This window comes from Symsagittifera roscoffensis, chromosome 6 (assembly GCF_963678635.1).
Source record: "Symsagittifera roscoffensis chromosome 6, txSymRosc1.1, whole genome shotgun sequence".
Taxonomy (NCBI): domain Eukaryota; kingdom Metazoa; phylum Xenacoelomorpha; order Acoela; family Convolutidae; genus Symsagittifera; species Symsagittifera roscoffensis.
Window position 1 is genome coordinate 35,153,717 of NC_087067.1, and position 144,179 is coordinate 35,297,895.

General features: G+C 36.8%; 4 protein-coding genes across 5 annotated transcripts in view; 3 read left to right on the plus strand and 1 right to left on the minus strand.

Annotated features, from left to right (window-relative positions):
* Positions 1 to 3,413: 3,413 nt before the first annotated feature.
* LOC134848111 (uncharacterized) lies at positions 3,414 to 7,402 on the plus strand. The gene is made up of 4 exons (XM_063865457.1): positions 3,414 to 5,032; positions 5,421 to 5,600; positions 5,850 to 6,122; positions 6,311 to 7,402. The coding sequence occupies exons 1-4, from the start codon at positions 4,447 to 4,449 to the stop codon at positions 6,523 to 6,525; spliced, it is 1,254 nt and encodes a 417-aa protein (XP_063721527.1). The 5' UTR covers positions 3,414 to 4,446; the 3' UTR covers positions 6,526 to 7,402.
* A 2,510-nt stretch (positions 7,403 to 9,912) lies between these two features.
* LOC134847977 (uncharacterized) lies at positions 9,913 to 86,018 on the minus strand. The gene is made up of 4 exons (XM_063865291.1): positions 86,002 to 86,018; positions 14,155 to 14,223; positions 12,777 to 13,008; positions 9,913 to 10,362 (listed from the first exon to the last, which is right to left on the minus strand). The coding sequence occupies exons 2-4, from the start codon at positions 14,163 to 14,165 to the stop codon at positions 10,141 to 10,143; spliced, it is 465 nt and encodes a 154-aa protein (XP_063721361.1). The 5' UTR covers positions 14,166 to 14,223; positions 86,002 to 86,018; the 3' UTR covers positions 9,913 to 10,140.
* Positions 86,019 to 90,475: 4,457 nt separating this feature from the next.
* On the plus strand, positions 90,476 to 118,443 carry LOC134848564 (intraflagellar transport protein 140 homolog). Of its 2 annotated transcripts, XM_063866078.1 has the most exons (26): positions 90,476 to 90,641; positions 91,414 to 91,656; positions 91,739 to 91,872; positions 93,701 to 94,028; positions 94,941 to 95,235; positions 95,400 to 95,701; positions 95,848 to 95,961; positions 96,178 to 96,204; positions 96,676 to 96,855; positions 97,136 to 97,396; positions 98,961 to 99,320; positions 101,198 to 101,404; positions 101,590 to 101,774; positions 102,787 to 102,967; positions 103,164 to 103,257; positions 103,687 to 103,849; positions 107,240 to 107,335; positions 110,528 to 110,660; positions 113,692 to 113,886; positions 114,274 to 114,675; positions 114,937 to 115,147; positions 115,692 to 115,924; positions 116,137 to 116,294; positions 116,603 to 116,744; positions 116,980 to 117,163; positions 117,863 to 118,443. In XM_063866078.1, exons 1-26 carry the CDS (start codon positions 90,483 to 90,485, stop codon positions 117,973 to 117,975), a joined length of 5,100 nt encoding a protein of 1,699 aa, XP_063722148.1. In that variant the 5' UTR covers positions 90,476 to 90,482; the 3' UTR covers positions 117,976 to 118,443. The 2 variants fall into 2 exon arrangements, with proteins under 2 accessions (XP_063722148.1, XP_063722149.1); XM_063866079.1 differs by lacking the exon at positions 96,178 to 96,204.
* Positions 118,444 to 139,656: 21,213 nt separating this feature from the next.
* LOC134848418 (FYVE, RhoGEF and PH domain-containing protein 6-like) overlaps positions 139,657 to 144,179 on the plus strand; it is a 21,627-nt gene continuing 17,104 nt past the window's right edge. Inside the window, exon 1 of the mRNA XM_063865857.1 lies at positions 139,657 to 140,046. Within this exon, the coding sequence (XP_063721927.1) occupies positions 139,875 to 140,046 (172 nt within the window). The 5' untranslated portion in view covers positions 139,657 to 139,874. The remainder of the gene's footprint in view (positions 140,047 to 144,179) is intronic.

The window sequence follows — 144,179 nt, forward strand, 5'->3', positions numbered from 1 at the left end:
TGCTAACAAATTGCCAATCCTATGCAGCAAAAAGGGGCATCAAATAAAATAGACAAAATTTTGCCAGAAAAATTTTGGAATTTAGCAAATTGAATACATCGACACTAAATTTGCATATAAAAAATGGAAAGCATAAAAGCACATTGTGTATATATTATACATTTCAAAAAAAGTGCGAGATTGACATTTTCTGAAACCGAGTTTTTATGACAGTTATGTTGTTTGAAACAAATAAATTTTCTTGGTTCATTTGATGAATTTAAAAAGAATCATTCGTGTTAACTTATTGCTATTCGAATGTCCAAGTACATGCTATCAAAAAGCCGCCAAGGTCACCCAAAAGTGGCATCAATGTTTGCTACTTAAATTAGAAAAAAAAGAATAGTCGTAGTATAAGACTAACCCTCACAAAAGTTCGCTAGTGTGAATACAATCATACAGTAATTTAAAATTTATTAAACCAAATTCGAATTTTGCTTGTAGTATTTTGGAATGCAGTAGACCAAAATTTGAATTTTAAGTTTTTGTGCATTTAGAAGCTCCTGAATTTTGTCGCTTTCTCGCAGGTGGCCGCCTGTGTAAAAACCAGCAAGCAAAAAAACCGCAAGCCAACTTAAAATTCTAAATTACAATTTTCACGAATATAATATTTTTGCTAAAATTGTTTTCTTGTACATCATATTTTTGCTGACATTTTTTTTTCATTCGAAATTATACGAAAGGGTGGCCGATTTTATGGCCGCCCTTTTGTATAGTTTCGAATGAAAAAAAAATTTAGCAAAAATATTATGTACGAGAAAACAACTCCATAGTGAAAATTGTAACTTAGAATTTTAAGTTGGCTTACGGTTTTTTGCTTGCTGGTTTTTACACAGGCGCCACCTGCGAGAAAGCGACAAAAGTCAGGAGCTTCTGAATGCACAAAAATTCAAAATTCAAATAATGCTGGCATTAAAAAAATTGTTCGCAGGAGCAAGTTGATAGTTGTTTTCCAAAAACATCAAGTAACTTAGATGAATTAATAACCAAATAAGGTAATGTTCAATCAAAATTATTTGTATATAGTTTGTATGCAAATTAACTAATCATACTTACCCTAATTGTCTTGGAAGATCATCAAAAGATCTGTTTTGCTGCAAAAAGCATCAAAAAAACTATTTCTTGCCGTTGTGGGCGTCGTTGGGCAAGTTCGAAAAAATTTCACCATTTAAATCATACGTCGCATTTTATATCAAGCTGGCTACCGATGGGACCAGGTTTCCATAAAAGGAAAATGTTAATACACAAATTGTAAAAAGTTGATCAAACCACAATAGTATCTGCAAACCATACTCAGCACTGTATATGATATTATAGAAACAATATTTGTACACTATGCATGGCAAAAAAATTACTTATATTACTTATAATATCAATACTTCCAATTATCTGAAAAATAGCTTTCTGATTTCAGTTAAAGGTGTCTTCTTTAATGGTCAATTTATTGAATGTGGGACGCAAATTTGTCTTCGGGTGTTCCTAATTTTTTGAATAACTTTTCCCCCACACAAAATCAGTTACAACAAAAAAATCAGAATGCGTCAGTTGACCTATCAATAAAAAAATTTCAATTTTCATTCCATCGGCGTTAAAAAAGCTTATGTTTTCCCCGTTACTTAAAGCGTGGTAGTAATGCGACCCAATAGTCGTTATAAGAAGAAAACTTTTGTCAACCATGAAAAACTTAATATATTCCAGATAACGAGTTTATGAAATAAAATTTACTTAGCGCTTCTTTGACCATAAAGTATTAAACTTAGCTTCAAAAAAAGTTCAAGTTAAAAAGTTTTTATTTTTTTTTTGGTTTTAATAATCAATTATAAACTCTAGTTATATTTGCCTAATGTGATATGGTTTGACGATTAAATATAGTTTCTCTCGTTGCAGATCATACAAAAGATGACTTAATTTGCTAACAACAAAAACGATTTAGAAAGATTCTGGTTGTTTTTTCTTCTGATTCAGACACAGGCAATATTGGTAAAAGCGTTTATTGTAAGTGTAATCCTCGAGCAACACAGCCCACAAAAAACTGCCCACGTTTGAAAAAAGGTAAAAACACACTTTTCCTAAACAACTGTTGTCGCAGCTTTGCTCGTCCAGCAACCGGTTACTCTTTATAGGAAATATTTTTTCCACTCCCTCTCCCACATTTGAATTTCAAATTCAAAAAAAAACTTTTGTGGTCTCATAATTGAATGAAGCTTTGTCTATTGAACACTCAAACAATTGTTATAAGGCTTGTCTGTCATACTTCATATTGTTTTTATCACGCATTTAGTCATAAGAACACGAAAATCATTTGCAAAAATGTTCAATTTGAAATGTTTGGGAAAGTAGAAGAGACAAAATGAGCAATCGTTTGTCAGATCATTCTTAGAAAATTCGTTCTTTCAACGGTTTCGTACATCAGCGTATTTCTATGGATTCTATTCTATGGAATCGTATATGGCGCGACTTAGGTTTCATATTTTAGTCAACCAGGGCCCTTTACAATGATTTCTCAAGGTTATTTTTGAAAAAGGCAGGTCTCAATTTCTTGTAACTATTTTCTGGTTTGTCGGTCGGTAGACTTTCAGTTTGATCTCGTAGGCTGTGTGCAAATCCATCAATTCTGGATTAAATAGGGTTGAATCTGCGCTAATATGGGGAGGGGGAGTTGAATGAATGTGAAGTTTGCACTGGGATTATTGTGGGATAAGTGCTCAGGAAGGGATAAAAATGACAACGGGAATAGGGTAAGGGTGGGGTGGGGTAGGGCTGGGCTGGCATTTCAATTGGTGCACGAGGCTTGGCATTTAAGTACGGCTTAGTGGGGAGACAACTGATACACATTCATTGAAAGATAGCAGAAAATTAGTTGCCTCTTTTTTCTACAAAAATATCTGTTCAGTTGCGAAAATCATTAAACTTTTCAGTTTTTTGTCAGCTTGACAATCTAGGAGAATTCGAAGCTTATTCACTAGGAAACATTTACATTTACCTGAGAAAGATTTATGGCTTAGAAAAAGATAGCGATCTCCTTTCCTGGTGTTGTGTGATTCTTGTTTCTCGTCTCAATTTTACCGCAGACTAGATTAGAACATTTTTAGTCAAGTTCACAATTATCTGGATACTTTTCAGCCTGCCTTATATAGGGGTTTCATTCTGTCATAAGCTAGCTCGCGTTGGATTGGCTGTTGGTTCGTCAATTCAGACGGCGGTAAAAGGAATGCCATTAGATTAGTGGACGAATCTGAGTAGGCAGGTATGCTATGGTGTGTAGGTACTAATACCTGGTGGTAAGGTGGTGGGGAAACCTGCTGTCAAGTGTCAATCAGAGGCGGACCTGTCACACAGTCAGAGTGTTTGGGAACGTCGTCTTTCAAACTCGGTCTGTCCAGCTGTGCAGTCAGCTGGTAGCCTGTAGGAGCGTCCTGTCATTAAGCAAACATTTGTGCCATCTCGTTCCGATTCGCCCCAAGAAGCCAGCTCAATCAGCCGGCACTCTGCCATGCTTAAGCACCACCGTCAGTAGACTACTTCTTCTCGCCTCTTAGCATTAGCAAAACTAAATTAAAACAACATTGAAAAGACAATAAACGACACTCACATCTAAATTATCTCTTTCTCTCGTCGCCCGCCCCGAGAACATCTGGTGTATATTCTTAAACTAAACAGAACCTACCAACCACCCCACGAAACTGAGTTAGACAGTAGTGCGGCAATCGACCATCAGGTATTGTGAACACATTTATCCCGCGGCGAGCACAGGGGCTGAACATTGCCGCCCACCGACTACTTTGCTTCAGTCTCAGCTTCGTCCCAATAGATTGTATAGGCCCAGCAGCAGATCCGGAATCGCGAAGAGGAGCAGCGGGCCAGCAGACAATTATCTCCCCTGACTGGCGCACATTTTTAAACAATTACCACCAAACACCCTCTGTCTTTAAACTACCACTTCCCTTTCAATCTCTTTTGCTTGTTCGCATTTTACTTGTCTTCCAATTAGAGCCATAGCACCATTCACAATCAACAAATATGAGCTACCTGCCGGCTGCATTGATTTGATTTAGTTTCAACTGAGTTGAGTTAAAATCTTCTTTTCGAGTTTACTCTTCAGCGAGGAAGAAGAGTCCCAAAAGTAGATGCGAATTGTGCCTCAAATCTAATTCAACCATTTGAAAAACAACAAAACAAACTAACCAACCTTTTCTCTTTTTACCCATATCTCCTTCTGCTATTATTGTACCCCTCAAGCTGACAAGGAAGAGACATTTATTGACTATTGTATTCCCAATCAAATTACTCTGCCCTATTGATTTTGTCTGAGGCGCAGAGTTCAATTCCTATTCACCATCTTCCCTTCTTTTCAAATCAACCACAAAAGAGACAGATAAAAGTCAGATTAGAAAAAACTCAGTAAGAATGTCGTCATCAGCTGCAGTCAATTCACAACACAGAATGATTTACCCCTCCCGATCCCTACTTGTAATGGGGACGATGCTGCTGGTGCTGCTGGTACAAATGGAAGGAGTGGAGGCTGTTGCGGGCAAAGCAAAGGATCTACACTATTGGTACCTTCCCACCGAGAGCACAATCCGAACTGCCTCCGAGCGAGAAGTGTTCACCAAACCACAGTGCATCAAGATAAACGACAACTTGCGACCGTGCACTAATCTACGATACAGCTCCATGCGCATGCCCAACCTGTTGGCACAGTCGTCGCTGTTCGAAGTAAAGAACTTCCTGATGGGTTTCGACGACGAGAGATTTCTGGAGTGTGACCCGTTCGCACGTGACTTCATCTGCTCCTTGGCAACGCCTCTCTGCTTTGACGGCCGAGCCCAGTTCGAGATTCCACCTTGCCGAACTTTGTGTGAGCGTGTGAGGGATAACTGTTTCAGTCTATTGCTGGAGTATGGACTGGGCATCTCGAACAGGTTCAACTGCTCCAAGTTCGAGAACAACGAACTCTGCATGGACCCATCGGCTACAGCTGAAACTACGCCAAGTAAGACTCTTTCTTTTTATACAGACATTTTAAATTGCAACCTTTTATATTCAATGAACCCTAACTGTCAAAATGCAATGAAATAATAATGATTTTTTTGAAACTTCAGCTAACTAAAATGTATTAAAGGAAAATAAGAATCTAAAAGGTTGTCTTAATCATGATAATACGATGAATTTGTTTAGTCGGCGTCGTTCGGCTTGGAAGTGAAAATATGCCTTAAAACGATATTAAGACTAAAGCGTCCACGCGTCTCATACATATTACCTAAGTTGAAAAAAGGAGAAGCCCCATGTCTGAGCACGTTTCCAAAAACATTTAGTAAAAAATCTTAAGAAAAGCAGTTAGTACTAATTAATAGCAAATATATGGTGATTTGCAATTGCAGGTGGCCAAACAACCAACCGTGTTTTGCATGGTCATGACTCGTACCATGACTCCACTTCTAGTTCGGAGGTGCCAGCGACACTGACTGCAGAGACGACAGCTGTAAATGAGGCAGTCACTGACCCCACAGACGTGACAGAGGCACTCTGCCGCGCACCAAACGGGGTCCCATCTGCACTGAGTAAGATAAGAATGACATATCACACTATTTTCATGCTACCAAAAATTAATTTGTACAAGGTTATCTAACAAAAGGAATTTTAAAAAAATAGTTTGAGAAACCTGAGAAAACATTCATTCCAGGAGCGATCTGGCGGGGGATTGATTGATTTCAAAGATTTTTTTTAGCAACCAGATCATTTTTAGTAACCAGAACACTAACAATCGTGTTTTGCAAGTTTGTTGAACCTTGGTGTGTGTTGTGCACTAGTTGTGCGTGCGCGTCTGAAGTCTGTCCGAAAGAAGCGAAAGGGGGTGTTCATGAAAGTGAAGAGGAAGAACCTGAAAGTGTTCTACGATAGGGACTCCCTGCTGGGGGAGGTGGGGGGAGTGCCCTCCTACAACTCACAGCCCCTCGACACCCTCTTCTTCCGCACCCTCGAGAAGATAGAACCGGAGGGGGCGGAGTTGCCCAAAAAGAACGCAGTCGTGTACTTGTTCATCTCCGGAGCAGAGACCTCGTCCGGATCATCCAGCAGTACACGTGAGTTACAAAAATGAACTTTGAAAAAGTTTTAGTTCCAATAGGGTCATTTTTCCTCAATTGTTTTTTTTATGTTGAACTTACTTTTGTCAGCTACATTGAGAAAAACGATTAAGTAAATTGTCCGTATATGCTTTGAAGAAACGAATGAAATTGACCAATATTGTAATGTTAAAATTGATGTTCAGGTTCGACCAAGAGCAGCACTTCTTCACAATCAGGAGCAGTGACATCCTACGACACAAATGCAGATGACACAGAGAACAGCACAGAAGACTCATCGGAAGAGGAAGATATGCCATTTTTGAGGGTACTGTGCATAGTGCCAGACAACGGAAGCGCCAAAATGAGACAGCTCATGAACTGGCCCGGCAAAAATGCACCCATCAAATGCGACCCCTAACCGATTCTCAGTCTAAGACCAATATCAACAAAATCTACAAGTACATCACAACAATTGGGGAAAACAGAAGACGAACTTTTCCGACAACAAATTTCATATTTGACATTTTCCAGATAGTAACTCAAAGACACGCTGTTTTAAAACCAACATGATATGAAACCTTGCGCATTTAAAAAAAATTATTAGGTAATTCGATAAAAATCTACTATATGCGTACGTAAGGGAGGATTTGGGGGCCACATTTTTCAGGGATTAGACCCCGTCGCCACCTTTTAGTAGTATTTCAAGATAACATTTTTTAGCTAGCTAGCATCCAGTTTTGGCTTTTCAAAAAATGACTAAAACGGCCAAAAACAAATTTAATTGCCTACGGCGCAAAATAAGGAATTTATAATCTTTTGAAAGAACTCGAAAAAACAATTAGGTAGACCTAAAGAGTGAACTTTTAGAAAATCTTCTTCCCCGAGAAAATCGAATTCTCCCCTGCGTGTTGTAAAATAGTTTCTATAAGGCTTGATAAACTGCTCGACTATAAGGGCCATTATTTTGACTACGCTGACAATTCGGGTGCAAAAAAATTTTGCACCAATTTGGACCAATTAGAGCTCGAACAACTGCTGATTTGAACCTTTTTCTGGATTCGAACGTGACATTGTTTCTGACATCATTCTTTCCATATTTTCGAAATATTTCTAGCAATCGAGTTGAATGCATTTCCTGGTTTCATTCATTTATCTGTACAAAAATTCGCTCTCCATATGTAGCTGTTGCTGACAATAAATTTTGACTATTTGACTGATCTTTGGTAGAATTGTTTGATTGATATAGATGTCTAAAAATACATAAAAATACAATAATAATACAGCTTAGAATAAAATTTGACGAATTTTTATTGTTAATGTGAGCGACCAACAAGTCCAAAAGCCCAGTTCAGGCCAGTAGTTATTCGCGCTTTCCTCTTCCAAATATTTAATTTTACAAATGATAAAGAAGCATTAGCCATTTCTTTACCGTTGGAATAGGGGGCAGGTACTTGCAGAAAGGGGGGTTATATTCAAAAAGGCTCTGTGAGCTGACTCAAAAATGGAAGGTATTTTTGCTTGAGCTTTTTTCCTTGCAAAATGAGGTAGTATAATTAATGGTTGAGTTATATATCATAACAAAACCTTTTCAGTCATGATTCAAACGACATTGAAACTTTTACAACGCTCTATCAATGTCAAAAAAACTTGCTTGAAATTTTTGATTCTAAATCTAATTAGAGTAAAGCGAGCAAGTAGGCCTCATAATAGGAGTATTAAGTTTTTATTTATGAAATGAACTTTAATTTGAATCCAACAACATTAGTTTTTGGCATTTCGTACTGCGAAAAAAAAGAATTTTGAAGTACCCAAGATTTTTGCTAAGTAGAGTTGGTAAAGTTTCCTGGATAGAATTGACTTGCGTTTCGGTCGTAGCAATAATCTTGGGTACTTCAGTCTAATTTGAACATCATAAAAAACAGAAAAATGGGATTTGGTCAGAAAAAGTAAATGCGGAGGTTTTGTCAAATCAAAGGCGAAAAAGCATCAGTTTGGTAATTCAAATCTGCAGTCATTTGTTCATACGACTCTAAACCTTTTAATCTAAAAAAGTAAAACACAAAATTAAGCTTTTCTGTTTCTAGCTACGACAACATGATACCGCTTTGACTCAACCACGAAGTGAACTTAATACGAAAAAAGTTCGTGTATTAATATGAACCATCTTTTTTCCGGCCTAAGTCGAAAATATTAGTGCGGATTTCATGGTCCGGCAACCCAATAATGGTGGCGCACCTTTACAGCTTTCTGATATCATGTGCTTTGACATTCAAATCGTAATAAATTAAGTGAAGGGCAGTAGATGCTTTTTTTATTTCATAAAATAAATCGAAAAAAGCTATTTGTTTCAAACAACATCACAATCATAAAAACTCGATTTCAGAAGTTTTCTAACTCAATATCTCGCAGTTTTTCGAAATGCACAAATTTATACATAATGTGGCTTTATGCTTTGGGATTGATTAACTGCAACCTTAGTGTGGATGCCTTCAGTTTGTTATATTCCAAATTATCAGTTGCAAAATTGAGTTTATTGTTGCGACTTTCGATACGAAAGTAACGGAATATTTGTGCTCGGGGGTGGGTTTTTTTTCTTCAGACAAATTTCGACTTTTTAACTAGCCATTTTTGACGGAATTTTTTTATATCATTCAAAACGTATTGTTGTCTTGAGCTTAAACTTGAAAAGATATTTCACCTGTGATCATTTTTCGTAAAGTTATGAGGGTTTAAATATTGCCATTTTGACCATTCTGACCAACTTGGGACAATTAACACGCGATATAATTCTCGCTATTAACGCGTAAGTGATTTAATCCGCCTTATAAATCGTTCCAATTGGTTGAAAGAAGCTTATTTGCCATAATTTATTTATTACAAGGAACGAAATCCATCTTTTTGTACTTGATATGGCGTGTGGGGGGGATGATTTTTATTTAAAAACTCAAATTTTAGAAAAAACATTTTCATTTTGTTTTATTTCATTTAAAATTTTCATGTTATTACTGCTGCTCCATAAACCTTAAAAGGCAGTCGGAATATTCAGGGCTTCGCCTTGATACGAGCAGTCTTGTTTGTATTTGGTGCTGAATCGTATTGGCGATGTCTTATCATGTAGCTGCTTTATTCGTGACTAGTGTTTGTCCGTTGTTAAGCTTGAGTGGCTGAGGAGTAGTGCTTGAGACTCAATCTCTTGATTGCAGTAGGTCGCAGATTCGAATCCTACACGTAGCCGAGTTTTTGCTAATTCGAGGCTTATTTCTACTTTTTCTTATTTAACTTGATAGAGCTTCTTTTTGGTCGTGTTTTCGCAATTCTCAAAAAAGTTGCCAAACTTTTGTTTGCCTGCTTTTTTAGATCGACCAAATTGGTTTTCTGAGCTCTCACATTTCATTATAAAGACCCTATTTTGACCAAACTTTCGGATTCACAGGCAATTTTTTGAAAAAAGGGGCCAAAAAAAGCGTTTTAAGGGACTCATCAGAAACTTTTGACAGAAACTAGCATGTTTTGGGCACGAGTTTCCACCTCTAATGTAGTCTGTATGGACTTCAACGCGCCTTCAGAAAAAATTAAGTGTCAGTCCGTAAAATTTGGAGGATTTAAAATAGTACCAAAGGGAGATGGAAGAAGGTCGACTCGCAGTGAAAGGGGTGGGAGCATTGCGCTCTTCCCCTAAATCCATCCTGAAATAGACAATTGAGGGCTCTCAGATCATACTACTTCGTCTCAGGCGCAAAAAAATGTTGGTTGTCAGGCTTAGATCTCGCTTTGGTTATTTGCAGCTCTGATTTCTATCAAACAACAAGGTAGCCACAATTCAATTTTCCATTTGATTTAGATTTTTTTTTCGATATTCTTGAAGCCGAAATTGCATCAGAATTACGTAACAATGACAATCTGCTGTTATGATGCGAAACAATTTTAATTTTGGGCTTGTTGGCCTACAACCAAAATATGAGCCATAAATCGGAATCCAAAAAATTGAGATCTTAGACTTGAAAAGTTAAATGGTCACACAAAAAAAATCAGTTTAGTTTGAGTCTGTCGCATACAGTTTATTTCTGTCTTCGATTGCCTTTTTCATTTGAACCCGTTTTAGGTATGGGTGTTGAAACTTTGATCCCAGCATGTCATACACTGAGTTGGGCTGCCGAGTGAATGTGCCCTTCTTCCAACCGAGAGGTGCCGGCCACTTCTTTTTCCAATTGAGTGGGTTTTTCTCACTACAACTAACGCCTTGTTCTTCTAGCGCCTGAAACAACTTCAATTTCATTTCTTTCGAATAACTACATTCTGTAGCTGAAAATTTCGAACATGTATTCAGCTCAGGTACAAAAAGATTCCGCATCTACGGTGTTCTGTTGTAAACACATCTAAAAACGGCAAAAAAATAGCTCGGAAGAGTTAGAAATGCACCAACAAAATCATAGAAAAAAATTTCTGCTTTTTTTACATGATATATTGATACGTTTAATAACTATCGGTGACTGCTTTTACCATTTTGTATCCGTGACTGCTTTATTTTCCATAATTTTATTGATACGTTTCTAACTGTCCGTGGCTATGTTTTTACCATTTTGTAGCTTCGTTTACAATAGAAGATCATAGATACTCAAGGATGACTCTTAATCTGTTTGTACCAGAGCTGAATACATGTTTCAAATTTTCAGCTATTTTCAAATTATAATTTTAAAAAAACTAGCGTGTACCGGACCTCCGGTGCTTCGAATTTTCAAGAACTCAAAAAACTATTCTTTGAGTGTACTCTGACATCACCCAATTACAGTGTTCGTAATTAAAAAGTTTTTATTCAATTTTTTTATATAAATTTTGAAGAACCATAAAATTTTGTGAAGTTTTGTATAAGTTCTTCGAAAAACTTAAAATGAACTAAAAAAACGTCACATCTGGGAAACTGGAAGCAATTGAGCAGTCGCATTTGGACGCAAGATTTGCAACTCCTGAGAGTAACTTCAAATTTTGTAAAATTTTTCATTCGATTTTTTAATTCAAATTTAAAAAAAACCATAAAAATTTGTGACATTTTTTTTATATCTAAGTTTATAATGAATTAGGAAACGTCACATCTGGGCAACTGAAAGCAATTGAGCAGTCGCATTTGGACGCAATATTTGCAATCTTTGAAAGTACTTAACTACAGGGTTGGGAATTTCACTTTAACGAATTACTTTGTAATTTGTGTTTTCTGAAAAATTCCAAAAAACAAAAATCGTCGTATCTCTTAAACAAAAACTATTTGGGCACTCTTAATTAAAGGCCAAATTTTCAACCCCTGAGCTTACTCTGACAGCCCCCCAATTACAGGTTAGGAATTTCAAACTTAAAAAAAAATTAATTTAATTTTCATGAAAATTTTTTTGAAAAAATCACAAAAAACGTCATATCTGGAAAACTGCAAAATTTTGAGCAGTCCTATTTGGATGCAAAATTCGCAGTCCTATTTGGAGGCCGAAAATTGCAACTCCGGAGAGTACCCTGACAGAGCCTCACTACAGCGATGATAATTTCAAGTTTTGTGAAATTTTGTTTACCTAAGTTTTCTGAAAAATTTTGAAAAAATCCTAGAAAAAACGTCATATCTCGAAAACAACAAGAATTTGAGCAGCCATATTCAGACGCAAGATTTGCAACCCCTGATAGTACCCTCACAAAAAGCAACAACAGGATTGAGATCTTCAACGTTGTGGAATTTTTTAAAATCTAAGTTTTCCGAAAAATTTTGAAAAAAATCCTAGAAAAAACGTCATATCTCGCAAAAACAACAAGAATTTGAGCAGCCATATTCAGACGCAAGATTTGAAAACCCCTGAGATTACCCTCACAGATTCCAATAACAGGATTGAGATCTTCAATATTTTGGAATTATTTAACATTTAAGTTTTTTGAAAATTTCGGAAAATCATAAAAAATGTCAGATCTCGAAAACTACAAGGATTTGAGCAGTCATATTTGGCGGCGAAATTTGCATTTCCTGAGAGTACCCTGAACGAGCCTGACTACAGAGATGGCAGTTTCAAATTTTGTGAAATTATATAATAGTTAATAGATAGATAATCGATTAAAGTTAAAAAATTAGGCGACGGTAGACAGACATAATCAAATTAATTAAAAAAACAGGTTTACAGACAGACAGACTTAATTTGGCCTCGAAAAAAAAATACTGAAAAATTAATGACCTTGCGGAAAACTAATTGAAAAATTTTCTTAAGCATTGCAATATATGAGATAGCTTAAACATGAAAAAATTCTTTCGTCAAAAAAGCAAATTTATTATGCTTAAATATGGGAGATAGCTGTCACTCGCATTTAAATATAGTATAGATATAGATAGATAGATAGATATAGATTACAAGGGCCTTTTTTGATAAAACTAACGCAAAAAGAGAACACTGAATCGCCATATAATTTTCCTATTTAGCTGGAAACTTTATTCCCTGCACACAAAAAGAAGACTTAAACAATTAAAATTCATAGTTCATTAAAACCAAATTAATTTAAAAATGTTTGTCACAGTAAGACAATTCGCGTTGCCAGCTAACGAAACAAGAAAATTTATTATATCACTTAAATTGGCTCAATCTCATGAACAAACGGGTTTATTTTTTAAGTATTGTATTGAGTAATTGAGTAGTATATTTAACCTACTTCAATGAGCGATTTCATCTTGGGTGTGTTGAGCTCAGAATTTGAAAACGGTTGCATTGCTACTTGTGTGATTCCAAACTTGACCAGTCTATCGCCCAGAATAGATGCCAGAATGCGGTAGGAGGATAGAGATAAGGGGTTGTGGATGCGATTCCTAATGTGCTCCTGGTCTGTTTCTATCTCCGTCACAACATGACCACTGTTGTGTACTACTGATAACTTCAAGCTGCCTCTAAAGAAGACAAAACATCAGGTAACACAAATAACTTGAAGAGCTCGAAAAGAACACTACAATAACTACTTCAAATAACTGAGGTTTCGAACACTATGATATGATAACTAAAATTGGCAAAAACTAAGGACTGTTTATTTAAATTCTGAACTCTTTTGCCCGGTTTATTGAGCTTTAATATGCTTCGAAGCGGATCAAATTACGTCTCCGCCTCTCAACCGAAAGGTCGGATGTTCGAGGCCCACCATGATCCGTGCTCATTGCTTGATGGTGAGGCAATATTAGCCAGTCCAGAACAATAACCAAAAAACTGCAGGTAGTTCTTAAGCAGGGGCACAACATTGGTTCAACGTAAAGGATGTATAGCTCGTATATTTGTCTTTTCTCTCGAGGATAAATGGTCTTAAAGAACAAGTAGCACAGAATGTTCCGACCTGGAGACGGGCAGAACCATACTCGTGCCAACACGAGTGCAAGATCCATCAAACTCCTCGATGTCTCCAACATGACACAACGCGTTTTTACACAAGGAGCAACACAAACGAGCCTCACAGCTCCTACAGAAATTCATGGCTGGAATCATGGTCGCCCTGCTATTGCTAGTAGCAGGAATAGAAACAAACCCCGGGCCTGCAGCTTCTACTGTCTGCACTCAAGAATTCATAAGTATTCAGTACAGTGCGTAGTGCCACTAAGGTGGCTGGGTACACCTCAAATGTACCAAACTCAAAACCATCGAAAAAGGCGATATCAACGTTGTGTGCTGAGCATGCACATGGTGCCGATCACCTGATATACCCATTGCACAACCAGCCCCCACCAAAGAAACCACAAGTTTCAATACCCTCCAGTTCAATGTCAACGGATTAAGAAATTAAAATTGACAGAATCATACATAACAAGAAAGCAACTACATAAAAAAGCAGCGATACAGGAAACAACCACAATGCGGCGTTAAAAGGCCCTCCTGGGTATCAAATAGTGGTCATTAACCACCCTAAGGAGTGCTGCAAAGGCGGAGGTCCTGCATTCATTATTGATAAAAGCCTTAAATACTGCAAATATTCCCTACTCTCACAAATCACATCAGATAATCACACTGAACGACAAGGAAATCAAATTATATCAACTATCTCATTTCCTAACCTGATAAACATCCATCTTCCACCAAGCTGCTCCGAAGGCTTTTCAGCCTCCGTAAGACATTTACTAGACCTGAAATCGTTCTTCATTGTTGCTGACATCAACGCACAGCTCTAGTACTCTCCTACAAACCCAGAACACAGAGGGGACAAACTTGCAAACGAATTGGTGATTCAGACTTCATAGTCTTAAATGAGAATGGTTGAAATTCCGCGAGGAAACAGAAGAATTGTTTCTAAAAGCGCAATTCTCACGCAGTATTCTTAAGGATGAAAAAAGTTAGAGATATCATCAAGAAAGCCGCATTTTTGAAATATCTTACAGGGATATCTTGAAATAAAAAATCTTACCTGAATTAAGCCCTCACCTCGCTGGAGAGGCAGTAACAGTAATGCATAACACACAACTTCCAAAAAATAACACCCAAGTCGCCTCACCATCACAGCCCTCAATCACACAATAAATAAAATTATACAAGGCAATTACCGCTCAAAACAGATTAAATTACTAAAAAAAGAACCCCAGAGTACAATCAAGTATGTTATGGTACAAATTTTGATCTTTTTCCGGACAAAATCCACCGAAGACATCAAACATACCAATTATTTTTTAATGATGTTCCACGAATTTATGATAATAAAAGTGCTCCATACTTTTCAACAAAGAGTACACCCCTTATCCAGATAAACCTGACCAAGAAAAGAAAAATTACGCTTAAAATAAAAAAAACTGCCTTTTAAAGCCACCAAGTTCACGACTGAAGAACTATAAACTGCAATTTTAAAAAAGAAAAAAATAGTTAAGCCCTTGGTCCTGATAAGATTGCACGATTCACCTTCATTCCATTGGAATGGTCGGCATAACATACATCACCAACGTTGATAACAGATCACTAAGCATTGCAAAACACCACATAACAGGTCGAAATATCCCGCTCTATTTATCTACCTAAAAAACTGTAAATATCCTAAATATCCAAGTGATATAGGTTCTTTGCACTTGTCTCCTGTGACTTAACTAGTAAAAAGACTTTTTTATAAAGGTAAGAAAAATAGTAAAGCCCGTGGTCCTGTAAGATTGCACGATTCACCTTCATTCCATTGGAATGGTCGGCATAACATACATCACCAACGTTGATAACTCATCACTAAGTATTGCAAAAACACCACCTAACAGGTCGAAATATCCCGGTCTATTTATCTACCTAAAAACGGTAAATATCCTAAATATCCATGGAATCTAGGCCCATTGCACTTGTCTCCCGTGGCTAAACTAGTAAAAAGACTACTCTGTCAGAGAAAAATACTTGCTGCTTCGACTTAACCGCCCTAGATACGGTTAAACACCGAGTTCATCCAATTGACATATTTAGTACCTCGCTCACTAACAACATGGCTCCTCTCATAATTAGAAGGCTGCTTTTCGTACGTCGAGTGTGAAAATCAGGCGTCGGACAGGCGTAAAGTGAAACAAGGAGTTCCACAAGGTGGTTTTCTCTCACCGGCTTTCTTTAACCTGTGCTCCTAGTAACATTAAAAAGAACCTTTGCTGAAGATTTTACACTTCTCATATCTGGGCTCAATGCATCAGCGCTATACGTCTCCATGAACGCATACATGGAAAAACTAAATATGGTTCATAGATAAACATCTCATCGATCTCTTGATGATAAATCTATGGCCACGTTATATACCACATGGTCTGCAGAAGTGAATTTTGAAACTAAGGTTGATATCGGCGGTTATCGCCAAAAAACATAATAAAATGGGTGTGACATTTGAGTAAAGGCTTAATTTCAGAGCACACACAAAACATCTGTTCACGAGTACAATCAAGGAACAATGTACTGAGAAACCTAGCCGGTACTAACTGCAAGTGCAAAAGAGACCTTATCTATATCATACAAGGCCATCAGTCGAAAGTCGTGGTGTTATGAAATAGGCTGCAGCAAAAAAGTCACCCAGCCGCAGAGCAACTAACTCAAAAAACTACAATTGAAACAAAATGACGAGCTAAGAAGTGTCACCGGTTCTGTAAGAACCACAAATATAGACCACCTGCACATTGAAACAAATGTCCTCCCAGTGCGTGAGCACAACAAAATGCTCTCAAAACAGTTTTTACTTAGCAGCCACTTCCCAAGTCGAGCGGATTATGAAACCAGAGCAAGTACTGCACGCTCAAGCCAACTCTACAAATATTGCTTCATCAGAACATCGCTCCCCTGCCCCAAACACAGCGCAAACAAACCATACACATTAAAATAAGGGCCTTTAACATGTCCATAAAAACAGTTGAATATTACATCGGAAACCACCCTAAAAATGTTCAGCGCAATTCCACCTGAAATAGACTTGAGTTAAAACAGACTCGATCGCGACGACATGGGCAAATTTGCTCAGCTCCGATCAGGATACCCTCCCCTGCTGGATAATAACCGGAGTAGGTTCGACCCTAAAATCCCTAATGTCTGGAACCTGTAGTCAAGGCCCTCATGATGTCAATCACCTATTTAATGGTCGAGGTAGACCGACAGATTTAGATGTCCTTAGTCTTTGGGCTGACCACCTCAGTGTAGCTGAATTTCTTCAACTCACATAGCACAGTTGAGCAGCAGAGCAATTTTCCGGAGATGAAGGATTGTCAAAAGAAACAAAAATAGCTGCCTATGAAAGAGACGCAGCCAGAACAACAATATTGATTGAAAAGAAACTACAAAACAAGTTCTTTTTTCTTTCAAACTACATCGTTTTTGGTGTATCAGTGAATCTAAATGAAAGCCTAGAATTTCGATAAAAAATAAATTGAGTTCAAGTCGCAGTTTTTCTAATAAAATACACCATATGTTTACCAACTAACAAGCCTCAATTTATAGAGCAGTAATAACATGAAAAAAAAATTGAATTTAATAAAAATAAAATGATTTTTTTTAATTTGAAATTTTTTGTGAAAATCATTCCCCCCACACGCCATATTAAAAACAAAGTGATTAAAATTTGGAACGATTTCTAACACGGATTAAATCTCGGCTTAAACGTCAATAGCGCGAAATATATCGCGCTTTAATTGCTCGAAATTGGCTATTTTTAAACCCCCATCGCTTTACGAAAAACAATCACAGGTGAAATATCTTTCCAAATTTAAGCTCAGGACAACGATAGTTTTTGAATGATATCAAAAAAAATCCCGTCAAAAGTGGCTAGTTAAAAATTGGAAATTTGTCGGAAGAAAAAAAAAACACCCCGAGCACAAATATTCCGTTAATTTCCGAGCACAAATAATAAAAAACAATAATAGTCTGTGTTAACATCCTAAGCATTGGCTGTACTTAATAGCTGATCAGAATGAACACATTTTATCGCAACAAAATTTGGGTGGCAACAATATTTGTGACTTAGGTTGGAAAAAAAAGATAGTTCATATTATAACACAAGCATTGCTTGTGTAAAAAAAACAGAACTTTTTTATTTGAGTATTCTTAAAATTTTCATTCATAAAAGGGCGCAAGAAGAGTTTTGATAACTAATTTTACTTGAATAACACTAAGACATAGTTAGTTTTTCAAAGTAAATTATAGGCCTATGAAAAGTTTGCTCGCTCGCTTTATTCGCTCGAAATTGGACGAAAAATAAAAAAAAAGGTTTTTTCTCGAAACTGGAAATTTTTTTTTTCGAATGTCGTTCGAATCACGACTAAAAGGGGCTTTTATATGATACATCACTCGACCCATTCCGATGAGTATTTGTGATACCTAATTTTTCGAGGAAAACAAAAAAACTAAAAAACCCAAATACAAAGTTCCTCCCCATTTTCAATGGTAGGAACAATAAAAGCATCTGTTAATTTTGCAAAACAAAAAATGAAGAAAACGGCAACAAGATTAATGACATTTCTTGTGGACGAAAATGAATCAAATAAAACATAACAAACCTTGAGGAGTCAACAAACAAACAATTGTAGTAATGTTTGTTCGGATACGTGCAGCCTAATCCTCTTGGTTTTATTTCGAACCCAAGCAATTCGAGGTTGCGGCGGTTCCGATTCGAGTATACATGATTATGTTTCGGAGTTTGCAGCCCACTATTTTCTGTCCAGCTAGAGAAAGGGCTGCTGAAACTGAGATTAACTTTTCGCAATAACTTCTTTAGTCTCATCAATTCGGCAGAAAAATCTGAAAACATGAATCCCTCAAATAAATTATTAGCACAACAAAACAAACTGTCAAGACTCGGTCTTCATCGCTTTGTCTCATTTTTGGGTAGTGTAGATTTCTAACAAAATTGGAGCAAAATTGAAAACAGGATTAGCGGAGACGCTTTCCATCATACAAAATATCTGTATGCCAAGAACGTGCTCAAACGTCAAATTGAAAATCAATCCCATAAATCCTAAATCTTTTCAATTGGTCAAAAACTACTTCAGCCGAACCTCGTACCGAGTTCTACCCTCTGCTTGAACCCCCAAACCTAAAATTGGAAAAAAAAACTTCTCCCAAATTGTCAACACCAACAAAACAAAATCAACCCCAAAATCAACCATAACATCTCAAATCAACTGTGAGAGATATACCTAAGAGAATTTCACTTATTAACAATGAAAACTATTCAAATTTTTTCAGCAGGGGTTGAATTTGAGAAGCGAAAAATTTAATAAGAAAAAATGATTTGAGATTTTAAAAATTTAATAAGAAAAAATGATTTGAGATTTTTTTTTCAAACTTCACATCACTTGATTGAGCCACGAACGGTTTTCCAGCTAAAAAGTTGTATAAAAGTTTTCCAACTTATATCAGTCACAAATTGTGTTCAGATCAAGTGGTTTAATAACCAGATTGATGTTGTCAGTGAAGTTTCATCTCCTTGATCAACGTATTCGAAACTCAGTGTTCTTTAGAAAAAGAAAACTGGTAAGACCCAATTTTTTTTAAATCGAACAATTTACATTCAGGCTATATTTTAGGCAATATGGAGAGTATAAATACACAATTTCATCAATTTGTTTCTAATGGTTGTTGAGAAAAACTACCTTGATGCAAAAAAGCCATCACACCAAAAAAAATTCCTCCGGCTCATTTTTGAATTTATCAACTTGTAACAATCACATTATAGCAAAAAAGCGTCGTTAAAAAGCGTTTTCTAATTACAAAACGGTGATTATCAGAACAAGATAGAAACAAGTATTTTTCCAGCATACCAAAAGCAAATTTCTAGCCAAAATTTGATTTGAAGAAAAACTTTTTGTTAAAAAACTTTATCTATCTTGACTTAGTCACAAACGGTTCTCCGGCCAAAAGACTATGAAAATTTTACTAAAAGATATCAGCCACATAAAATCTTCATTTATTGTGGTTTCATAAAAAGAAAAATGCTGTCAGTGAAGTTTCATCTCATTGACCGATGTGTTCGAGAGTTTTAGTATTCACTCCAAAATTGAAGATCGTGAAATGAGCCCAAAAAAATTTTACACAACTTTACTCGTCTATATTGTTTTATACAGTCTACGAGGAGTTCACATACACAATCTTAGCTTCATAAGTCCAATAGACATGACATTGAAAAAAAAATCGGCTCAACTTCAATTACTCAATTTTTAAAAGTTGCATTATGATGAACAAGGACTCTTTGGTGAGCTAATTTTATTGGTTAGACGTGGAAAATAAAAAAAAACATACAGTTAAAACGTTTTAAAGCTAATCAAATGCTATATCTTCGCAAAATTTCAATTTCTTGAAAAGTTTCAACTTTTTTGTCAAACTTCATCATACTTGCTTTAGCCACCTATAATTTGAAGCTGAAAGTTTATCTGAGACCTTTCTGAAGTGTATTAGATACCTATGAAGATCGTTTTTTTATAAGTTTGATGATGAGATTAAATCCGTCAGTGAAGTTTAATCTCATTGAACGACATGTTAGAAAGTATCCAATGTTCACTCCAAAATTGAAGATCAAGAAATGACTCAAATTTTTTTCTGAACTTGTTTTAATTTTTGAGGTTGTTTTATAAAACCTATGAAGAGTTCGCTTACACAAATTTAGTTTTATAAACCTGACAGATGACAAGAAAATCAAAACTTGAATTCGCTCAAGTTTTAAAAATTGCCTTATGATGAACAAAGAGTCATTGAAAAGCCATCACTAGTGCCTAAAAGTGGGAGACAATTAAAATTCTTATTGGTAATGTATTATAGCTGACCAAAGGCTAATTCTCCGCCAAAACTCGACTTCAAAAAAAAATTATTTTTCAAATTTTCATCTAAGCACGCAAAATATATTTTCAAGCAAAAATTTTATCTGATACCCTTCTAAAGAACCAAAAATGAACCAAAAAAAATTTTTTTTTTCATTTTTTTTATTAAGGTATACTATACAACTTATGGAGAGTTCACATGAATAGTTTCATCTTTATATGACGAATGGGTGATGAGAAAATCAAAAGTGAGCCGAAGGAGCCGAAATGACCCCAGACCCAAAATTTTCACCTTGCTCAAATTTGAATTTCTCAAGTTCTAGAAACCGCATTATAGCAAATAAGTGCTCGCTAGAAAGCTCTTTCCAATGAGTGGACGTAAGGCGTGTAATATTTAAAAAAAAACAGCGTTGAAAAGAATCTTAGGCTAAATAAAAAACCTAAGTTTCATTTTCCCTGCCAAAAAGTGACACCTCTAGGGCTAAAAACTAAAATTGTGGAAAATAGCCCCCAAAAATTTTTTAATCAAAAAAACAACATCAACATCGTCTTGTTCGTTCAAAACAGGGCCTAGAGCTCATTTTATCAAAGTCGGGTTGTCAGAGTAACTACACTTTATTGCAGATTTTTCATTTAGGGTTAGAAAGTACGCCCTAAAAATTTTTTACAGTCCAGTTGGTTAAATTAGCTCAAGAAACTACCAAAACCGTTGAGTTTTCAAAAAAAGGATCATTTTTCGATGAGAAACAGACTTGAAAAATTTCGAGCCTCGCCCTAAGATTACGATCGACTTAAATAGCCCGAAAATTTTGAATACTTATCTTAACTCAACAATTGATACATACTCAGAAGCTAAATGAGCAGGGCTGGCCAAAAATATAAAAATAATGCCCAAAACCTTTGACCCTTTTCCCGCAAACTATAAATCGACCAAAAACTGACATTTACCTGTCACCAAATGTTTTTAGTTTTTTTCCAGTTTCTTTTCCAATAGGATATCTTAAAATTGCGTCTTATTGCGAAAAATTGAAGTCCGAAGTGTGTCAGACACCGGGAACCCTTTTGAGCCGATGCAAAAAAAAACGAGGGTGGGCACTAACCAAAAAGTGACAGGGCTAGGCTTAAATCTCCTACAAAATATCTTGAATGCTAGGCTGGATTGGATGCAAATATGGATGCATGGCTGAAAAGATGACTGGATACATGACTTATGCGTGACTGAATGACTAACTGGATGGTTGCTTAGATTAATGGCTGGATGGTTGCTTGGATGATTGACTGAATGGGATGCAAATATGGATGCATGGCTGAAAAGATGACTGGATACATGACTTAATGCGTGACTAAATGACTAACTGGATGGTTGCTTCACTGCTGTACTCTGCTATTCCCTCCACCATCTTGTCTTCCCCTGCCTTGCTTTACCCTTCCTTGTCATACCCTCTCATGCCTTAACCACGCCCAACCCTGCCTTGCACTCACTCCCCTGCCTTCTTTTGCGCTCCAATGCCTGTCTTGTCCTCCACTGCTTTGTTGTGTGCCACTGCCTTGTCTTAAACTCTTCTGCTTTACATTGTCTTCCCCTAGTTTGTCTTCCCCTTCTCCGCCTCCCTGCCCCGACTTACTTGTGGTCCACTGAGTCTAAAGTGTGACCTTTTTTAAATTGAGGGTGGGCAACCATAGAAATAAACAATGGCCCACAAAATTCTCAAGAAAACAGTACTAGAAACAGATGAGAATGTGTCGCTCAAAAAACCATTTAGTTAGCACCTAAATAATTGTGCGAACAAGTGAACCCTCGAGAATAAGCAGGCAGAGCAATGATAAATATATTGAAAATTACGTAAGATAAACGGCTTTTTTCCAGTTCTTTGGATGTGCGAAAATTGTCTCCCTGTATCGAAAGAAGTTGTTTCGCTAACTAAAGAAATTGGCGAAGTCAAGAATGAGTGCAAGAATTTGAACGAGAAATTGGACAATTTCATTACCGAGATAACATCTCAGACTAAGCGGTCCGTTGAAGCGGTGCAGAAACAGTCCATATCTCCAAAAAGTGGTCTTGGTATCCGCATTCATGGATTGGAAGAACCAAAAACCGAGAACACTGAACAACAAATAGATGCTGAGAAGCTTCAGATTTCCGAAGTTTTCAAGAAACTTGATGTTCATGGTTTACAATCTGTGAGAGACTTTTACAGAATTGGAAAGTTATATCCCAACAGACCCAGAACGCTGATAGTAAGGCTTTCAAATCCTTGGGAAATGAGAAAAGCACTTGCACAAACATATTTTCTCCAAAACGCTACACCAGGTGTGTTTATATCACGTGAACTGAGTGTAGAAGACGCTTTGCTTGAAAAACGTCTCTTGAAAAAAAAAGGTTTGATCTAATCACTGAAGGTACACCGAGAGAACATATTAAAATCAATGGTTTGGAGCTGCTTGTTAATGGACAAGTTCAGAATCTATGACTATCTACTTTCGCTATAGCTGTGTTGAATGCGCGATCTGTCAAGAAACCAAATGCATGTGGAAATTGGAAGCTCACTTTGCACACTTCAAAATAGATATTAATGGACAAGTTCAGAATCTATGACTATCTACTTTCGCTATAGCTGTGTTGAATGCGCGATCTGTCAAGGTCGTCGCGGGTTGCATCCCATGCCTTGAAAAGATCATCAGCGAGGGCAAAAACAAAAAGAACCTGGCTGAGAAAAAGAAGCCCTGTGATTATAGCAGTATTTCACCACCCATCTTGATGGTCCAATATAGGGGGAATCACAGTCAGACATTAGCAAAAAAAGTGCGCGATATCACCAATGCGCTGATAATATTCACGACGAGGAAATTGAAAACTTGTATGCCCTCTCTAAAATCCTGCTTTTCCAGTGAACTGAAATCAAAAGTGGTGTACAGACTTGAATGTTGTGGGTGCAAATCCATCTATGTTGGCCAGACGGTCCGACATCTCACCACAAGGATTGAGGAACACCGAAAAGAGGATACCCCAGTTGGACAGCATATAAGGCAGTGTGGTAGTGAGCGTGGTAAGTCTGAGTTTAATTGGAAAATAATCGACCAGGCGTCCAGCAGCATCAAGTTACTTACATTAGAGGCGCTGCACATTAGGAAAGAGAGACCGGCAATTAACACGCGCGACGAGTTTAGAAGTAGGGAGCTGACACTAAGGCTATAGTTCCAGAATTGAAAAATTCTGGCTAAAACAACAAAATTTTGAAACAACTTACATGGTAGCATAAAAATTAGCCACAAAACGAAAATGTGAAAATAAAAATGAAAACTCTCAAAAATTTGTGACAAAATGTTTTAAAATGTTACATAATAGTTGTTACATAATTTCAGTGATATTTGTAAAGTTTTGATTGGTTGAATTTTTAAAATTTTGAAGTAATGATGTGTGTGACACTTTTTATGATCTTTGATCATTTTGTACAGATAGTTTAGAATTTTTAAAACCTGAAGATGCACAAAATGTGCGAAAACGTTTGTTTGAATTTACAATTTTAACTCATTCTCAAAATAGATATTTGTTGTATCAGTGAAACGTGGATGAACGAAGATATTCTAGATTCGACAATGACAGTACGGTGCCAAATTGTCCTTTCTAAATTAACACAGTTATGTACCACTATCCTTTGCTATCTCGTACTAGCTACAAGTCACCTTACTGCGTGAGTCCACGTTTAAATTCACACCTAGAAACAGAGAACACTTTAGCGAATAAGTTCATACCAGCGCTTATAAAAAAAACATCATTAAAGAAAAAACTTCGCACGTTGTTCTCTCTGCACTCTGAATCAAATAATAATAATAATAATAAACAAGAAATTAGGAAAAATAAATCCAAGGGAGTTAGCTCCCTTTCAGTTTTTGTCAAATCAAAAGTTTTAAAAGTTTAGTTTTCTGATCTTTTTACAGATCATGCATCGGCAGTCAATTCTCCACGAGCATGGATCGTTTTCGTTTAATTTCTCTTCAAAATATCTCCAGAAAACATTCGTTATTCAAAATCAACCCGTTTTCAAAATTTTTAGCTTTTATTTTGCAAAAACAAATTTTTTGATTGGCGCATGTTGGTGAAAAGCATTAGAAATTAAAGTTATCACCAATGAAAACAAGTTTTGTTCATCTGCGCATTAGTGTAACTAAAACCAAGGAAGAGCGGAAAGAGTTCACAGAACTTACTGCCAAAGAAAAGAACCACGCGCAAGACTTATTTCAAAGACCAGCGCAACAAAAACCAAGAAAAAGTTTCATGTGTTCTATCAACAGCAGATTTCAGCGACGCAATAAACACCGAAGAAATGAATTTAGCAGTTAACAGCTTAATGGATTTTTTTAATTTTTTTTCTAGGTAATCAGAAGGTCAAAAGTATCATAGTAACCGAGGTTACAGTCATGAGTCCCTTCATCATGTATTCCAGTCAAAATCCTTGGAATTTTTTAGATATGGAAGTGATAATGATAAAAGAAGATGACAAGTGTTTAAGTCCTTTTCAATTAAAATCGATACGGGTTACGTTTCTTCAATAAGAACACGCAACTCGACACGAGATAATATAGTATACAAGTGTTACAAGTAAAAAATTTCGTCGAAAGTTTTTTTGTCATTTATTGTTCCGAGTACGCAAGCGGCGTTCGCAATCTGTACTGCCAGGGAGATTCTCTGTTTTAAAAAGCTGCCTGCTCTGGGTTCCTCAGTGCATATGCTTAGGTTCTTACAAAGCTTGCTCAAAAAAACTTCTGTGCTGGGGCCGGCCGCGCCCTGAATTTCAAAAGCTAGCGGTTGAAAAAGATATCCATCATTTACAAGATCTTTATACTTGTCAATTTTTCGCTCTTCCGCTTCATTGGCAGCCGTACCAGGGTTACAAACAGACCCGGCATTAATCCTACAAGGAGCTAAGGAGTCTACTACCGTTACATCCCACAAGAGCTGCTTACCATCAGCCCATGGAACGAGCGTCAAACCGTCTGGTCGCTTCTGATCGGTCCTGTAGAGGTGTCGTGGTTCTAAAACAGACGGAATGTGAGTAGATGATAGACTCTGCTTTATAAGGGCATTCAGGTTTGAATGCCTAGAGAATCTCCCTGCACTTTTGAGGCAAGAAAGACCATGCCAACATCCTCGGTAACGTCTTTTCCGCACACGCATTTATGCCGTTCGCATATTTTTGATCCTAATCGAAGTCCTATTGCAATTCTGAGTTGTTGGTTCGACAGTTTTAACCTTAAATTTTTGCACGGGATGACGTTCAACCATTAGGAGCCAAATCTATCTTGGAACGCGTTGAACCTTTTTACGTCCGTTGGTTCGAGTCGTAAAATCAAGTCTGCAATTTCGCTGTCAAATATTGGCTCCGTCCAATTTTTTTGGATTTCATTTTCCGGAGCCATTTCAATTTTTCCAAGGTCAAACCACCGTTTAAGCGCATCATCATAGGTTCCATCCACATGCTCCAAACCAAAGATTTCGCTCAAGGCATCTTTCGCTCCTACTGCTGAGGCTAAGAAAGCGGGTAAAGCGAGTATACGAGCGGAAGAAACGCCCAAGCCACCTTTGGCTGCCGGGAGAACTGCTTGTAAAAACTGGTTATCATCCATTTTCACGTTAGTGACCTTGCATAACGAATTTCTTAGTAATTAATCGTAACGTTCCAAAAAATCATTTTGCAAAAAAACAAGGGCTCGTACGCAAAAAATATAGGAGTTTTGGCATGCTAAAGCAATTTTTCAGCAGGTAAAAACCATAATGGGCGTCTAGTTTGTCAATGACATCCGAGATTTTTTAGAGCTCCTTAATTTTTTCGTCGAGCAATTCTTTTCGGCAAAGTTCGCCGATTGGAGATCCTAAAATGAGGAGTTCTTTTTTTGTTTTTATTTTTATTTTGAGGCATATTTTTCGAAATTGTGTTAATATTGAATTATACTGTGTACTAGTAGTCGGTCCCAAAAAACAAAGTTCACACTTCTCAGTGTTTAAGCTCAGGCCGTAAATTTGTTTCGATTTCAGAATGTTTTTAAGGTCCCGGAGTACTACCTTATAGTCGTCGGCTAACTTCCCATCATCTAAACACCAGATGGTAATTTTCGACACCAACTGTTTGACTAGTATATGAATTATTTCCGCAAAAAGGGGTGGGGCTTCAGGATCACCTTGCTGAGTTCCGTCTTCTGACATTATGACAGAGCTTCCGTAAAAAAGGTAACTAGGTTTACCATACGCGCAATGGGTGTAATTATACAATTCGGGGCGATTTGAATAAACATGATTTAGCATTGTTTCTCTGTTTAAAGAGTTAAAGGCATTCTTAAAATCTAGTTTCAAAAGAACAGTGCATTTTCGATTGTCGTCGCGTTCAATTAGGTTTCGAAACGAGTGCGCAGCTATTTTGCTCCTCATTTGGTACCGCATCCTACCTGTACGTTTCCGAAAAAATTTTGTCGCTCGGAGAGGGCATTGCTTCCAGCGCTTAATGGATTGTTTGGGTAACATATATAGTCTATGTTGTCCTCTCAAGTGTGTTACAATGTCTGACAAAGACCCTCCTTTCATCACTCCGTTAGTTAAGTTACTACAAAAACAGAAACACGCTCATCTCAGGCGTAAACTATTGAAAAAATTATCAAGTAAAATCCGGCAACATATTGTAAGCAATGCTAGAAGTGATGCCACAAAAAGTAAAAAGTCTTGGTGAGGACGAGTGAACTTTTTCGCTCGAAAAAACACCACCAGCAATTTGAGCCAATGTAACATTCGCCCGAAAGTACATATCGACGGAAAATAAAGCTAGGATCTAAGACGAATGGCCAGCGTCTAAACAGAGCTCTACATGCTTTTCACCGTCTCTACCAAAGCCAGTTCTTTAGGTGGTCTTTTCAACATCGGGTCGACAAAAACGTTACTGTTCTCCGGCTTCGATCAGAACGCTCAAATTAACTTAATTACATGCAAAATTAGTGAGCTCATGTCTGGGTCTCAGTATCCCCAGACCACGAGGTCACTCCTAAAAACAGGGCTACTTTTACGTATTATATTACTATTGCTTTCGTTCAGTAGATAAAAATCATCATCTCCATCGAAGCTGGATCAACCCCTTCTCCCGAACTCCTAGCTTCTCATCGTCGCAAAATGAATTCAGATGTTATATAAATTCAATTCAAGACATCGCCGGGAAGCTAAAAGTTTATGGAAAATAGTTTCAGTTCCAATCAAAAGACCCCTTTGGATTCTTGAATCCGAGTAAATAACAACCTTGTCTTCTTTCCGGAAGGCTGCTTTTCCACCCTTCACCGTTGTTGTGAACGGCCTTGCAACGATTGTAGCGGCACAATCGTTGCAACTCGAAACGGTCTCTGCTAACTCTGCAATTCGTTGTTGTTTTTCTATCGAAATTCTCGTAGTTATCATTATCGCAACTATTGTTGTTCTGATTTTTTCTGGTTTTCTTCCAAAAATGGCCGATTCTGACGTTTCTCAGAAATACGGCATCATACTTCGAAATTTTAAAAATTTGAAATACCAGAATATTCCAGCCTTCACAGTTTGACTAATTGTTCCAATAACACTGTTAATCCTTCAAAACTGTTAATTCGGAAGGTTAGTTGCTAATAAATCGAAATTGCCGAATCTGCATTTTCGTCCATTCTGGTCGAATGTCACATACTCCCCGGACAGCCCGATCAATGTCCCCATTGAATCTCGCAATGTTCGTAAAATTGGTACAGTGTCATCGAACAGAATTTACAAAATGCACAAAATTAATTTTATCCGCGTCATATCGACTCACTGCAGCATATAAATGGCACCATACTACACTACTATAGCCTTCTAAATTCATTCACTAATCTGCACTTTGAGCATATGACTTAAGATAAAACATTTTTCTGACTTCCAATGTCAATGCCTTGATTTAAAACTTCTTCTCCTAGGTTTTAAAAAGTGTTAGTTTGCAGGACAGTCCTGCCAACCAACAAGCTAAAATTATCCTACTATGCTTCTTCCCTTCGGAAATTTTAGTTGTTATTGTCCTGAATATTAAAATTAAGGAACTCTGTGGTTAGAAGGAACAATGAAACAATCTCCCTCTTCAAGAGATTACCCAAGCCTTTCATGCCACCACAAAGTGATCAGTTTTCCTAGTTGATTAAAAACAATCATGCAGGCTGGAATATTTAAATATACTCTTTACTCAAGCCTTTCTAAATAAATAGTAAGTGTCTCTAAAGCCACTAACTAAAATCAAAATGCAAATTTATAAATGCAACAAATTCTTTAATGCTCAAAACTCAACTAAATGTTTCAGTTTTCAATTACAACTTGGTTGCTTAGTTTCTCACTTGAGTTTTCGTCACACACATAAAACAATTCTGAGTTTTAACTTCTTCTCTTTTGTCATTTCTTTGTTTCTTCTTTTTTCGTCGTTTAGAAGTTCTAAAACTTCTAAATTCTTCTAATATCGTTTCTTTTTGCGTTTTGTCTTCCGGCCATTTGTCAATGCTCCAACTCCTCCTCCTCCTGCGACATTGACTCTTCACTTTCAGTTTCTGTGTCTTGCAACACATCGTAGCTATTCTGACGCTGTTGAAAGCAGTCCTTCAACACTTCTGCTCTTCTACCCTTTGTTTACAACAAGGTAGGGGATCTACATTAGATTCTCTGTTTCTGCAGAAGCTATTGTGAAGGTATAACGTCACATTTCTCTCCAAATCTTCCTTCAACATCTCTTCTTTCTCCCTTCCATCACGTTCACTTTTCCTGGAAATTCTCTTCACGCGGTGGTCACTGCATTCCGATGAGTCACGAAAGCTCGCTTGAAAGCTCCTGCCCCAATGTCCAGCTGATACACACTGTACACTCTGCCGTGCTTCGACATATGCTTCTTGGCATACTCATACAACCATGCAGTCATGTTGGCTCTAAACCATGGCATCAATCGTCTCCTTGCCCATATCTCTTTCACTTCCATCGGAATGATCAGAATCTTGCACCTTGTCTCAAAAAGATCTGAAAGATCGTTGGTGCCTCCTGTCTATTGTTCTCCTTCACATGAGCTTCCAGCCATCGTATCGCCATCATAACTCCCACAATCACTACTGTTATGGGCCGTGATGAGTCTGGTAAAACCATGGTGAGCAGCTCTCCAGAGTCCCATATAGATCTTGCGTGGTTTGGCTCGTTTGAACCCCCTGTTCTGCTCTCGCCCTCTTTGGTGGCACAGTTAATCTCAGTGGTGAACTAGACAAAGCAGACTCACTGTTCATCTCTTGATGCATTCTCTTCAGCCCAGGCTTGGGCTTGGAGGGCAGAGGCATCTCACCTGGTTGTTAAGTCCTAGAACTTCCCAATCCAGGCTCGTTCGCCAAGTCACTCCCTGAGAGAGCCCCGTTTCTCCACCTCATCACTCTCATGTTCGGGCGGTCTAGTACTCCCCTCTCTCCGTATGCTGCTATCAATAGGACTTATGTGGGGCGGTACCCACGGTTGTCATGCCCCAAGATGTTTATCAGGGCGATCAGCAACATGACTACCTCTGGGTACTCCAGAGCGAAGTCTCGATCCATTAGCCGACGATAGATCGCATCTACCATCGGTCCTACATATGCCTCTGCCAGGTCCATCAATTCATCCAAGTTGAAGTTATCCATTCTCTTTTCAGATTCGGTTCGATTTGATTCAATGATTTGACTCAAGTGAGTAATTAAATGATCAATCTGGACCTAGAAAAGAGGTCACGAATATCACACCTGTCCGTTTCACCTTAGCTTCTCGTTAAAATTTATTTAAAACAGTCAGATAAAAAGATTTTGATTCTAAAATTTATTAAATTCAATCGGTCTCTAAAAGTTTGGAATTCGACCTATTGGATCTATTCCTAAGATTCCTAAGAAACTTTGGATCTATTCCTAAGATCGTTATTCAGTTGTTCGTGGTCACTAACTCCTTCTTACCCAGGACCTTAATAACATAACACATAACATAACATAACACACATTACCTACTTTAGTCTGACACCCTCTTGCATGTCACCTTAACTCAGCCTATACTTAAGTAATATTTCTTATGTAAGTATACTTGTATATTAGTATCAGAGAAGATTACATGTATGAGCGCGTACAGTTCTCGAGGATGCAGTCGTTCTCTGTTCGGGTCGTACACTGGAAGCGAAAGATCCTTCACATCCTTTTCCTCGAGGAAGTCTCTCAATCTCGTCAAGGACAAGACTAGGTTTTCCGGGTCCACGTGCCGCTTCTCCGTCGCCCGTGTCACTAAGAAACATAGGTATTTTCCCGGTATCTGTGACGCCGCCGGAGTCAAGGCTGCTACGCCCCCTATTCCTGGATTTGCTTCCAAAGGAATTCTATGTTTTTATGTTTTCTCTTAAAATCTGCTGCTAACGCTGTCTTAAAACTCATGTCTGCTGTGATTGCTATCGCAAATGTTCTATCTGTGAGTATGAAATCGTTGTCTGTTAGTTTTATGCTACTTGAAAATTCATTTCGTAAGTTATAATACGACTCAACTACCTCCCTATGTCAGGTTTCTTTGGTTCTTCGCCTGTTTCTGCTTCTAAATCCCCTGTCTCTTTTGCTATTCTTAATTTTTTTATTAATAAACTTTCAGTGTGGGTAAGTCCTACCCCCACTCCCCGGACAAAAATATCCATCGACGTCCCCGTTGATTGCATACCGGGTATCAAGTCAAGGTTGGAAGCCAGAATGAGTAGTCGCCCCTCCTGGGTAGCCCAGGAAGGATCTTCTCGTTCGGTTTTCATGTATTTCATGCTTTCACAATCTCCATCTTGAATCGTGACACTGGTCTCCTTTGGGTCCGACGTCACTTCGTTCAGCCATTCCAAGACACGCAGATTCGTCAAGTCCTGTTCATATGACTGCTGTTGCTCGTCGTCGAATTCAACCTCGGGTTTCGACCTGTCATCGACCCACTCATCGTCGTGATTATCGACTATCTCAATGTCCTGTGACACAGTTATTTCTTCTAAACCCACTACTTCTTCCCCTATCTTCTTTAGGTCTATCCTGTCCACTACAAAATCGTCGCCGTAAGGGTTATATTTCTTCTTGGATATTGTCCTGTCATTTTGACGAGTTTGTATTGTGAACGGAAGATCCGGTTCCAAGTTCTTGGGAACCTCCCTTTGTTCAGGGTCTTGCCAGTCCTTTTCTGCGTAGGGTAAAGTTTCATCGTCTGCTTCAATCAACTCATGGGTGCAGGTCCAGTGGTGTACTTCTTCCTTCCTCTATGACTTCATTCCCAGCGTTCTTTTCCCTGGTGCCCTTCTCATTGACCTCACAAGCAGGGTCCATCATTAGATAACCCCCTTCTTCCATGTCTGCAGGTATACACCAGTCTTTTGTCGATGGATTGTGTGGCTTAATGTTTTCGTAATGAGCGGCTCGGCCAGTACTCAGTCTTTAAAAGCGTCCCTCCTGGTGCACCTCCGTAATCATGAAGGGTCCCCTCCACTTTTTTAGAAGCTTTTTCGTTCCTTTCGGTGGTATGACGTTCTGAAACACCCATACGTAGTCTCCTACCGAATAAGCTTTTGCACCAGCTGCTTTCTTGTCAAATCTTTTCCTCTGTCTTGCCTGTGCCTGCTGATTATTACGTCTACTTAAGTCGTTTAACTCCTGCTGACGTCTTATTACATCCCTTACATAGACCTGTGGTGACGTCTTCTTACCCTCATACTCTGGGTAGAAGAAAGTCAAGGGCAAAGACTTCTCGTGCCCGGTCAGCATCAAATGTGGACTAACCCCGGTGGTGGAATGCTGTGTGCTATTGTAAGCTCTCATCCTCATCACCTGTGGAAGATATCTGTCCCAATCTTTCCACTAAGCCATTTGTCTGGGGATGGTATGTCGTGGAGTGAGCTTCTCGTGGAGGATGCAACCTGTGAGCGTCTCATTAGCTCTTTCGTGAGCTCTCCTACGAAAGCTGTTCCGTTATCCGATCGCGATTGAAACGTCATCGGACAACCGTGTCTCGCTATCCACGTATTGATCAGGTGGTCGCGCGTCTCTTCCGCTGAGGCAGTTATGCAGGGCACGGCCTCTGCATACTTCGTGAAGTGATCTATCATGACCAAGACTTGATTATAACCACTGTCTGTCATGCATATCTTTTGGTGATCTATCTGCACCACCTCGTTGAATTCAGACAAGTCAATCGATTGTAAGGGGAATCGCAATTTCATTGGATCCTTGACCTGTTGGCATGACAGACATGCTGTTACCCACTTCCCGCATGCCTTTTTCATTCCAGGCCACTCAAAGCGCTCCAGGATCCTCTGATACACTTTGTCGATCCCCTGATGGCCCATCTGATCATGCGACCTGATAAGAGTTCTGTCTGATAGAGTTGTGGCAACACTATCGCGTTATACTTGTATAGGACTTTGTCTTCATCTCTTCTCTTTCAAGCCACAATCCCGTCCTTGTTCAAGTATAACCTTCACTCTTTCTGCATAAAATACTGTCTCAGAATGCGGTAAATTTCTTCCTTCAGGTCTCTTTTGTCTGGAGAACCATTTTCGATCCACCTTTTCAGGTTGCTTGTCATGAGGTCTTTTCTCTGCGCTCTTAGAAGATCCGAGAGTCTGTATCTCGCCTTCAAGTACGTCTTCATGACCCTCATCTGACTATTCAGCTCATTGGGCCGATGCGTATTTTCTTCCATCTTAACGCTCCAAATTTTTGCCAATGGCTGTGTTTCCTGTTCGAATGGCTGAAGATCAGTCCCGACTACCTCTTTTTGTGGCAACAGACTCATCGAACGTTTCGATACCGCTATTGTCTCCAGATCATCCGCTGCGTTATCAAAGACTCTTTCACGTGGTATGAGGTAGCAATCACTGTCAGGGTCCTGGTATACCTCTCTATCCAGATCCCTTGCTCGAGTTTCCACTAGTAGTGTGTGGATCGCTAGTTCTGACAGTTCCGGTCCTGAGCTCGAGTTCCTGTCTGAGTAGGTTTCAATTCCTGAGTTTCGGGAGTTGTCATCTGTTGAAGAGTCTGCTACGGAGTCTGCACCATCTCTTGGGTCAGTTCTGTGCTTTCTCCGCATCCATCTGAACTCCCCGCACAAAATTTTGTTCTCGTGGTCCCGCTTCCCATCAGGAACGTCCTCCTCTACATCAGACTCCCCGGACAAACTTTTCCTTGTCCCGAGTGTTGATCTTGAACTCGCTGGCTCTTCTCACCGTTCGTCTCCCCGGAAAAACAATCTTGCACCAGGTTTCGTTCAACCTTTTCATCTTCTTTATTCTGATCCACAAAGGTATTCCTTCGCGTATTGCTCCCCTGTTCTTTCCGTCCGTAAGAAGTACTGAGTAAAACCTCGTGTGATTTGAGTATACTAGTTGCTGAACTATTGTCCTACAGTCCCTCTCGTTCTCTTTGTGTTGTCGTCTGGACGGCATGATCTTCACCTTCTCACTGACTGTCAGTGATGCCACTGCTGCTGCCCACCCGGGGTCATCTCTGGTCAATTCTCTCTGTAACAATCCACCCAGCATCCGCATCACTTGCAGTGTGACCTGCACCGTTTTATCCAATAATGAGAGGCTGTTAATGTTCATGCGAGAGAGTTCCTGCTGGACAAATGTTTGAGCGCAGCAACAGATCCAAGGGCACCGGGTCCTTCTTGGATAGGATCTTTATCTCGGCTGCTTTCTCTACAGGTAACTCAGGATGTCCTGGAATTGGATGTCCAGACTTGTCCAACCATCTCGTCAAGGGAAGCGCTTCATAAACTTCTTTGTCCAGAAACGAGAATCCTTCCTTTATTTCTGCCTGATTGGCCTGCTTCTGTTCCAGTCTTTCATAGAACTCGGTTTTCTTGCTGAGTCTGTCAGCATTCTGGTGTTTGTCACTCATCCTGTGCTCGATTATCATGTGGTAGCCATCTAATCTTACTATCCACCTACCAATATCACTCTGATCCGTCGAATATGTCTTCAACCAGGATAACGCCCCGTTGTCCACGCGTAACTTAAAGGGAGCGCTCCCCAAGTACGTGACTACTGCAAACATTTCTGCTTTTGGTGCACCATATTTCATCTCAGTGTCACTTAACACCTTACTGCCATATGCTATGGGACGGAGAACGGTTCTTCCATTCCATTCTTGCTCCTGATACAGTATTCCCGAGATGGCTACTACTGATGCGTCTGTGTCAAGAACATACATGCCCTTTTCAGTGGGCATGCCTAGCACTGGCGCTTCGCACGGTTCCCGCTTTATGTCCTCAAAGGCCGTTTGAGCTTCATCGCTCCATTCGAACTTTTTCTCTTTGTTGCGCATCAGCTTCTGCATCGGATACATCTTGTATGTATATCCTTTTATGAACTCAAGGTAGTAGTTGGCAAACCCTAGGAAGCTCATGAGCTGTGTGTCCGTTCTGGGAGCCTTCCATGTCAACACAGCTTCTACTGCTTCCGGTTCCGGGCTCACACCATGCCTGTCCACCATTGTTCCCAGGTACTTGATTGAATCCCTAAGGATTTCACATTTCGATGGTTCGAATTTCAAGCCTGCTCTTTTCATGCATCCAAAGACCTCATCGAGCCGATCAATGTGGTCTTACAGTGTCGGTGTTGCTATGACTACGTCATCTACGTAACACATCACAAGATTCCCGTACTTCTTTGTCACTCTGGTCAAAGCCTGAGCCATCAGTCTTTGAAACGTGGCTGTTGCGTTGCACAAGCCAAAGGGCATCCTCTTCCACTGGTACAACCCCAACTCACACGCGAATCCGGTCTTTTCTCTGCCCTTCTTCCGCAGAGGGACCTGCCAGAAGGCAGAACCCAAGTCTAATGTGGTGAAGAACTTGGCATCAACAAGTTTAGAGAGGCTCTCGTCTATTCGCGCTATCGGGTACGCATCTTCTATCGTTACCGCGTTCAAGTAGCGAAAGTCGCAACAAAACCTAAGCTGCCCCCTTTCTTTTTCGCCATTACTACCCCGCAAGCCCTCGGCAATTTCGAGGGCTCTATCATGTCGTATTCGAGCATCGTTTCTTTTTCCGCTCGGCACGCTTCCGATTTATGTGGCGTCATTCGTCTTGCGCCTTCCCTATGGGGAACGGCGCCTTCCTCAAGATCGATTTCGTGTTCGACGAAATTACAGCAACCGATATCCGCCTTATGTCTTGAAAATACATCCGCGTTCCGATTTTAAACCTCCCGTAGTAGCTCGAAATCTGCCTCGCCTATTTTCCCTTTTAAGTTTTCTATCTCTGGCAAAACCGGTTTGTCAGACTCTAGTTCATATGACGAGGGGCGTTCCGGAAAATTCGAGCAGCTCGATAAGCCGTCGTCTGTGTCGGACTTCATTGAAAACAATTTATGAATAGATTTTAATTCATTAATCCTTTTTAAAATTTTATCTTTATTGGCATGATAAAGACAGTCTTTCACACTATTTTTCTTCACGTTTTGTGTCTCTTCATAGTCGGTCCTCATCGGCAAAGCGTAACCAAGCTTCTTTCCATGCTGGATTGAAACCGTGGTGTCCAGTGTCTTCAATAACACACTGACACAGTCCGTTTCGCGTTAACGAGAAGCTCCGGCCTAAAATCACTGAGCTTTGACTATTTGGATTCGGTACCAAACAATTCTGTTTACTATCACTTAAAGAATTTAAATTTCTCATTCTAAAAAGTGCTACTATTTCCTGTCCTGGCCGTAGTTTTATTTCTCTTGAGTGCCCCGCCTGAGTATCATCGCCCCTTGTTAAGGGCTCTGTATTCGGTGCATCCCTGCAATCCGAATCGCCGTGACTGTTTCCCCCTTGGCCCACATGACTCCTCCCTGGGCTCGCATGTCTCCTGTTACCCGAACCACCTCTCCCAGTCGCATGTGTGCCTTGCGTCGGTCGTTCGTTTGAGGTCTGTCTGTTCCCTGTTGAACTTGCTCTACTGTTTGGGCCCCATGTTCTATTATCCCTTGTGGCATAGCTGATGAACAGCCCCTACCTCTAGTGGATCCATATGTCCTCCTCCTTTGATGGTCATTGAAGTTCACCTTCGGCTCCGTGCTGGGACCTCCCGAGTTTGGTTCCCCTTCTTTTGGTCCACCCTTGCTGCCTAGTAGCCCGTCCAACCTATCCATGATAGCCTGAGTTCGCCTCTCCATCATCGCATCTATCTTTGTGTCAAGAGTCCCAAGAGACTGCTCTTGCTGAATTCTTAACTTCTCCATGTCGTCTCTTAAGCGTAACTCTCTCCGTTCCGCTTCTCTTGTCATTCGCGACAAGTTTTTAGCTATGTGCTCATCCGTTCTTTCCTTCAAGCGTTTTTCGCTTCTACCAACTTCTTGTCTATTGCGGTTTATTTCTTCCCGCAGACTTTCTCTTTCAACGTGGACTGCTCTTTCTAGTTCACTCATTCTCATGGACATCTGTTCATTTTGTTCTCCTATACCGCCCACTATGTTGTTCAAGGCTTCTTCTAATGATGCTCCGTTTTCTACTATTGGCGTCACTAGTGGCGGTGTCACCCTGTCGATCCCAGGTAGCTTTGTGCTGGTCGAGATTCGGGCTTTGATTTTCTGCTTCGACGTCTCTTCATTATCCACCTCTGGAACCGCTGATGCGTTGCCTAGCCCTATGTTTCTATTCTCCCCAGTTTGCGTCTCCGAATTTGTCATACTCTTTTGACTGGCCTGATGTGTTTGTGTCTTTGCTTATCGTTCTCACCACACCAAATTTGTCCATGGTTCCAGTCTCTCTGTCGGTGTGTTCCTCATTCTCCTGGGTCGAATTATTGAGGGTGACTCGAGATCCAAAGTCAACTTGCTCATCATCGTCCTTTTCTTCCTCCTGGGATTCGCCTTTATTTCCTGTACCCATTGCCATGGTGAATGGAAAGATGTTTCCGAAAGTGTACTTCATTCTTTCTGAAAACGATCAGGACGTTGTCTGTTTCTCCGTCACGCCTGCCATCATGGTGTTGTCTATGGGAGATCTTCTGGTTGCCACAATTTCAGTAGAGATGTCGGACACTTCCGACATCTCCTCTCGGTTCACTGTCCCGGTGGAAGTGGCAAAATCTTGGCCTTATTCTACCGGAGTAGATTCACTCACCAGCCTTCTGTCTCTCTCCTTCGGTCCATGTATTTCCTGTTTCTCATTCATGGCCTGGTCCGGTTGGACCTCCACTTCTAGCATAGCTTTTCGCTCTTCTGAGGACTTTTGACTCCTGGTTTCAACCATTCTGCCTGAAACCGTCTCCCCTTTGTCGGTCCGGGTTGGGTATTGCTTCGATGATCCGTTCCACAAAAGGGTCGGTCATTGCTTTTCTTTGCTTTTCAGGTATGAATTTCCTGGAGCTATCACCTAGAATAGGTATCCTTGACTTGTCTAGATTCATTTTCAATTTATCACTTCTTACTACCTATACACTCAATTCAATTGCTAGTGTCCTTTTGATCTGACTACTGATAATAATAACACAACACAATAAATTCCAAAAGTTTTTTTAAAATAGTGAGCACGAATCCTTGTATGTTATCACGGAATCGTAAGATTTGAGAACTAGCACAGTATGATGATATCAGTCAATTTAAGAGATAGTGTATTCACTACCCAATCAAACACAAACTTTTGATTTAAAACCAGATATAACAAAATAAGAATATTTCTATGAAAAACGTATGTGTATTGTAATTTTAGTCGGTCGCAGTACAATAGTCGAACTTGTTTTTATAAAGAAAGAGCTTTCCCTGCTTGGTGCTGCACCAAACAGATAAAACTTGAAGGCAGTAGTTTTCTCAAGTGGGCGTCTATTGCACCCACCGAGTCCTGTGCTACCTATCTGCCTTCGAACTGCCCGAGGTAGACCTACTAAAATCCTCAGGGCAGTGACTTTTCTCAAAAAAGTTTTGAATTTCAATCCACACCAATGAGTTACAAACTCTTTTTTTTTTAATTTAGACTTAGTGTCGCGAATATCCGAGTTTGGATCTGTTTTGTTTTGGTCTGGTCTTTTTTGAAAGGCAAATTACCAGTGCAGTCACTGGTTCCTAGCCTGTCTCTTAATAACCTAACACCCCTCACTATTATCTTTTCTTCTGTTTACCTAACTCCTTTAACAAAATAATACCCCTCCGGGTTGACAAAAACAGTACCCCTCCGGATTGGCAAAAATAGGACCCCTCCGGATTGGCAAAATTGAGACCCCTCCGGATTGGGACCCCTCTGGGTTAGCAAAAGTAAGACCCCTAGGAAAAAGTTGGACCCCTACTGATTGGGACCCCTCCGGTTTAGGAAAAATTTGGACCCTTCCTGATTGGAACCCCTCCGGTTTTGTAAAACTAGCTTTTCTGAGACTTCTTCGATTTTTAAACTGTACCCCTCCGGATACGTTCTCTGATGATGTTATGCTGTCTGTATTAACTAGGAAGGATATGTGGTCTTTCCCTTGACCCTTCCGGATTGAAGTTAAGCCTCTTATTTGACAATTCACGCTAACGGTGAAGGATCGCTAGCATAATTTCGGCTCGATCAGCGTTTTCTTGTGCCTTTAGCCTTCCCATTTTGTCTAGAACAGCGTAAAATTGCCTTATTCAACCGTTTCTACCCTTTGGTAGGGGTATGTAAGGGCTTTCCAAAATTTTTTTTTATAAAACGTGAGGGGTCTACCCTCCCAAATTGGTGAATTTGCTAAAATTAATCTCAAAAAAATTTCACGCTTATTTTTTCGAACAATTTTCTAAATCGTCTTTTATCTAAATTCAAAATCTTTCTCGCTTATAGTTTCGGCCTAACATTTTCCGCAATTCTGTTCTTTTGACCTAAAAATTATTGATCCGAGCTCAGAAGGCCTATACTCTTCTAGTTCAATGCAAAAAACCCAATCTAAAACGCTTTAGTTGAAAAAATTTGCGAAAAACTATGCTATTTGGACCCCTCCGGACTGATGAATCCACTGAATCAAACACGTTAAGTTCGATTTCTCTGTAATCCGGAAGGTTTTCGGTAAACGGGTCTTAAAACCTATAGATTCATCAGTGGACGTTGTCCGAACAACTATTTTTACTGTCCTAACTCGAAAATTTCAAACAATGTTTTGATTTTATAGTGTTCCGTTTTCTCAAAATCGCGAAAGTTCGGTTTTTGGTACCAAAATGGTTCCAACCACTTCTGAGATAAACTCAAGCGGTTCTATCTATTATACTAGCACAGTTACGATGTAATTCACTAAATCAGCGCTTTTTTCCGATTCAAAAAATATCGATATTTCGAAAATTGCGATTTGTGGGGGGATCAAAATATCGCTATTTTGACCCTAAAAACCGGTCCGCTTACTGTGTTTTTCACTGAAAAACGATATAGGAGTAATAATATAGGCTATATCAGTAATAATTTTAGTAATACTATACACCTCCGGGTTTGTTCAATATCCGAATTAAGGTGCTTAACTCGGATTCTCGCAGTTCGGTGAAGGGTCACTACAGTGCAGCACTGTCGAGCCACCCGCAGATTACTATCTTATTTTTTGTACCAAAAGGGATACAAAACTTGTTATCGATACCCAACAGTCGACTGTTGTTGTCGTTGAGCACCTTCGTGTTGCTCCGTTTACTGCTTGCCGGATCAGTCTTCTCCCAAGACTCCTCCGGATTGAGCGCAAATCAGTAGACCCCTCCGGATTGAGCGCAAATTAGCATTAACGTGCTTAAATACTCAAACAACCCTACAGTACAAGCCTCACAAACGGGCTACAAAAATGATCGTAACAATCTTGATTGATATAAATGTCTGTAACAACAATATATCTATCAACAACAAACGGAAGGGTCGGATCACATCTTGTCTGGGGGGGGGGATGATTTCTACTGATTTTTAACTTTTTTTTACTGTTTTTGGTTTTTTCGGTTATTTTTTTATGTTTTTTGTTTTTCTTGGGTACTATACTACTTTTTGTTTGGTTTTATATATATATATCTTTAAGTGTTTTTGGTCACGGACCCCTCAGGAGATGACGGGACCGCGAATCCCCCCACCCTTCCTCCTTCGTGAATTTTCGGTCTTAACTAGGTTAAAAAGCTAATCACGGGAATCCGGAAGGCTTCCGCGTTCCAAACCACCCCTCCGCCCCGGCGGTTGGGGCCTTTTAAGGGCATTATTATGAGCATCGGCACGGCGCGGAGTGCTCGTTAACGGTTCTGCCGGTCATGATGTTAAAAAAGAAAAACACCCAGGAGCGCCATAAAAACATCTATGTAACATTCGCTCGGAAATACATATCGAGGGAAAATAAAACTAGGTTCTAAGACGACTGGTCAGCGTCTAAACAGAGCTCTACATGCTTTTCATTGTCTCTACCAAAGCCAGTTCTTTAGGTGGTCTTTTCAACATCGGGTCGACAAAAACGTTACTGTTCTCCGGCTTCGATCAGAACGCTCAAATTAACTTAATTACATGCAAAATTGGTGAGCTAATGGCTGGGTCTCAGTGTCCCTAGACCACGAGGTCACTCCTAAAACAGGGCTACAACTACTTATTATTTTACTATTGTTTTTGTTCAGTAGATAAAAATCATCATCTCCATCGAAGATGGATCAACCCCTTCCCCTAACTCCTAGCTTCTCATCGTCGCAAAATGAATTCAGATGTTAAATAAATTCAATTCAAGACATCCCCGGGAAGCTAAAAGTTTATGTAGAATAGTTTCAGTTCCAATCCCGAGACCCCTCCGGATTCTTGAATCCGGGTAAATAACAAGCTTGTCTTCTTTCCGGAAGGCTGCTTTTCCATCCTTCTTCGTTGTTGTGAACGGCCTTGCAACGATTGTAGCGGCACAATCGTTGCAACTCGGAACGGTCTCTGCTAACTCTGCAATTCGTTGTTGTTTTTCTATCGAAATTCTCGTAGTTATCACTATCACAACTATTGTTGTTCTGATTTTTTCTGGTTTTCTTCCAAAAATGGCCGATTCTGATGTTTCTCAGAAATATGATGTCATACTTCGAAATTTTAAAAATTTGAAATACCAGAATACTCCAGCCTTCACAGTTTGACTAATCGTTCCAATAACACTGTTAATTCTTCAAAACTGCTAAATCGGAAGGTTAGCTGCTAATAATTCGAAATTGCCGAATCTGCATTTTCGTCCATTCTGGTCGAATGTCACACAAGACTGTGATTTTACTGCTGAAGATCTAAGCAATTACTAAAATAGCATATGTACTAGTACAGTTGTTGTGGAGATTCCGAAAACTCCGGCTCAGCAAACAATTGTGCCAACAGTCATCGTGTTTCAAAATTACAGTACAAGCCTCACAAACGGGCTACAAAAATGATCGTAACAATCTTGATTGATATAAATGTCTGTAACAACAATATATCTATCAAAAACAAACGGAAGGGTCGGATCACATCTTGTCTGGGGGGGATGATTTCTACTGATTTTAAACTCTTTTTTTTAGCTTTTCTGAGACTTCTTCGATTTTTAGCTTTTCTGAGACTACTTCGATTTTTAAACTGTACCCCTCCGGATACGTTCTCTGATGCTGTTATGCTGTCTGTATTAACTAGGAAGGGTATGTGGTCTTTCCCTTGACCCTTCCGGATTGAAGTTAAGCCTCTTATTTGACAATTCACGCTAACGGTGAAGGATCGCTAGCATAATTTCGGCTCGATCAGCGTTTTCTTGTGCCTTTAGCCTTCCCATTTTGTCTAGAACAGCGTAAAATTGCCTTATTCAACCGTTTCTACCCTTTGGTAGGGGTGTGTAAGGGATTTCACAAAAATTTTTATTATAAAACGTGAGGGGTCTACCCTCCCCAATTGGTGAATTTGCTAAAAACAATCTCAAAAAACTTTCACGCTTACTTTTTCGAACAATTTTTGTTCCTATTAGTAAGCTCAGCTAATTTCTGATCTAATGGTACCAAGATCAACTGGATCTGTCCAGTCGTTCCAAAGTTATTAGCCAAAACGTCTTTTATCTAAATTCAAAAACTTTCTCGCTTATAGGTTCCGCCTAACATTTTCCGCAATTCTGTTCTTTTCGACCTAAAAATTATTGATCCGAGCTCAGAAGGCCTATACTCTTCTAGTTCAATGCAAAAAACCCAATCTAAAACGCTTTAGTTGAAAAAATTTGCGAAAAACTATGCTATTTGGACCCCTCCGGATTGATGAATCCACTGAATCAAACACGTTAAGTTCGATTTCTCTGTAATCCGGAAGGCTTTCGGTAAACGGGTCTTAAAACCTGTAGATTCATAGTAGACGTTGTCCGAACAACTATTTTTACTGTCCTAACTCGAAAATTTCAAAAAATGTTTTGATTTTATAGTGTTCCGTTTTCTCAAAATCGCGAAAGTTCGGTTTTTGGTACCAAAATGGTTCCAACCACTTCTGAGATAAACTCAAGCGGTTCTATCTATTATACTAGCACAGTTACGATGTAATTCACTAAATCAGCGCTTTTTTCCGTTTCTAAAAATATCGATATTTCGAAAATTGCGATTTGTGGGGAGATCAAAATATCGCTATTTTGACCCTAAAAACCGGTCCGCTTACTGTGTTTTTCACTGAAAAACGATATAGGAGTAATAGTATAGGCTATATCAGTAATAATATTAGTAATACTATACACCTCCGGGTTTGTTCAATATCCGAATTAAGGTGCTTAACTCGGATTCTCGCAGTTCGGTGAAGGGTCACTACAGTGCAGCACTGTCGAGCCCGCCACAGATTACTATCTTATTTTTTGTACCAAAAGGGACACAAAACTTGTTATCGATACCCAACAGTCGACTGTTGTTGTCGTTGAGCACCTTCTTGTTGCTACGTTTACTGCTTGCCGGATCAGTCTTCTCCCAAGACTCCTCCGGATTGAGCGCAAATCAGTAGACCCCTCCGGATTGAGCGCAAATTAGCATTAACGTGCTTAAATACTCAAACAACCCTACAGTACAAGCCTCACAAACGGGCTACAAAAATTATCGTAACAATCTTGATTGATATAAATGTCTGTAACAACAATATATCTATCAACAACAAACGGAAGGGTCGGATCACATCTTGTCTGGGGGGGGGGGATGATTTCTACTGATTTTTAAATTTTTTTTTACTGTTTTTGGTTTTTTCGGTTATTTTTTATGTTTTTTGTTTTTCTTGGGTACTATACTACTTTTTGTTTGGTTTTATATATATCTTTAAGTGTTTTTGGTCACGGACCTCTCAGGAGATGACGGGACCGCGAATCCCCCCACCCTTCCTCCTTCGTGAATTTTCGGTCCTAACTAGATTAAAAAGCTAATCACGGGAATCCGGAAGGCTTCCGCGTTCCAAACCAACCCTCCGCCCCGGCGGTTGGGGCCTTTTAAGGGCATTATTATGAGCATCAGCACGGCGCGGAGTGCTCGTTAACGGTTCTGCCGGTCATGATGTTAAAAAGAAAAACACCCAGGAGCGCCATAAAAACATCTATGTAACATTCGCTCGGAAATACATATCGAGGGAAAATAAAACTAGGTTCTAAGACGACTGGTCAGCGTCTAAACAGAGCTCTACATGCTTTTCATTGTCTCTACCAAAGCCAGTTCTTTAGGTGGTCTTTTCAACATCGGGTCGACAAAAACGTTACTGTTCTCCGGCTTCGATCAGAACGCTCAAATTAACTTAATTACATGCAAAATTGGTGAGCTAATGGCTGGGTCTCAGTGTCCCCAGACCACGAGGTCACTCCTAAAACAGGGCTACAACTACTTATTATTTTACTATTGTTTTTGTTCAGTAGATAAAAATCATCATCTCCAACGAAGATGGATCAACCCCTTCCCCTAACTCCTAGCTTCTCATCGTCGCAAAATGAAATCAGATGTTAAATAAATTCAATTCAAGACATCACCGGGAAGCTAAAAATTTATGTAGAATAGTTTCAGTTCCAATCCCGAGACCCCTCCGGATTCTTGAATCCGGGTAAATAACAAGCTTGTCTTCTTTCCGGAAGGCTGCTTTTCCATCCTTCTTCGTTGTTGTGAACGGCCTTGCAACGATTTTAGCGGCACAATCGTTGCAACTCGGAACGGTCTCTGCTAACTCTGCAATTCGTTGTTGTTTTTCTATCGAAATTCTCGTAGTTATCACTATCACAACTATTGTTGTTCTGATTTTTTCTGGTTTTCTTCCAAAAATGGCCGATTCTGATGTTTCTCAGAAATATGATGTCATACTTCGAAATTTTAAAAATTTGAAAAACCAGAATACTCCAGCCTTCACAGTTTGACTAATCGTTCCAATAACACTGTTAATTCTTCAAAACTGCTAAATCGGAAGGTTAGCTGCTAATAATTCGAAATTGCCGAATCTGCATTTTCGTCCATTCTGGTCGAATGTCACACAAGACTGTGATTTTACTGCTGAAGATCTAAGCAATTACTAAAATAGCATATGTACTAGTACAGTTGTTGTGGAGCTTCCGAAAACTCCGGGTCAGCAAACAATTGTGCCAACAGTCATCGTGTTTCAAAAATATCATGCGCTAAAATCCATCAAGAAGTCAGCAAAGGGACCAGACAAAATTCCATTCTGGTTCTTCAAAAACAATGCAATGTTCTTAGAAATCTTTACCCATGTTTTTAATCGGTCTTTGCGCACCGGTTTGTTTCCCGACAGATGGAAGATTTCGAAGTTCATTCCATTAGCAAAAGTGTCGAGACCAAAAGAACAGAAAGAACTTAGACCAGTTTCAATAAGAGATATCGTTGCTCGGTGTTTTGAACGTATCGTTATCAACATGTTTGTCAAGCCGTCAACAGTTCGGGCTCCGACCTCAAGGATCTACTTCTAGGGCTTGCATAAACATTTTTTTTGAATGACATCAGTTTTTATCGTCAAACCCCTGATTATGTGCGCCTCTTTACACTCGATATGAGTAAAGCATTTGATACAATTTCGCATGAGAGTATCTGGCGTGGTCCAACAAAGCTAAAACCAACCTTGAATGCATCTATTGTCAACAGGTGTAATTATACTTGCTTTTCTGAGTGTACTTCACAAGTGATGCAAACTAACCAAGGAGCTCCACCGGGAACAATTGGCGCGCCCACTTACTACGGTTTTTCAGTACACTATATCAGTGTCAATGATTTGGATGGTAAACTCACTGTTTTTACAGACGACAATACACCGATAATACCAGGCTAACTGACAGATGTGATCAGTCGTTTGCAGTTTTGTCAGAATTACAGACTGCGTTTTCAGACAGAAATCTGCACCTGAATAGATCTAAATCCAAACAAATGATTATTTATTTCAGGAAATCTACCATAGCCGTTCCTCCAGTTTTCCCCATAGAGGTGTCAGAAGTCAGAAGTCTTGGTATAACATTGGATTCACAGCTGAGGTTCATGTCACATGTAGAGAAAACTGCACGTTCTGCCACGTCAATTTGTTTTTACTGCTTAGACTGAAACTTCTCAGATACACCCAATAAGAGCGGTCACTTTTTTATTCGTCCCTAACGCGCTCAGCAAACTTATTTACAGTCTCTCAGTATGGTGCGGAACCAGATGCGACTTTTTGCAGATCGATGCTGTTCAAAAAAGGCCAAAAAATAGGTATCATCAAAGAATACACGCCAGTTAGACGGATTAGTCAAAAAAGCCGAGTAAAAAATGCTTCGTTCTGTTACTACCGAGCCACAGAATCTACTGTTTCAATACAATCCAAGAAAAACCGAGTACTCGAAGAATTTAAGGCCCAGACTCACTGCGACGTCTAACAAAAACACTGAGAAAAATTTGACTATATTTTCGAACCGTGCATTCAGAAACTACGACCACTAACTGCTTGATGATAAATTTGTAAATTTGGTCGTTAAAAACATAGTTGAAATACAAGTTCTTCTTCTTCTCCATACCCGTCGGAAATTTATTTTTAAAAAAATTACAAAAAATGCTCAAACGGCATTTATTATGTACGATATGATGTGAAATACTGTTCACATAGTGACGCTTACTTGTTTTAATGCAGGTAAATAATTTAAAAATTATTTTTAAAAGACGTTCTTTTTAGGAGTTTCAAAAAAAAACTATGGAAACCGGAAAAAAGCCAGTTACACTTCATTTATGTTCAAAAGAAAAGTCTAGCATTTGGCTCGTTTAATTGTGTCATTCTTGCATATTTGTTCTTATGGTGAGCTGTTTGTTCAAAACTGCTTTGATGAGCATTCGAAACGCTTCCTGAGGTCATAAAAAAACATCATAAAAGAAAAAAACTTCGCACGTTGTTCTCTCTGCCTTTTCTCTGCACTCTGAATCAAATCAACCCGTTTTCAAAAATTTTACCTTTTAATTAGCAAATAATTTTTTTTGATAGGCGCATTTTAGTGAAAAGCATTAGAAATTAAAGTTATCACCAATAAAAACAAGTTTTGTTCGTCTGCGCATTATTGTAACTGAAACCAAGGAAGAGCGGAAAGAGTTCACAGAATTTACTGCTAAGAAAGGAACCACGCGCAAGACTAATTTCAGAGACCAGCGCCACAAAAACCAAGAAAAATTTCATGTGTTCTATCAACAGCAGATTTCAGCGATGTAATATACACCGCAGATATGAACTTAGCAGTTAACAGCTTAATGGATTGTTTGGGTAACATGTATAGTCTATGTTTTCTTCTCAATTGTGTTACAATGTCTAACAAAGACCCTCATTTCATCACTCCGTTAGTTAAAATACTACAAAAACATATACAAGCTCACCTCAGGCGTAAACGATTACAAGCCGCGGGGAAAAAATCAAGAGAAATCTGGCAACGTATTGTAAGCAATGCTAGAAGTGATGCCACAAAAAGTAGCAAGTTTTGGTGAGGATGAGTGAACTATTTCACTCGCAAAAACACGACCTGCAATTTGAGCCAAGACTATGATTTTACAGCTGAAGATCTAAACAATTACTAAAATAGCATATGTACTAGTACAGTTGTTTTGGAGCTTCCGAAAATGCCGGCTCAGCAAACAATTGTGCCATGAGTCATCGTGTTTCAAACTTATCATGCGCTAAAATCCATCAAGAAGTCAGCAGCGGGACTGGAAAGAATTCCATTCTGGTTCTTCAAAAGGAAGTCTTTACCCGTGTTTTTAATCTGTCTTTGCGCACCGGTTTGTTTCCCGACAGATGGAAGATTTCAAAGCTCATTAGCAAAAGTGTCGAGACCAAACGAACAGAAGGACTACAGACCAGTTTCATTAACAGATATCATTGCTCGGTAATTTGAACGTATCGTTATCAAGATGTTTGCCAAGCCGTCCTACGTGTCGTCTGTTAGTAATTAACAGTTCGGATTCCGACCACAAGGATCTACTTCTAGGGCTTGCATAAAAATTTTGAATGACATCAGTTTTTATCGTCAAACCCATGATTATGTGCGCCTCTTTACTCTCGATATGAGTAAATCATTTGATACAATTTCGCATGAGAGTATCTGGCGTGGTCCAACCAAGCTAAAACTAACCTTGAATGCATCTATTGTCAATTGGATATGAGATTTTCCTATGAACAGGTGTCATAATACTTGCTTTTCTGAGTGTAGTTCACAAGTGATGCAAACTAACCAGGGAGATCCACAGGGAACAGTTGGCGCGCCCACTTACTACGGTTTTTCAGCACACGATATCAGTGTCAATGATTTGGATGGTAAACTCACTGTTTTTGCAGACGACAATACGCCGATAATACCAGGCTAATTGACAGATGTGATCAGTCGTTTGCAGTTTTGTCAGAATTACAGACTGCGTTTTCAGACAGAAATCTCCACCTGAATAGCTCTAAATCCAAACAAATGATTATTTATTTCAGGAAATCTACCATAGCCGTTCCTCCAGTTTTCCCCATAGAGGTGTCAGAAGTGAGACGTCTTGGTATAACATTGGATTCACAGCTGAGGTTCATGTCACATATAGAGAAAACTGCACGTTCTGCCACGTCAAATTTGTTTTTACTGCAAGACTGAAACAGCTCAGATACACCCAAGAAGAATTGTCACTTCTTTAATCGTCCCTAGTGCTTAGCAAACTTATCTATGGTCTCTCAGTATGGTTCGAAAACAGATGCGACATTTTGCAGATCGATGGTGTTCAAAAAAGTTCAAAAAATAGGTATCATCAAAGAATACACGCCAGTAAGACAGATTAGTAAGAAAAAACCGACGAAAAACTACTTTGTTCCATTACCACCCAGCCACAGAATTTCTTGTTTCAATTCAATCCAAAAAAAACCGAGTACTCGAAGAATTTAAGGCCCAGCCTCCCTGCGACATCTAAGAGTAAAACTGAGAAAAATTTGACTATATTACCAAACCGTGCACACAGAAACTACAACCACTAACTGCTTCATGAATAATTTGTAAATTTTGTTGTTAAAAACATGGTTTAAATACAAGTTCTTCTTCTCCATACCCATCGGAAAATTATTTTAAAAAATTTACAAAAATTGCTCAAACGGCATTTATTATGTACAATATGATGTGAAATACTGTTCACATAGTGACGCTTACTTGTTTCAATGCAGGTAAATAATTAAATATTTATTTTTAATAGACGTTCATTTTAAGAGTTTCAAAAAAACTAAGGTGGAAACTGGAAAAAAGCCAGTTACACTTCATTCATGTTCATAAGAAAAGTCTAGCATTTGGCTCGTTTATTTGTGTCATTCTTGCATATTTGTTCTTATGATTAATAGTTTGTTCGAAGAAATTGCTCTGATAGGAATTCGAATTTTTTCCTGAGGTCATAATCTGCCAGTCTGTCATAATCTGCAGTTTGATTTTAATAGACGTTCATTTTCAGAGTTTCCGAAAAAATCAAAGGCGGGAACTGGAAAAGAGCCAGATATTTTTCTGTTTTAAGTTCAAAAGAAAAGTCTAGCATTTGGCTCGTTTAATTGTGTCATTCTAACATATTTGTTCTTATGCTGAACTGTTTGTTCAAAATTGCTTCTATGGCATTCGTAACTTTTGCTGAGGTCATAATGTGCCAGTGTCATATTCTGAAATTTAGCTTGATTTTGGGGGAAGCAGAATTTGTTGAAAAATTCGAATCACCATGTCATGCTCAAGTTTATGGCGGCAACTGAAAAAAGAATTAAATAAAATCACGAAACTCGAATCATAATTGCGGGAAAATTGACCGAAAATTGTTTTAGACTAAAAATGCTACTCGAAATTTACGAAAATAATCAATTCGAATAGAGCAGTCTTTTTCCCGACAGAGAACATTGCAAATTCCTACAAGAGTGCCATCGTTGGGGAAGATACAACCTTGATTGGGCAGGTAGACGAGTGAAGCTTCCCAATGGTCCAAAAAAGAAATATTCTTGAGTTACAGCTATTAATTCCCTAAAACTTCCTGAGTTGCTTTATTTACATAATTGTTTTCATTCTAGAGTCGCGTCGCTCAAAATTGCTTTGAAGGTCATTCGAAAAATTTCCTGAGGTCACAAGATTGTCAAACTGTTTGAATTGATCCTGCTTTACGGCTTGTTTGGGCGTAGGTAACCTTTCTTGATGGAACCTCGCTTCTTCAAAAAGTGAAAGAAAAATGCTTGGAACAACAAGAAACTTTATTTCTGATTGCAGAACAACAGGGAGCTGTGCATCTGAAAAAGAGATGATCAGTTCAGTCAAGATTGTACGGTGCCAAATTAACCTTTCTAGAATAACACAGTTATGTATTACTATCCTTTGCTATCTCTTACTAGCCACAAGTCGCCTTACTGCGTCAGTCCGCGTTCAAAATCACACCTAAAAACAGATAATACTTTAGCGATTTTCATATCAGCGCTAATAAAAAAACATCATGAAAAAAAAAATTCGCAAGTTGTTCTCTCTGCCTTTTCTCTGCACTCTGAATTAAATCAACCCGTTTTCAAAAATTTTAAATTTTAATTAGTAAATAAATTTTTTTGATTGGCGCATGTTAGTGAAAAGCATTAGAAATTAAAGATATCGCCAATGAAAACAAGTTTTGGTTACAGTTACACTCGTCTGCGCATTAGTGTAACTGTAACCAAGGAAGAGCGGAAAGAATTTTACAAAACTCTGATTTACGGTTTTTTTGTTTGTTGAAAGTATAAATATGTTTCGGCATGATCTCTCCTCATTTAATAATTTTCCCAAATATTGAAGCAAATTGATCAGTTTTATAAGATCTATTAAACCAAAATTCGTTTCCGTTTGTTTCATAGTCAATTATGAGGTAATCGATATAAGTCTTTGACCTACGCCTCATCATTGGGACAGAAAACTTTTAATCCATAAGGAGTATTGATGATTTCCATATTGTCTACTTCTGATTTTTCAAATAATTTATGTTATAACCATCAATAATCATTATCTTGTTAGAAACAGGAAATGCGTTGTCAAAGTTGAGTGTTAATCAATGTTGAGTTTTAGTCAAGGTTAACCAATGTTAATCAGTCTTCAGTGTTAATTCTAAAAAATAATTGGAACTTGTTTTATCTTACATAAATTAACCCAAAATTTTATTTACTCACTTAGTTTTTAAAAATATAAGGTTTTAAAAAATTAATTTGCCTTCAACATACACTGACTCATTTTTTTCTTTACCAAACAAATCAAAATCTTTTCTTAGTTTTGGAGCCGACTTTACTACTTTACCTGTTTTCAGTTTTATTGAAGATTCTCTTTCAAATCTAAACATCACGTGAGTTTTTGGTTCTAAATCCCATAATATCAAATCGTTTTTTTTTGTTGGTCATGTTTCCGAAACTCCTAAAACCGTAATTTCTTCCGTTTCTGAACTATGTTTTATATCTCAATTTTCTAATAACACTTCTTTTGCATTCGGGGAACAAACTTTAAAGACAGCTTTTATTGTTTCATATGGGTCTGGATTAGTTTCAACATCCCCACTTTGTGTGAGTAACAAAGTAATTATGGAAAAGTCAGTCAGTTGGGCTGATCTCTGCTCATATTATTTCAGTTTTGCTATGAAAAGATTTTTCGGGAGCTTAATCAACACAGAAACAATTGAGTTTATTCCTAAATTTCTATTTGAGTTAAACTGGTTAAACGCAAAAATCCTGACGATGCACATAGTTTCGAAAACGTTTGAAATTTACTTTTTAGCAAAAATCTCTTGCATTGCTTTAGTGTTATGTGCTGAAAATGAAAGTGTGGAATTTCAGACTCAACGGATTATAAGGTTGAGACTCAACAGAGCCAAAAAATTCGCCTAAGTTTGAAAACATTTTCTTGAAAAGAGAAGCAATTGCGCCACTCCCCCGGATTGGCACAGTCTAAACCGCCGATGCACTAGAAAAGGGACGCTAAAAACCTTAGCATCGGCTTATCAATGAAAAGGAGGGTCGGAATATTCTAAAATTTTTTAATTTTAAATTTTCGAATGGAACCACATCATTTCTGAGAAATGCTGGAACGGCCTTTTTGAACGAAAAAAGAGAATAAAAACAGAACAAACGAAAACGCCGAATCAACAAGACAAAGAACAGTTGTGAAAAATAGAAAAGAAGAAAAGGAACCTCTTATCGTGATGACCAGACCCGATAAGCTCCAATGGATTTAGTATATAATTGTCACTAAATACATTAAAAAAAAAAGCTTTCGGGCCGCATTTTAATAGTAATCACGTAATCTGGTGATCTGAGACTCAACTATGTGGTTATCTTCGCATGTAACAGAAGCTGATCGAAAGTAGTTTGACTGATGGTCTAAAAACGGTAAAATTTTAGTTAGCCCGAAACAGACCAGAAAACTAACTGGCTAGGTCTAGACGGCGAAAAATGAGTAGAATTAAGGTGACTGATGCCTGCCAGTCGTCAATAGGTGCTTTTTCTACGCTCCGTCACTGTGTGATGTTTGGGCGAATGTTGCAAAAATTTATGTTGAATGAGTTACCTATCTCCGTAATTTTGCTGCTGCTTGAACAGGAACCCCGAACCTATTTGATCAATTTTCTTTTCTGCTCAATTGTTTTCAGAAAAGAGTACACACTTAAGAATTGTTTTTCTTTTTTATCTTCAATTAAGCTGGCCAGTTAGTCACGGCAAGGACTATAAGTTTTGTCAACTACCTTCGGTATTTTGATTTCGATAAGCTGAGAGTGCTTCTTTTTCAACGTTTCTTAGCACTCTGAATCAAACCATTCCGTTTTCAAAATTTATAACTTTAAATTTGAGAATAAATTTGTTTTTGAATTGCGCATGTTGGTAAAGAGCACTAGAAGAAATGTGTTTCTTGTTTATCTTCAATTAGGCTGGCCAGTTAGTCACGGCAAGGACTATAAGTTTTGTCAACTATCTTCTGTATTTTGATTTCGATAAGTTGAGAGTGCTTACCTTTCAACGTTTCTGAGCACTCTGAAACAAACCATTCCGTTTTCAATATTTTTAGCTTTAAAATTGAGAAAAAATTTATTTTTGAATGGCGCATGTTGGTGAAGAGCATTAGAAGTTGAAGTTAACACCAAAAAAAATGTTTTGTGCGTCTGCGCATTGGTATGACTGAACGCAAGGAAGATTGGAAAGAGTTTTACAAAAATCTGATTTGCGTTAATTATGTTTGTTTAAAGTATAAATAAATTGCGGCAAGATCTCACCACATTTATTAATTGTAACAAGAAGTGAAGCAAACTGATCAATTTCATAAGTTGTATCGTAACAAAATTCGTTTCCATTTGTTTTATAGTCAATAATGAGGTAATCGATATGAGTCTTTGACCTGCGTCGCATCATTGAGACAGAAAATTTTTAATCTATAAGGGGTGGTCAATGAGATAGCGTTTCATTTTCCTAATGATGAGACAAATCTCAAAGGATAATTTTTTTGTAATTGAAGTTTTTGATGTAGAGAAGATTGTTTTTCAAGGTTTTTGTTCTTAAAAATGATAATTGCTGATATAACAGGGAATACAGAAGAACTAATTTTGGCATACTTCATCTAATGAAGTAGAAATGAGCGATGCTCCCCGTTTTTAAGACTAATTTCTCTAGCAAAATTAACCACTCAATCTTGAATAGTCTTATTTATTAACACTGTCAAAAACCTGAAAAACACGCATTGTTTTTAACATAGTCAAAGTACTTGAGCAATTTTCGTTATCAAAGTTTTGATCGAAAGAGAAAAATTACAAAGATATTTAATGAAATAACATGTACTCGCTGAAAAACAATTTTGTTGCCCAGAGTTATGTTAAAAAAATCATCGTTTTCATCATAGTTTCTGATGCTGATAAATTTTAGTTGTTTGAGTTCAATATTTTTAGTTAATGTGATCAAAGATGATTTAACAAGAACTTGATGAGTAACCGCATGTAATGAGACAAAATCCCATCAATTCCAATTTATCCAAGCATTGTAATGGATGCAAAATAATTTTTATGAACAACGCTATGGCCCAAAATCAGTAAGTACTTTTTGAGACTTTGAAATAGCAGATGATATAACACAACTTTGGTGAGTTATACTAATAATCATGAGGGAAAACGCAAACAAAGCTGAGTGCAGACTTTTCCAGCACAATTTTTGATGCTGAACAATTTTCATACTCATGTCTATGGTCAAAGCATTAAAAGTGTTTGAAATAGCAGACGATATAAATGACCCAGATAAGTGGTAAAACAGTTAATGAGCAGAAAAATGCATATTTTTCAAACATAGTTTTTTTATGATGTGCATCTTTTTTTGTCATCAATGTGGTCTAAAAATTCATAGTTTTTCAGATTATTTATGATGATGCTTGACCTTGATATGACATAGTACTCAACCTTGAATAGTCTTATTTATTAACACTGTCAAAAACCTGAAAGACACGCATTGTTTTTAACATAGTCAAAGTAATTGAGCAATTTGATGAGTCGAAAAAGTCTTTTTTCTTCAAAGTTTTGATGCTGAGGAACTTTCATGTGCATGCTTATGGTCAAAGTATCAATAGTTAATGATGTAATAGAAGATGAAACATGGCCTTGACGAGACATTTTACTAATGCAGCAGGCAAACTTGCGCGAAATATGATTTTTGAAACACAGTTCTGGACGCTGAGCAACTTCTAGTTTCATGCATTTGGCCGAAAATCAATAGTTAGTGAGATTTCAAATGCTGTAACATGACTTTGATGGGTCATAACACAAATGATGAGGCAAAACTATAAATAAAGCTTCAAAGATGCTTTGTTTTTGATATGACCAAAAAATCGATAATTAAAGAACTAGAGGATGATGTAACCTCACATTGATGCAAAATTTGAACAATGAATTTTTTTCTAAGCATCGTTTTTGATGCTGACCATTTTTCAGATCCAAACTTATGGTGGAAAAATCAAAAGATATCAAGATAACAAAGTGGCTTAAATTGACCTTTATGAGTCATACTACAAATGATCAGGTTGAATTTGAACAAAGCAAAATTTCTTAAATATAACTTTCGATGTAATTTTTTGTTAATGCATGTGGTCAAAAAGTCAGTAGTATTTGAGATAGCGCATGATGTAACATGTTTTTGATGAGCCATACTAGATATGATGTGCAAAGTTTGAACCTTTTAATGTGTTTTCCTTTTAGTTTTTGATGTTGAGCAACTTTCATGGTAATATCTATAACAAAAAAGCATTAGAAACTGAGTTAATATTTTTGCTTCCGTTCTTTTCCGTGCCCTGCTCGCACCCACCCTCAGCAAATGAGCTAACCAAACAACTACTACTTGCATCAAAGTTTTGAAGAAAAAAGACTTTTTCGACTCATCAAATTGCTCAAGTACTTTGACTACATCTGTTCTTTAAGTTTAATCGTATTTGAGCTTTTTTCAGTGAAAGTTAGTGTCAAATCAGTGGTCAATATAATGGAAAACACCCTTTTTGCTGGTACTCAGTTGCCAGTTTTTAAGTTTCTATCAAACTTATGGTGAATAAAAGATTTTTGTAAAACTGAAAATCAAATTGATGCACGCGTTTTTCCTTATTGTTCCGACTTTCGATACGAAAGTGACGGAATATTTGTGCTCGGGGTGGGTTTTTTTTTCAGACAAATTTCGACTTTTTAACTAGCCATTTTTGACGGAATTTGTTTATATCATTCGAAAGGTATTGTTGTCCTGAGCTTAAATTTGAAAAGATATTTCACCTGTGATCATTTTTCGTAAAGTTAGGGGGGTTTAAAGATTGTCATTTTAGCCATTTGGGACAATTAACGCGCGATATATTTCGCGCTATTAACGCGTTAGCGGAGAGTTAGTCCGTCTTAGAAATCGTTCCAAATTGGTTGAAAAAAGCTTATTTGCCATAATTGATTTGTTTCAAGGAGCGAAATTTATCCTTTTGTACTTTATATGGCGTGTGGGGGGATGATTTTTATTTAAAAAATTTCAAACTTTAGAAAAAATTTTTTTTCATTTTGTTTTATTTCATTTAATTTTTAACTGTTATTACTGCTCCATAAACCTCAAAATGCAGTCGGAATATTCAGGGCTTCGCCCTGATACGAGCAGTCTTGCTTACATTATATATACTTTTGCCAACTTTTATTCTCCGAAAAGTTTTTTGCAAGTTAAGTGAGCCTAATTTTTTGGAACTCGTGTAAGATGAAAATATACTTAGATTTCAAAGATACTTAGAAGAAATTAAAGATCATACATCCTAACATAGTGACGAAGAAACTAAAAATCTTAACAAGACTGCTCGTATCAGGGCAAAGGCCTGAATGTTCCGACTGCCTTTTAAGGTTTTTGGAGCAGCAATAACATTAAAAAATTCAATGAAATAAAACAAAATGAAAAAAAGTTTGAAATTTTTTTATGAAAATCATCCCCCCACACGCCATTTAAAGTACAAAAGGATAGATTTTGCTCCTTGTAACAAACCAATTATGGCAAATAAGCTTCTTTTAACCAATTTGGAACGATTTCTAAAACGGATTAACTCTCCACTTACGCGTTAATATATCCCAAATATATCGCCCGTTAAATGTCCCAAATTGGCCAAAATGGCAAACTTTTAACCCCCGTAACTTTACGAAAAATAATCGCAGGTGAAATATCTTTTTAAAATTGAGCTCAGGACAACAATACCTTTTGAATGATATAAAAAAAATTCCGTCAAAAATGGCTAGTTAAAAAGTCGAAATTTGTCTGAAGAAAAAAAAACCCACCCCGAGCACAAATATTCCGTCACTTGCGTATCGAAAGTCGGAACAATAACCCGAAAAATACTTTAAATTCATTTCATTCAGTTAATCAAACTTTTTTTCATTGATCAACTGGAATGCTCAACGGTCAAACAGCTTAGATAAACACTAGCCTATGCGATACCATTTACTATCTCAGCGATAATTAATTAACAATTTTCTTGACAAAAAGCAAACAGCTGGATTAGCACAAAACTTTACCCTTTTTGCTATATTTACAATAAACCGACAAGTGGCAAATTCAATTAGTAGGTCTGCTCGCATATCAAGCCAAAGCCTTGAGTGATCCGACTGCCCAGCAAATGTTCTCAAATAAGGTGTAACTGTTATTGTTTCGTCCCACAACAGCCAATATAAAACGAGTTCAATTTTGAGCCGGTATGACAGAGAGACTAAATGCGGGAGTTTTTCAGCGAATCAAAACCTAGTATTCAAAAGTCAAAAAAAGGCAAAAAACTCAAAAAAGGCGAATAAACTCAGGCTCGTAAAAATTATTTTTGACCGATTGAATAAAAACATACAAGAGACATCCCGCACTGACAAAAATGGATAAAGATCGATTTTAGTATGAAAAAAGTGGGAAGATTGAATTGAAAAATAAAGATTGATTTGGATTGATTTAAAATTATCTGAAACCCCAGTTTAAAAAAATTTAAATTATTTTAAATCCATTTTTTCCAGTCTTAATTTTCTAAGGGGTTGAAAAAGGATTTAAATCGATTTTTTTATTTGAGTTACATCAGCTTTGAAATTTTATTGTATTTATTCATTGCCTATCAGTTTTCATTTTACATCAATAGCGCATTGTAGCATAAAACAGACCAAATGAAAAGACGAAAATATCGATAAAATTCTATGATTTCCTTCCATATTTTGAGTTCAAATCGGATCTATTTTGACCCTTTTCTTGATTCGTTGAATATATTTTTGTTCAAAATCGGATTTACATTCAATATGTTCTATGATTTAATTGCTATTTATTGAGATCAAAACTTAATTTATTTTGATCTTTTTCCTGTTTGCTGCATAGGATTTTGCCCATTATCTAATTTGCAGTGATTTTCTATGATTTAATTGCATATTTGCATCTAAAATTTTTATTTATGTGGATCAATTTATCGAATTCTATAAAATCTGGCACGTGTGTTTTTAATTAAAAAGTCGAGAATGGAATATTTCAATTATTTTATCTAAAAAGAATTTTTTTTGTGCCGTGAGGGCAAAAAAAATGTTTTTTGTGAGTCTGAAAATCCATCCAAACCGAACTAAATTGATTTTTGAGACGTTTAAATTAATCCAAAATTTTGAAGAAAAATTGATTTAAGCAGATTTAAAATGGATTTAACTGATAATCGGATGGAATTAAGTGAGTTTCGGATGGATTTTACTCAGTCAAAAACCCATCCAAATCGGTTTAAATCGATTTTTCAGACACTTAAATCGATCCAAAAGATCTGAAAAAAGGTCGATTTGAAACCCATCCAAGTTCGTAAAATTTACATTGTTAATTAAGTTGTATCGATTTAAAATTGATTTAAAATCAATTCAAATCGACCCGAAACCGTTTTCGTCAGTGCGGGATTAAAAAAATATCACGCTTTGTACATTTTGATTCTGCGGTTCTGGGTAAAAAGGTAATTTGCAAGGCATTATCGTTTTGCGTTCAATTTTAGGAAATTTTCATTGAATGATCAGTTTTCAGTTTTTGTCTCGTCGATTTTTTTTCTAGAGACTATTCTCAAAAAAAATTGTTGTTGTTTCTATAAGGTATTTAAATATACTTTTGAGGTGCAGCCATTATGATAAACTGGTTGTACATAGCTTTTGTACACTTTTTTGACTTGTTCAACCGACAACATGTTACTAGTTTGGCAGAAAAATGAAATATGAAATGAATTTTGGGCACCTGTTTTTTCACATTTTTGGTATGTACAGTGAAGCTCAAACTGCTATCAATTTGAATTCCTAAAAATCTAACATGATTTTTTGTTTTCAACATTTTCTCTCGAAACTTGAATCATGCTTTTAACTTATTGCGTCGGAACAAAAAATATCTGAGACGCTCGAAAGTTTGACTCAATTGTCACGCGTGCTTTCACATGTTTTAAAATTTTTGCTGCTAGGCATTTTTGTTTTCCTTTACCCTTGTGGGGTGTGGGCAGAATCGTCTGACAAAACCGTCTGATGGACAAAACCGAGTTGTTTGAACCGTCTCATTTTGAAAGTAGCCTAGTTTTCTAGCAAAAATCTTCAAGTCTGACAATTTCGAGCTGATTTTTGACAGATCTATTGTTCAAGTCGTACAAAAACACCTGGAGATAGTTTTATGGAAGGGAGATTAACTATTATACATTATGGGTTGTTTTAAATCCCTTGATTTTTTTTCTGACAGAAGTAAGTTTCAATCAATTTTTAATCACCACCAGCTGGTACAGTACAGATGCATGACAAAATATTGATACATAATTATAGTTTCAGTTTCTTTCAGTTGAGTCGAGTCTTTCTTTATTTTATCCAGTCAGAATGCATCATCACTCATCACAGAGCCTTTTTGACATGCGAGGAGTTAGCACGAGCACTTGCACTTAGTCACTCCCCACGACACTTCGGACGCGCATCCGGGGTGCTTGGCGACCAACTCGGGGAAAAAGTATCGGCAGATGTCCTCGCACGAAGTTTGCTTCTTACACGCCGAAGGGTAATCGCCCACGAACTTGGGGTTGTGTCGGCGTCTCAAGATGGCGTCTCGCTCTCGGGCCATGTCCCATCGCTTCTCCATCTTCTCTTTCTCGTAGTCACGGAAGTCGAAGTCCGAGGGTGCCGGTGCCTTTTGTCCGAAGTCCTCCTCCATATCGTTCTGTTCGTTGAGCTTATTGTATAGATCATACTCGGAACCAAACCAGCGACTCAGAGTGTCGTCTTGCCCTGGTCTCAAGTTAGTGTCCAGCTTCTGCCCGAACGAAAGTGACCCGCAGAATGCGAGCCCAATTGCGACCATCAACAGCCCACTGTTCATATTTTTCAGTTTTATTACGAATTCGTTTTGGAATTAAAAGTTGATGGAATTTGGTTTTGAATATCCAAAATTGAAAAATGAAATATGAACGAGTAACTTTTCGAAACCGGCGTTTAAACAAAAACTGGTTGATTTGAAAACAAAATATGGTTTTATATTGTCAACATAAAACATGTGATTTTGACGAGTGGAATATTTATACCAATATCGTGAAGTTTGTTTTGCCAAGGTTGAAACTGTTTGCGATGATGAAAGAGACGATAGTTCTAGTTCATGGCTTTTAGATGACATTTAGCCAAGAATTTGCCATTGACCCCGGAACAATTGATGTAAACTGAAAACTTGATACATTTCGAACTTGCCAGAAAAAGTTGACAAACTGAAAGTTTACGTACAACAATGACAAACTTCTCGAAAATCGCTTTTAGAAAATTTGAAAACTAGGTTTTTGAAAACTCAATTTGAGCAAAGGAAAAATAAGATTAATTATAACTCTTGAACTAAAAAGAAAAAAAAACAATATATCAAAAGTATCTTAGTCTTTTTTTTCGTTACAAATTGAAATGATTGTTGTTATTAATCTGCAGTGATCTGATCGAATGCTTGCAATTGAAACACGCAGCAAATAAAAATGTTCAAATAACAAGACTGCATGAGTATGACGCCAAAGCCCTGAATTTCCCTGACTGCGTAGACAGATTTTTTTTGGAAAAGACAACTCTGTAAAGCTATAAGTTTTGAGCGGTTCCCTTTTTGTACTGTGGCTACTAAAACCAAAGTTAAAAAGGTATAAGGTTAAAACCAACAAATAACTGGCAGCCCCTAAAGATCCAGCATAAAATAGACTGTGTTAAAACTTGAGTCGTACAGGCAATTAACTTGTTGACCGACTTTCGTAACGAAAGTTACGGAAAATTTGTGCTCGAGGCGATTTTTTCTCCAGGCGAATTTCGACCCTTTAACTACCCACACTCAGTAAAAAAAAAGAAAATAACCCGCATCCAGTTTCAAGCGTTAATGATAGATTATTTTATGGTTTTAGTACCACTCTTACTAAAATTGAGAAACAATCGATTTTAATCAATTAATAATCGATTATAATCTTTCTTTTTGAAATCAAATTTAAATCATTTATTATACATTTTATTGTATTATAATCAATTTTTTATCCGTCTTTTTTCGATACAGTTATAATCAATTGTAATTGATTATAATCCATTATTTTTATTCCAATTTCTAATTTATGAGTTTTGCAAAAAAAATCCATTATAATTGATTTTAATCCTGTTCGTTTGCCCATTTTTTTTTCGAAGTTGCATCTAATTTGCTTATGCGTTATGCTTTTTTGTAGACTTTGGTTCCTGTGAAAATTGAGAAATCTTTTTTTTTGAAAAATTTCATATCAATTCAAACTTGTGAGGTTTTTTTTCTTTTCTTCCCCATTAGAGTTATTTTATGTGCTGCACATTTTATATTTTGTAACCTCCAAAACATCAGCATTAGTTTCATGACTGATTCAAAAGATTTATTTTTCACCGGCCGCGGGAACCTTTAATTTAAACTGAAAGGCTCCCTATAAAACTTTCGTGGTAAGACTTTGTGTTCAGATGAACCAAAGTGTGACAATAGATCTCTCTTTTAGAGATTTTGTTATTGACACAAAATTAATAACCCATTAAAAAATTCGGATATTGTTTTGGTTTGACAAAATTCTGGCAAAATAAGAGACTAATCGATTATAACCGCTTATATTTGATTTCAAAATTTTTTTGTATGAAATTTATTTAATTACAATCGATTATAAAAGAGATTTTAATCTCTTGGAAAATATCACGATTTCATATCAATTCAAACTTTTTTATCAAAACTTTACCTCATAAAAAAAAATCAAATATAATGGATTATAAGTTAGCTAGTCTGCATAAAAAAACGGTGAATACCAAATTTTATTTAAGTTTACTCAATTATAATCGATCCTTCCTGAAATTTATGAAGACTGACAATAAAAATCCATTATAATCTAATAATTTCTCTTTTTGCTGAGTGCGGGTAGCCATTTTGACGGATTTTTTTACCATTCAAAACGTTTTGTTGTCTTGAGTGAGCCTAAATAAAATAGTTCAACTTTGATTGTTTTCGTTAAGTTATGGGATTTTAAAGGTTGCTATAATGGTCAATTTGGGATAATTAACGCGCGCGATAATTTTCGCGCTGTTAACTCGTAAACGAGTATATAATCCGGCTTATAAATTGTTCCGAGTTGGTTGAAGGAAGCTTATCCGCCATAACTGATTTTTTACTAGGAGTAAACTCTATCACTTTGTTATTTATATGGCGTGTGGGGGGATGATTTTCACAAAAAATCATAAATTTCGAAAAAACGTTTTGTTTGTTTCATTACATAAAATTTTTTCATGCTATTACCGCTCCATAGACTTTAAAAAACAGTCAAAACAATCAAGGTTTTGCCCTGATATGAGCAGTTTACTTTTAATTTTGGCATTAAGGAATATCATAATGAATCGTGAACAACATAACGTTAAAATAACTTTTATTTCTCTGGCGTATTTTTTCAACGTAAAAATATACATGTTTTTTAAGACAATTTGCTGCTGATGCTGAGCTGTGAAACCAAGGCTCGCAAAATAACTATGATTATCAGCAAGGGCGGATCTAGGACTTTCTCAAGGGGGCGGGTTTTCGAAAAAATTTTTGAAAATTTTGACGATCTTTTTTTTTAGGTCGACCAAATTGATTTTCTTCTTAAATAATTTTTTTTCTCTGGCGCATATTTTTCAACGTAAAAATGTAAATGGGAATAAACAGGCCAAAAGAGGCGTTCAAAATCATTTTTTGGAAGATTTTGACAAAAAAAAATTGCTCCCCTCAAAACTAGTATATTTCGGCGCCGAAGGCCCCTTTAGAACAAGTTTTTGGGTCCGTCAGCCAAAAATGGATATCTCAAAATAGTACAAATGGAGGCCCTTTGGGTCGGCAGGGGATCGAATCCGTGAAGGAAGGAACATATGCCACCCAAAACCCCCCCCCCCCCTCCCCCCCGACACCTCACTAAAACTTGTAGTAAAAACACTATTAACCAGTGTTGAAATTATTAACCAGTGTTAACCAGTGTTGAATTATTTATTCAATGTTTCTCTATGAAAAAAAAAACTATTTAATAATTAGCTCAAAAATCAGTATATGCCTAAAAATCAAAAGTTTGAGCTCAGGGCATCAGCGTTCTTCAGATTTTCTGAAAAAAAATTATTCCTCAAAAATTTCAAAAAAATATTCGACAATATTTCTGCCACTTTAACCACATCAAAACAAAATGTCCGTCAGTTTCTTCAGGAATCAGAACTCTCAGCTGTTTTATTGTTCTGATTATTTTTCATTTGGAATTTTTCTGGGCTGAGCTGACCAGCTGACTTTACCTGATCCAAATTGAAATTTTCTCGGCTGAGCTGACCAGCTGACTTAAGCTGATTCAAATTTGGCCGAATTGTTTCAATCTGAGTTGACTGATCACGATGCCACTTAATTAGTTTTATGACAGTAAGGCAGCCTCATTATATTATATACTTTGTTTGACAAAAACAAAACTTTAGAAACTACTTAAGCTCGAATTGGCCCACTGCGTTTTTTTTATATAGTCACGGCTGCAACTTCTGTCGATTGTTTTTTTTTCATTAAATTTAAGCAAGAAAACGTGAAAAAAAAATTGCTGCTACCAACAGTTAAGCTACACTGCCAAAATTACCGGTAAAATGTTATAATTCTACCAATAACTTTCTTCTGCATCGAACTCTTACATGCTAGAAAGAATAGATAATTTAAAATGGTTTAATTGATGAGGAAAAAAACATGTTCGAGTAGCTGAAAGGGATTATGCATCGTTTCGACAGTTGCTAAGCCCTATGCTTAGCACTTACCAAGATCCCAAGGAGGATTTCTCAGGGATTCTACCCCCTCGCCAACCAAAGGGTCCATCCTTCGGTATTTTTTTATGAAATCCATTTTCGGCTGACCAACTCTTAACTTTTTCTAAATGCGCCTTTGGCGGCGCCAGTATATACTAATTTTGAAGGGGAGCGTGCTCCGAAAAAAAACTTTTTTGGTCAAAGTTTTTCGGGAAATGCCCAAAAACAGCTTTATAGTGTTCTAAGAGAGCTCGGAAAATCAATTTGATCCGCGACCTAAAAAAAAGGTCGACAAAATTCTCGAAAAAAAATTTTCGACAAAATATAATCCTTATAATTAAAATACCCACTAGATACCCGCTAGCGATAAGCCGTTATGTAACACGATAAATTACTCCTTCTGTTGAAAACAATGTAGATTGCCGCAATCAATTGTCTCGGATCTCTTGGAATAAAACAGATCCCTCCAAAATTTTACAAAGAAAAAGATGCGCGCATACAAAATGGCAAAGTTTTCCAGTCAGAAATGGGTAAAAATCAATAGAATTACTAAAGGTACTTCGTGATTTCTTTTTAAGCCGGCAGCAGCCAGTCGTTTTCTGCCCCATTGGACCAGCGGCTCGTGAAGTGGCATCGCCAGAACGATGAGCAAAATTGAGTTGACGAATCTGTAGCTCATTTTCAGGTAGCGGAGACACTTGTCGATCGATAATCAGAAGAATTTTAGCCAGTTCAAAGTCTTCTGAGATCTCTCGCGTTTTCGATAAAATCGGACCTCTAAACTTAGCTAAATTTGCCACTCGAGCAAACTGGATCATCTCCTTTGGGTTAGTGTCAAACTGAAACCCCTGGGCTTTTATTTTCTAATGATAGATAAAGTTTTTTTGTGACTTGAAGAAAAAAGATTATTGTCATATTGACAGTTTCATTCACAAACTCAAATACTTAAAAACTAAAATAAACTTTTGATGCGTAAACTCTAGGAGTATGTTACACTGGAAAGATAACATTATCTTTTTACTATTTTTCAAATGGCAGATAAATTTTACCTTCTTATTGCAAGCTCAGTTTTCTTGGTTTAAGTCAAATGAAAATCACCATGCGTCTTTTTGTCGAAAGAATGGTTTTTGCATCAATTCCCCTGACGATGAGAATATATCGCTCGATTGCAAATGCGGCTGTTAAAAACAGTAGACTCCGAAAAGCGAAACCCTCGGACATGAACTTTGCCAGCGGGTAAAAAAGGGCGATAAGGAGACTAATTGTTTTCTTTTAATGACTTACAAGACGCCAAATCTCAGATCAAGATCACTATCGTAGAAAAAGTATTTTTCACACATGTTCTACAAGCCCGTATGATGTCTGAATGAATGAACTTCATCATGTTTTGATTTCTTACAAAACTCCTGTTAAAGTTTTTTTCCTAACGTCGCGAAGGAGGATCAAAATTTTTCTACTCTTACTCTAACTTTAATTCAAGTTGACTCATGCACTAATTTTAGCCAAAAATTATACGGCAGGTTGCTTCACAAGCGATACAAAATGAAACTTTTTTTGAAAAGAAACTAAAAATTTTTCAATCGATGATTTAAAAAAAATAACATGATTAAATTTTAGAGGAGAACCTAGCTTATCCAGAACAATTTAAGAATGAACTTTAGGAACGAAGCAACTCAAATTGCATCGACGGATCACCCAGATCATCAATTTAGTTTTACATCATCATGCTTACAATTCATTGCACTAGCTAACTGTAACTTAAATCACCTCAATGGGAGATAATCTCCCCGCACTGACAGAAATGGTTTCTGGTCGATTTAAATTGATTTAAAATCGATTTAAAATCGATCCAAATCGATTAACCATGTACATTTTACGAACTTGAATGGATTTTAAATCGATTTAAATCGATCTTTTTGAACATTTTAAATCGATTTAAGTGTCTAAAAAATCAATTTAAATCGATTTCGATGGATTTTCCGACTCACTAAAATCCATCCGAATCTCACTTAAATCCATCAGAATCTATTTTAAATCCATTTTAAATCAATTTAAATTGATCTTTTTGAACATTTTAAATCGATTTAAGTGTCTAAAAAATCAATTTAAATCGATTTCGATGGATTTTCTGACTCACTAAAATCCATCCGAATCTCACTTAAATCCATCAGAATCTCTTTTAAATCCATTTTAAATCAATTTAAATCGATCTTTTTGAAAATTTTAAATCAATTTAAGTGTCTAAAAAATCAATTTAAATCGATTTCGATGGATTTTCCTACTCACTAAAATCCATCCGAATCTCACTTAAATCCATCAGAATCTCTTTTAAATCCATTTTAAATCAATTTAAATTGATCTTTTTGAACATTTTAAATCGATTTAAGTGTCTAAAAAATCAATTTAAATCGATTTCGATGGATTTTCCGACTCACTAAAATCCATCCGAATCTCACTTAAATCCATCAGAATCTCTTTTAAATCCATTTTAAATCAATTTAAATCGATCTTTTTGAAAATTTTAAATCAATTTAAGTGTCTAAAAAATCAATTTAAATCGATTTCGATGGATTTTCCGACTCACTAAAATCCATCCGAATCTCACTTAAATCCATCAGAATCTCTTTTAAATCCATTTTAAATCAATTTAAATCGATCTTTTTGAAAATTTTATATCAATTTAAGTGTCAAAAAATAAATTTAAATAGATTTCGATGGATTTTCCGACTCACTAAAATCCATCCGAATCTCACTTAAATCCATCAGAATCTCATTTAAATCCATTTTAAATCAATTTAAATCGATCTTTTTGAAAATTTTAAATCAACTTAAGTGTCTAAAAAATCGATTTAAATCGACTCCGATGGATTTTCCGACACACTCAAATCGATTTTTTTGCTAACACGGCGAAAAAAAGCGTACCCTTTAAAAAAATTCTTGGAATTTTTTATTCTCGATTTTTTAAACATATATACTCGTGCCAGATGTTATATAATTCAATAAAATGATCCACATAAATCAGGTTTTAAACTCAAAAATTTGCAATAAAATCACAGAAAACCATTGTAAATCAGATTATGGGTAAAAATTTGTAACAAACCAGAAAAGGGTCAGGTAAAATTAAATTGCGATCTCAATAATATGCAATAAAATTGTAGAAAATCATGCAATTAAAGCAGATTTTGAGCAACAATTTATGAAACGAATCAAGAAAAGGGTCAATATAGATCAGTTTTTGAACTCATTAAATGCAAGAAAATCAAAGAATTTTATCGTTATTTTGGTCATTTTATTTGGTCTTTTTTATGCTACAATACGCTATGGATGTAAAATGAAAAATGATAGGCAAGAAATAAATGCAATAAAAATTTACTGATAAAACTCGAATGAAAAAAAATCGATTTAAATCCGTTTTAATTCCCTTAAAAATAAAAACAAATTCAGACAGGAAAAAATGCATTTAAATTGATTTAAAGTCGATTTAGATCAATACTTTTAGCTGGGAGTTAAGATCAATTTAAATCAATCTTAAATCAATCCAAATTAATCTTCATCTTTCTTATTTAATCTTCGTACTTTTTTCATACTAAAATCGATCTAAATTTAATCAACGTACTTTTTTCATACTAAAATCGATCCTAATCCACTTTTGTCAGTGCGGGTCACCTTAGCTGTTCTCATGGCTTATTTAACCATTCAGTGGGAAACGTTTTCTAAAATTTCGCTATTCCGAATCTCTTATGAAATGATTATAAAGTTCTATCACACGTTACACAGATCAATTCATCTTTTCGTGGAATATCAAACGCAATTCATGAAATGTTTTGTAAGCCTGAAAGACAGAAGCATCTCTTGCGTATATTGATCAAATGACCAGGATATGTATGGTCAAAAAAGCGTATCTTGTCCGCAGCATTAGAAAATTAATTAACGTTTTTCAATGCTGGATTGCAACCTGTTTAGAAATTAGCAACCAAAGGTCTAACACATAATAAATGACACTTACAAGCACTATCACTCAAAAGAGCTTCTGCAGATCACAAAAAGGAGCTGTAAAAAAGCAAAACACCAATTCATTTACATTTCCACAAACAACCAAAAAACTACTGCTAAAAATCTACTAGATTTCCACAAACAACCAAAAACACTTCTGACTATGTTTGCGGACTAATTGCATTCTTGAAGTTAAGAAAATTTTATGAGATGATTTTTTGTTGAACAGTTCACCAAAATACACAACTGTTTAAAACCAGGTTGAACCTGTTTTTTTTGGAGCTTGTGTGTTTGAAACTTCTTTTTACTTCGCTAGGCAAGTTCGGTTGATACTCCTTCATCGTCCAAAATTGGAGTATTTCGTCTCAAAAAGAATCTCCATCTTTGCACATCATTCTTTGCAAGCGATGAATCCAATAAGTTTGAGGTATTCTAAGAAGAAACCATAAATCTGAACTTACGAGTCTTTAAGCGATGCTCCAGGTGTCTGCTCCGGTACTCCAGGTAACGGCTCATAAAAACACTGAACCGCTCACTGAACAACTCAAGTTCTATGACAGCGCCGGAAGGCAAATACTGCGCCCGCATCGAAGTTTCTCCGATTATTATCTATTATCTGGCGATTTTGTGGTCGAACAAAAAACTATTCTTTTAATAATCAATTATCTAGTGATTTTGTGATTCAGAGTAGAATAATCGATCATATGGAGAAAAAAATTCATTAAAAAACTTTATTTTTATGTCGATTATATTGGAATTATAATAGATTATAATAGATTCCCGCAGCGAGCGCCCATGGATCATAATCGATTATATTGTCATAATATGGTCCGCAATAAAATGACAAAATAATCGATTATAATCCATTAAAAATGGATTATAATCCTAAAATTGTTTTGTCAATATAATCGATTTTAATTGATTATAATGGATTTTTTGAGGGGTTATTCATGAAATTTAAAATATTTTCAAAGTTATCTTATTTCCTGTTTAGTGAATTTGATACGTATTACGTTTCATAAAATGTTACATTTCAGAAAAAAATTTCTATACTTTTTGGTCTCTGTTTTTAAATTCGTCGCAGTCAGGCAAGAAACTGGAGGGTAAATTTTTGTTGCAATTTACTGTTTTTTTTACCACAATCTCATCCCCCCCCCAGTTTAACCACCGCCCCCCCCCCCCCCCTTCCCCCAGTTTACGCCCCTCCCACTATTTACCCTCCCCCAGTTTACCACTTTAACCACCCCCCCACGGTTTTTTTTACCTATCCCCCGTTTATGCCCCCAGTTTACACCCCTTCCCTCAGTTTACACCCCTCTTCCCCCAGTTTACCCTACCCGTTCAGATGGGAGGGGGGTTTAAAAAGCTTGAGGGGCCGAAGGGATGTCGTTGAGGCATTCCCGCAAACTTTGCAAAATTTTGCAAAAAAAAATCGAATTTAGTTCTAAAAATGAAATGAATTTTAATCTATTACAATGGATTACACTAGATTTTTATTTCATATTTTTTTAGCATATGCTTTTGCTTTTAAGAAGAGAAAAAATCAACTTTTCAGACAATAAAATCCATTTTTTTTGACAGCATAATTGATGTTTTGGGTCCTAGATTTTACTGCAATTTTATGGCGATAGGAATAGTTTTTGTTGCGATTTTATGGCAGTTTTATGGCTGAAACAAAAGATTTTATTGCAATTTTATGGCGATTTCAGGGCGAAAAAAAATTTTGTTGAGATTATGTGGAGATAAAAAAAACATTTTAGTGGAATTACAGGGCAATATATTCTTATCGAAAATAATCTATTTTCTTTCTATTATAATAGAAAATGTTGCTTAAATTGGTTACACATAATCGATTATAATGGCAACATTTTCGGCAACATTTTCTCAATATTATCTATTTTTATCTGAGAAACTTCAGTGCGGGCGGGGTTAAAATTGAACGCCAGCATCTCCACGGTCATTTAGTCAGCGCTTTGGATAGGTTGAAAATTAGACAAAATTTTCCAGATGGTTTTCTCTGAGCGAAAAATGGACTTGCGCATTTAAGTGCGATAGCGCAGTGATGATTCGGTAACACTGCTAGCTCTACCATTCATTGACCTATAACCAATGGCTACAAGAGTATACAGAAAACAAAACTAGTTAAAGTTCTTTTGGTTAGACTTTTCTGTGACGTTAGAATTACATCGAACACTACTCAACTGAAAGGTAAGATCAGGCACGCTAAATTTAGTTTTATCTAGGATCTGTCATCAAATGAATGTTCATTTCGGTCAGAGCAAGAACTCTTCGTCTTGCATAAAAATGATTTGCATAGAAGCTGATCTCTATCTTGCATTGGAAGAGATCAGGAGCAACTTTTTTGGAAGCTAATTGAGCAAGATCTGACCGACGGAAATTATACTCAAACAATAAGTGTGGCAGTTATTATGCTATTCAGCAAATTCAAATTCAGGAATGGCACTGATAGTTGCACCTATGTCAACAAACGCTTATTGCTTCTGATGCCAAACCAATCTGGAAGAGACAAAAAGTTTTTCACGTTCAACGAAATTAGTGCAGAAAACGACAGAAAAACATGCAAGGATGGGTGCGGCAGCTTTAGTTCTTATAGGTCGAAAGACCCCGGAGTGCCTTGCTGGTCTGAGAGCTGAACCATTAGCAAAGATTAGTTTTGGTCTGGTGGAGGTCGCTTTGCAGATTTCTGAAACGCATGACAGAGTGCGCACTTGTAGTCAAAATATGGAGCTTGGTGTATTTTGAAGAAGTATTAGTCCGTGATAAAACTTCGCCACCTGGAGCCTTGGTGTGATTTGTCATGAGTGTTGAACTCCTGGTCTTGCTTGTCTTTAGAAGTATAGGTTGGCTGTAGGGTGCGAACTTGTTCATCCCAATTTTGCGGACAAAAAAATCAGAGTGTTGTGTTTGAATTTCAGATGAAGGTAAGGATACTGCTTATTAGCTTCGAAAGCAACAAGATCGAGACCATTTGTGGATTTCAAAATGAAGTCGGTGAACCATTTGTCTTCTTTCTTTTTTGTCTACCTTCTCCACCAACTGCACCTTTGACAGCGAGGATCAAATTGCGGGCCGAATCTTCTCCTGCTTGGGTGGTTCGAGTTTCACCCACGCGGCTCTAGCGTCTGCAACAGCTGCATCTTAATCACCGCCGCAACTACATTTTTGCCAAAATGATGAGCACATAATTTTATTCAAACCTGATATAAATGGTTTATCAGCCTAAAAATCAGCTTGAGACATTTTTTTGCAAAAAAAAGAATGATTTTTTCTTTAACTTGAATTTGAATTTTGCAAAAGTTTTAATTATAGTTAGTTTCACTTAGAATATATTCTTTTTTGTGAAAGGGAACTATTAGACTGATATTCGAATTCGCAGTAAAAGCTATGTAAGTTTATGCCCGCAGCGACATCAAATTAAGCAAATAATTATGTTTGCGGCCTAGGTCAGAACATTTGGCATTTGCTGTTATAAGTTTGTGTTTCCTTATTTTCTATTTATTTAAGTTACTGCTACACTACTGTACTATATTACAGACTAATTTGTTTTTTTTTTTAATCTTATTTTTACGGACAAATTTGCAAGTTTACTGAAAGTTTATCAAACGTTTTATATCGAAAGATCGCAGATGAGCCGAACTACCATCACCGAAAGCCCTTAATTATTATTTCAATTTTGTCTGTGTCTGACTATGAAGGTTGAACTTGTTGAACTTGCTTTCGTAAAAAGTTTGAGAACAAGTATTTTTTTGAAAGTTTGGATAAAAATAATGTCATCATGCCAAACAAAACTGTTGAAACAAGAAAATTCACCTGTTCAAGGAGGCGATGAAAAATAGACCTAATTAGTAATAGGAAAACTTTTATAATAGGTGAAGTTCAACAAGCGGGTAACCCGCCAGACTTTATAACTTTGCCAATGTGCGCAAAATTGACACACCACTGAGACTAGTTCTATCACCGCCTGAAAGTTTTCATGATAACTTGAACAGAACCCTTGCTAAAATGTTGAGGGTCCTGATGGATCCAACTTTTAAACAAATTATTGGATGCCAGGAGGCTAATAGAAGAAACCAACTTGGAATCCGACAAAAATCTAATTTGATGTTAAAAATTTCGGCACAAAGAGCCTATTCAAAGAAGCAATTGATAGAGCGGTTAGAAAGTTAGATGAGCAGGAAAAACCATTGACAGTGGCGAGAAAGACTATGAAAAAGTTATTAATTATGGCCATCAATTAGATGCAATTTACATGCAAAGAATCCTGGTTTGTTTCAAAACGTTAATTTAGCAGTGGGCGCCTCTGTGGCCGTAACATTAGCAAATCGTTGGCTCAAGGAGTATGCACATGCAATTAGAAAGGAATTTTCTGAAATGACTTCAACCCCCAAGTATCTATAGAGAAATGTGACCTCAATGAAAAAAAGTATCACCTGTAATTCAAAAAGTATAGAATTCGAGGATAGAAACTCAAAGATATATCAGACGCTCGTTACCGAAGCATAGATGAAAGGATCTGGTACTTTAAAAATTGCATTAGGAGGAAAGAAGTTGAGGCAGAATTGCAAGGTTTGAATTTTTGCCGCCGATACAATGAAGATATAAAAAACTTCGATCAAAAATGACCCTGAAAAAGTGCTTCAAGTCGCCAATTGAAATCGTATCTTCACCTACAGTTCACCATTGAAACACCAACTACAGATCTAGAAGTTAACACTAAAAGGGACAGTAGAGTGAGCTGTGGTTGGTATCAAAAACCACGAGATAGAGTTACCAAATTCAACGTTAAGTTTTGTGCATCATCAGGAATAAACCTTCTCTTACAATATTTACAAAGCGATCAAAGATCTGAAAAAAGTCAAATTTGTCTAAAATTGCTCAAACTTTTTCTAATCAATCAAATTTAAACAATTGTAATAACATTATAAATTATTGATAACCTTTTCCGGTAAATTTCTGAGAATTTTCAAGTTTTTTGTTCGTTCATTGTTATAAAAGTTTGATTTGAGAATATTTTCGATTCTGACATGTCAATTTTTTGAAATTTAGCCATGTTATAGATATACTTTGATTTTAGTGTTAATTCTCGGACCCCTGAAATCATTCTAGTGTTGATCTTCGGCCTTTCCCTCCAAATATGCAAAGCCTCTAGTCTGAATAGCTTCTGAGTGTTGGTTGTTTGGTCTATAATCTCTGACTTTAGCTCAGCAGTACCGCATACCTCCTTATTACATTCTAACAAGAGTTGCCCTACTGGGGCTTCCTCTTTACGTTGTTCATCGCCACTCCTGATTAAATTACGGACTGTCTGGCCGATATAGGAGGAGTTACATCCACTATATGTAAACTTATACACCACTTTGGATCTCAGTTCACAAGCAAAGAAAGTTTCGAGAGTTGACAAGCATGTTTTGAATTTTCTTGTTGTAGAAATTAATTGTGCCCCGGATAATTGCCGAAGCCTTGCAGCTACTAGTTAAGATGGATTGCCCCGATATTGTTTTTTAAAAGGGGGGAGAAAGGTGAGTCTTTCAACCATTTATCGTTCATCGGTTCTGATTCTCCATTCTACAGTTTTTTTCTCTCATTGATCTTGATAAAAGTTTTAATCACCAACCTGTCTAACCATTTTTTTGGATAATGATTTTAAACCCATTGTTTCCAACTTTTTTCCAATGTCCGGTCGAATTTTACCTTTTGTTGAGGTTCTTCCGAAAACCCTTTGAACCGCCCATTCAAAAACGCTTCTATCGTATTGTAAAGGTGCGCAGCCTCTAAAATTCAGAATGGTGCCGGTATCAGTAGGTTTTTGGTACCAACCACATGTGACTTTTCGTCCTGAGTCCACGTTAAAATTTATATCCAAAAAGGCCAAATTACTGTTACTATGAAGTTCTGCTATGGTTAACTGCAAACTTGGATGCAACTTTTTGTTAGCCTCGAGGATTGCCCCAGAATCGCCCTTGACAGTTCTAACTATGTCATCCACATATCTTAGAAAAACTTAAACACCATTCCCAGTCCAATCTGTTTCTTGTTGTTTTTTGCAAGTCAGACTAAATCATACTGTTTCAGCGATGTTTGCGTAATCGGATTCCGATATGCTACAAATTTCACCTTCTACCCCTTTAGTTCGATATGTAACCTTTTTCTGACATCAAGGGCAGACTTCTTTATTTATCCTTATTTATCTTACCTATCCTTATTATCCTTAGTCAGTTTTGGTACTTCTTTCATTAATGCAGGTTTGTATTATTTGAGCCACAAATTGGCCTGTATTACTGCAAGGGAGGCGCCCATTGCTAAACGGCCTTTTGTACATAGATTGCTTTTAGATTTTTAGAGTGTAGCTTACTCACTGCCAAATTTAGTAGTTTTTTCAGAGTTTTGTGAGATACTTCCGAAGGGTTGATTTGCTCATATAATCTCTGTAGGGCTATTTCAACAACTTCCTTAAGCGGGACATTAGTGTACAGACACTTAACATCAAGGGAAACTATTCTCTCATCAGAGTCCAACTCTGTTTTCTCCAAGATCTCCTTGGACATTTGAGTGTTCGTTTCTATGTTTGCCCCCTCAATTTTATCAAAGTGTTTTGCCAATGTTTTATATAGGTGGACATATGAGCTACCAGGCAAAGAAAGGACGGAACGAAGTGGTGTGCCTTCTTTGTGCACTTTTGCTTATCCATACAGCCTAGCCGACTGCGCCCCCGTTGATATCAACCTAGTATACAGCGCTTCGCTAGTCTAGTCCTTCTTTCTTATGGCGAGTAATTCTTTGTTTATGACTGTTTCAATATTCATGATAACGCTGTGGTCCAGATTCTTCTCCTCACATAATTTTTCTTCCTGTATTAAATTTTTCAGTTTCTTCTCATATGTCTATTTTTTCATCACACAAAAACCCACCCCCTTGTCAAACGGCACTGCCAGAAGACCGTTGTGCTTCCACTACTTTCTGGCTTTTTGAACACTTTTGTTAGAGGGGGTCTGTTTCACTTTCCTAGCATATCTCTTGGAGCTGCATTAATCCCACATAATTTTTCTTTATGTATTCTTTTAAATTTCAGTTCAATCAAAAAACTAGCAATATCCACAAGGAAGTGAATTTTATTGAAATTGTCTCTTACCGGATGTTTTCGTCCAAACCACTGCGGCAAAATCATTTCATCTAAGATTCTGACTGACCTATCATCTAAATTTTTAATGGTCTATCCTGTCTTTCCGAAAATTTTTCAAGCTTTTTTTGAGTCGGCTTATCAGGTTGTTGACAGTACACCTTGCTGTTTTTTTAGATAGAATGTTACCAAAGGCCACCACTTCTAATCTATACCCCTTATCACTACCTCCCTTTCACTAGCCTCTCTTTCGCTTTCGCTAGATTACCTGATGCATTAAAACTATCTGCTTTTGTCTGGCTCATCTCAGATCTTAAGAGTCTTATTTAAAAGCTGTGCAACGCTTGATTCGAAAAAAAAATCACCGTTATCAGGCACGCGATACGGTAGAAAAAAATCTGGTTTAATGTCGTTATCGAGACATTTGTTCAGATATTTAATTCTCAGAAAACTGCTAATCAAGTTTACAAATTGGTTTAATCAAACTAACACAAGTTGCCAGGTGAGTTTCTTGTTTCTTTTCAGATCAATCTTAGGAATGGTGGTGGCAGCAAAATTGCGTTCATCTTTTCATCGCAGGCCAAGAGCACTGAAACTCATGTGGCACTCAGTAAAAAATGGTTTGCGATGATTTTTATTCTGGGCCCGTATTTTTGAGAAAATGCCTTGCAGGTGGTCTCAATGGGACAGCACCACCGGTAGTGAGTTTAATTTCAATTCGCTTGACTGGTGCATTCGGAGATACTGTCTGAGGACCTCAGGATTCTGTCGCTTGCTTATAGGGATAAGGTTACCGATTGTGTTTATGACAGTTATCTCTGTCTTCCGCAGATCCTTAAAAGTATCGGGAGTGCTCGTTCTCCGACAGTAGACAATGGCACTTATTTATCTTCGTTTCGATTGTAGATAAACGGGTAGTTAATCAAGTGGGCAGGGCGTATAGTTGTTAATGCGATGGGATGATATGCTGTTGTTCAGCACATTGTTCCAGAGGATAATCTGCTGACTGGCCAGAATTTGCTGGTCCAACAACACTCGCAAATTCTTCCCCCTGTTCAAGATATTGGGTTCAAAGATAGGCCGGGGACTGCGTAGACCTTCTGCTCCGTCTCTATCCGTTTCTATCGCTCAAGGTGTTTCAGGCTGTGAAAAAGGGAATTGGCAGCTACAATCATCGCCATTTTAACTTAAACACTATTGACATTATGAACAAGAAGTGGTAGTAAAATTCTCTACGTTTGATTAAAAAATTGAGTTACTGACTGTTTTCAAAGAAGGTTATAAGAATTTCAATACAACAAGTTAGGGTGACAAACAGAGTTCTTCTGTTAGCAGTTTCAAGCTACCACCTACGCTGATTATTCAAAAATGAGATAACCACACTGAGAACTTTTTGAAGAAAAAAAAAGAAGTTTTTATTTGCACATCGAAATTAGTTTCAATACACAAGTGTATGTCAAATGTTTTCTATCAATTCATAAAAATATCATAACATCATTATATACGCATAGTTACAAAAAACAAAACAAAATCTGTTACAATTATTGATGATTACTTTTCACCTGAGAGCTTCAAGCTGGTTAATTTATAAATGTTATGATAAAAACTTGAAGCTTTTCCATGAAATTTTACCATGAGTTGCCACAGAGGTGTCTTCTTTAAATAATAATAAATAATCATTCCTGTATTTTATCTTTGCTTTTCTGTATGTAAGTGTGTATTTAAAATTGATTTTTTATCATCTGTTAATTTATTCCAGATAATGACGGACTTTTTAAAGAAGGAATTTTCTATGTTTTGCCCATTATATCTGTCGCCGAATTATAATTTTTGGTTTCTTGTATTAATATCTATTTGGTGGTTATCATACTCAATGTTATTATAGGCTGGCAATAATTGATGTTGTTTTTTCCAAAAATGACATTCTATTTTATACTCCAGAAACATTGTTACTGGCAATATATTGTGTTTTAGCTTCAAGCCCAGCTTAACTTTTTTACAGAGATATCATTAAGTTAGCGGATATTACCCTGAAAAGAATTGCTGGGTAAGGCAAATGACTAATTACCAGTGCATTCATTATCAAGAGTCTTGTTTTTACTGGCAATTGATTTTTGATTGATTGGAGTGTTTTCATTCCGCATGCCATTTTCCTGAGAATCCTTTTAATTTCATCTTGAAATGTTTGAAACTGATCTAGAACTACTTCTAGGTAATTAACATTGGTCTTTTCCACAATTATTTTATCATCTAGAGTTATAGTATAGTTTTCATCCTTTTTCCCTGAATGTTTTTTGCTGAAAACAATGAGTTCTGATTTTTTTTGCCTCAACTGAAGTGAGTGTTCCAAAAAATAATTTGCCAACAGACTGCAATTGGCTTCGAGTGCTTTAAGAGGTTTTTTGGATCGTTATTTTCACAGAATAGTAATGTATCATCCGCATATTGAACTATTTTACATGTTTTGTCAATTTGTTTGTTGAGATCGTTAATGTAGAGATTGAATTTTAGAGGGCCAAGGACAGTGCTCTGTGGGACACCCTGCTCAAGTGCAATCCAATCCGATTCGGTGTTAACAATAGTTTTCTGGCTTCGGTTGGTGATAAAGAAAGTGATCATTTCTACAGCTTCTTCTGAAAAATTTAACCCATTTAGTTTCTCTTTAAGATAAGTATGATCAATAGAATCAAATGCTTTAGAGAGATCCATTAGGGAGCGTGCTACAGTTTTGTTGTTGTCTATTGCTTTTTTGAATGTTCAGTGCAATAAAGAATAGCGTCGATTGTTGAATAAGATATTCTGAAACCAAATTGGGTATTACTTAGTAATTTTTGGGATATCGTATAATCGTTGATTTGTTTATATAACAATTTTTCAAAAATTTTTGAGAGAGCCCCACTTATAGAGATAGGCCTATAATTTTCTGGTAGTTCTGGATCATCCTTTTTGTATATTGGTGTGACAGTTGCTTTTTTGAGCTTGCAAGTATATGTCTTGTTTTTCATAACTCATTGTATAGAAATGTCAGATGTGTCTATATTTCATTGCAGCCATCCTTTAATGCCCAGGCTGGACTTTTGGATGGACCTGGTGCCGTTCGAAAATTTAAATTATGTATTTATTTTTTACATTCAGGTGATGTGATGAATCGGAATGAAAATTTATTATTATTTTGAATGTTGCAAGTAGAAGTCGGTGGACTTTGCCTGATTTTTGAATTTTTCTCATAAAAGCATCCAAGAGTTGAGAACTTGTAATTTAACAGGTTCGCCATCTGTTTTGGTTATGAAATCACCGAAAAAGTTTCTGAGTAATAGAATGAGGTTGGAAGATTTTTTTGAGTTTCTTGTATCATTATTATACTCCATTTTTTGTGTTCGCTTTTTTTCGAGTTAAACAGTTGGGATATGAGTTTATCATCTTCGTAGTTTACATTAGGTTTGTCGCTGCGAACGAAAATAGTCTTCTGTGGGGCACATTCTTTAATGGTGTCATCAATGTTAGATATGTAGATGTCGAACATTACTTCGGTATTGTTATTGCTATAGAAAATTCTCCAATTTATAGCTGATGGTTTTTGTTTGAATTTGTAATCGGAGTAATTGGATTTGTGATATTTTTTTTACGTTTGATTGGTCTCACATTCTGTTATGATTGGTCAGTCTTAATTGGTGGTGTGAATACTATTGAATTGTTTGTTAAATATTTTATGCTGAGGTCGGTGATAATATAGTCAATTAGTGGTTTTGAGTGAGTAGGTGTTAATTTGTTAGTGACGTCCAGATTATATGGTATTAAGATTGTATTTAAAGACTGTTTGTCGTGTTCGTTGAGATAGTTGAGATTGTAATCTCTTAGTAAAATTAGGTTTGAATTAAATGATTGTGCAGGGTCAATTGATTTAGCTAGTGCATGTTCTGTGCATAGTCAATTGTTTTGACTTCTAAGAAGTCTGTTTTGTTGTTTGTATTAGGATTGTAGGCTAGGTTTAATAGAGTGGTTCTATCATTTTTATTGAGTCCGGCTTTGAATTTAATCCAGATGCTATCATACTTTTTGTGCATGTTGTTTAAGTCATGTCTTACCTTCGGGTATAACTTTTTAGGAACCAGTAACATGACCCCTCCACTCTTCAGTTTCGTACTTGATTCATAAGTTCTATCACATCTGAACAACTTATATTTGTCATTGTCTATGGCCCAAAGATTATCGTCCTTCAGCATTGAACCATGTCTCGGAAAATCCGAAAACTGCATTATCACTAAAAGTTTTCATAAATTGTTTGAGATCTGAACGCTTCCTAGCTAAACTCCTACAATTAAGGTGTAGTACTTTTTTTGTTGTTGTATTTTTCCAGTTTTTTCTTTATTTGTAGGGTCCATGAAGGATCCTGGTTTTGAGTGGATATCCCCTGATGTTAGGAGAGTTTTATGAAGGGACCTTTCTTATTTTTTGTTAGTCTTGCTTGTGTTTTTATATAATAATCGTGATAGTAATAGCTTATTTATTTTATTAAGTATAGTGCAATAGTCTTTGTTCGAGTTTTTTGTGGCAACCCATGGAAAAAGATTCTTTCCTTTTTTATTCAGTGACTTGAAAGCTACAAATTTATCGCTTTCGCAGAAGCTGATGACAGATATGCTAGTTAAGACAAAAAAATTTAGCATATCGTTTTGTAGAACAATGAGTTATTGTTTAAATTATTTTGACCAGTTTGTCGGTCATATGGGTGCATGCGATCGTTATATTAGGGTCGATTGGCAGACCTATAAACATTATTATGTTGATAATTGGAAGCATTTTTTGGTTGGAAATTGCTTTTCCAGTATATTGAGTGGCTGGTTTTACCCTCAGGAGTTTACTTGAGCGTTTGAACACGTATGAGCCGAGGCAATTGCGTAAAAATGGTATACCCAATTCATCGTTCATGTGTAGTGTCAAAATAGAAACTCTGATAGCTCTCCAAGCTTTTTCTGCTTGAATTTAGATTTAGCACCTCAAATCCCGTCGTCGAACCATACTTTTCATTCAGAAAACGATTGTAATGATCATTTTTGTCGTTGGCATCATCATTGTTAAGTATTGGCGGTAGTTCGCAAATAACAATCGAATCTGGTGAAAATTTTGCAGTTAATAAAGCGATAGGTTCTTTATATTTAAGGCTAAATTCATCAACCGTTGGTAATTTTTCTTTAAGATCGAGTTTGTCCCATCTTGCTTTATCACACACTTAAATTTTTCTTCAATATATTGGTCAAGGACTTTTATTTTCTCCTCAGTGGAGCTACCCCTGTATGCATGAACAACCGCATCATTGGGGAAAGTTTCAGTTTTTACCCTAGCAATTATACTTGAACCCGAAAATAAGGTTACACACTCCTCTGGTATAATAATAATATGTGAATTCAACATCTCAATGAGACAAAAAGTGGAAAAAAAAGAGTTTTTATTCAGTTCCACTTCCAAGATCGGTACCGCTCATGGATCAAGTGTCAACCTCTAAACTTCCTTGACTTTTTGCTGGATTGTTCCGTGTTGTGAGAAACCGACACAAGTGTCAATGTGCATATCTGAGATAATCACACAACCGCAGTACTTGCAACTACATGTCTCATCGTCCACAGATTCGTAACAGCGCTTTTTATGACATAAAACATGATGAAAACCATTGCTGTAAAAATACCTCTTTCTCTCCTGTGCGCAGGACTACAGTTTTGTAAGCCCAAAAAGTCATTATTGAACAAAAAATGCAAAATTTTGTGTGTTCTGCTATAAATACTTATTCCGATCAATTTCTTGAAATAAAACCCAGCCACTTTGGTAAAGTGTTCGTCTCTTTCCTTCTGTGATAACACATCGCTGAAAACATCGAGAGCGTAAGAAGCAGATGAAAATATGACGCTCTCATAGAGTCTAACCGAGGACTTAAAACAAATTTTTCTGAGTTGGACTTTGGATTGTATAGAGCAAGAGGCAGCATAGGCTTTTTTCTTGAGATGTTCCAGGTGCTTGGAACCTGTCAATTTAGTGGATAGCACTATGCCTAAGTATTCAAACGAATCCTTGAATTCGATTTCTGTGTTGTTGAAAAATAATTGGTCGGTCCTGGCCAGCTTTCCGCCATTTCTGTGTTTCACCACCTTAGTTTTGCCAACATTCACTTTGAGACTGTTTCTCTGGCAATATTTTTTGAGTGCAAACGTTGCGTTTTTAACACTGTCAAGTTCGGTCGACCCAATCGCTAAGTCATCGGCGTAAAAAATCGTGAAGCAGCCTTTGCTTTCAAGTTCTGCAGATAAATCTGCTAAAAATAATGCAAACAACAGCGGTGACAATTTATCGCCTTGTGGAACACCAATAGTCTGAGATATTTTGGTGGACAAATACCCATTCGAGCATACTTGGATATTATTTTGAACATAAAGATTGTACAGAACTTTAGTGAAGTGTACAGGGAGGCCATTTCTCTGAAGCTTGGTGAATGGAAGTTGTCTGTCAAGCTTGTCAAAAGCCTTCTCGAAGTCAACATAGCAGACGTAATACCTTTTCTTAGAACGGACTCCTGTTCTAATTGACTCAATTAGCTTTTTCGCGGCAAGTATGGTGCTCCTACCCTTTCGAAACCCATACTGCGTATCAGGAAGTAACTTTTGAAGTTCAACCCAGCTACTTAACCGATTGTATAGAATAGCAGAATATCATTTGTAAACACAAGAAAGCAAAGATATACCTCTATATGAATTTTGATCCGTTTTTTCGCCTTTTCCATTGTAGAGTGGTTTTAAGTAAGCATCTCGCCATACAACAGGACATGTAGCATTAGTAAAACAAATATTGAATAATGTAACAAGGAATGAAAATACTAACCCAAAAGAAGATTTCAAGACTTCGTTAGTGATACCGTCGAGACCAGCAGCTTTTTTATTGGGTGAGTTGGCTGCTACACGTGTTATTTCTGCTAGTTTTATTTCACTGCTCATTTCGGGTATTCGCTCGCTCAATGAAGTTTGATAATCATGAAAACCAGTAATTTCAGCATTCTCAGGTTAAAAGTTGTACGATAACGGAACATTCAGAAGTTTATCAAAGTGATCAAACCAGGTGTCAGAACTGACAGCGCAATGCGCGATCGGTGGTTTTCTGGTCTTAAGTATGGTCCAAAACTGAGATTTGTCAGACTCTGCTACGCTGAGGGTAAGTTCCTCTTTCGTTTTCTCATGAGACTGTTTCTTAGATTGGCATAATTTTTTGAATTCTTTTTTGTAACATGCAAACACACGAAGATTTTCTGTATTTTCTTGTCTTCTGCAGAGATCCCATTGTTTTTTCAATTTTGCGTGGAGCAAATAACAGCTTCTGTCGAACCAGACCTTCGAGATCCGTTTTTTGGCAGCTGGAACTGACTCTCTAAATGGCGAGATGAAGTTTCCGTACCATCGATCCAACGGCTCGACACACGGCGTGCTGAGGATTTTAAGTTTGTACTCTAGCTTTTCCAGATCGATTTTTCTGATATGAGCAGTCTTACTGTCAGCTCTTTCAACGTCGGTGTGAACTTTGAATCCAACGGTGCAGTGCTTTGTAGCAGAATTTTCTGTGATAGTCACATTGTCTGAAGTTAGTTGTAGGTTGTTTGTAAACACTAAATCAATGGCACTGCGGCCATTATGGCAGTAGTATGTTGGTGCCTGGGAGCTATTGAGACAAGAAAACCCTAATTCCCATCAGATATCCAATGAGTCAGTGCCTCTTTCGAACCGATCCAGGCGACAGTTAAAATGTCCTGCAATGATCGTAAGCTCTTCCTTGTCGATTCTGGATAGTCCTTCGGATATGTCAAAAATGATATCCTCTAGTTTTTTTGTACAAGGTTGAAAATACGATACCAAAAAGTTCATTTTGCAGTTTTTGACTTTCACAATAAGAACGTGTTGGGATCTAAAAATGATGCAGCTATTTGATTGAATGTTTTTACTGATCGCAATAGCGATACCGCCTGGCGGTCTTCCCACATCAAGACTAACTGCTGGCGAAGAATAACAGGTAAAACCAGTTATTTCTGTGTCCTTCACATCCATAGTCTCTGTTAACAGAAAAAGTCGTGGGATGTGACAAAATCATTCGTTTGTAATTCAAGTGAAGTTTTCAGCCCCTCCACGTTCCAAAGCAGTGCCGATAGTCAATTTTTCTTTGTAACTCGGTTGTGCTTGATAAAATAAACCCCATCGGGATCTTCCAGTCGCACAGCTTTCAATTCTTCTCTGAGTTTTTTTGTTTTCAAGCTGTTGGCTTTTTGTTAAGTCTTTATTAATGTAAATATTTGTGTAATGTTCGAACTCCTTGAGTTTTTTTGCCAGTTTCAGTATGTTATGAGCTTGCAGCTCTGATGTCAAAGAGACAAGTATCAACTGTTCTCCATTTTCGTTCTCTTTACCAATTCATTTTGTACTAGTAACGTCAATATCTGTTCCTAAGTCTGCACTCAGCTGCAGCATGAATTCTTTGTCCTTCGGTTCGTCAGCCTTTTTGACTCCCCAGACATTGACGTTTTTCGCTTTCCGTTTCGACTCCGCCTCTTCCTTACGAACCCCTTGTAATATTGTGCTGTATGAAGGTGCGTTGCTTTTAGGCGCTTCGACAGTGGTGGTAGACGCTTGGAAATGGTTCTGTAACTGTTCGATTGCTTTCTGACTGTCTAGTTTTTCGGCGGCACAAAAGCAACACCCGGTCGCCGAGCCTTCGCATGCTGACGCCTTGCTCAAGGGACCCGTTAAACCTACTCCTGCATCGATATATTACAACATTACAGGCGCGCTTATCCGCAAATGCGCACTCAACAGCACTGGAGGCGCGGGACCAAGCGGCCTAAGTTCAACAGGCGCCAAACGTATTCTTTGCTCCGATAGTTTTGGTAAATTAACCGACGACGTCTGCCACGCTCTCGCTGATCTTACCAGAATTCTTGCCACAGAGCAACTACCCGCTTCAGTGATGCAGCCCATAGCAAACTGCCGCATGGTTGGCCTGGACAAATCACCTTGCGTCCGCCCTATTGGAATCGGAGAAATTTTTAGAAGAATAATCACGTCCGCCCTTATCCAGTGCTTTCAAGACGAAGTTAGGGAGATTGTTGGCCCCCTCCAAACCTGCGCTGGTATTAGCGCCGGGATTGAATCTGCTTTCCGATCCATGCAGAAGACCTTCAACGCCGACGAGTGCCAAGCAGCCCTGTTCATTGACCCAGAAAACGCGTTCAATAGACTGAACCGCGGTACGGCTCTCCATAACATTGAAATTCTATGCCCCCAGCTCCACCCCTTCCTCAATAACTTCTACAAACAGCCAGCTATCTTGTTCGTAGGAGGGAAGTCCATCCTGTCATCCGAAGGCACCACTCAAGGAGACGTGGCAGCAATGATCATGTACGCCATCAGCATGATCCCCCTTGTCTATGATAAAAACGTCACCGACATTCACAAGAACTTTTACGCCGATGACGGAGCTGGTGCAGGGAAACTTATCCGTGTCAAAGAATGGTGGGAACTCATGAAAGTTCGAGGCCCGAATTACGGTTACTTCCCGGAGCCCTCCAAAACAGTACTCGTTGTCAAACCACAACACCTCGATGAAGCAGAAGCACTGTTCAAAAGTGACGGGTTGATTATTCGCACTTCGGGAAAGAAGTACTTAGGTGGTGTTATCGGCTCAACAGCTTTCTGCTCTGACTTCATCTTACAAAAAACAGAGAAGTTCACAAGCATGGTGGAAAAGCTGACTGAAATAGCAGAGCAAGAACCACAAGCCGCATACGCTGGCCTTGTTTTCAGCCTGCAAAGCAAATGGTCGTACCTTCAGCGCATCATGGAAACTCCCGCGGAAGCATGGCATAACCTCTCAAGCTCTATCAACAACTTGCTCGAAACCATATTTGGTTGCAAACTGGATCCCACGTCGCTCGAACTTGCGCAGTTACCAGCCAGGTTGGGCGGCCTGAGCATTCGCGACCCAATTAGACAGAGTGCTCTAATGAACCGGGCTTCAGAATACATTTGCGAACCACACGTGGACTTAATATGTACGCAATCTGAAAATCTTCCCTCTGGTTTTGAATCCGATCAGAAATCTAGAAGGGCTTATATTCGGAAACAAAACACCGAGACGCAAACAGAACTCCTGCAAACTATCCGGCCGAAGCTATCTGAGCGCCAAGACAGACTTCTAGAACATACGAGACGGAAAGGCACCTCAGCGTGGTTAACTACCCTCCCTATCAAAGAGTTAGGGTATGCTCTCAACAAAATGGAATTTCAAGACCTCCTCCGCCTCCGATACGGTATCAGTCTTGATAACCTTCCCGTTGCCTGCGTCTGTGGGAAACCTTACGACATCACCCACGCCCTTAATTGCACCACTGGTGGTTTTATTCATAAAAGACACAACGAGTTTCGTGACCTGCTGGCGAACATCATACGCGAAACTTGCTTTGACGTCTCCATTGAACCGAGTCTCCAACCAGTTGTCCAAACTAACTCCAACCGTGCCAAAGATGGAGCAAGATTGGATATAGCAGCAAGGGGTTTCTGGCGGACCGGTCAACGCACTCTTTTCGACGTCCGAATTTTCAATCCCGGAGCTACCACCAATATCAACCGGAAAATTTCTGAAACCTTCAAACATCATGAACAAGAGAAAATCAAAAACTACCAGGAACGAATTTTGAACTCGGAGCACGCAAGTTTCACCCCCATTATCTATTCAACCAGTGGTGACTGCAGCAACCTGACTTCAACATTTATTTCCCAGCTAGCTCTCCTGACCTCTGAGAAGCGCGGAACCCACTATTTTGAAACTATTTCGTGGCTACGAACCCGTGTAAACTTTTGCATTATGAGAGGTGCCCTTCTTTGCATTAGAGGATCCCGCAAAATGAGAAGCCAGACCTGCTACAACCAAGATATTTCCATCAATAATTCCCTATCACGACGCGACTAACCTTTCCTCTATTCTCTTCGCCCCGTTGCTGTTTTTCACTGAACTGTTGTTCTTAACTGTAATTTGGTGCTATTTTTTCAAAGCTGATGTATAATACTTGTATATTGTACATATTAGTAGTTTTTCTTTTTTAATTGTCACCCGGCGCTCATTTTATTAATGTATAATATTTGTTTATTGTACATGTTTTTTTTTAAATGTTCTTACTTTCATCTTAGTGAAATTTACTTTTTAGAAAAAAAAAAGTACAGTGGTAGTTTAAGGAAGTCCTTTGGCACTACCTTCGGTATCCAAACCTCAACCCACGCACCACAGTTGTCGCCCATCGAACATTTAACCAGTGTGTTGCTCCTTCTTCTTCCTTAGCTTTTCTAACCATCGTATATAAAACTATTTAATAAGTTTATCACAACAAGTATAGGAAAAGTCGAAAAGTTTCTCACAGTTTTTTTTTGTTACTTCTTTTGCTTTCGTCGATGTTGACTGTAGTTTGCCATCCTTGTCTGCTTCCGATGTTTTCTCAATAAACTCCATTATTTTACGATAATCTTCCTTTTGGTCGTACAAATCGGAGTAAATCTTGTATAATGCTGATTTTTGAAGTCCATTAAATTCTTCTTGGCTAAAAAAGAGGCAAAAACTTGAATGATGCTCATCAAAAAAAAAATTATAGAGTATCAAGAGGAACCTAACATAGATACTGCACCAGTTTCAAAATGGAAGAATAGCAGCTAACAGTACCTTGAATTAAGTATTTGAGGTAGATGACACCCTCGACACGAAGGGCTTTCTGAAAATGTTTTGCTGTTAATTGAAGAATTCAGAAATGAAGTCGAGGTCCGTAGTCGATATGTCATTAGGCTTTCGCGTTCCACTGTAGCTTAGAGTCGAGGTTCTCACGAGTGCAAATGATAGTCATTTTCGCAACCAATCAATAGCATCAGATTGACTGCAGCTTCAATTCAAAGAGTCGAGGTGAGACATATGTGCTATCCTTAGAATCGTTAGAGGGGAAGCATATCCAAGACAACCAAATTAAGGAGTGTAAGAACCCTGTTCTATGTCGATAACGAGCGTGATGTGTACATTCTGATCTTTTCTTGCTTACGGTCGCCGGATTCACAGCAGTGTTGAAAAGAGTGAGTGAAGTGAGGACCCTTAAATCAAAAACTGCCTTCTAACCATAACTTTAAAATCTCATAGCAGAAACATTAAGACCGGTTCCATCGCTGGTGTTCCCTCTGATGTCATCTCCTAGGAATCAATAAGTTCGAAACGAAGAATTGAAAAGGAATACAGCGCGAGCTGATTGAAAGAGACGAAAAAAATCGCCTATATGATCAGAATGAACTGAACTGAACTAGGAGAACCGGAGGTAGCGCTGACTCGGAGTTCATATCAACACACAAGTGCCGGATCAAACCTTATATTTTGTCCCGTAATTCATTATGACGTAAGTGACAAAGCCGTCAGTAGAACACTGAAATGCGTGACTCTAGGTTAAATCAGCTGAGCAGACGCATTTCGTGGGAAGGTTGTCGATACGATTAGCATATCTCATTCGTATAGCAATTCGAAAGCTTATACACTGAGAGGTAGGCCGTTCTATTTGTGAGCCATTGATTGGCTCCATTTTCTTTGGGAAAAATTGTCTTTGTGCGAAGAGGGGAGCTGTCTTTGTCTTTGTCGAAGAGGGGAGCTGACACTGAAGCTATAGTTTCAAAACCGAAACATTTTGACTGAATTGTCAAAAACTATGAACCAAATGACAAGTTGGCGTAACATTTGAGTTCTAATCAAAAATTTAGAATTAAGAGACTTGGAAAAAGAACAAAACTCTCAGAAAATTTTTGGTGGGAGAATTTAAAATTGATTGAATAATAAATTGTTTCTAATGGATAAAATGTTTGGTTGTTTTTATGATTTTTGATCATCCTGAAGGTGCATTTAAAAAATACTAATAATTAATAGGTCGAAAGTATCATAGTAACCGAGGTCCCGTCACAAACCTAGAATTTACTAGATATGAAAGTGATAATAATAAAAAGATTGCGATTAGAGTTGTGAGTTGATTTGATTAAAATTAAACTAGATACTGGTTACATTTCTTCATAAAAAACACGTAACTCGACTTGATACAAAAATGATCTTGTATTACGAGTGGAAATTTCGTACAATGGCTCAAGTTTCTCAGTAAAAATGCTTAGGTTCCTACAAAGCTTTTCAAGCACAATTTTTCGCGCGGGGTCTTGCCGCGCCCTGAATCTCAAGCTAGTGGTTGAAAATGTATACCGACGGAAAATAAAGCTAGGTTCTAAAACGACTGGCTATCGCCGAAACAAAGGTTCACATGCTTTTAACTGTCTCTACCATAGCCCGCTCTATGTGTGGTTCTTATCAAATCGGGTCGACAAAATCATTACAACTTAAAGGCTGTCGGCGAAACTGCTCAAATTAACTTTGTTACATGCCAAAGTAGATCAAATCCATCGGAGATGAATCGACCCTTTACCTCTACTCATAGCTTCTCATTAACTGAAAAGGAATCTGATGATAAATTAAATTCAATTCAAGCCCTTCCTGGAAGCTTAAACTTGGTAAAATCAATGTTCACAGTTATTCCTCAGTACCCCTCCGGATTATTCAATCCGCGTGAAGAAGCGTCTTCTTCACAATTGGGAAGGGTGCCAAGCTTTCCCGTTAGCGTTCCTTGTTCACGGGATTCGCTCTGTTACGGTTGTTGGTGCCCAACCGTTACAACTCGGAGCGCCTTCTTGAGCTCCGATAATTCCGATTTGGGTGTTTTTCTCTCAATAATTGAAAAAATTTAATGTTACTTTAAATTCAATTCGAGCTATTCCTGGAAGCTAAAAGTTGCTAAAACAATTTTTCAAATTTTTTCTCTAGAAACCCTCCGGATTCTTCAATTCGCGTGAAGAAGCGTCTTCTTCACGATTGGGAAGGGTTCCAAGCTTTCCCGTTAGCGTTCCTGGTTCACGGGATTCGCTTTGTTATGGCTGTAGGTGCACAACCGTTGCAACTCTCAGCGTCTTCCTCTTGAGCTCCGATAATTTCGTTTTCGATTGTTTTTCTGTCATCTTCTATGCTGACACAGTATCTGCTGGTCTGTCTAACAAAAACTGTTATGATTCTCGAGCTTTTTCAGTTATTTCGAAAAAGAAAATTGTTACGTGTCGTGCAGGATCGTATCGAAAATTTAAGATTAAATACTCCGATCGAAAACTACCCCTCCCAATTCGTTTTTTTACAATTAGGATCGTTACCCACCAAAATCGGCCTATCATACGGTCAACTTCCAATAAAATTAAATTCGTTAGCAACATGCATTTCCGGGATCATTCTGGTCGAATGGCATACAGTTTTTGTACTTATCATTTTTAGCTCTTACGCTTCAGCGGCAGCCGTACCAGATTTACAAACCGACCCAGCACTAATCCTACTGGGGGCTAGGGAGTCAACTACAGTTACATCCCACAAGGGCTGCCTACCAACAGACCATGGAACGAGCTTCAAACCTTCTGGTCGCTTCTTATCGATCCTGCAGAAGTGTGTGGCTCTAAAACAGAAGGAATGTGAGTAGAAGATAAACTTTGCTTCATAGGTGTTTTCAGAATTGAATGGATAGAGAATCTACCTGTACTTTTGAGCGCAAGAAAAGCCATGCCAACCATCTTCACTACCGTCTTTTCGCACACGAATTTATGCCGTTTGTGAATTTTAGAGCCTAAGCTAAGTCCTATCGCGATTCTGACTTGTTGGTCCGATAGTTTTACAGCGCGTTTCGGCAATAGTTTTGGCGATTTCGGCGAATTTTATCTTATTGAGCTGCCTAATTGTTTCGGCGATAGTTTTAGCCTGAGATTTTTGCAACGGAAGACGTTTAACCATTGGGAGCGAAATCTATCTGGGAACGTCCAAATCTATCACGGATTTAAATGTGCGGAAACGTTCGCTTCGATTTTACAACAACAACAAAACTTGGATTTATATCGGATAATACATCCACTACATATTTATAAATTTAAGTGACCACTCTTCTTAAAACTCTCGAAGGGAAAATACAGAGTTGTTTTGACAATTTAGTCTTCATAACTCCAGCGTTTCTGGGTCGCAGCGTATCCGCGGCATAATCCGTTCTGCGTGGTAGGAGATGATGTAGCTGATGGAGATACCCGGTCTCGGTTATTTTGCGTAGCAAGGCCTGGTCAGATTTGCGGATAATTTCGCGAATAGGTTCAATTTCGTCAATAATACCAAAAAATCGTGCTTTGTTCTGAACTCGGTCTATTTGATCTAGTAAATATGAATAGGTACCACCCCCAACAGACGCGCAGTAAGATAGTCGAGATATCACCAAAGAATTATAAAGTAATTTCAGGTCTTCCGCTGTATAGTTCAGACGTTTGAGGCGCAACGTTAGCCTAATTCAAGGATTTTAGTGAGTTTTTTAGTGATGACACTTGTCGACTTGGTAGCGCACCCGCCGACAAGTCGTCTGAATGTTTCACCAAAGGCAATTGGCCTCAAGCCACCATATTTTTTCTCCAGCGATATGAGATTTGCACCGAGCAGGAAAGGTTGGATGTTTACCAGAATCTGATTGCTGAGAAGGATATTGCTTGTGAAGCAACTTAGGTTACCATGATAAATTCTGATTTTCGTTCAACAATTTCTTTTCAACTTAATTGTTTTGCGCATTGTTTGCTTGGTCGCCTCTGTTTTAAAAAATGGAAATTAATTAAGGAAGTTTTGAGTAAGTTTACCGGGCATCCGGTAAGTTTCCTTACACTAACAGACGCTAAAAAAACTCTTTTTGTTTCAGTTTTTGAGTGATTTCAGTTTCAGATTGCATGGCGCCGATTAATTCCATATTTTTTGATTCTCCAGTGAAATCTATGCATGGAGGAGCTGTTGAAAGCTTTTGCTTGCATCCGCAATTTCCGTTACTCGCTGTGTCACTTGTGGCTGATGCCGATGCCTGTGGAATCGTTTCCATATATGACCAAAGTGTAAGTCACATCGTTTGAGTGATTTAAGTCTGATTTAGCAAAGACCCACACTACTATGACGTAATGAGGAGCCAAAATTTTTATTAGTCTATTTCAATGGCTTCGGAAAGCCGAGGAAATATTTTGAGCTGCTTTTTTGTGAACCGAAATTTTTTTTACTGAAAATACCATTATAGAGGGTAACTCGGATAATGATCCGAGCTACCCGTCGATCGATGTTGTTAGTCGATTTTTAAGTTAAGTTATTTTTATTCTAAATGGTCCAAAACACAGTTTTTAAGAGTCGATGAACGTAGTTCAGACTCCTATTTTGGTCGCGATGATTTTTTTCGTTTTTTTTTTAATGCAAAGTCTCGAAGTGCTCTAATAACTACAGAAAGTAAATGCCCTTAAGTATATATACTTTTTTGAGTTCAATTCAGTTTTATCTGCTAAAAAATGGGTCTGTTGGGCTCAGCATTACGTAAGAGGAACTGACGCAAAAAATGCAATCAGTTTTTAGTTTCAATAGTGGATTTTAATTTTCAGATTTTCCAGCGAAATGAAAGTTTTACCTATTGATCCAGTGTTCTCAAGTTGAGTTGATTTTACAAAAGTGTCAAATAAAACCTGTAAAGCCATACTTTTGTTTACTTGAAATTGTAAATTTGAAATTTTCAAAAAACAAGTCAGATTTGTTTCTTGTTCCTTTCGTTCATTGGCTCTTCAACTGTCTGATGGCTAGGTTTCCTTCGTGGCAAGTAGCTGATTTTTGAACAACAGTCAATTTTAGGGATATCCTCTACCGGGATCGGATGTGAAGGTCAGTGAAACAACGTGCAATACTTTAGACTGGCATCCCAGTAAACGTTTTCTGGCAATTGGATGGCAAAATGGGTATTTGTCCGTTCGAAGTGAAGATCAGACATCAGCGACTCATACTGTTGAGAAACAGCACTTGACTGCAATCACAGCTATTGCTTGGGCGGAAACCGCACCAGGCGCTTCAATATGCAGACTGATTACAGGCGACAAGGTAAAAAAATACGCGGCGCATTTTGTTAAAGAAAATTCTCTAGTGTGAGTTTATTGTATACTTGGTCTGTTATTTTTGATAGAATGGACAGGTGATGATATGGAAATACGACTTGCGGTCGAGGTCTGGACCTACAATAATGAGTCATAGCAATGTCAAAGATTTTGGAGCCATCAACTGTTGTATTCTGAGAACCCTTCAACAACAACAGCCAATGTTAGTTTATCTTATGAGATAATCCTAAATTTGAGGCGCACTTGCTCTCAAGTTTAGTGGTGTGGTTTTGTAATATAACATAGGTCGTGTGATTTATAATTCATATTTCTTTACATTTTTAACGTTTTTATAACGCTGGTATGGCCCTATCCAGCTTGTGCACTTACCTAACTAAACGGAAGGGCCTCTTTTGTAATTTATTTTTTTTCTTTACATTTTGTTCCGACGAATTCACGAAGTGAAGGTAAGAAAATAGGGTTATTTTCCCCGACTTTGATTATCTGAAAGAAATCTCGCATGGGTTGTTGATTGTGGTAGCATATTAAAGACCTTTCAGCCGTGATTTGGGTTGTAAAAATTGCTCAAAAGATGTCGTCAGCCATGATTTCGGTGGTAAAAGTATCTCAAAAGATGTCTAAGTGTCGAGAAAAATTGGTCTGAGGTTTTCATTTTTCCGACCAAATTTCAAGAATTTTGATAACACTGACACCTCAATTATGATGACACTCAATTTAATTAGACTGCAATTTTAAAATTTGTTTTTGCTATAATTACCGCCATTTGTAGCTTTAGAGTGAAAGTGAACATAGTGGCAACTATTTTGGGCCATGTTTTTTCTTGGGAAAAGGTCTTGAAAAGTTGCTCACCTTCAAACCTGTTTTTGTTGCGGTTCAAGTTCAATTCAAATTCATTTGCAGAAAAGAAGGTAAACACCGTTCTCTCACTCCTAAACGGCCCGAAAAAATGCGATTGACTTTAGTTTTTAAAATTGACTTTAACTTAGAGGTCCTAGCGGAAAAAACTATCTATTGATCCACATTTCTTGAAATGGGCTAGTTTTTAAAAATAAAATGTCTAAGATGAGAGATTCCGTAGATTGAACAGCTATAAGGTTATATACTGTTTTCTTTGAAACTCAATCGCCAAATCATTTTCTTCCGCCTCCTTGACTTCATTGCCACTTCCCTTACTGTCTGTTGACAATTCCAGACCCAATTTTGTAGTCGTTTGCTATGAAAAACAACTTGAAAATAGCAAAAAGTATTCTCGTTTCCGATTTTTTATTTCCCTTAATTTTCATTTTCTTTACTTTAATCATAATGATCGGGATTTTCTGCGGTATTTGCACAGCAACTAGGTGGCCTTTTTCAATTTTCTAAATACCTGTGATTACTGCAAACTTATTTTTAAGCTTGCGGTTTGCGAGCGTTATCAGATTGGAACAAACAGAATCACTAAATCGTTTAGTTGATTGATTCATTATAAAATTAAACTCAGCGTCGTATCATGCAAAATTGATGGAGTATTGCGCATGCTTTGGATGACAGATGTGTAGGTTTGGACCTCCTCTTTTTCCCTACCGAAAATTTTTGCTTTGAAAATCCTCTTTGTCTGCATTTTATTAGGCATAATTGCCAGATCACTGAATCTTCTTGTGATTTCGGCAGTTTTCCCTGTAGTTTTAACATTTTAAAAGAAATTACTATAACAGTGCACAAAAATAGTTCTAATGGAGCTTAGTCTTTTTTTCTTGAAATGGTCTTTTTTTCACACTTGATTTTTTTCGCCTGGTTTGAAGTTTAATGATCTTTTATAAATCATAGGTGTGTTAAAGAATGGATGGATCACGCCTACTCATGAAAAACTTATGGTTGGATGAATCGGGCAGCTTAAAAATACGAAATTTGTCGCAATGATTTTCCGTCAATTTTTTTTTACACCTGAATAATGGTATGTATTTTTTGTACTGCTAGTTGCGCTTGAGTAAAGACGACGCTGATGATTTCATGGTGTCTGAGTTTAACTGAAATTGGACTTTTTTGTTCAGGAACGACATGGCAACTCTGGCTCGAGCAGCAGCCGAGGGAGATGAGCGCGCACTGGAAATGCTGGTATCCGGTCGAGTCAAGAATCAAAAGGGAAGCAACGCTGCAGACGCTATCAGCTGTTACATGGGCAGTGAAAATGGACATCTATTTCACGTGGACGAAAAAGGCAACTACGTAGTCTTGTTCGATTCGAGTCATTACGGTGCAGGAGCAGTTAGACGTCTGCTCATTGGTCCGAACCATCACGTGCTTGTCGCAGTTACGTCTTCGATGACCATCTACGCATTCGGAATTGAGGGTCACAATTCACTCAAAGAACTTGGTTCGGTAAGGCTGCAAAATTAGGTTAAACAGTGCTGATTTAGATTAACCGGAGACAACCAAGAAAATTTAAACGCGGTTTTCTCGTATTCGGTTAAAATTTGACAAAAAATGAGAGCAAAATTTTGTAGCATGAATTTAGTGCATTTTTTTCTCGAAATTCGTTACTAAAATTTAAAGCCAAAATGGGTCATTTATGGTTTTTTTTAGTTCATAAAGAGCTACGCTGTAACTACCGAGTTAATTGATGAGAAAGTTTTATCTAAAGGATCGTCTTACACAATCCAACAAAGTTCTTGAAAGGTAAAATTTCCAGTAAAACGTTTGAAATTTGTTTTAAGCAAAGAGTTTGGTTTTTATTTAGTAAAAATGACTGTTTTTGGCTATTAATCTTTAAAATTCTCTTTTACACAGTGTTGGAAATTTAACCTTTCTAGAACTTTGTTGGACTGTGCAAGAGGTAACTTTCCCATTAATGAGCTCAGTAATTTCAGCGTGCTTCTTGATTAACTAAAAAAGCCAAAGACCCATTTTTGGGGCAAATTTTTGGTTGCGAGGTTCGAAAAATTGCATCATATTAATTCTGGTGAAATTTTATGCAACTTTTCATTTCACTTTTTGTCTAATCTTAATCCAATTTGAGAAAAACACGTTTGAAGTTTCAACTTTTTTTGTTTGTTTTGTTCGGGTAATTTAAATCAGCACTGTTTACTGGCAAGCAGGCTTGACACTCGCGCAACATAAGTAATGGTGACTCGAAAGTTGTAAATGGCCAAATTTGGTCAATTCGTTGGAGATTTGAAGAAAAGGCCTTTCTGTTTTGCAATTTTCCTTTTCTTATTTCAAGTTTGCGAGCAATTCAAGCCGCAATGATTTTTTGGACTGGTTAATTACTTTTACTTTGAGTGATTCTTTTAGGTGCGTCTTCCAGGAATAAAGATCGAGGCCAACGTGATCTGGGCAGGAGACTCGGCAGTAGCCATCCCCACTGGCCAGAATGTGATCCGGATGTTCTCCACCTCCACATTTGACAACTACACCCTGGAACTGCCCCAGCAGACGCCAGAAGAGACCAGGAACCCAACGGGATCAATCTTTGATGCCACCAGCGACGGAAGGGCGGAGAGAGACATGTTTGCGGCGGGGACTGCGGCTGGAGGAAAAGCAAGTCTTAATGATGAAGTGTTGTCTGTGTCCTATTCCAGTTTCACAAGTTAGTCAAATTTATGAAATAATCTTAAGCTTAGTTGGCCTGAATGTGTTTACATTCTTGAGATCACAAAACATCACTGTTTGAGTCAAAACGCAACATGTAGTGATGGAATTTTTGTACTTAGAACGTTATTGTATGGAGAGGTTAATTTTGAATTGGTTTAGATTTGTTGGTGGCAGGGAGCAAAAATGGCAAACTGTACTTCTGGAGATACCAACCGAGCTCAGTCCACTCGAGCGGGACAGACAACGACGACCTACAACTGGACTGGAAGTTGGAAAAGACAGTCCAAGTACAATCTTCTTCTTCCTCCTCCCCCTCTTCTATGGGGGAGGGGGATGCAGGGAGAGCTACTAATGTTAAGAGTGTAGAGTTGTGTAAAGGGCATTCGTATCTGGCAGTGCAGGCTTCCTCGGGGGTGACGATTTACGAACAAGCCGAATCGGCCACTGCGTACCACAGCGAGGTATTGATTTTGCTTTTTGAACATCTTTTGATTGCAATACTTTTATCGATACAAAATTTATGATTTGGTAGATTAACTAAGTGAACATTCAACCGTCGAAACTTTGTTTACTTTCCGTCTAGCATGCTTAACTTGTTTGCTTCTAGTTGAGCTGTGTGCAGCTTGGCGCTAAGGAGCTATCTGTGAAGACATTTAAAGTGGACATGGCAGAACAGAGGGTTTTGACTCAGCAGCAGATCAGAGGAGTCGCCGTCTCAAAGGTATTAAACTTTAAAGACTTTCCGAATGCTCGTCCGAATGCACAAGTTAAAATTACCTCATCAGCTGATTTGATAAGAAAGATTTGAACGCTACAAATTAAGTTCGACATTTGACGGAGACGTCAGAGATTTTAACATTGGAACAAGACAAATACCGCTGTGATTATTTCGAAATTTTTATTTTGTTTTAATTTTTAGCTCAGTAAATTATTTTAGCCCAGCGAGAACGACGATTATTTTTCTGTAAGGAGCAATTTCATTTGAACTAACACAATTGAACTAAATATCATAAAATGGCTCTTTTCCAGTCCCCCCCCACCTTTCAAACCGAGTTTTATGTTTGTTTCACGTGTTATTACGGCTAATTGCGTGATGTTACGCTGTAAAGTATGAAGAACAAATCTGTTCACTGTTGTCGATTTGTTCACCACGTCAAATTTCATTGCATTATAACAACTTTAAATAAGCTTTTCAATATTGAATTTGAAAATAAGGGGGAACTGGAAAAGAGCCCATAAAACGTTTGCAAAAAACGTCTGATGCTTTTATCCATTAACAATTAATCGAATTGTTTGAAGTGAATTTTTTTTCGGATCCGTTTTCGCTTGCTTATTTCGAAGATCCAAATTAGGAAGATCGGGGAGGCAGTCCTTTGATACTGTCGTAGTTGTGACTCGTACCGTACTGTATTATGTTTTGCTGTGTGTTGATTAGCAAGCAATTGTGGTGTGGGACGGGGAACAAGCGAGCGTGTACGAGTTGAATCTGGACTCGAAGTCAGGGATTAACGATGAGGCCACCAACCACTTCCCCTGCACCTCCTCACAACTGGCAGTGTACGAACAGTCCATATTCAGTCTGGAACCCACCAAGCTACAAGTGCGCAATCTACAGGTTAGCACAAGTACAGGAGACAACAGTTGATGCGACAATTGATGCGTTTACTTCTTTCTTTAACACTAAAAAAAACCTTCTTGCTTGTACTATTAAATTGATGGTTATTTATGTCAGGCAATTTAGAAAGAAAATGATTTCGGCTCGTTTACACGCTTCAATCCGCAAAGAAGTATTTCATTCCGCAAAAAGACTTAATAACATGAGTATAAATAACTCGATTGAATACCTGGGAGGTATTGTCATCACAACAAGGAAGTTCGACTGTATTTTGCTGTAGGGAGTAGTGAAGCAACTGCTGACCCTGCCGACCAGTTCTGGCTCTGAGAAGAGTGTGGTAGTCACTAGCTTGGACATCAACGGCACCACTCTTGTACTGTCCACTCTCCATTGCTCCCTGATCCTGTTCAACCTGTCGAAGAGAGAGGCCAAGATGGACAGACCCCAGAAAAACATGAAGCAGCTCATACCCAAACTCACCTTGATCAAGAGCTGCAAAGTTAACTCAAACGGAAAACTCGTCTCTCTCCTTACTGAAGAGGTATTCACTCAATACTCAAGTGAGGCTTGTTTTAAATGAGAGAGGATTTCAATTTTTTTCGGGACAGAAATTAAATTTGGTCACGCTCAAATTTCTTCAAGCTCAAGCTTGATTTTTCAGGGTTTTACTTTTGATTTCTTTTCAAGTTGACTTCATTTCCTTTGTTTAATAAAGGCAAACTCCTTTACCGAACAGCAAAAGTGTAAAGGTAACGATTGACGTGATTGACTTCTAGTTTCGAAAGTGCCACTTTAATTTAGAAGTGGTATCGAAAGTTGAAATTAATTGAAATAAAAACTTTTGATCCAGTTCTCAACGTTGGTTAACTTCATCAAAAAAGTGCGAATCATAAATTGTTCTTGAAAATCAGAGCTTTAAGGTCTTATATATGTTTTTTCGAAATTAGAATTTAGTTCTTTCTTAAAACAAGTCCAAGTATATTTCTATTGTTTTGGGATCATGGACTCTTTTTCAACTGTCTGTTCGAGATGTTTCTCATTTAAATTTATTATAGCATCTCTCTTTCAATAGCGCCAGATATAGAGAGTTGTAAAAGTTCGGACAGACAGAATGAATTAAAAAGAACAACTGTCTAGACATCAACGGAAATGAAAACTGAATTAAACATAACTTCGAAAGTTCATAAAGCAGAGTTTTGCTCAAAACCTATAACATAGGCGTGCAATTGCATCCGAAGCGTCGAATAGTAAACCTTGAGACAGGAAGTTATTGCCAGGGGTGGCTTATGTTTTTCTGCGATTAGTCTCCAAATTTTGAATGATTTGATCATCTCCACTTCGTTTTTTTTTGGGGCGGCCTAATCTGTTTTTTTTTTTGTTGAAAATATTTCTAGATTTCGATTTTTAAAATAATTTTGCTAACTATTTTATAGTCAATCTGGATGTTCATTGCAGTATTTAAAAATTAGGCTAGCATAATCTGATATGCGACGATCTTGCATTTCGTCTTTGGTCTCACAAAAAAGTTCAAGGTTGTTCGGCTTCAGATTTTGCATGCAAAAAAGCGTCGAAAAAGCACTGATTGCTCATTTTAATTAATTCTGTCTGTCCGAACTTTTTGCTACTAATTATAGTTCAACAGCATAACCGCAACGTTTTCTTGAGCAAAGAAATCAATTGAACATAGGTTAAATATTGGAACAGACAAAATCATTTAAAAGAGCAACCTGCCAATTTGAGAAATGTTGCGTTCAAATGTAGGTTTAGGTGACCTTGAATTATGCTGAAATGTTCCGAAATAATCTGTCTATCCAACTTTTTGCAACTGCAAATCTTGCATTTTAAATGAAGCCAATTGTGAATAAATGAAAGCCAAGCTTGCTACAGAAGAGGCGTCCGTGTGATTTTCATGGTGTGCTTTTCAAAGCATCTTTTCTCAACTCATTTACCATCTTCTCTTGGTAATTGCTTTTTTCTACTTCATTATAAAGCAAAGAATTTGTTTACGATTATATTTGTATAATATATGAGGATTATTTTTTTGTCTCTGAGACCTAAATTTCTATTCCAAACCGAGGGGCAAATTAAATGTTCAAAATTTTCAGGATTTGACTCAAGGTGGAAATGTGGGCGAGGCCAGCTCTCGTTTGTACTTGTGGGACACGGAAAGTGACAGTGTGGTGTTCCACGACTTCTCAACCGAGCGAGTGGCGTCGGCTTCTAGGCCGTTCGGCTTAGAGCCCTCTTCAGCCCAACAAATAGATGATGATGACATACTTTCACAAGACTCAAATGATGCGCTCCTTTCGTCCAATCACGACGTCAAGCGAGAATTGAGTGGTTCTGGTGCATCCTCTAAGGGCCTGGGAGGACGAATACCGGTCTCCCACTTCTGGAGTTCAGAGGACCCGAGGCTGCTGACGTGCGAGGCGATGAAAGTGGAGCCCAAAGGAATGTCCACTTCGGTTAGTTCAACCTAGTTACACTAGTTTTGCAGAAAGAAAGGTGAAACTGTTTCGATTTAAATAGAGATTTAATTTATTTCATTTTTTAGGAGTAATGAAAAATAATATAGGTCTTAGTGTTTTTTTTCGAAAAGTCTTGAAAGGCTTGTTCTCGATCAAGTTTGATTTCTCGCTGTTTGACGTTTGGTTTCTTTTTAAGTTCACTTGATTTCCTTTGTTTAAACTAGCGAACAATAGTGTTTTTCTACGACTATTCATTGTTAGTGTTTTTCTACGACTATTCATTTTTTAACCTAAGTCGCAAATATTGGCGCCAATTTCGGGGCACCTTTACGGCTCTTTGATAGCATGTGCTTTGACATTCGAATAGTAATGAGTTAACACAACACAGTTGATAAATTTTAAATTCATGGAATGAACCGAAAAAAGCTATTTGTTTCAAACAACAACAATCATAAAAACTCCCTTTCAATAATTTTCCAACTAATTATCTCGCTTTTTTTGAAATGCATAATTCATACATAATGTAGCTCATGCAAAATAAGTGTGGATGCCTCTTTCATTTTGTTATATTCCACATTATTTTTTGAAAAATTGTGTTAATTTGTAATGGTGCCATTTTTGCTGCATGTGAGTGGCAATTTGTTGACATATGTAGCTGCTTTATTTGTTTGCCTGTTGTTAAGTGTTCGTGGTCGAGAGGTGAGGGCGTGAGAGTCTTATCCTCGAGGTCGCAGGTTCGTACTTAAGGCTTATTTTTATCTTTTCTTATTTAACTTGATAAAGCTGCTTATTTGTCGTGATATCGCTAGTGTTTGCGCCGCTCAGTTTCGCCTGTGTAAAAATGCAAGCTCGACTATCGAACAGTCAAGTGTCAAGATCACGAAAAACTTTATCGACTTCTAGTTTCGAAAATCGAGTTCAACCATCAGATTTCCGAGCGAAATAAAAATTTTACTTATTCTCAATTGGGCTAATTTTATCAAAAAAGTATAAATCATAAACTGTTCGCGAAACTCAAACAGCTTTAAGGGCATGTTTTTCAAAATTTGAGATTTGAAGTTTTTTTATTCAACTTTTTTCAATGTAAAAGTCAGTTTTATTAAGTTTCCTTGCGTTCATCTCTTTCCATTTGTCAGTCGGCTATGTTTACTCTTGCAAAGCGAGTGTATTAGTACGAACCTTATTTTTTTCAAGTCGCAAATATTGATGGGGCACCTTTACAGCTTTCTGATAGCATGTGCTTTGTCCTTCGAATAGTAAGAAGTTAACACAGTTGATGCATTTTAAATTCATCAAATGAACCGAAAAAAGTGATTTGTTTCAAACAACATAACAACAATGAAAACTCGATTTCAGAAATTTTCGCGAGATGCAAAATTTATTCATAATGTGGCTTTATGCTTTGCGATTTGTTTCATTCAAAGTTAGTTTTGATGCCCTCCTTCAGTTTGATATATTCCAAATTATTAGATGCTAAATTGAGCTTGCAAACTTTTGCTTAATCGCATTGGCATATGTAGCTGCTTTATTGCTGACTGGTGTCTGTCGGTTGTTACGCTTGCTTGGCTGTGTGGATAGTGCATGAGACTCAAAATCTATTGATTGCAGTAGGTCGCAGATTCGAATCCTACATGTAGCCGAGTTTTTGCTAATTCGAGGCTTTTTTCTGCTTTTTCTCATTTCACTTGATAGAACTGCTTTTTGGTCGTGTTCTCGCAAGTTCTTGCGAAGCGCAGCTTTACCTCAGTGTTTATATGTTGAAACTACCGATTTTTAGAGAGTATTGCCTCGAAGATCATCGAATATGTTTCACATCGCTTCCGATTTTACTGATGTTAAAAAGACAAAGTATCCAGCATTTTTGTGTGTTCTAGGAGCAGTTGGGTCTCAGCACAGCCAGCAACTTGGAGTCTAGTAATAACCACAGCAACACTTCGTCCTTTTCTCCTGTGGTGGTTGCAATGTTCTTCGTAGACATCCCCACAGCCCCCCTCCTCATGCTCAAGGATTCCTTCCCCCTACCCTCCAACTGCTCCAAGTTGATCGGCTTTGATGTGCCATTTCACTACTGTTTAGCCAAGGTCAGTGAAATTGAAGCACACAGAAGTTTTTTCTCGCCTATTAGAAAATTTAAATAGCGCTCAATACAGTTAAGCGTACGTAAAAAGAAATTATTAAGGAATCAGAAAGTGCTAGTTTGAAGTTCTCCAAGCATGAAGAAATGAATACATAACTCACAGCAAGTAACAATTTCCTCTGATCGTAGAAGGGAACTGGCAGCAGTAGCCGGAGCTCTGGATCTACAAGCAGCGTGGTGCGGGTGCCAATGCGTGACTTTGCTGGATTCAGCGACTGCGATAACACTACCAAAAAGGCCATGGTCGATTTCAGCTTCCACATTGCATATGGCAACATGGACGAGGCATTCCGCGCCATCAAACTCATCAAAAAGTAAGTTGCGAAAGATGATGAGAGTGTCAATAGATTGTATGATTTATTCATAAACGACATATTATGGCTATTTTTTGAGGATGTAGCATTTTCGCCGTGAACATGGTTTTGTTTTTCGCAAATTAAGAAGTCGCAGCTTTTTATTTAGTCGCGACATTGCCATTATAAAAAACTGTTATTATGCACTGCAATTTTGCGTGGTGAACAAATTAGGGATCCGTTGCGGTTTAGTTCTTTAAGCGATTATATAATGCAAAACTTATAAAAATGGAAAATTTGCAATTCAGCTATTCAGGGAGCATGAAATATCTGAAATTGGTCGGTACTGTCCGGTTGGGTGCATATCTGTTTTTGAATAACGACTCATAAGGCTAATGTTGTATCTCTGGACTTTTATTGCGACTTTCGTTTAAAGCCACAATATTTGCTGCATCGATTTGGCAATACAAAATGATTGGCAATTCGTCGCACCTTTACAGATTATTGAGAACATCTGCTTTGACATTCGAATAATTATAAGTTTACACAGTTGATACATTTTTAATTCATCAAGTGAACCGAAGAAAGCTATTTGTTTCAAACAATGTAACAATAATAAACTCTCTCGATTTGAGAAACTTTCTAACTCAATATATCTCGCAATTTTTTTGAAATGCATAATGTGGCATTATGATCGCAATTTATTGCATGCAAAATTGTATCTTTTTGTATTTGGTGCTACTTCTGCATCGAATTGGCAATTTATTAGCATATGTAGCTGCGTTATTGGTGGCTAGTTTTTGGGGATTTTAAGCATCCCTGGCTGAATGGTAAGTGCGTGAAACTCAAATTCGCTAGATCGCAGGTATTTACTATTGGAGTTTTTGCTAAGCCTCGAGTTTTTGCAAATTCGAGGCGTATTTCTACTTCTTATGTCACTTGATAGAGCTGCTTTTTGACCGTCTTCTCGCAAGTGTTTGCGAAGCGCAGCTCGCCTTTGTGTGTATATTTGCACTGTGGTGTTGTGTTGCAGTGAGTCTGTGTGGGAGAACATGTGTCGCATGTGTGTGAAGAACCAGAACCTCTCTGTTGCCAAGATGTGCCTGGGCAACATGCGCAACCTCAAGGCCACCCACGCACTGCGCAAGGCACAGCAGATGGAGCTGGAAGTGCCTGCTCAGACAGCCATGCTCGCAATCTCTCTAGGCATGCGGGTCAGTACTGCAATTCACACTTCCTTTGTCAAGTACAGTGTAGCAGTCTAAAAATTGATACTAAAGTGTTCAAAATGCTCCTACAAATAATGTTATGGAGCCGTTTCATTCCTGAGCGAAATAACTAAATGAAATAGCTCCCATTAATTGCTTACACCCTTTTGAGTTCTGGATGGAAGGGTGTTGTATTGTTTAGGACGAGGCGGAGAAACTGTTAAAGTCGTGTGGCCGATATGACCTCCTGAACGAGATACACCAGTCACAGTGCGAGTGGGGACGCGCCATCTCAGGTAAAACGGTCACATTTAAAAGCTGCATCTAATTTGAGTGAAGCGAATTTGTTACGGGTGAGGTTTAGTTATTGACGTGGATGCCATTTCTTAAACTGTGGGGCAATTTAATTTTCAGTTGAATTAGTTCAACAATCTGTCGAATATATTGAATGAAGCCTGTTGTATGACTTAGCGGAATCATCAAGATAAGATAAAGAAACCGATTCGTCGCTTTAAAATATTTTCAAATTGTTCTTTAAGTGATATTTCATTGTAATTGCAATAGGGTTAGCCTCAAAAAGACCTATGCTTACCCCGGCAGTTACAGATGCTTATCGTTTAACATCAATTTGGCGGTAAAGATATTTTGTTTAAGTTTCCCAATTTCTGCTGGAATTGTGTTTTGCATGGTGTTGAATAGCATAGAGTTTCGGTATGTGTTTCAAGTGGCGGAGAGTAATGACAGGATTCATTTGACCACCACACAATACAACTATGCCAGATATTTGGAGACCCAGGCAGCCTCTACTGTGGATGACAGTGGAGCAGACATTAACGAGGACGGAGCTGATCATTTGCACTCTCCAAATGTGCAGAGAGCCATCCAACTGTTAGTATGCACATCTACTTTGATGTCACCTGGCTGCCTTTACGCTAAGCTATGGTCTCGTATTAAGTTTCCACTGGTGTTGAATCGTGCGATAAGCAAGGGTTTTGCAATCGGGTACTTGACTTTTTTTTCCCCTAAATAAACTCTGACAGATTTCGCACGTGAAAACGTTTTACGTGTTTTACCGGAGAGGTAAATGTAGTGGGTGCATGTTAAGCATGGGCCTTGTATTCCTATTATGAGTTCCTTTAATAGTTTTTTTCGTGCCGAATTTTTTTTCAGCGCTTGAGTGTCGGCTTTAATTCCGTCGGCTTATGTTCCGAATGATTTTTTTCCAATTATTTGTTCTTATTTTGTAAGAATGATTGAAGTCGTACAATAAGTTTTGGAAAAATCAAAATCTATTTCGCAGTGCCTTTTTAATAAAAGGGATTTTTTTAATTTTTCGTTTTTTTTTCAGTGTGCACAGAAATAACTTTGATTCAATCTATTATATATTTAAATGCGGGCTTCACTATCTCGCCATGTTTAAGCTTTTTCAACGTATTATTTTTGCATGTTTAAGCTATATCGTATATTGCAATGGTTAAGAATTTTTTTTCGATTTTCCAATTTGATTTTAGTGGTTATTTTACCGAGTTTAAGTTAAGCAGCCCAATATCGAATTAGGGGTTGCGATTTTGGCCTCCAATTTTAAATGCCTGAAACATTTTAGTTAACGAGATAAGACGAGTTTTGAGATTTTTTCAAAAATTTTCGGAAATTTCAAATATCAAAATAATTTACAAAACTTGAAGTTCCCAACCCTGTAGTTGGGTGCTGTCGGAGTACTCTAAGGAGTTACAAATCTTGCCTCCAAATATGACTGTTCAAATCCTTGTAGTTTTCGAGATATGACGTTTTTTGTGATTTTTTCAAAAAATTTTCAGAAAACTTATATTAATTTTTTTTGCAAAATCTGAAAGTCCCAACCCTGTAGTTGGGTCCTGTCAGAGTTATCTCAAAGATTGCGAATCTTGCCTCCAAATATGACTGCTCAAGTGTAGTTTTCGAGATATGACGTTTTTTGTGATTTTTTCAAAATTTTTCTGAAAACTTAAATTATTAGTATTTAAAAATCTGAAATTCCCAATCCTGTAGTTAGGTCCTGTCAGAGTACTCTCAAGGATTGCAAATCTTGCCTCCAAATATGACTGCTCAATTCTTTGTAGTTTTCGAGATATGACGTTTTATGTGATTTTTTCAAATTTTTTCAGAAAACTTAAATTATTATCAGTTTTTAAAAATCTGAAGTTCCCAACCTGTAGTTAGGTCCTGTCGGAGTACTCTCAAAGATTGCGAACCTTGCCTCCAAGTATGACTGCTCAATTCTATGTAGTTTTCGAGATATGACGTTTTTTGCGATTTTTCCAAAGTTTTTCAGAAAACTTGAATTATTTCTATTCTTTAAAAATCTGAAATTCCCAGCCCTGTAGTTAGGTCCTGTCAAAGTACTCTCAAGGATTGCGAATCTTGCCTCCAAATATCTATGCTCAATTCTTTGTAGTTTTCGAGATGTGCCGTTTTTTGTGATTTTTTTCAAAATTTTCAGAAAGTTTAAATTAATTATTTTTCAAAATTTGAAATTCCCAACTCTATAGTTCGGTGTTGTCAGGGTACTCTAAAGAGTTGCAAATCTTGCCACATGCGACTGCTAAACGCGACTGCTAAAATGCTTTTAGTTTCCGAGATGTGACGTTTTTCGATTTTCTTAAAATTTCTCAGAACTTATCTACAAAGAAATTCAAAAATTTTTGAAACTACTAACTTGATGAAGATACAACCTTATTGTCAGCGTACACCCAGGCGTCTCAAATCTTGCCTCTTAATATGAATGCTCAAACCCTTTTAGTTTCCGAGAAAAGACGTTTTTTTTTCAATTTTTTTTTCGGGAATCTCAGGTTTAAAAAATTCACAAAATTTTGGATTCCTAACCCTATAGTAGGGTGCTCTCAGGGAGTCTCAGTGGTTGCAAATCTGGCTTCCAAATTTCTCCAGAGGCCCATTAAGTTTTCGAGATGAGGCTTTTAAAATGGGAATTTAAAAAATACCAACCCTGTAATTGGGTGCAGTCAGAGTACACTAAAAGTTTGCAGATGTTGTTTCCAATATATGCGGTTTTTTTCATGAGTTGTAGAAAAATTTCCAAGCACCGAAGGTGCGTTAATTGCTAGTTTTAATTTGAAATTGGTTGAAACCTGTAATGCTTTTAATTGTTCAATCAGCTGTTTTTTTTTCATATTTTTTTTTGGCGTAAGTAATTGAATTTATGAGCTTTCGCAGTTTTTTTTGTTTATTTTTCTACAACAATTGAAAATATGTGTTCATCGCTTTTTAGTCCATATTGTTTTGAAAAATAGCTATTTCAGTTGAAAAACGAGAACTAAACAAGCCAGCAAATCAGAAATTATAGAACATACAATTTTGATAATTTAAATCAAAATTGCTAGACGAGTTATCGTTTTGTTATATCAAGTTGAGTTGCTGTCTGGTAAGTTTCCTTATGCGTTAGTTGAGTTTCTCGAATTTCGGGTAGTTTCAACAAAAAAAATAGTGAAATAACTTATCTGTTTTCGTTTGCTAATGAAAGAAAAATATTTTTCTTACGTCTAGCTAATTTTGATAGGTTTTTGGGCGTTGATTTTTTTAAGTGTTGTTCTTTGTAGGTTCAGAGAGGAGGTGGATTTGAAACTTATTAAATTTTTTTTTGAAATCATTTTTTTTCGACTCAACAGGTATCCGCTTTAAGATCGTGGGCTTAGTTGATAGATCACTCATTTTTCTTATGTTGTTTTCTTGAATTTTCTTTTCTTGTTTCCACATCCTTATAGTTGAAAGTGCAAGTGTTGTTTATTCTAGTCTGAGGTGGGACTTAAAACTGCAAAGATTTTTTTATGAAATCATTATTTCTGCTCAAAGATTTTCGGCATTGTTTTCTCTTCGTAAGTTTTGTTCCGTTGCTTATTTAATAGTCAAATTTCTGGCATGTTAGTTTAGAAGGAACTTCTATCGAGACATACGAAAACTTTTCCATTTCTTTTCATTTTCAGTTTTTTTTTTTCACTTCTATCGAGACATACGAAAACTTTTCCATAGTTTTTTCAAGTTTTTCCATTTTTTCGACTTATGTTTTTTATGTTTGTGTTCATTAGAAAGTGGTGCGAAGCCCAGCTTAACCTGTGTTAAAGTTGGGGGCACTTGTTTTTGATGATTCTCAAGCTCGATCTATTTTTTGATAAATTGATGCAAATTTAGCTGTTCCGTTCTAACCGATTATTTGTAGTGGATTAATTATAGACAACTTGTGAATTTGATTGATATCAAAAACATTTGATAAAATTTTTTCTTCAGATACGAGAAGGCCAACACTCACCACTTTGATGTGCCGCGGATGCTCTCCCAAAACTACTCCAAACTGCTCGCTTATATTAATGACAAAAATGAACCGTGAGTCGATTTCTTTGAATTGTTTCGAGTGATTGTTTGAACCTATGAATAGTTCGTGATAATTATGAGGAAGACGGCAGCGAAATATCCCTGCTCCCTGCGAACTGGTAGGACTTCATATTACATTTCGAGCCCGTTATCGCTGCAAAGCTGCGATGCACGCTACCGACGCCCCTAAACCAAAACTCTCAAGCTAGAAAATAATTATCCAACTTTTCGAGTTGTGCTTTCTTTATAATTTGCAAGTTGTCTTTTGTTACGAGTTGTCTATTGCTGCAAGTTGTCGCGGTACCGAATATAACAGATGAAAGCCGTAGAAAAAAAAATATCAAAAAATGTCTTGATTTTGTTCGAATAAAATTTCACCCTCATAACACTTAGATAAAGCTTTTTTTCCTCATGCGTCTCAAAAAGAGAACTCTACGCCGATATATTAGAAGCCAAAACCTTTCAAGTCAAAAAAGGGAAAAGAAAAAATAACGAAAACAAACTGATATACTGAAATCGGAGTGGGTACATTTACAACTAACATGAAAAAAGCCGTGAATTATTCAACGCGAAAAAATTAACATGCAGAAAAGCTCAACATTTTCTGCTCTCTATCTGTATGTTCGTCATCCTGTGAACAAGTTATTTACAGGAAAAAAAGCCCAATTACAATACTCTTGCTTATCACAAAGGTAAAAAGAGAAGCTCGATCCTAATAGAGCTATTACAGCAACTCACTTAATGTTCGAGCCTTACGACTCAGTTCACTTGCAGAAATTTGTGTCCTTGACAAAACAGTCAGCAATTATTAAATTGTACCAGGAATTTATATACCAGATAAAATTGTTCGAAATTGTATGCGGAATTCTTTTCTTTGATTTGACCTTGTGATCTTCACTGTTTTTTTTTCTATAATTAGATTTTATGCGTACTAATTAACCATAGAACAGTCAAATCAAGACAAAATTTGCCAGAAGGAAATTGGAAATTTAAAAGCGCGTTTCGTTTTGCCTAGCGGTGGAGTCTCTAGTTTTAAGATCAAAATGTGGGAAGTTCAAATCTCGGGTCTGAAAACATTTTGTAATTTCGGTAAAAATTGAAATATTGGGTAAATTAGGGCAAAATTGAAATGGGTTGACTTGATTGGGCCAAAAAGTAAGGGGATGGGAAAAGCTTGGTTACATTGATCTTTTTGCCGTTTTCAAAACGAGTCTAGCTCAATTTTGAAAATTTCTTGGAAAAAGTTAGAAAAGTGTGTTGAAAAATATTGCTTTGCGATTCAAGCTTTGGAAAGTAAATTGACTTTTATTCATAGTTTGATTCTGCTGCACCCTTTTAAGAAAATTGGCAGTTTTTAAGAGGATCGGAGGTCGCAACTGACGTGGAAAAGTTTTTGTCAAGTTTGACTTGAAGAGAATTTTATAATGGGATACTATTTGCCCGGCACATATTTTTTTCGACCCGAGATTTTGGTATTTTCATGTTAATCCCGGAACGCTTCCATGAGTTTTGAAAATGATGGGCGCTTGGCGGTAAAGAGTTGAACGAAGTTGCTATTCCAGCGTTCAACAGCATAGTTGGTTTTCGGACGCCCGGTTATAACACGTGGATGATAACTCCAGCTGTCAACGTCGAATCTGGGGTTTTCACATGCTGGATTTGCCGCTGAGAGTCAAACAATGTTATTGTCCTCACAAAGTAGTTGAAAATTGGGTGGACTGTCTCAAGGTATGTCTTCTGAAGAGTTTCAAAAGCAGTAAAAACTTCACTTACTGGCAAGAAAGCGGTACTTAGTAGCATTCGGTTATGCTCTAGGACTAATTTGTAGTTGTTTCAACTCCCAGGAGAATGAATGTGACGCCAGAGGCTTTGGCACAAATGAAAAAAGTAGTTTTGAATGTTCTTTTTCGGATATTGGGGTAAACGCATTTTTGACCGCTTTTTCGAAACAGCTCATTAGACGAATATAGATGTCTTATTGATCTCGAAGCAATGCATAAACCATAGGGATCAGAATTCACTCGATTGATGCTTGTTGGTATATATCTAAGAGAACTCAATCCGGGCCGTAGAAAAGGTGTCATCAGAGAACCAATCATCAGCGCCACTAATAAGATGAAAAACATTGTTTACTTGGTAGCATTAGGTTAAGAAGAAGGAAACGCTCACAACTGTGTCACTTTCAGCACCTCTGGCAATTCAAAATCAGTTAAGGATTTTGGTTACTGCACCGTCTTTACTGCTTTTCTGTTAACGGTCATCTGGTTTGCCGAATAACTCGGGATTACTGCTGCAGTCTCTCAGTTGATGTCTTTTTGGACCGAAAAAAAATATTTGACGTGTTGGCTCATCTGCAACGACTGCTCTTTTGAATTTCCGTTTCTCAATATCGACTGGATCCGGAAAATGACTATGATCATTTATAATAGTGAATTTCTCTTGGAAAGTGCACACAAGGCAATTGCATTTATACAAAACTCATCGCCACGATATGAGGTGTCTGTTAAAGTTCGATCTTTGAAATATGCGTTTGCATCATGATTTAGCATTTTAAGTGTCGTAAGGATTTTCATTAATAACACGAAATCGAAAGTAATAAAAAATGACTTTATGATCTCTCATGTCTACGTTCGGCAGCATTATCAATGAAGCAATAATTGTGTAGGTGTGTGTAAATGATTTGAGTCTTATGTTAATTTTGTCTAATTTGCTGCTCAAAAAAAATATGGTCAAATTGCGCAGTTGCGTGGCCTTATCGATTTAATCCTCGCTATTGAGAGAATAAGTAATCAATAAGTAATTCAGACATTATCTAGTGTTGCAATCGCCCGGATAATTTCTGGACAATTTTGTCTTGGAACCAAATGTCTTGGACAATTTTCGCGTTTTGAATAGTTTTTTTCCGGGACAAATGGCTGGGACACGTCAAGACACGGAGTTGTCGCATTACAATTTTATTTGGTTAGTTATTCATGCTATGCATGGGTTTTTTTGCAAGTAGTGCAATGATTTGCTCGGCCGCTCTTTGTAAAATTTCCAAAGGTACGGTGATTCAGTTCCAAGATTTAAAAATGTGAAATGTTTTTTTTTTCGATTTGTCGGTTCGTCTGCAAATAGTGAGAGACCTTCATTTTTATCGGAAGTGTTGCGAAGCTCTGCTTTGCCTCTGTGTTGATTATTATGGGTGTTTTCGTTATCTTGCAGTGGCCTGTTCAAATGGTGGGCCCAGTTCTGTGAGTCTACGGGGAGCATCGAACTGGCACTGGAGTACTACGAGAAGGCCAATGACATCCTGTCTATGGTCAGAGTGCTGTGCTACCTGCAGAAGTATGAACAGGTAAGTTGCTATCCATAACAACCGTTGCAAAACTATTCGGTCAACATAATTATCTATGACTGTTCCAGGAACTGGATACTTTTAATGTAATATAGGGTGAACATTACTTAAACTTACTATGTTCCCTGACTTTTTAATCAGTAGTGCCACTGTAGTTGGAACATTTCTGCAATTGATGTTTCAACACTTGCGATTAGCAAACGTTATCAAATTGAAACATACCTTTTTCAGCCAAATAACTTGTCTGACAGAATCAATAATGTGTTTGATAGCTTGAGAATTATTCTTTTGGTCAAATAGACGAATCCGGTCAGGACCTGTTCTTGTTGCAGACTGAAAATTTTCCCTTGAAAAAATCGTTGACGATTTATCCTCGAGGGTCAGGACCAGTGGTAGGGAAACAATTAATTGGGCCCTTCCAATCAGTTTCGGACTGCTGCAATTAGTTGATTGGAATTGGCCAGTCTATCAATTGATTATTTGCAATTAATTGAATTTTAACTGAAATGTGAAAAGTAAACTGACCAAAATCAATTTCGAACCTGATTAGATAAAAAATTAAGAGAGTTCCAGTTTTTTTATGGTTTCTGTACTCCAAAAACTTCTGTTGATCTTTAATAACATTCTGCGCCTCGAGATTCATTGGCAGCAGAGATTGTCGCAGGTCATGAAACAAAACTCCGATTAACTAATCGGAATATAAACCACGCTGCGCAATTTGCTACTACAAAACAAAATGGAGTAGCAAGTTTGAAATGGTGGATAATAAAGGCAATTAATTGAAACCGCGCAATTAATTAATAGGAATTGGATGGACTCGACAATCAATTAATTGGATCCAATTAATTGCAATTAATTAGATCCAATTAATTGCAATTAATTGGGTTCCAATTAATTGTTCCCTAGCCCTGGTCAGGACATCCATGGAACCGTTCTTGCGTACCTTAGAGAGAATCGCTGTTTCTTTTCTCCTTTACGGAGAACCATAGTTGCTTTTTTCCGGAGAACAGATGTTGCGTTTCTGATTTAAAATAAAATAAATTTTAAGAGTCATGAACCTAGTGATTACGCTTATAGGTTTTGGTGATGTTTACAGGAAAGTCTCTAAATCTGTTCACGCTCAGTTTTTTTTGCGGTTTGACTTATAATTTCTTTTTAAATTCAGTTCATTTTTTTTGTTAAAATGGAGGCAAACTCCAATATCGAACAGCAAAAGTATGAAGGTCACGAAAAACGTGCTCGACTTGAAGGTTCGAAAATGTAGTAAAAATATCAGATTTCCCAGCGAAATGAAAATTTTACCTATTCTCAAATTGGACTAATTTTATCAAAACAGCAGTAATCAGAAATTGTTCGTGAAACTCAAAGAGTATTAAGGGCATATATTTATTTATATCTAAATCACTTCGGTTGCGTCGGGGAAAGTAAAAAGGTCAAACTTATCGCTCAAAATTAATTTTTGACAATAATTTCGGATCAGTTGGCGTCTAACCACGTGTTGTCGGCTTAAAGAACGCTCGGAGAATAGTGAAAGCTTGCTTAATGCTGGCTGTTGTGTTTCTTACGGTTTTAACGAGCTTGATTTTTTGTGTAATTCCGAAAAAAATGTAGTTTTTTTTTTGTTGATTCTTTTCAAGTTTTTTTAATGACAATTCTGTCATTATGCAAAAATGCGAAAATGACAATTTTCGCAGTTTTGTTTTAGGATCATTTGGCATTTTTTTTTGCTTCGTAAGCGCTCGGAAAACACCAATAACTTGTTAAATACTAGCAGTTTTGTTTCTCGCCAGTTTTTCTTGATTGAGTTTTTCATAGTTGATTTTTTTATGACATTAATTTCTTTTGAAATTTTTTTCTGATCAATGACTTTTAAACATTTTAGTTGACTTAGTAAATGCTCGGAAAATACAGAGATTTTCAAATGCTAGTTGTTGTAGCTACACTGATTTCGGTTCCGAATTTCCGATTGAATTGGAGAGATCGATTCTGTTTGGGAGATAGAGAGACTTAGAAATTTTCCGTTGGTCGTGTTGTTACACAAAGAAAGCTTGTGTGATAGAATGAACTCTTTTTTTTCCAGCCTAAGTCGCAAATATTAGTGTTCATTTCGAAAGTGTTCATTTTGATTAATGACCAGCTATCAGTACAGCCAATGCTAAGCATATTAACACAGATACTATATTTAAATAGCACTTTAGCTTCAAGGTATCATGGATCTGTAGTGTAGAGGTAGAGGAGAATACACGCAACAAAATAAAAGGGTTCAAACCTGGACAGGGTAAGTTTTCGTATACTAGTTGAAATGCTTCAGCTCTTTAAATTGAGGCTAGATAGTTGGTTTTTTTTCTCAAATTGACTGGTACTGCTAAGGCGTCATAATTGGCTTGCGTCAGTTAGCAATAATGTGGACTAATATTTGGCATGCGTCACAGAACTTTTGTAGACTCTAAGTAGCGTTATCGGTCATATTTTTGCTTTTGTAAGCGAAGTGCAACTTCGACTCTGTGTATCATCTATCACTGCAGTTCCCCCAGGGTGGCAGGTCTCTAGTGGCAAAACCGACGTAGAAAGGGAACCACCTTTTCAATGGTTCAATGCTAGTGGTTGAGTTTTTGTCTGTTTTTCTGAGATCGAATTTTTCATCCAAAAAAATTAATGATTTTCTCACGTTTTTTTGTCGATTTAATTCTTTCCTTCTTGCTCTATTTTTATTCTCTTTTTACTGTCTATTTGTTAGCTTGCAATGCTACGCTTTCGTTGTATCGCAAGTAATGCGAATCTCCGTTTTGACTCTGTCAAGAAAGTTTCAGTCATAATTTTTTTTTGAATTTCAATGAGCTTCAAGGTCATTTTATTTCTTTGAAATTCGAAAGTTTTCAACCAAATACTTCAGTTTTTCTTTGCGTTCATGGCTCTTTTCCAATTGCTTGTTGGCTATGTTTTGGTTGGGTCATGTTGCCAAATGTATATTTTTGCATCGCAAGTGATGCGAAACTCTGCTTTGACTGTGTTATACGTTCTGTGAATTCAGGCAATGCAGCTGTGCAATCGAGAAGGCAGTCTGGACGAAGAGGAGGACGCCCTGGGAGCAAGTATGAATGGGGGTCACTCCTCCTCCCCCTTCTCACCCTATTCCAGTTCTGCTAAGGAGGTGTCTCTGGCCAGTGCCACCAAAGCAGCCTGTTACTACCTCGCCCAGCAGTTCGAGACACAATTCCAAGCAGAGGTGAGCGAATAGCTCAGACTAAGGTAGTGGGGTTTATATTCCACCTGTAGCCAGTGGCGCCGACCAAGTGAATTTGTGGTTAAAAAGCAATACGGATCGTTGAAGTTGGCTCGAAGACTGGTTACCAAATCTGTGCAGGATTTTTTTTCGAAAAAGTTAAGTGCTTGTATCAACCGGGTGGCTGGTCTGGGGATTATTGAGTGCGATTCATTTGGAAATTTTATAAAAATTGTATGAATGTGGGTTTCATTGATAGTAGATAGATACTTTGATGATTTTTAGGATACTTAGTTAGCAATCAGCTTAACATGGAACATGGACCAGTGTCGCTTAATCTGTAAAATTATTTCCCTAAATGAAAAAATCTACATTTTAACGAATTTCTAGCAAAACCCGAAGACGTTCCAACAAGCAATAACTTACTTCATGAGAGCCGAGGCTTACACGAGTGGATGTAGACTGTGCAAAGAGGCGGGAGACTTTGACCAGCTCAAAAATGTGGCTTCGCTCGGGTCCATGACTGATAAATTGGACGCAGCCAAGTTCCTGGAAGCGCAGGACTCACAGGATTGCCGAGACAAGGCTCTCCAGCTGTACTCTATGGCCGGGCAGGGAATGAAAGTGGCCGAGTTGACGAGAGGCGAACAGAAAGCAGCAGTGATGGACTCAATTGTGGCCCATTTGGACGAAAGTTCGAGCAGCCCTGAGCAGTTGAAAGAGTTCGCCAAGTTCTTCAGAGACACGGGGCTGTACGAGAAGGCGATCAACTTGTATATTCAAGCCAAAGATGTGAGTTTATTTTTTGTGGATGTACCCTTGAGTTAACTCTCACTTAAGGGGAAGGTTTGTTCCGTGGACCCCTTCATTCCATAATTGGCCTATGCTGTCGAAGATTATAAGTTAGAGCGCATGTCTTTGCTTACTTTCTTTTTTTTGCCAGCACTGGAAATAAAGATTTTATCGCGTGAGATTTTGTTACATTAAGTTTCACATCATATAAGGTTGTTTTAGCAACATGATTATTACCCTGCACTTTTTCCGTGTTTTCAGTACGATGCCGCTCTTACGCTGCTGGAGGAAGCTGCTTCGGTGGACATCACAGAAGAAATGGCAGAGAAACTGTGTCCGGACAAGAGTGACAAGTCCATCGATAGCCGGCAGAGGAGTCAGCTGCTGACCAGACTTGCATACATCTGCCAGTCTCAGCAGAAGTATACCCTGGCTTACAAGAAGTTCCAACAGGCTGGAGATATCCAACAAGGTTCGTCTCATTACTTCATCAGCTTTAATGGCATATATTAAGAGTAATGAACGTAGTGACTCATATATAGGTCTTGCTGATTTTTTTTCAGGAAATCGTCCTAAAATTCTGATTTTTCGCGGTTTGTCTAGGGATTTCATTTCAAGTTCAGTGCATTTCTATTGTTAAAAGGAAAGCAAACTCCCTATCTAACAACAAAATTATAAAGGTCACGAAAAACGTGATCGACTTCTAATTTCGAAACTGGAAATTAATTATGAGATTGCCCAGCGAAATTAAATTTTTGCCTAATGATCCAGTTTGCTCAAATTGGGTTAAGTTTAACAAAAAAGTGTCCATCATAAATTGCTTTACAAATTCAAAGAGCTTTAGGGCCATCTATTTTTTCTTCGAATTTCATAAGTTGAAGGTTTTTGAAAAAACAAGTCAGTTTTTATTTCAGTTTCCTTTTGTTCATTACTCTTTTCCAACTGTCAGTTGGCTATGTTTTGTACTATTTGTTCAGTAACCAGTTATTCTAGTTGATATTTTTTGTTTGTTTCAGGCTTCAAAGCGCTGCTCAAGTCTGGCGATGTGGAGCTGATCTTCAAGACTGCCAAGGTGTCCCGCAAGCCGGAGTTGATGGTGGATGCGGCCAACTACTTCAAGACTCTGCAGTGGGTCCAGGCAGAAGACGTAGTCATGAAGATCATAGAGCTGTACCAGAAGGCCAAAGCCAATGAACTCCTCGCCCTATTCTACATATCCTGTGCTGAACTGGAAATGGACCAGTTTCAAGTACGTATACTGCATCGGTGGAGATGTGTTATCGTTTCTGGATGTTTTTGAATGACAGTTCGAAGCCTTATAAAACTGAAGTCTTAGACAAATTATACTCGAGATAAAAGTCCGTGAACGTGTTGGAAGTGTTTAACGTTGGAAGTGATTCAGAACAGTGTTTTTTTGGACTAGTCTACGCTTTGTTTGTGTTTATCAGTTTGTGATGTTAGGCGTATGAGAAGGCGGTGGATGCGTTGAATGAAGCGGAAAAGGAGCTGAGCAAAGCACTGGTCAACCACAAGGACCCCATGCGAATAGAGAGTGCCCTGGCCCAGATCAGGCACAGGGTCACCCTCATCAATACATTCTTACAGAACGACGTCACCACGTAATAACATCTTATTTATCCCACCATCTGAGCCCCCTTTTCCCTCAGAATTTAAAAGCCTACAACAAGACAAAACATCATTGACGGTCGTCATTTTGTTGAAGGATTCTATTTTTAGCCTGTTTTGCTTCCAAATAAAAGAAAGAAAAAGCTCAAACAAGAGACATACCGTGGTTTGCAATGAAACCCTTAAATGTTACATTAGGATTGCCACATTGTTTCGTCAAGAATTTTATCCGTCTGCGATCGCTAACTGGTGGCGATAGTTGTTGTAGTTCCCATTTTTCTATCTTTGTGCTGTTGTGTAGTACGGACAAGGAGCAGGTGGCACGTGTGAATGGGGCACTGAGGGCCATCCTGGAAGACTCCAGTTTCCAGAGATTCCCTCGAGAAAGAGACATATTCACACGCATGCTGGCAAACTTCCTCGCCACTGAACAGAACGAAAAAGTTAGTCTAGTTTTGCTTCCGATGTTTTCACTGTGGGGTTTTGTTGAGGTATCAAGTCAGTATTGATACCTGAATTCAGTATCTCTTTTCGAAGTTCTCTTTTCAGAATCAGAATAGTTCAAGAAGTTTGAGTAACAAGAAGTAGCTTCTTGACGATAAAAATGACAATAGCCTATTATGTTTGTGTCTCATGGTTTTCTGCCACTGATTTTTGTTGTATTTGCTTCTTGTGCAGGCTTTCAGTTGTCTGGAGACTCTGCATGGGTTGGATGAAGGTGTGCGTGCACTGCGCAGACTGTTCCCGGGAGGCAGTGAGGCCGGACCCAAGGACGAGGCGGCCATGGGCAAAGTGAATCTACTGGTGGAGAAAGTGTGTGAACGAGTGGACAGGCCCGAATTGGCAGTCAAGTTTAAAATCGGTAGATAAACTGAACTATCTTTTGTTAATACTCTGCATGGCTGATATCAACTTGTACTAAGCAAACCTTACAAATTACTGATTGTTCCGACTATTTGAAAAATGGGGAGGAACTTTGTATTCGGGTGTTTTAGTTTTTTTGTTTTCCACGCAAAATCAGGTATCACAAATAATTATCGAAATGGGTCGGCTGATATATCATATTGAAGCCCTTTCAGTGTCGAGAAAAACCGGTTTGAAATTTCTGATTTTTGGTCCATTTTCGAACTAATATGGTGTGAGCGTGAAGGCTTACAATAGCTTAGTTAAGCTTACTTAAAGCCGTAAAAACTTAGTTTTACTCAAATAAAAGTAGTTGGAGTTTTTTGCGCCATTTTGTAAACAAAGGCTGAAAATTCCAAAAGTTTCGGCCATTTTTTATACAATTTTTGTTTCGTTTTTCTAGTCAATTTTCTTCAAAAACTGTTTTCCGAATGGCTTTTTTTACCATGACTGTTAAATATGCCTAAGTTTTTTTTCGTTCAGATCTTTTATATCACACCATGGGGAAAAACAATTTCGTATTGAGCAAAAACTCAGGGTTTTGGGATGTTAAGGTCCACTGTGATGTCAACACTCTCCTGGTATATTTTGCTTGCTTGTGTCATTTGTTGGAACGTCATTGCTAGATGTCTAAGTAGTATGGGGTATATGATTTTAGGAGTGAACTATGGCGTGAACAAGGGTGGCAATGGGATAAATGAGGACAGCTATGAGGACAGTGGAGGGGAGGATGAGATAGAACGGGACTTGGACGAGGACCTGGATGACTAGCAACGGTAGTAGCAGAAGACGACATCAATAACAACATCCATGAGGAGGACAGAAAGATAATGAAAGCTACAGCAATCTAGACGTAAACTTAGTTAGATAAAGGGAAGAAAAGGGGAAACATAATTGAACTGAACTCATTTTGACTCTCGATATTGGATTGAATTCCAGCAGCTGACAAATGATGCGATAAAATATTTTTTAATAGAACCTTGATGTTACAAACTTCAGGGTTTTAAATTTCGATTTGCCTAATTGAATCAGATGATGTAAAATAAGTAAAAATGTACAAACAGTTGAAGTTCAGATGATAAATCGCTTAACTTCTGAATGTGCTATTTAACGGCTTATTAAATTGATTCTCGGTAGAGCTGTAAATATTGTGTATCATTATGATCTATGTATATTTCATGTAAATTATGTAACTTTTAGAATTGAAAAGATAAGTGTAAGTGGTTTAGCACTTACTTAGGTCTTTTTTTTGTAAGGAAATTTTAATAAGCTTGCACTCAAATGTAGTTTTTCAGAGTTAAATGTTTGATTTCCTTTTAAATTGCATTCAAACGCATTAGCTAAAAAGATGGGAAATTACAGTTTCTAATTTCGAATTTATAAATGCAAAAAAATTAAATCATTTTCTGAAGATGGAAGTTGATTATTGAAGTCCCAGCAGAATTTTAAAACTCTTCAACCGTTAACTTCAAATTTTCTTTGTTTTGTCGGAAAATATAAATCATGGAAGAAATTGGAAACTCAAAAATTGTTGAGCAACATAGTTTCATAAGTCTTATTAAACGTTAATTACACAAGCATAGCTTGTGTTAAAGTATGAACTAACTTTTTTTTCCAACCAAAGTCGCAAAAGTTGTTGACACAATTGTGTTCATTTTGAGAGTGTTCATTTTGATGATCAATAACCAGCTGTTAATTTTAGCCAATGCTATGGAGATTTACACAAATTATTATACTACAAATTCATGTTTGATATATTTTTTTGACGTTCTGTTGTTTTGACGCTTTGGAAAGTTATCGTTTTTCTCAAAAACTACGTTACCGATTTTCAAGTAAGTGGTACTCCCTTGTGTGCCTGCATACTCCCCTATGCTCTTTTTTTTTACCTTACCTCACTTTCTACAGCCTTCGAAAAAGTCAGGAGAATTTTTTAAGCCAATTTTTGATTTTCATACACGAAAACTACCCACGCAACTCTGCGAGTTAAGGTTCACTGGATAGAACAGGTTGTGGGAAGCTCCCCTACATCAGCGTCTATGCCCAAATCTTGTTTTACACGAAAAGTTATGGCTTTCAAAAAAGTCAATTTTTCGAGTCTTTGACCATTTTCTGAAACTACAATCTCAAATCTGATAAATTATTTTCAATCGAACGGACGGGTTGTAGGAAGCTCCCCTGCACTATCGGCTATGCTCTAGTGTTTAGACAAAAAAACTATGACGAAGAATAATCAAATTCAGGATTTGCCTTTTTTCTTGAAATTTATCGATTGTTCTCGAAAACTACCCTCCCAAAATCTGAAAGGGTTGTGGGGAGCTCCCTTGCTTAAATGATTATTTTATACACAATTTTTTTTTCAAAAAGTTATGATCCTCGGAAAAATCAAGGGAAAGGGTTGTAGGTAGCTCTGCAAAAATGATAATGCCTAATTATTTTTAACACAGTCACGACGCTCCAAAAAATCACATTCGCTTTTTTGACCGTTTTTTCGAGCTTGACTTTTCTCAAAAAGTTACCTCGCAAAAACTGAGGTTTTGATTTCAATGAGTAGAATGGGTTTTGGGAAGGTTCGACACATACAAGACTGCCTGTGTTTTTACGCCAAATTATATGGCGCCGAAAATTCAAAAATTTCGATTTTCTTTACCGTATTATAAAACTTGATTTCTCTTAAAAACTAACCACCCAAAACTAATGAGCAAGGTTTTTAGCATCTTTCAACCTAACAAGCGCTTGTTATCTCTTCATTTTTCTGGGGAGATTTAAGTAATTGATATAATCAACAGATTTTCAAGTCAGTAAATTGGGATTTACTTTTCTTTGCTCTAGGTCTGTTTTTGAAATTACCCTTGTCCTTCCGCATCAATACAAAAGACTGGTGACTGATGGAAATGTATGGGATCGCATTTTTTTGTATTATTTTTTTTTGTTTTTCGAGAGGCTTTCGAAACTTTTCCTTTTTCTTAAAAACTACTTTACCAACTTTGAAAGTGTTTATTTTGATCAAGGACCAGCTGTTCAGTACAGCCAATGCTAAGCGTATTAGCGCACAAAAATTTATTTTACAAATAGCACTTAAGCTTCAAGGTATCACGGATCTGTAGCGTAGAAACAGGGAAGGAGACCCGCAACAAAATAACGGTTCGAACCTGGTCAGGTTCGGACGTTGTAAATGAATTTTTCGTTTACTAGTTTAAATGCGTCCGCTATAAATTTAAGCATGTTAATTGGCAAGGTTTTTTTTCTTCTGACTGCTTCTGCTTTTGTGTTAAGTTTGACCTGCGTCACTTCGCAATTATGTAGACTCATAAATGGCTTGCTTCATCTAAGAAATTTTGTAGACTCAAATTTTTACTCATTCTGTATTTCCCAGTAGCGTTATTAATCATATTTTTGCTTGTGTGTGCAAAGTGCAACTTCACCTGTGTATATTTTCTATTTGGTAGGTTGAATCAATAATGGACGATGGGCACTATCTAAAAAATAAATCCTGATTATAACTAAAACGAACAACTTTATAGCTGATATTTTTACCAGGAATATCGTTGTTCACATAATGACTAGAACTTTCGGCATTTACAATTTTATGCTTACGACAATCAATCAAGATTGGAGAATTGCTGAACTACTAATAGCCGTTCTTGTTAAAATAGTTTTCAATGGTGGCAGTAAGCTAATTATCAAACCTCAAGTTTCAAATTTTCTAAAACGTTTTGGTTGAATTGGTAGCTGCAACGGTATTCCCAGCCGCGCTTATGCCTTGTAATGTATTCAGTTGTATGTTTTTGTACTGACACGAATAATCGCAGAAAAAGTGTTAATGAGCAAAAAAAAAAGACATCCTGTTTTCGGTTATATTCAATTTCTAGAATATCTTAAAAATTTTTCAGCAAATGCATCATAAAAGTTTCAAGCAATCCGACTTTTAAGTATTCTTTATTTCTGTTTGCTAATTTCAAAGCAAATTGCACTGCATTAGCCCTTCAAAAAGCAATCTTTCATGAAGTCTTCTGAAGAAAACGGTTTTTCCTTTGATCCAGGAATTTCACCTAAGATAAGCTTTTTCAGCTAAATCGTTGTAAGCATATAATTTCAAAATATTTCAAACTTAGTCAACTCCTGGAAATTACTAAATCTGTTTTGTTTTGACTTGAATTTTTTCTCACTTTCTGGTCTTTGTAGGCCACTTGTGAGTATTTCTTAGCTTCGTGAGCTATAAATTACATTAAGTTAACTAAGATGTATAACGATTTATTAATTTAATTTGTTATACAGCTAAGTAATTGAGCTCCTAGTCTAAACAAATGATAACATAAGTGCGCTCTGGGCAATTTGGTGTACAATCAGTCCAATGTTAATTTAAACATAAATTGCAATTTTCTGCGAATTTCGTGTCTTCATCGGTGCATAATGCAATTCTATGCGTTTTCCAAAGCACTTTTTACCTTTGCGATAAATTTTGGTGTAACAGCGTTGGAACTAGTTTTTGTTCTCCGCGAAGAGTTCTCAGAAAATATTTATCAGTATAATGTAAAAGTTGGCCGTAAATGTAGAGAGCTTTCCAATTATTACGGTTCCGAAATTTATATTTTGTTCGTTGCCTAAGTTGATCAACAGAAACAGCTGCATGTGGGTTCATAAGGAATTCAAAATATAATTCGGCGAAGGATACGCCTAAGAAGGCAAAACTTGCGGATTCAAGTCTCACCATGAATTTTTTTCAAACGAAATAAGGTTTCTTTAAATGTGTCAGCCTAAAGTCTGCTGATGTTTTGTTGGCTCGGCTGACAAATGGTGAAAAAGCACAATTTTCAGTGTAGATACTTTTAGTACTTCTAACTACCTGCATTTGGAATAATTACTCCTGAATTTGTAAAATTTGATGTTTTGTTTATTTTTTATTCAATTAACCATTTTAATCAACTAATTTGAGTTCGGTTTAAAATTGAACTGCTTAGGGACCTAATTTGGTTTCGTTTCGATAAAAATTGAATTAAATGCGTCGCTGAGGATCGATCAAAACGCGTAGTGTTAGAAAAGAGTTTTTACGAATAAGATTTTTTAGTTGTTTCTGAAAGTTTTTTTATCCAAAAAATTGGCTCTTCTCTTTTTTGTCTACTAGTAGCTTGCAATGCTATTTTTGTGGTATTGGAAGTGGTGCCAAGTTAGTTCTGCGGCACTTGAGCATGTTTAATCATAAAAATTAGGTGAAACCATATTTTTTGAGAGTTTTTCGTTTGTTGCAGAGGTTTCTATATGTTTATATAAAAGCTTTAGGGAAGTTTTCGGTACAAGGGACAACATCAATGTATTTTGATTTTTTGTTATGCTTTTTATCGGAATAAAATTTTCAAGGGATTTTAAGGGAAGGTATAATCAACAAAATGCAGAGTATCTTTTCAATTTATCCATTACGGCTTGTTGGTTTCGTTTAAATGACAAAATCACTACAGAGCTGACAAATGATGCGATTAAAAATTATTAATAGAACCTTGATGTTAGAATGGGTTGTGGGAAGGTTCGCCGCTTGAAAGATTTTGCCTGTGTTTTTACACCAAATTTTATGACTCCGAAATTCAAAATTTCGATTTTCTTTACCGTATTATGAAACTTGAGTTCTCTTGAAAACTAACCACCCAAATCTAATGAGCAACGTTTTTAGCATCTTTCAACCTAACAAGCGCTTGTTACCACCTAATTTTTTAGGAAATCTTAAGTTATTGATGAAATTAACAGATTTTCAAGTCATTAAATTGGGATTTACATTTCTTTGAAATAGGTCTGTTTTTGAAATTACCCCTGTCCTTCCGCATCAATACAAAAGACTGGTGACTGATGGAAATGTATGGGATCGCATTTTTTTGTATTATTTTTTTTTTGTTTTTCGAGAGGCTTTCGAAACTTTTCCTTTTTCTTAAAAACTACTTTACCAACTTTGAAAGTGTTTATTTTGATCAAGGACCAGCTGTTAAGTACAGCCAATGCTAAGCGTATTAGCGCACAAAACTTTATTTTACAAATAGCACTTAAGCTTCAAGGTATCACGGATCTGTAGCGTAGAAGTAGGGAAGGAGACCCGCAACAAAATAACGGTTCGAATCTGGTCAGGTTCGGACGTTTTAAATGAATTTTTCGTATACTAATTTAAATGCGTCCGCTATAAATTTAGGCATGTTAATTGGCAAAATTCTTTTTTTTTCTGACTGCTTCTGCTATTGCGTTAAAATTGGCTTGCGTCACTTCACAATTATGTAGACTCATAATTGGCTTGCGTCACCTAAGAAATTTTGTAGACTCAAGTTTTTACCCATTCAGTTTATTCCAGTAGCGTTATTGTTCGTATTTTTGCTTCTGTGTACAGAGTGCAACTTTGCCTGTGTAATTTTTTGATTTTGTAGGTTGAATCAATATTGGACGGTGGGCACAATCTAATAGATAAATCCTAACTATAACTAAACTGAACAACTTTATAGCTGATATTTTCACCAGACATATTGTTGTGCACATAAAGACTGGAAGTTTCGGCATTTACAACTATATGCTTTCGTCAATCAATTAGGTGTTCTTGTTAAAATAGTTTTCAATCGTGGTAGTAAGCTAAATATCAAACCTCAAGTTTCAAATTTTTGAAAATGTTTTCGTTGAATTGGGAGCTGCAACGATATTCCCTGCTGCGCTAATGATTCGTATTTTTTTTGCGTGTTTGTATTCTTTTAAAGCCAAATCTAAGGTGTTTATCTGAGTACTTTTTGTTCAAGGTTAATGTATTCAGTTCTATGTATTTTCACTGACATGAATAATCGCAAACAAGTGTTAAGGAGCAAAATAAAGGCATACTGTTTTCGGGTATAGTAAATTTCTATAATATCTTTGAAACTTTTCACCAAATGCATCATAAAAGCTCAAGCAATCCGACTTTTAAGTACTCTTTATTTTTGTTTGCTAATTGCAGAGCAAATTGCACTGCATTAGCATTTCAAAAAAGCAATCTATCTTGAGGTCCTCTGAAGAAAACGGTTTTTCCTTTGATCCAGGAATTTCACTTAAGATAAGCTTTTTCAGCTTAACCGTAGTAAGCAGTTAATTTCACAATAATTCAAACTTAGTCAGTTCGTAGAAATTACTGAATCTGTTTTGTTTTGATATGAATTTTTTCTCATTTTCTGGTTTTTGTAGGCCTTTTGTGAGTATTTTTAGCTTCGTGAGCTATATATTACCTTAAATTAACTAAAGTGTGTAACGTTTTATAAACATAAATTGTTCTACACCTAAATAAGTGCGCTCCTAGACTATACAAATGATAACATAAGTGCGCTCTGGGCAATTTGATGTACAATCAGTCCAATGTTATTTTGAACAAAATTGCAATTGTCTGCATCTTTCATGTGTTCATCGGTGCATAAAAATATTCTATTCGTTTTCCAAAGCACTTTTTACCTTTGCGATAAATTTCGGTGTAACAGCGTTGGAACTAGTTTTTGTTCTCTGCGAAGAGTTCTCAGAAAATATTTATCAGTATAATGTAAAAGTTGGCAGTAAAAGTGGAGCGCTTTAGTGCGTCGACTTTATTACGCTTCCGATCAGCAAGCGTAATCAAATCGAATTATATATTTTGTTCGTTGCCTAAGTTAATCAACAGAATCAGCTATTTGTGGATTCATAAGGAATTCAAAATTTAATTCGGTGAAGGATACGCCTGAGAAGGCAAAATTTGCGGGTTCAAGTCTCACCAGGAATTTTTTTTCAATCGAAATAAGGCTTTTTTAAATGTGTCGGCCTAAAGTCTGCTGATGTTCTGTTGGCTTGGTTGACAAATGGTGAAAAATCATAATTTTCAGTGAGGATACGTTTATTGCTTCAATTTACCTTCATTTGTAATAATTACTCCTGACTTCGTATAATTTGATGTTTTGTTTATTTTTTTTCAATTAACCATTTTATTCAAACTTAAATGAGTTCGGTTTAAATTTGATCTGCTTAGTCACCCAATTTGGTGTCGTTTTGATAAAAAATGAGATAAATGCGTCGCTGAGGATCGATCAAAATGCTTAGTGTTAAAATTGAGTTTTTAGGAATAGGATTTTTTAGTTGTTTATGAAAATTTTTCTAACCAAATTATTGGCTCTTCTCTTTTTTTATCTGCTAGTAGCTTGCAATGCCATTTTTGTGGTATTGGAAGTGGTACCAAGTTAGTTCTGCGGCACTTGAGCATGTTTAATTATAGAAATTAGGTGAAACCATATTTTTTGAGAGTTTTTCGTTTGTTGCAGAGGTTTCTATATATTCATATAAAAGTTTTAGGAAAGTTTTTGGTACAAGGGACAAAATCAATGTATTGTGAAATTTTTGTTAAGCTTTTTATAGAAATAAAAATTACAAGGGATTGTAAGGGAAGGAATAATCAACAAGATGCAGGGTATTTTTTTAATTTATCCATTACGACTTGTTGATTTTGTTTAAACGGTAAAATCACCACAGAGTGTCCTTTTTTGATAGTTTTTGTTTTGACGGTTTTTTTTTCAGTTTTAATTCGGGTCTTAGTGGCTTTCTTTCATGGCTGCTTAATATAAATGCAAGCTCATTCAACCATATAGTGCATTTGGATTAGAGGTAACACATCTGTTTCAAACAGCTAAGTCTTGTAGTTTAATTTCGGCCGAGGCCTGTTTGTTTTTGCAAAACTCAAATTTTGTAATTTTTGGACTATTGTCCGCCTTTAGTTTGTCGGTATAATTCCTATAACTCAATTTTTTTCGAAGTTTCAAACTGAAAGTTGCGGCAATTACAGATTTTTGTCTGCTTCTGCTTTTATGCCGGCTTAGTTCCCGCAGAAATGATTTTTTGAAATTTTGGCTGATTTCTAGCAATCCAAAAGCCCCTTGTTAAGTTCTTAATGCTTCAGATATTTTGTTCCAGACCATTGTAATTCATTTCTGTATTGCAGGTGGTGCAAATCTCAGCTTCGCTTCTGTGTATGAAATGATTTGAACTTATGCCAGAGCTATTGAAATTTATAATGAATAAATTCTTATACAATGATAGATAAATAGATAAATTGCTCTTGAAAAAAAAGCTTGGAGCGACTTTTTTGAATCAATTTTTTTTAAAAAGTAGTATAGATTTTATTTCCTTGCATTTATTGACTTTTTCCAACTCCGTTGGCCATTTTTTGGAACTTTTAAACTTTTAGTCCTTTTACGTCCAGGTAAAACTGATTGTGTTTTTAGATCGACAATTTTTTTTTTCAAATTAATCAAATCCATGCCAGTTTTTGCATAATTCTGCAGTGCTGTCAACTTTTTTCCCTCACATGTTTTTCATCTGGTCAGAACATTCATTTTTCGAAAAAAAGTGAAAAAAATCGTAATTTGTTGTTCTCATCTAATTTAATTTTTTTTTCTGAGTTTCTCTTCCGTTTTCCGGTCGATTTTGTTTCGAAACGATTGTTTATTTTTTTAGATTTGAAACGCACGTTTTGAATTCAATAATCGGAGTTTTCTAGGATGAAATATGTTTTCTGAGCTAACAAGCGTCGGCTCCTAAATTGAGTCAAAATGATTGGAAATCCTGATTATGTTTCTAATGAGAGAGAGAGAGAGAATAAAAAATAGAGTTTTGGACTTCTCCTAGTGCATGTCTTTGGAGAAATTCAGTGAACTGCAATCAGTTTTAAAACGTCACTTGAAGTCAGGCTGAAAAAATAGGTAGTTTGATTGTTTGATTGTTTTTTTTTGCAAATGCCTACTAAATTGCAAAACACGAATTCTTCCAAATTCTTATTTTTTACTGTCAATTTTCTGTTAGCAAGTGTTGTAAAATTCCATTTCGCCTCTGTTAAAAACATTTTCTGAAAACCAATGGTTAAAATGAACCCAAAGCTAATCGGCTTAGTTGAATTACTTAATGTTGGGATGTCCAAATGTCCAATCTTGTACTCTGAGATTTTTTTTGGAAATTTTTTTATTCCAAGGAATGTTTTCAGTTACATGCAAATTTCCTTTATGTCGTTCTTAGATTTATTCGTCGTTTTGCTGTTTTTTCAATTTTTCCTTTTTTTTCAAAATTTGTTTAAGTATTTTCATTAAAGTAGTGATTGCATTTCCTACTTCAATTGATTATTTGCGATGGTAGTCTTAATCTAATTAAAGACTTCTGAACACCAATAATCCAAAACATTTTAGATTTTTTTCTAAAATGTATTAATTATCCTTTATACGCTTGCAAGATTTTTGCATTCACCATGTATTTCTTTACTTAGGCTGTGTTTATTGAGCATTAGGCTGAAAACTTTATGTTTGTCGATGATAAATGGTTCTTAATTTCTCTACAAATTTAAGTTTTGTAAGAGAAAAGTAGTGGTCTTTTAATCTGTAAATGTCTCGTGGTGATCTCGGAAAATCTCGGAGATTTCGGAAAATTGTCTCGCGGAGATCTCGGAAAATCCACACGGTTAGTCTGACATTCTTAGTTCTTCTAATTTTTATCCAAGGGCTCATTTTGTAAAATTACTGCTTTCGTAATAGCAATTATTTTTTTTTGCAAACTGATTGACTACTTGAATAGTCGTCATAAATTGATTAGAACGACGCTTTTTCTGTTATAATTTGAAACTACAGAGAATGGTAACCTTTTAAAATCAGCCCTGTTAATCCGCAAATCTAGTGACTGTCAACTATGAGTTAGCATTGTTTCGATATACTGAGGCCAATTGAAATCCTTCGTTGGTTTAAAAAAACAAGCCCTAAGAACACAAAAGACGTTTTCAGCGATGAGTTATGATTATGGCCAAAAAGTTCGGTACGGGCGATGGTTTTTTGCTGATTTAGGAGTGACCAAATCATAGCGAGGCTCAACCTTCGCCTTACCTTGTTGTAAGCATTTATGTTACCTTTGCTTCACCAAAAATTGAGCTCTTACAGATTAGAAATGTACTTTATACTTTATTTTTCATGTGATTATATCAAAAGTTGTGTTACTGAAGCTTTTGAATGACTTTTCTGGAGTTTAGGTTCTGATTTTGCTTGAAAACATAACTGAGAAAACCCAGAGACATCGCATATTCGGCGATGCAAGTTTCTATGATTCGTACATATATCAATCTGCGATCAAAAAAATTTTCTCTTGGGATAATATAAAACAGCGATGCTTTTTGGAGACTTCAAACCTGATAGTTTATTTTGATTTTTGCTTAAGGCTTGCAATGTGTTTTTGAATTTTTCTGGTGGTCATGATTAAATTTTTCAAATTTTTCTTTGCAGCTATTTAGCGTTACCCAATCGTTTCATAACTTTTTTCAGATTACATTTAGATTATCGTGAATCAATCACTGAATTGTTTTGCACTCAAACATTCTGGTCAGCAGATCTATTGAGAGAATGTCTGCATTTAGCTTTGTTGATTTAAAACTTATGTGTAATGATGGATGTATACTTAACTTTTTTTTCTTAGTATTGTCATATTGAGACGTTTAAAAGCCGATAAATCATTTTCGTTTGTGTAATTGCTAAAGCGTGTGAAACTTGAAAACTTTGAATTTTGAATTTTTGTGGCTCAACGGGCGTCAACAGATCAATTTTTTTGGCGTCCACGGGCGTCTACCTTATTTGTGTCGGCTTAGCAACCAGCTCATGAACTTTATTTCAACGCTTACTTATTACTGACAGTTGTCTTTATCGACACTTGTTTCCTCAAAACTGATTTTTTACAAATCACACGAAAATTTGAGAAGATCAAACTTTCAAACATCTTTTGATTATTTTGTTTGTCTTTTTTGTCGGCTAGCTTTCATGATCTTTTCGTGATGTTGCTTTTTTGTAATAATAAGTCTCAAAAAGAACTTCGCTTTATGTTTTTCAATTTATTACATGCCAAGGCTCTTTTTCACTTTCTCCCTACTTTTCAAAATGTTTGTGTTACGTATTCCGGGTTGACCTCCATACACCGAAAAAGCTTATATTACATTTCCATACACCGAAAATGCTTATCATACAATTCCATACATCAAATGTATGGAAAAATGCTGATCGTACAGTTTTCATACATTTTCAAAAATTCATTGAAAAAAGATTCGAACTACTTTCTGCGGCTATTTGAACCAACTAAAACAGTCTACCGATGAAACAAAACCAAGTTTCTTTTTTGGAAAAAAAGGGTTATCATTCAATTTCCATATATGAAATGTGTATTACTAGCAATTTTTTGATGGCGACAAGTAAAATTGAATTTGACCACAATTTTTTTTGTTTTTTTTTCAACCGCATATCGAATTTTACACTCAAACAAACATTTTTCAAAAAAAATTTGCGTGCAAAATTTTATTTTTTGTCTGCATAACGTAGTCCTGGATACTCAAGAATTGGATTTTTTCCCGTTTCTCTGGATAACTTTTTTCAAACAGGCTAAAAACTCCTATTTTTTTTGTATGGCATGTTTATAAATGGCATCTGATAATTTGAAAAATCTAATTTTAAAAATAATTATCCTTGAAAATTTTAGACAATATTTAAAATATTTGATGCTTTTACTATATCATTTGTGAGAAGAACTCTTACACAATTCAGGCCGTTTCCAATGCATTGTAAATGCCAGACGATCAACCCTTTGGTGACTCTAGTTTTGAGTAAACTATGGGTTTAGTCACTTGTGTTCGGTCACGAACACATCCCAAAAACTTTGAGGAATAATTTTTTTTTTCAAAATAAAAAACAATTTTTTGTCTTATGAAAAAATGCTTGTCTACAATTTCCATATGAAAAATGCTTGTCTTACAGTTTTCTTTACACTTTCTGTATATGTGGAATTGTACAATATTGTGTAAGAAGCGTTTTTGGTCAACCCGGATTATTACGGCTAAATGCGTGATGTTACCATGTCAAGTATGAAACAAAATGGAACAAAAATATGTTCACAGTTGTCAGTTTTCTCACCATACCAATTTTCATTGCTTTATGACTACGTTAAAAAAAATTTTTTAAATTTTACTTTGAAAAATGAAAATTAGAAAAGAGCTCATGCAAAGTTAGTGTTGATGCTTTCAGGTTTCCAAAATTTTTACTTGCAAAATTGTGTTTGTTTGTACATGATGCCACTTTTGCTGCATCGCATTGAGAATTCATTAGCATATGTAGCTGCTTTATTTGCGACTAGTGATTAACGATTGTTGCGGTTTCGTTGTCGAGAGGGCACAGCATGAGACTCCACATCTCAAAGTCCAAAGATCGGTGCCAATACATAGCAAAGTTTTAGTACTATGAAGTTTATTTTATACTTTTTCTTATTTTACTTCAAAAGCTGCTTTTTTGTAGTGTTATTGCTAGTGTTTGCGAACCACAGCTTTGCCTCTGTGTATAAAACAAGAGAGAAAAGCAAAACTACAACAGCAGGCGTTCATGTATTCTCAAATTTTTCTGCTGCATTTGTGCTTTTTTTAAATATCAGCTTGAGCATGCTTTATCAAGCTTTTTTTAAATTTTTAAGTTTTTACTCCACCTGTTCAATTGTCTCCCCGCATTGCAGTTCGATGAATAAATATCGATTATATTTGAGTTTCAGTGTCAGTGTCCACAAAAAAGAAAAAAAAATAGAATATAATCAAATAACAACGGATTATAATACTACTAGTTTTCGAGGAAACAAAAACCATTCTTAATCCATTATAATCATTTTTTTTCAGTTTTGAAGACTTTGTCAATAAAATTCAATTATAATTGATTTTTAATTTTCTCATTTTTTGAGATTCAATTTCCAATGCACATAAAGTCTTTTCTACGTTTTAAACTAAAGTTGGTTATTTTTGATTATTTAGAAAATTTGATAATTCTGTTTGTTTTTTATGTTACTCAATAGCTGAATTTTGTTCCTTTAAACAATTGCCCGCTACTATTCCCTCCAATGTTTGCCCCTTTGTACCCTTACACCTGCCATCCCCCACCTGAATCAATCCTAACCCTGCACCCACCTGAACCAACCTCCCCTCCACCAAATGAATCGCTTCTGAACCAAACCCCCTACACCTTACCTGAACCGGATCAGAGGGTGGGAGGGGGGTCCAAGTGGATGGGGGGTTGTTAGTTCAGGTGCGGGGGTCGGGTGATTCAGGTGGGGCGGGATGGTTCAGCGTGGGGGGGGACCCAGAAGGCCATGTGGGGGGGGGGGGGGTTCAATTGTGGGGGGAGGGGCAAAGAGGCAAACGTTGGAATGGGGGTTGTAAGGGAGCAAAGGGCCAAATGTTAGGGGGTAGAGGTCAACAAAGTCTTTTTGCAATTTGAGTTTAGGTATAGAAAAGGAGTAGGGCGTACACTCACTTTGCAAAGATTTTGCATTACTCATTTGTTAAATGCAAAAATTCTTGCAAAATTTTGCACTACGTGAAACGAAAATAAAGTGGAAAAAAGTCCATTTTATTATGATTTTGTACTTGTTTTATAATCCATTATAATGGATTTCAAATGAATTATAATGTATTCTGCTTTTGCCAGAAAAAAATGAATTTAAATCCATTTTTTGTCCAATTTTGTTGTCTAGGCCTAATATGGGAATCGATTAATATTGACAATGTTTTAGACTACAAAAATGCATTATATTCAATTTTTGTTCACTTTTCTTAGATGCGGGTCACCATGAATGCGATGTCAACTAAATGCGTATTATTTTTATCAAAAGGTTGATTTACTTTTTAATTAATTAAATTCAGCAGAGCAAGATTATTCTATAAAAACTACAGCTGAGGTTCGTTTATATGCTGAAAAACTGAGGTTCGTTTATAGTCTAATTTTAATACACATTCATTGAACTCAAAAGCTATCAACGTTTTGATCTGGTGTTTTTTTGTAAGCATATCTTACTCAACAAAGCAGTATAAATTACAAAAAGCATTGGTGCCCTCAAAAGAAACATATATCAAACTATTCAGTGGTTATTCATTACATGAGGGCTTTCATGATAAAATCCAGCCTCAACTATGAGCATAGAAACATGAAAAGGGGGCGAAAAGTACAATTCTCTGATATCTCCATCTTGAACACTAAACAGACCTTAAATGCTGAAAAGTTATACACCACCGGCACATTTTTAGAAAAAGTTTCCTGAGTAGCACTTTTGGGTTTTTTTTCTTACACCTGACGGAGCAGATGTTTTGTACTGTAAGACTACTTTTTCCAATGAACATTTTCCCCACAATATCAGCTACACATATGAGTGTTCCTCATTGTAAAATATCATTTAGCTTGAAGAGTCCCCTGATTGAGGCTGTAACGGTCGGGCGTTCAGTCCGTCCTTAACTTTTTTGTTTTTTATATCTTTCAGTTTTTTTTGTTTGCATGCCTAATTTGTCGGCTTAGCGTCGGCAGTGCAAGCATTAAAACATATATTTTCTTAAATTTTGAAAGCTATTTTTCACTGTTCACAATGAGGTACCGCAATTCACATACAAGAACTCATGCAGTTTTTATGAAAAGTTTCTTTTTGAATGTCAATTTTTTTTTGCAACAAATAATTTCTAAATTAAACTTGAATCATATTTTTTGTATGATTTAAGCTTTAATCAAATAAATCATATTTTTTTAGAGTGGCTTACATGATGCGCCAAAATATACTAACTTTATACAAAAATGTATACAAACTAGCTTGGCGCCATTGTATACAAAAGTATTTCAGTTTTAAATAAAATTGCTTCCTTTTCGCGTCCCAATACTATATCAGATCACCAGTGAAACTAAGCGCGTGGTGGGCCTGAAATCGAAGCTTATCAGTGAATCTGTGCGCATCTCCAGTGAAACTGAGCGCGTGGGGGTCCTGAAAACCAAGCTGACCAGTGAATCTGTGCTCGTGGGGACCTGAAAAGAACTTTACCCAGTAGTGGATTTTTGAAGAACACTCCAACTGATTCCTATTGGTGGACACTTGGGCTGGATTGAAGGCAGAAATGAATGCGAATTTAATTGTCATTCATGTGACATTTGCGGAATCTGGTTTGACGATGACTGTAACAAATTGCCTAAGGAAGTCCTCCAAAAATTAGGCAAAGTAAAAGGTTTATTCTGGAAATGCGAGGAGTGTTTAGACATAAAAGTAAAAAATTCTAAACTGAAACAATCTTTTGAGAAAATCACAAACGAAATCCAAAAGGTAACCTTAGCGATACAAAACAATTTAGCCTATGTAAAATTATCAATACAACAGAATAGCGACCAAATATTGATAATTAAGAAAGAAACTTCAGATATAAAAGACCTTACTTCTTTGAAGCAGTCCATTAGAACGGGCAACGATTTTTCGTCAATTGAGAGAGATATTAGCGTTTTGCGCAAAAATACAACAAAACAGAGCAGTTTATCTACAACAATCATTAATGCTACCACCCAAACCAAGCTAAAACAGACTCTCGGCTTATTGGAGAGAAACTAGTGATATATGGATTAGCAGAAAATATACAAGACGATAAAAATGTACAAATGGAAAGGGACAGAAATAGTTTGCTGAAATGTTCAGAACTTAAAGAAATGACTGTGAGCGACTGTTTTAGATGTGGTAAAGAACAACCATACAAATCAAGACCTCTTGTCTTTTAGATTCCCTCTTCTTGGCATCATAAAATTATTTTTCTGTCATTGAGAAAACTAAAGAAATCAAATGTGAATATCAAGGAAATTATGAAAGGAAAATTCTGAAATACAGATATGATTTGAGTTCTTTGATGCAAAAAGAAAAATCAGAATTCAAAATAAAGTCTGAGAGCCTTGTTTTTGGCACTTACACAATTGACTGTAACAAAGAGGTTCAATCTGAGTGTGATCGAACTCTTGGTAAAGGGAACTCCTCCTCTTGACTACTAAATGACATAAAGCCTTTGTCATATAATTGCAGATCAATTTTAACAACTGAAAAAAAAATCAAGCTGGACAATTTATTGCGAATCCATCAATCTGACATTGTTGCCTTAAGCGAAACATGGTTGGATAATTATGTTGAGAACACTGCAGTTTTCTGCACAGATGTATATGAAGTAATTCATCGTTCTGATAGGAAAACCGGACCTCATGGAGGAGTGCTAATTGCGGTTAAAACATCATCTAAATTAAATGTCATCGTTGATCAATCAGTTATTTTTGACTTTGGTTCATATTTATTTGTGAAGCTGAATAGCCTAATGCTTTGCGTAACAGCCATTTACAATCCACCGCATGACAGTCATTCTACTCTAAACTGAATTATATTTGAAAAATTTTTGAGTGAAGTGAACAAACGACTCAACGTTCGTATGGTAGAATCTAACTTGAACACAACACAATGGATTTTATGCGGCGATCTGAATTTAACTTCAGTTGATTAGAATACTTAATCAATTGATGATCAATGTGAATCCAGTTTTTGAAAACAATTGCGGAGTTCAATATTGGTTTACTGACAGATAGTAACTTTTTACAGCAAGACGTATTATTAACAGACAATCCTTTTTTATGTACTATTCGAAATAAACCAAAGCTTCTCAGATCATCCTGCACTTTCCTGTCAAATAAATTTGAAATTGAAGCGGAAAAGATAAATCTAAATCGGTACTGTATTCGCAAAGCAGACTCCGAATCATTGCGTTTGTTTTTCTTAAACAACAGACTCCATTGCTCGAATGATGCAAACAGAATGCTTGAAATGTTCTATGGGTTGTATTATCAAGCCGTTGATAAATATATTCCAAAAAAGACAATTTGTCGCTCTAAAGACCGCCATTGGATGTCTTCACACTCAATAAAAGCTGAAAAATGCCTTCAGACGGCATTGAAACATAATTGTTCTGATGAGAAAGTTAAACGCTGCAAGCACAATTTGAATGATTCTTTAGAACTAGACAAAGCTGTTTACTTTGAGTCAATGAAAGACTTCGATTTAAAAATGACTTACACATTTCTCAGATCGATAAACGGAAAGGCAAAAGTGCCCAGAAAAACGTCATACAAAAATACCAGTTAATGCTCTGATTTTGCAATCTGTTAGGCTTTTAACAAGTTTTTCGCATCTGTTTTCAAATTAGAAAACGAACCATTGAATGTTCCAAGCGAAAGTATTTTTCAAGGAACATACTTATCAGATATTTTCGTTTCGCAATGCAAAATTCTTAACGAATTGAGTAAATGCAAGTCAGTCAAGAACAAATTCAGTTGATGGTATATCTCCTAACATATTAGTTTTCGTTTTACAGTTTTTTTAAATGATATTCTTGAACTGTTGAATTGCATAGTCAGTAATAAACAGTTTCCAGATATCTGGAAATTAGCACACATTAATCCTTTGCACAAAAAAGCTTCTCGCATAAACATTGAAATTTATAGACCTATTTCAATACCTCCTGCACTCGCCTTAATATTCGAACGAGTTGTATATTACAAGATAAAAAAAGGTTCATTCAAAGAAAGTTGTGTTTAAACCTACATGGTTTTAGAAAACATCATTCGACTGTGACAACCTTATATTGTACTGTGATGTTGTATACAAGTAATTAGAACAAGGAGAATTACCTCTCACAATGTTGCTGGATTTTGCAAAAACTTTCGACTCTATTAGCCATAACATCATTTTATACAAGCTTGCCAAAATAGGCTTTGACCATGAGTTTTTTCAATTTTTTGCATCCTATCTCACAAACAGAAAACAAATAATTTTTCTTCGTAATACATTGTGTCATTCACGCAATATAACGAGTGGTGGTCCACAGGGATCAAATTTTGCAGTTTTCTTGTTTTCTTTGTATAAAAACGATATGCCAGAAGTTATTGACAACCCGTCTTTTTTATATACTGACGATACAAAAATTATTGGAAATTAGTTTGACTTTTCTTCGATTCAAACAGATATAAACACTTTATCACCTGGGCAGCAGAAAACAGAATTGACTTCAATTTTGAGCAATTTGAACAAATAAGATTTCAATAATCAAACAAGCGTTACCCTTCAAGCGATCTTTTATCTATTACTGGAGAACAAATAGTTTTGAAAGACACGGTGAAAGACCTTGATGTTTGGTGCAATTTCGAAAAGTCATGGGTATATCACATCACCGAAAGGCTCAAAAAAGCAAACATGCAAATTAATTGCATCAGAAGATCTTCACCAAACTCACTGAGTAGCTCTGTTTGCATTTAATTTTTTGAAAGTTGGCTATTAATACTTTTTTATGCATCTCCAGTTTGGTTTGCAACTAAAAACCAATGTAAACGAAAAGAAAATTTTCAATGATTATGGTTAAATGGTGTTACAAAAAACATGAAATTAAGCATGAGAATTATGTTTTGTACTTGAATAAAAGCAAACTGTTGCCGATTTCACTGAATTAATTCAAAAACGATCTAATTTTGCTGAATAAGATTTTCAATACTTGCCAATAAATTCAACGAATTGCCGATAATTAATTTTGGGTTTTTGGACAATCGACAAGGGCCCTGAGTCAAGTCGAACGGGAAACAAAACGTTTTTGAGAATGCCAATGATAACACGGAGCAAACTTTGTGAAATTTTCTTTTACCGTGTCGCAGAAATGTCAAAGATCTTTCAAGTGCTTTGGGAGGGCTCGCAAAATCAATTTGGTCGATTTAAAAAAGGTCGACAAAACGTTTTAAAAAATTTTGAATACCGCCACCCCTCGAGAAAATCCTACTTCCGCCCCTGCTTCTGGATACGCTTTTTGGCTACATGGTAACCGGTTCTGTTTTATTGTTTTTTCTGTGAATTGTTTTTTCCAATCGAACATTTTTAATTACGTCGTTTTGTTGGCCTTTCTTTCGCTTTAGCTCTGTGATCAATTTTAGACCCAGTGTTTTTTTAATGAAAACCATTGTTTAGAGTTTTTGGCTCAAGAGTTTTTAGAGTTCAAATTATCTTCAGGTCTAAAATTGATTAAGCGGGTTGATCTCCGTTATCAAGAAAAACGTTATCAAGCAGTTCTATTCAATAAGTTTGCTCAAAGATCATTTCCACTTATAGAGTTTGTGAAAAAAAGTTTATCTTACGTTTTCAATGTATGAAGGCTCTGTGATAAGCAATTTTATACATGAATAAAAAAAAATTTTCGAAGTAAAGCTTCGAAATAAGTTTTAAAAATCACATTTCCTTTTCTTGGAAAACTACTTCAATGCTCAGACAACCTTTTAATGAAATCAATCTAGCATGAAAATTGTACAATTTTGTCTCTAATGTAGTCCATAAAAACTTTTTTGTTAGATGAACCAATATTCATACGAATGTTTTGTGTATAGCCAAAGGTATCTTTATTTTTTTGGTTTCATGCGGTAAGATAAACTCTATCAAAATTTCAGCCCGGCCGTTTTTTTCTAAAACTTTTTGTTATTTGTAGAAATTTTCAGTTTACTTATTGCTCTGTATGAACATTAAAGCAATATCAAGATACAAACTCTCCAATTGCAGTGAGATAATTGCCACCTAACCTGCAGGTTTTTTAAGAAAAAAACATAACAAAATAGTTTCAGACAAAACAAAAAAATGAAAAGCGAAACTATAAAAAACAAAACTACGCACAAAAAAATATTTGTTTGGTTTTTGTTTTGGTTTGAAATTTTATAAAATTGTACAACTCTTTCTTTTATACACTTGCTAATCGGAAACTAGGTTTTTTTCGGTAAACATTTTTTATAGAAATCTTTAAAAATTTTAACTTGCTTTCTTATTGATCTTTAACAAACTACAGATTCCTTCGCCCTTGCTCTAAAGCGAAATCGGTTGTCTTTGCTCCTTGAAGTCTGAGGTTTGTGTCCCGACTGGGCCTTGTTTTTTTGAGAATGAATGAAACTGAAACATTTTTTTGTTTGTCTGCTTACGGTTTGTTGGCTCATTTGCCTCATCTCTGATTTTGAGTTTTTTTGTGCTATAGGAAGTTTTCAATGTGACTAAGTCCTGTATTTTGTAATTTTACTAACACTGATTTAGTATGCTTCCCTTTTTGATGTCTTTTCGCTAAGAAATATTTGGCCTGATTAGTTTCGGCTTATGTTTTATCGGCTGAATCACATCACTTCGTGTCGTTTCAAAGGTGAATATGAATATCAATTTAATACGTAGTTCAGACTGGTTGTGGAGTAAAACTTCAAAGTTTTGAAACATAGCCGCTGAACATTTCAGAAGAATAACTTCTAATGGCTTTTCTTTTAGTGCTTCAATGGGCATCTACTCAGGTATAGTCGGCATAGTAACCACCGTAAAACATGAACGCTTGTTTAATGCTGGTCGTTGTGTTTTTCGGCTGAATTTTTTTTCAAAACTTGTTTTAGCCATAGTCATTTCCGTCCCAGTTTCTATTTGGTAATTCGTAAATATACGCTGCTATGCTTGCGTTGTGTCGCAATTGATGCAAAGCTTCGCTTTGTCTCAGTGTTGAAATGTGCTCTTAAAAGTTTTGGTCATTCCGGGAAGTTGGATCTTTTATGGTGCTGAACATTTTCAGAAACTTGACTGTAGTTTTGGTTAAAAAAAACTCGTTTTTGCGTTGTTTTTGAAGTCTGTCAAAACCCTGGTAAAGGCTAACTCACGCATGTTACAAGTTAAATATTATAGATGGCCTCAAAAAATTGCAATAATTAGAATGAATTGAAACTGACAGAGAAAAAATGTTTGTGCATCGATGACTGAACAAACGGGTTCGGCTTAGATAACCTCATATCTATATACTACTCTCTCACAGACCTTTTCTTCGAAAAATTTATACATTCTCGGGTTAGATGTCCATGGAAGTCCATCCCTGGAGTCATCCATGGAGCCAGGCCTGGCCAGGGGAAACACCAGGTCAAAGTCTTGGAAGGATTACCCTAGCTTTCCTGGATCGGCCTAAGAATCGGGCTGGTTTTCAAAGAAAATTACTAGGAGCCAGGGGTGGAATCCCAGGATTCTCAGGCAAATTTTAAAATTGGCAAATGCCTACAAACCTGGCTGAAACCAAAAAAATGGTCTCGAGCGAGCTCACCAAAGGAGGCAGCCAACAGGAAGGTACAGAATTTTTAGTGCCCGAAGACGAAATACTTTCTCTTCCGTATTAGCTGCCAGTGAGCAAGCAAGAGAGACCCTGAAAACTCAATAGCATACTCTAGAAACCTGAAAACAAACAAAACATCAGACAACTTCAACAAACATCAAAAAACCCTAAAGGCACGCAAAAGCGCAAGCAGAAATTTTACTAAGACATTAATTAATAAGAAATAATTGTTTATACTAATTAGAAAAAATCTTAAGGTTAATACATAAGTACATAAGTAACCCGGGTATTGTTGTGAAAATTAGAAGTAGCTTTCATTTATTTTCCCTCCTCATTTATAGCTCATCTACTGCCGAAAGGTTACGGTTAGTTTACGAGTTTATATGAAACTAATGCCTCGCACTTACTAAACATTCAGCCAACTTTGAAAGATGTTGTAAATCAAATTCATACTATTTCATAACTGTTTATTTTACGCTTTGTTGAAGTTAAACCAACTTAAACAGATTTCGTTTATTTATATATTAGAGTTGCATCATCAATGACAAAATATTGAAACCAGGTTTCCTGAGTAAAAACTTTTGTTTAGAATTCTTCTCTTGTTTGGACCATATTACTTCCCAGTTATAGTTTTAAGCGAAAAACTCAAGAGGTTCCTGAAAAGTTAATTAGGGAAGGCAGCTTCTCCTCTTTGTGGGGCATGGGGGATGTGAAGGCAGGTGTGGGTGTGAGGAAGCTAACACAACAGTTCCAGCAGCTCATAGAGCAGACAAGTACTTCGACCGACAGTAAATTGCAGAAACAGCAAACCATTCAACCAGTGAAGAGCAGAGACAAATCGCCCGCCGTACAGAGCTACAAACCTGAACAAGGTTTGAACGATCAATTAAATTAGTACCTAATCAATTACAGCTTTAAAGGTGGCGATGAACCAAAGCTTTAAAAACCATTATCTGTTATACGATTGCTCGTATCAGGGTAGGCTCTGAATGTTCCGACTGTTCATTAGTGCGTCTGTAGATTTATCATATATGAATGAGTTTGACTTTCAATGCAGTTTGACTTCCACCACACGCAGTGACAAGTAAAAGTATATATATATAAACTTTAACTTGTCACTGCGCAAAGAGTCGATTCAGAGTCGGATTAAATAGCAGTGTACAAAATGCGCAACAAAAATTGTAGATGGCGCCAGGGATTTGTCTCAAATAGCCTAAAATATTAAAATTTAAACCTTCATTTTGTTATTGTTCCGACTAGTCCTGCTTTTGTTTCTCATCACTCCTGTTTCGACAACCTCTTTTATTTCCCCCTAAGTTGAGAAGAAATTTTGACAAAGGGTCTGTTTTCTTTTTGGTACATAAGATGATATTGAAACCCTTCAGCTGTGATTCTGAGAGATTCTGAAAGAAGTTCAAAAAAATCATCTCGAAAAATTTTCAGACTAAATGGCTCAAAATCTACAAATGATAGAATGAGAGATTGTAATTGGAATCTAACTCACTTTGTATATTGTTTTTTTCTACTGCTACCTCAATTTTATCATGGTTTTTTCTTTTTTAAATTTTTTTTTATTAATCATTGTGATCGAGAGAAAGCTTTTTTTTCTGTTTCAAAAGAAAAATTTGGTTGATTCAAATGTCGTAAGGCTGGATATTGTCTCCGTTTGTTTAGCACTTCTACTGTTCTTTCTTAAAAAGGTTAAAGAAATCATACAGTCTAATGAAATTCAACTATTATTTCAGTGACTCAAATTTATTGAAACTTGAGAAAATTTATTGGTATGCAGAAAAAGTCCAATTGAATAATTTTTCATATATTTTTTTTACAAATAGCTTTTCTAGTTTTTCATTAAAAATGCAGGATCAATACGTTTTTTCCAAGATTTTATAAAATGAAATTATTTATAGACGAATTTCGTGTCTTATAAATTCTGGAAATTTACAAAAACTCGGAAACGTTACTTATCAACCCTTTTTAATCATTTTTTTTTAATTTTGCCAAAGCAAACAAACTGTCCAGTTTTAGGTGATAAACTCCGACCTTGGAGGTGCTTTGAAACTTATCAACTGAGGAGTAATATGTATTTTGTGATAAACGATAACAAAAAAACCACAGAACGATGACTCATTCAATTTCATCAGCTAGTTTTTACTAAAAAAATCGCAGCAGTTTTTCTCACACATTGAGAGTGGTCTGAAAATAAGCTTTTCGTTTTTTTTTTAGTGCTATTCAAGTATCGCGCTGAACCTTGACAGCAAAACTTTGCTCTTACTAAGCAATGAAGACAAGATTTATAAAGATTTAATCGTTAAATTTAGAGACGTCCTTGTTTAAAATTGATTTATATTGCGAGACGAAACATTTAGTTTTTGAATTTTAAGTGGTTTCGGCAACATGGAATGGAAAACTTGCGCAGTGGAATCCGTAAAAAATCATTTTTGATAAATATGTTGTTGTCGAAGCACATGGATAAAACAAAATTTCGTGGAATCCAGAAAAGTTTGCAAAATCAATAAACAATTTATCATACATTCGTGTAGTGGATTGAATTGTCGCTGAAAACCCATTTCCTAAGCGAAATACAAATTTTCTACTAACAAATGTGGATTTTGCTAAAAAGTTACTTACTCGCTGACAAATGTGGAGTCTGTAAGAACTTGTTATAATCACCTGTTGCGGATTCCGCGAGACACGATAATTGTTCCGGCAAAATTTACTTTACAATTGTTTGCCAGGGGTTTCCGCTTCAAAGTCTGACTTGTTCAAATGCTTGTCTTCTGATTTTCGAGATTCAAACTCACTGAACGGTGTGCATTGTGATAAAACAAGTTGACCTTGTAACGACAGATGGTAGAGCTTATAAGTATTTTATTTTATTTTATTTTATATGATTAACCCGTTTTTTATCATGGTCTTTAAAATATTAATCAGGTTATCTAAATATAAACGAAAAAAAAACACTAATAAATTCTGGTTCATTTCGTTTATTAGCAGTTAAACAGTCGGTTAAGTCGAATTTATCAGAACAGTTTTTCCATTTTGGAACCTCTTTTCCAATTATACATAGCATTTGAAAACATTTTCAATATATAATCTTTTCGATTCCATTCTAAAATTGCTTGGCGGAAATTCTTCCAAGCATTAGGATTTGTTGCAGTGCATAAATAGGAATGAATAGTTTCTATTTTGAACTTTCACTAGAAGGGAAACCATTTTGTTTGATATAACAATTAAAGCAAAGTCATTTTTGTTTGTCTTTTTCAGCTCTATGATTTTTTAAGCTGAAGTTATTTTGAGTTTTGTTTTATCATAATCTGAAAATTCGTTTTCACAGACATAAAAAAATACAAAATGTCAAATTTATACATATAGGTATGTTTAATTTTTACAATGCTGGTTTGAATTATACGGATAAAACGAACAAAACTTGCATTTTCAAACATGTTTTTCTTAAACTGGGTCAAAATGAAACATAGAGTGAGAAAAAAAGCTGCTCATATTTTCACCAGAATTTTTATGGTGCCATTGATTTTGCGAAAATCTCAACCAAAGTTTTAACCCTTAAAAATTGTTTTTTATTGTCTTTTTTTGAGTTAATCAAAAGTTATCCTGAAACTACTGCTGCGTAATTTATTAAGAAAAGTACAGTGCTGATTTAAATTATCCGGACAAAACAAACAAAACTTGAATTCTCAAACACGATTTGCTCAAATTGGGTTAAGTTAAGACAAAAAGTGAAAAGAACAAAAATTGCTTAGAATTTCATCAGAATTTTTATGGTGCAATTTTTTCTCCGAAATTATCAATCAAAAGTATATCCAAAAAGGGGTCATTTTAGTTTTTCCATTTAATCAAAAATTACGCTGAAACTACTTTGTTAATTGATGAGAAATATGTATCACAAGAAGCCTCTTACACAACCCAACAAAAGTCTAGAAGGGTTAAATCTCCAAAATATTGACCAAATTATTTAAAATTTGTTTTTAAGCAAAAATTTTGAATTTTATATTGTAAAAATCACCTTTTTTGACTATCAAGCGAAAATATTTTCTCTTATACAGATTTTTGGAGATTTAACTTTCTAGAACTTTGTTGGGCTAGGTAAGAGGCTTCTCGTGATATATATTTTTTATCAATTAACAAAGTAGTTTCAGCGTAATTTTTGATTAAATGGAAAAAACTAAAATGACCCATTTTTGGATATATTTTTGATTGAGAATTTTGGAGAAAAAATTGCACCATAAAAATTCTGATGAAATTCTAAGCAATTTTTGTTCTTTTCTCTTTTTGTCTTACCTTAACCCAATTTGAGCAAATCGTGTTTGAGAATTCAAGTTTTGTTTGTTTTGTCCGGATAATTTAAATCAGCACTGTACTTTTCTTAATAAATTACGCAGCAGTAGCTTCAGGATAACTTTTGATTAACTCAAAAAAAGACAATAAAAAACAATTTTTAAGGGTTAAAACTTTGGTTGAGATTTTCGCAAAATCAATGGCACCATAAAAATTCTGGTGAAAATTTGAGCAGCTTTTTTTCTCACTCTATGTTTCATTTTGACCCAGTTTAAGAAAAACATGTTTGAAAATGCAAGTTTTGTTCGTTTTATCCGGATAATTCAAACCAGCATTGTAAAAATTAAACGTACCTATATGTATAAATTTGACATTTTGTATTTTTTTATGTATGTGAAAACGAATTCTCAGATTATGATAAAACTAAACTCAAAATAACTTCAGCTTAAAAAATCATAGAGCTGAAAAAGACAAACAAAAATGACTTTGCTTTAATTGTTATATCAAACAAAATGGTTTCCCTTCTAGTGAAAGTTCAAAATAGAAACTATTCATTCCTATTTATGCACTGCAACAAATCCTAATGCTTGGAAGAATTTCCGCCAAGCAATTTTAGAATGGAATCGAAAAGATTATATATTGAAAATGTTTTCAAATGTTATGTATAATTGGAAAAGAGGTTCCAAAATGGAAAAACTGGTCTGATAAA

Excerpts from the sequence above, each read along its gene's own strand:
- LOC134848111 (XM_063865457.1), top strand. The coding sequence starts at position 4,447 with ATGTCGTCATCAGCTGCAGTCAATTCACAACACAGAATGATTTACCCC. Across the intron at positions 5,033-5,420 it reads TACAGCTGAAACTACGCCAA|GTGGCCAAACAACCAACCGT; the intron begins GTAAGACTCTTT and ends TTGCAATTGCAG. Across the intron at positions 5,601-5,849 it reads CGGGGTCCCATCTGCACTGA|TTGTGCGTGCGCGTCTGAAG; the intron begins GTAAGATAAGAA and ends GTTGTGCACTAG.
- LOC134847977 (XM_063865291.1), bottom strand. Across the intron at positions 10,363-12,776 it reads AGATGAAATCGCTCATTGAA|GCGCTAGAAGAACAAGGCGT; the intron begins GTAGGTTAAATA and ends AAGTTGTTTCAG.
- LOC134848564 (XM_063866078.1), top strand. The coding sequence starts at position 90,483 with ATGGCGCCGATTAATTCCATATTTTTTGATTCTCCAGTGAAATCTATG. Across the intron at positions 94,029-94,940 it reads CACTCAAAGAACTTGGTTCG|GTGCGTCTTCCAGGAATAAA; the intron begins GTAAGGCTGCAA and ends TGATTCTTTTAG. Across the intron at positions 116,295-116,602 it reads TTACAGAACGACGTCACCAC|TACGGACAAGGAGCAGGTGG; the intron begins GTAATAACATCT and ends GCTGTTGTGTAG.